Below are 143,537 nucleotides of genomic sequence, written 5' to 3'. Positions count from 1 at the left end.
GAAAGTTTCTAAGGTACGCGGAAACGTTGGTGAGCTTAAGGCAGTACAGACCGAGAGACAGTCTGTTAGAACAATCACCGCTGATATATCTTGCAGCACTTTACGCAATGCGAAGACTATTGCCAGTAGTTCAGGTTGATAAATAGGTGTAAAGTCGGGTAATCGAATTGAGAAAGCCCAACCTAGAGAGGATGATACGATTCCTACGCCAGCCTTCGCTTCATAAACCGAAGCGTCAGGCGCTATCACAATGGATGTTTCTAGATTGGCCAAATGATCCTCCAAAATGCCATTTACATACTGATATGGTAAATTTTTTGCATTTTTGGGATATATGTCGTCAAATTCTATCCTAATTGTATTTACAGTGTTGAGCACAAGTGTTTCCTAAAGGTTAACTCCTAAGGGCTCTAAAAGTTTCTGAGTAAATATTACTTGAGGACACCTTAATTTAGGCCATTGGTGGTTGAAAAGGAGGTCTGCTGGTTAATGAACACATACTGTGCCCTCCGCTGAGGTGATGCATAGATTTTAAGGAATGTACGTACTGTTAGAATATGAAATCTTTTGATAAGAGAAGGCAGGCAGGATTCTTCGTATAGAAAATTGTAGGCAACATATTTGGGTAGCTCTAGGCATAAGCGTAAAGATTCGCGTTCTAGCAGAATCAGTGGTCGAACTTTGCAGGCCGGAGCACCAGAAAATAAAACACAGCCGAATTCTAATATCGGTCGAATGTACACGCAATATATCATAACGAGCACGTCTCTACGCAAACCGGCACGAGAATTACTGAGCCTGCGCAGCATCCCTACGGCACGTGCTCCTTTAGCAGCCATGTTTTCTATGTGGCGACTCCAGTTAAGTGTTTCGGTGTAGGTTACCCCCAAGTACCTAACTGACTCGACCTGTCAGGCAACGTTTTGGCTGCAAGACACTGCATTTTACTTGCCGAGCCTCTGCCCCACAACACAGGTCAGACTGATGATGATGAGTATGTACATATAGGATGACGCGTATGAATAATGCTGACAATATATATATATATATATATATATATATATATATCACGCGTACACGTTTCATTGCTGGTCCTCCATATTATCATGCACGTGCAGTCATAACTTTCCACGACTTCTTTTTTTTTAACCACTGTTCTGCTTCCTTGCAGTTAGTTGGCGTCTGTGTGGTCTTGGCTTTGTTCCTGCGTCGGTTTTCTTATGGCCTGTTTTTTGACAGGTATATAGTGGACAAGAATATTCAGCACTGAACTATCTGGTGCCACAATTGTATGTTGCAGTATTATCACAGTATAAGCTAGAAACCTTAGAGTGACATCCGTGGGAAATAGCCCAATTGTAATTGTAGAAAAGGCTAGTATTTTTAGTGCTATGAATGTGCTTAGTGTTTTTAGTGCTATGAATGTCCATCACGCAACATATCGCAGGGCACGATTGGTGTTCTATGTCAAAGGCCCCACGTGTTCAACATGACCATAAGAGACAACATAATATTTGGTCGCAGTGTTGATGAGTCGTACTACTGGAAAGTGTTGGAAGCTTGTGAAATGATTCGTGACATCGAGGGATTTGCGGCTGGCGACCTAACTGAAGCAGGGGAGAAGGTAAGCCACCACAGTGTCAATACGGTGTATTAATAACGTAATGAATAGCCTGCGTTACTTGCAATAGCTACTGGGCGTGTTACTAAAATGAAAACTTAATAAAATAAGCCTTTGAAATTAGTTTAAAAACACCCGGCATACTCAACTTGGTCTCGAAATGTTTGACATTTCGCTTTTTTTCGCGTACGTACTACCTATCAAAACATACCGAATGCCACTCACATGACTTCGCAACTTTGGTGTAATACTGCTTAAGCTCCTTGTCAGCCTAATCTTAGTAGTGGCCGGAATTATTGGTAAGTGACTAGCACATTCAATAAATATAGTAAATTGGAACCCTTCTCACAAAGTGCACGTTGAGGTAAGGTGAAAGTAATAAGCAATATTTTTAGCAACTACTTGTAGGTATTAAGGCATGAGAGTTTTCATGAATGCTACAGGTGCCCCATAATAATTATCTTAACTTTAGTTAGTGCGCAGAATAGGTACACACCTATAGATTAAAACAACGGCCATTAGAGACAAATGTTGAGCCTCATTGACACTGCAATTGTAGGGGTCAGTCACCACGTGTTGAACCCTACAATTGAACCCACCACGTGTTGAACCCTACCCAGTGTTTCCCGAAAAGGTCGTAAGCCAGTAGGACACGTACAATAATCAAGTCAACTTCAGAGAGCGCCCTACAAAATAATGACTATTTTTTTGCTCAGAAGTTCTTTTAGAGGTAAGCTTTTATTTGTGAGTTCAATTAGGGTCACGCTCCACGTTAAAGCATCAATTTATTTTATTGCGATAGCAATTATATGGACACTCTCGGCTGGATTTCACCGCCACCGTCGGCGTCGATGTCATGCATCATATATGTATACGTATCTATATATATGAAAACGCAAGAAAAAAATGCCAGAAAAAAAGGAACTCCGTCGCGGAACCGAACGTAGGACCTCCACATCGCGAATGCGAGACGTTAACCACTGAGCCACTGAAAAGTACCCCTTAATTGATTAAATGGCGAGTTATTCATATCTACCGCTTACCGCGGTTGGAGAGCATTTTTTAAGGGGGAGGAAGCGAACTTTCATGCTTTCAGCTTTATCAGCTAGAGGGCGCAATGATCGCGTGGCAGCTCTCATGTCTCAGGCGTACTTTGGCCCACGTAGAAAATAAAAGGTTGTACACTCGATTGCACGCCCTTATCTTGCAGTGGGGATGATGGTATGTCTTGGCTTGCCTTTGGGTTTCGTCGGAACGATTCTGTTGTAGTTACCGGACGCACAAAGGTCACTGCAATAGTTACACAGCCTCAGTTTGCGAAAAGAGCGCGCCTTTTAAACACAGCGAAGTAACAACTGAGACGCTTATTGGCGTTCATCTGTACCTCTGAGTACGTTTCGTGCGTATGTTTAAAGACGATGGTCTTTCTTGGGGACCTTCAACGCAAGAACTTTGGTCTGCCTGTCTGTCTGTCTGTCTGTTTTTACATTTGTCTGTTTATCCGCCGTTACCGCGAACCGGGTATGTTAACAGCACCAGCCGATATCTCGAACGGCCGACCCCATCCGCAGCGGCCACCAATGTTGCTCAGAAATCAGCGTTCGTACATGTGTGATTGTGAATTAAAAGCAATTATTGCGCATATCTGAGGCGTCATAACAACACGTATATATTCTGCATGTTCGTATTTTACTAGAAAAGGCATACATAGGTAATTCTAAGGACCGTAACGCTTATCACGCTGTGCTGACCATGCAACGCTTGCACGGAAAGCCGAGTGTTTCCAACGCTTTGCTAAGAAGACCCGGTGGTGGCCCCTACTCGTCGCCTTGCATTCCACACCTCAACAAAGCGCGTGTCTCTGAGATGGGCGCGCTCGCCCGTCTCAGAAACACGCGCTTTCTTTTCAAAAAAACTGCCAGATGGCGTTCACGTCTCACGAGTGACGTGACTTGATGCGCTCGTTCGCCTCCGCTGCACGCTCGAGGCACTCTAACGCAGCGCTTTCGAAATACCATTCGCCGATTTTCTTGCGCAGAACATCAAATAAATGTTTTGTTCACTCTCTCCACACGCAAGACTATCGTCTTTCGACGACGTTTGCAGATTACATGCAGATACGGGGCCATTTTTGCATGAGAAACGCGGAGCACAATTCGATCTGCTTGCCAATCGGCACGTGACCTTCCAGTTTGTTGCTATCGCGTTATTTTGTTCACCTTTGCGAAAAAGCTGTGACTTTTTTTTTAAACTGTAAAAAATAAACTAAGTGTTCGAATGTGCAGAAAAAGAGTACGGCTAAAAAGTTTGCATAGGCAAACAAAGTTGCTTCGTTTTTGATGCAATCATTAAGTTATCCGCGACGCTTGGATTGTCAGACCACAAAATAGATAATTATTGTTGAGATGTTAAAATTCAAAAACTATAATATGATTACGAGTGCTACCATAGAATAGAGGCCTTCCGAGATTTCGAGCACTAAGGGTTATTTATGTGCGCCTCTATTTAGGTATATGCACACATGAAATACACCTGCTGTACCTACATGAAATACACAACATGGGCGTGAAGAATTGCGACTACGGCAAAATGTGAATGGCATCTTAGAACAATTATTCTCGGTGTTTCACAGCCCAAAGACTCCGATATGTTTTAGAGACACCGCCGTGAAAGGCTCCCGAAACTTAGACAACTTGGTGCCTAAATACACGTGGCTCAAGCCACAATTTGATCACGTGTGCTTCGGGCCAGCACTCGTTACAGAGAAGGCTCAAGTAATTAGAGACCAAATGTGGTAGACTGAACTTTAGAGCCCCGAAAATGAGTCTCCACTTTGGTGTTTGGAGAGTGGTATTCATGTGCTCGAAGTCTGCGAAGAATTTTGCCAGGGCACTTCTACTCCGAAAATATTAAAGTGCTTTAGCGCAGGGTGCCCCCAGCATTCCGTGTACACAAATTTTTGTGTTGGTTTGTATTCTCTGTAAGTGCAGCAGGAAGTACAAAAAACACAAGATCTTGCATATGCTGTAGGTTGGAGGCCACTGAAAATAAAACTCTTTAGGTTATTGCTATCATTTTTCTGGTCGCAATTGGCATTAACAAAACGAGCCCCGCCGTGGTGGTCTAGTAGTTAAGGTACTCGGCTGCTGACCCGCAAACACGGGCTCGAATCCCGGCTGCGGCGGCTGCATTTCCGATGGAGGTGGAAATGTTGTAGGCCCATGTGCCCAGATTTGGGCGCACGTTAAAAGAACCCCAGGTGGTCGAAATTTCCGGAGCCCTCCACTACGGCGTCTCTCATAATCATATGGTGGTTTTGAGACGTTAAACCCCACATATAAATCAAAGCATTAACGAAACGAGCCAGCCTGGGGAATATTCTGCACCAGACGGACCTTCAAGTGATTGCGACTTGTTCTATGATGTCACTTTTATCGTGACGCCGATAACAAAGCTTGTTTTATCGTAGGGTGAAATGCTGAGTGGAGGCCAAAAGCAACGAGTAGCACTAGCCCGAGCTGTGTACTCAAGGAGCGACATTTATCTCCTGGATGATCCCACCAGCTCTCAAGACCCACACGTCGGTCGTAATATCCTTGAGCATGTCATTGGGCCACATGGTCTATTGGGGAGAAAAGTGACAGCGCCTTAAATGCGAAGCCTTTCTTAGACAAGTTCGGCGAGTTTGACCGTATCTATCTATCTATATGTCTATCTGTCTATCTATCTATCTGTCTGTCTGTCTGTCTGTCTGTCTGTCTCTATCTATCTATCTATCTATCTATCTATCTATCTATCTATCTATGTGGCCGCTCACGCCTTTTAGCTCTCCTGGCCGTTTCGTTAATGTTATCTGTACCAAAATTAGTATTTCATAACATGAGGGTGTGACGAGCATAACTGACAAGTTATAACAAGAAAACCTTGAATGTGCAATATGAAATTCATGATATACGTTTTATGGTCTTACTGCCCTAGCGTAGGTTGTCTTCACATGACATTTTGCAAAAGTGGTGTTATGACATGACTGCATGGCAAACATAAGTGACAGAACCTAACGTGGAAATCATCAAATGCAGGTCGTGTAAGTTATGACTACACGCCACGCTCATGGTGCGCTGGCGATCGTTTCGCTAGCTTTACATATGCAAACTTGGTATTATTGTATGTGAATGAATGACGAATGCTATGCGTGCTAAGCAGTCACGGAGAGTCACGGAGAGGCTTGAGCAAAAGTCACGGAGAGGCTTGAGCGCCTGACGAATGTGGCAGCCAGGGTTCATTCAAACCTAGTGCGCTCTAATAATAACTAATGAACTGTAAGTGATTACGATGAGCTATTGGCTATGTGTTTACAGTATGGTCGTGTCATATATGACCGCTGAGAATGGTCCCGTTGGGCCGCTGATTCATCTAAATGGAAATAAAATGGCATTGAGAAGTCAGCACCATTCCCTCGAACTCACTATAAAAAAATGTAAAATCTTTAATTCGCACAAATACCTTTCAAATAATGTAGCAGGCAACTCAAACGTGCTGTGTAAATTGAATTTTCTATTAAGTGAAAGAGTACGCTTGCATCAACATTGCGAACATTGTCTTTAGTGCGCAAGCACTGTTGACGCATAACATTAAACTCAAGCGCCATGAGTTATGCCCCTATCTTTTTTTCTATAACCACTGAACAACTTAAGGCAAAACACACAATCTTTTTTGTATTTCGAATGTTATCATATTTTTTCCACGAGTATATTACTTCATCTTATCCTCAGTTTTTACTTCGATCTATCCTCGTGCCACTCACAACGTGTAACAAACTGAAAAAAGTCCTCCAATTATTTCATATTCAGTTGGCCAGATTCCTTGAACATTAGTGTGAGCATAGGAGCGCACAGCTAATTGAACATTATTTGCTTTGTATTCGAATAGTAGTACAGTGTGCATGTTTGGTCATCACCTTTTCACTCGTATTGAATATTCCTGTTTGTGGTCTTTTACTGTAGACGCGTCTATTCGTAAGCAACAACACGTGGCTGCCATTCTGCCCTGATCAGTGGGTGCTTATGCATAACAGGACCGCAGTGCTTTTTAAAGACCTTGGTGAGCTAAAGCAGCACCCAGGGACACCGACTGAGCTGTTCAAAGCACCAAGCAGTAAACCTGTCCCTCAAGTCGTCGCCGAAGAAAAGTAAGCATAAAAGTTCGAAGTTTCCCGCGGTATTCGTAATGTTCATAGACTGTCGCACTATTTAGCGGAATTCAGGAGCGTCCTCTCAAGAATGATCAGTAAACAGACGCTCCCAATGATCCCTTGTTCGGCACTGCTAGCTGCAGTGCCAACGTGTTAGCAAGAAACGAACACAAGCCACTGTGTATGTTTTAGATGCGGAGCATCTAATACTCGAGGCTTGTAGTGCGGCGCCGTCCGCAAGCTTCCTCCTCCTTCTTCCACCTTCTGTGCATCCCTTCCTCCTCTACACACCGCGCGCGCTTCACTCCTCCACCATCTGTGCACCCTTCCTCCTCTACACACCCAAGGAGGATTTAAAAAATTGCTGGAGTGGAAATGATTGCGCAGATGTGAAGCCGTTCCTCTGGCAAGATGGCGGCTGTGGCGGCCATCTTACTAGGGGCATGATAAAGTGTCGCCGTTCAGCGATCGAAAACGAAGCGTTTCCCTCGCACGCCCAACGAGTTTAATGCAACCAACATTTTTTGGGCCTCATAGTGCTCCAAGTGCGTCTTAAAGTCACTAGTTTTCCGTAGTGAGCCTCTAAATGGAGGCAAAGTTCTTTGAAGATTCAGTCATCCATATTTGTTTCTGAGTATTATTTCGTCAGGAACAACCATCCTTTAATATAGAAATACCGTAGTATTTACATAACGTATCAAAGCCACTTGATCTTTAAGCGGGCACTATCAGAAAATAGCATGTTTCCGCCATCTTGGCAGTGGCAGGTGGCTTCACTTCTGCTGGCAAGGCATCGCAGGAGCTTCCACTCCAGCAACTTTTCTTTAATTCTCCTTGTACACACCGCGTGCGCTTCTCCTCTTCACCAACATTCGCTAGCTGTATAATGTAGCGCGCATGCGCCGTCACGCTTCGAGAACATCGGCAGCTGACGTGCGCGCATGCGCCGTCGCGCTTCGAGAACATCGGCAGCTGATGCGCGCGCATGCGCCGTTGCGCTTCTCCCCCTTCTCGAACATTCGACAGCTGACAGTGCATGCGCCGTCGCGCTGTATATATACTCAAGGTCGGCGCTCGCTCGCTCAGTTGCCGCTCGTCGGTTGGTTTGTACGGCGCGTAGACGTCCAAGGTCGCGGTGAAATGAATTCCAACGAATCCACAAACACAATGACCGACGTCCCTTCGACCAGCGCTGCCCTTTCGCATACGTGTGTACGTGTTCACTCATTTAACACCCCCTCCTACAACCACGTTAACCAATTTAGCCATCGACCCAAGTAAGTCGCAATTTAACACCCCATTTCACAACCACGTTAACCGATTTAGCCATCGACCTAAGTAAGTCGCACTTTAACACCCCGTTAACCAATTATATGCTCCGCATCCTCCTCAGTGTTCCCCCGAGGGAAGCTGCGGGCAATTTTTTTTTTGAATTAGTGAATACACCGGACCGTCCGCTACGCAATAAATCTGATTCGTTCTTGCGAGACGGGAAGCTTTCGAAAAAGTACGTGGCAACTCTCGCTTTCGATTATAGCCCGCAGAGTACACATATCAGCTTCGCGAGATTTTCGCAGTCAGCTTGAATAACTAAATGTTATCGTCTGACCATTCTAGTTAAAACTCGCCTTATTTTACGTGCGTATACGATTCTTGGTGCTGTTGTAGTGCATGAGTCTCGTAACATTCATTGTACGCGGAAAGTAGCACAGGCTCGCGATTTGCGTTTGTAAACCTTGGCCTACGCTGTTGCGCTTGTTTTTTACGTTCATTGATGGATAGCAGCACACTGCAAGCCCCCATTGAGAGAATAGGAAAACAACGTATCCCACATGAATGGAGGCAGGACTTCGTCATCAAACCACTGCCACGCAACATGCACCCTCAGTTCTACGAACATCGACGTCGGGCTCGGGCAAAATTTCACGACAACTACTTATATATTGAGGGCGCCTTCTTTGTCGGTGCAGCTGGACAAGTGAACGGCAAGTATACAGCAAGCGTCTATCATCGTGGAAACCAAGGTGATTGTATATCAGACCAGGACAAAGACAACACAGTATGGAAGAAGTAGGAATTGCCCTCACCCTACGAAACACAAGGTCCACCCTCGTTCTAACAGATTCAAAAACAGCCTACCAAATGTTTTGTAAAGGCTACATTGGCCCGATTGTGCATCGACTTCTTACACAACTCTCGTCTTCACGTTCAGAGGCCAGATAGAAACAGCTGATATGAATACCCGGCCACTGCGGAGTTAGAGGCAATGAGCTCGCCCATGCCTCAGCCCAAGATTTACTTTTCCGGACCTCCGACTCCAGAATATCGCACCCACCCTCGGCTATGCGTATGAACCCGCTCCTAACATACACAGATATTCTAAAATATCAAAGACTCCAAAGGCGGAAACATCCGGCCCCGGGGCCAAAGCTCAGTAAAGATTCTCAGGTAGCGTGGCGTTGCCTGCAGACCTTGTCATCATCATCATCAGCCTGACTACGTCCACTGCAGGACAAAGGCCTCTCCCATGTTCCGCCAGTTACTCGGTCCTGTGCGTGCTGCTGCCAATTTATAGCCGCAAACTTTTTAATCTCATCTGCCCACCTAACCTTCTGTCTCCCCCTAACCCGCTTGCCTTCTCTGGGAATCCAGTCAGTTACCCTTAATGACCAGCGGTTATCCTGTCTACGTGCTACATGCCCTGCCCATGTTTAATTTCTCTTCCAGATTTCAGCTATGATATCCTTAACCCTCTTTTTCCCCTAATCCACTCTGCTCTCTTGTTGTCTCTTAATGTTACACCTACCATTTTTCTTTCCATTGCTCGCTGCGTCGTCTTCAACTTAAGCTGAACCCTCTTTGTAAGTCTCCAGGTTTCTGCTCCATAGCTAAGTACCGGCAAGATACAGCTGTTATATATCTTCTTCATGAGGGATAGTTGCAATCTACCTGTCATAATTTGAAAGTGCTTGCCAAATGTGCTCCACCACATTCTTATTCTTCTAGTTACTTCAATCCTTGTCATACCCCAATCCATACATACTATCCATGATTGAGTCAGACACATACGCACCACAATGCAGGTTCTGCGTCCCTAAAACAGCCACCCTGTACCACATGGTATGCGAATGCCCACACAATTATCCTCTACTACTCAGAGTACCACACAACACTGCAGGGTGAGAGGCAGCTCCGTCCAGCTCGGATTCGAAGACCAAAGAGGCCCTCGTGAGACGAGCGAAGACAGCGGCCCGTGCCAATGGGATCCCGGACAAAAGATCCCACTCACTGACATTCCTTCCTTAGTCGTAAATAAATGTTTTATGCTCTCTCTTTCTTGCTGGGTATAGCAGCGAAATGATCGCACCCTCAGATAAACGTGTTGAGTGACTCGGTGTGGGTTTTGTGCGTGGCGAATGACGCGCTGTTGGTGCTATCGAAATCGTTTGGCGAAAAGAATTTCTCAGATTTTTTTCAGCAGTGACGTTTAAATAAACCGTCTTGATGTCGAGAAAATTTCACTGGGCGTAGGTGGTTGTCGACGCGGTGAGAGTTACAGCGGTGATGAACGATCAGCTGCTAGATCACTAACAGAGAGTTGCACTTCACGTCCCGTCTCTCGTTGTTGTTTTTTCCACGCTCATGTCACCTTTATTATATTAATTGTATATTACCCTTGAGCAAACTGAAAATAAAAGCATAATTTTTTGTGCATTGAATGTATTCCTATTATAGTGGATATTACAAAGCGCCGCAAGCCGCCCACACACTCGAGCTTGACCAGCGAAGTGAAATAGTTAGAGCAATGAAATGATCAGTTGTGACTACAGTTCACGCTAACGTCTCCTTCACTTCAACGGTGCTGTCCGAACAACGTTCTTTTTCCACAAATGGTCGCAATGTACGTTGCGAAAAGCGTACGCGTGTTGATATCCTTGTTTAGATCGCGCTGATGAAAACTGCAACATCCGAGTGCTGGGAGTTGTGCACTGTTAGCCTGATCATGGCTGTGACAAAAGCTCTACTTAATGGGAAATTGAATACTTGTGTTCCGTTGAAGAAGCAGCTGCATGATTCTTACATCGTAAGTAATGATGGCGGCGTAATATATGGCGAACATTCAGGAGTTCCTATCAGTTGGGAAAGTACTTTGGTTCGATATACATTCATTTGATGATAAAAAGTTCATCCTGTGGAAGCGGCACAGGGAGTATGCTCATGCGTCCTATAATATGTGACATCACGGGTTGCTCATTCTTGCGCAGCCATCTTTGATTGCACGGCGTGCTACCGATAGGCCATGAGCATTGCGAACACGCATACTTATTACTTCTTTCTGAAGACCGCTACGGCACCTGCAAATTTTTTGTGCGATATTGGTCTAAAGCAAATCAGTTTGATTCTACAATTACGTATATACAGCTATAGATGCAACACTGAGTTATGATTTTACATAAGTTCCTACGAACGCCTTCGTGTAATAAACGAGAAGATGCTCCGTGAAATTACCTAAGCATTTGACTATTCATTATGCCATTCTTGATGAAAAGTTGTTCAGCAGGTGCTGTTGCAGAAAGGAACGTTTCGACGAGATGTCTCGTCTTTTGGGCAGTGTGAATCCCTGCATTCTCCGAAACTCACGTCTTCATTTTATATATGTTGAAAACTTGATCGACACCTACACAATGTTTAATTTTTGTGGGTTTGTTAATTTTCTTGTGGCATTTTACTTCAAAAAATGACTAGGACCTCTCAAAAAACAAATTTATGACAAAAACAGATACTCTACAACACCATTCAAACAAATTCTGCCAAAGGTAACTATTCAGATTATAAGTGAGGTAATGTTCACACCCGGAAAAGCTAAGCAAGCAAATAATTCCTGCCCACATGCCTATATTACGGTTATGATAAAATGTAAATGTAAGGCAAGGAAGATTGACACGTCACGTGCACGTAATATTGCGTTGTTGCTACATTAAAGACGTCAAGGCATGAAAACAAGACAAAAAGATCGCGTCAGAACAATGATGATTTAATTTGTGGGGTTTAACGTCCCAAAACTACCATATGATTATCAGAAACGTCATAGTGGAGGGCTCTGGAAATTTCGACCACCTGGGGTTCTCTAACGTGCACCCAAACCTTAGCACACGGGCCTACAACATTTCCGTCTCCATCTTGAATGCAACCACCGAAGCCGGAAATCGAACCCGCGACCTGTGGGTCAGCAGCCGAGTACCTTAGCCACTAGACGACATCAGAACAACACAAGTTCCGGTGCCCGTGTTAACCTTATGTCTTTTTCTGTACGTGTTTTGGAGTGCTTTTCACTCTTCTGAGGTGTACTTGCCAACTAGCTATGCATTTTGACGTTTTAGTCATGCTTAGCACACCCAGAAAACCCTCAGAACGTCGCCGGTAGTGCTGGTCACTTATACATTTCCAAATTGCCTTGCTGGTCATGTGCGTAGACTTTCTCGGTTGCGCAGATGTGGCAAAAGTTGCAACTTAGGGATGCTAAAGTTATTATCAGATCAGGCTTAAAATGAATACTGAAATGCATATTCTGCCTTCACACCATTGACAGGATCTCCGTCGTTTCAATGAAGGTGCCTAGAATATCGGCAATTATAAAAGGCACTAGCTCCTCCTCTTTGAATTCATTTGTTTTCTCTTACGTGAAATCGAGAAAAACACGAAAATGTGCAAAAACAAACCCATGAACATTCTTATGATGTGGGTGGCTATCATCTAGTTCCTGAAAGCAGTTAATTTGCTTTTTTTCATTTGAAGTATACCGTCTTAACACCTGGCTAACGTCTGACATCTGCTTCGACTAGTATTTTCGCTTCTGCTAAGAATGGCTTCTCACACTAGAATTGCGCTGTACACAACATGACGAAAATTAAAAAGATGATGTTTCACGACATTAACTGTCGGGAAGGGCACTCAGGGATAACAGTATTTATTTTCTTCTTTATTACCTGGGGCTTTGTTTTTGTAATGCTCACTGATAGTTTTAAAAATATATGCCATAATGACAGCTCATACGTATCTTGCTTTTGCTTTGCATTCCAAACACTGACCATTCTAAGTCATACACCATTACGAAAACAAGGACTCCTTAATAGGTGCACGTACGTCAAATTTAAACTAACATTACATCAATGTATTTCACTATTACTGAAAGGTCTCATGCAGCGCTATAATGGTGCGTAAAATGAAAATGTTGGAATGAAAATATTTCACACAGGAATGAACCTGTGAAAGTTTTAACAAAATTCTTCAAGAGCAATATGTATGAAGTACTACGTTCTGCTACGTTTTTCGTATTACAGTACTGACATTTTCGAATGGGGCTCACTACAGCATACAAGAGGTATGTCAAGCAAATTGTATAATGTCAGAGTTCATCGCCAATTTCGGAAGAAAATTTTGCGCTTGAGTAGGAATAACAACCGTTTGATGGAAGGTATAATGAAACGTTCGTCACTTTATAAAAACCTTATTGGTGTTTCGGATTGCTCAAAGAGTTGTAGCAATACATAAGCAACTATCTGTTCATATATTTTAATTACCGTGGATCAAAAAGTGATTTTTCATTTGCTGTAGCGTTGCAAGCCAGTTCAACAACAGTAATGTTCCCAACATTCTCGCTGCAGGCTGGGTTCCAATACAAATTTGTATAATCATAGGAATATTTTGGTATAACAAAAGCCTACTCAGTTTATGCGCTACATTTTAACGTGGTGGTTACTATTCTATGGTGATGTGAGTCATGATCGAGTAGTCTTGTGCAATGGCAGTTGTTTCAGCTGTCGATGCGCAGCGGGGTAAACCAGGGCATATCCTAAGCGCATGGGCTTGAATATTTTTTGAATTGTGCGCAGGTTCGTTTTGCACGGGTAGATATTGCCACGTTCCATTTCCCGAATTTTTGTTATCGTCCCAAAACACCACACGACTCTCAGCGCAAACCGCGCCTGCAGTTTTCGAGAAGGTTCCAGACTGTAGTAGATCATTTCGATAAGATCACACCCACTGTGCGAACGGGACAGATTGTTCTGGAACCTACGCCACCGCCAGCGATAACGCTAGAACATTCAACGGCAAGGGTATAAATGCCGACGCACTTCGCCGCTTGTCAGTTGTTGATCGACAGCCGACGCTCCGTTCGCCACTAATCAGTCAATATGTATGGATCTGTGTATGTGCCGCTAGTTTCCTCTATGGATAATGGAGTTTGTATGCCCCATAGTGCACAAGAGGGGTGTCTAAACGAGCACTGTATGAATAAATGATGTAAAGAGTTTTTTGAGTTTGAAGTTAATAAACTTCTCTTTGTATCAGTCAGAGACTGCTATCTGTGCAAGACTGCTGCTGTAATTAGACTTTCCGTTTACCGGGCACAGGTTCGCCCAAATAAACAGTTAAATCCCAACACGAAGTTTCCTGTCTTCCGCCACGTCACGACACCGTGACATCTGGTGGAGGTGCTGCTTCGTTCATGTACCGGACGCCCCCGTCAAGCCGTGAACCCAGCCCACGTCGCGAAGAAGACACCGACGCCAACCAAGAACAGCGAAAAAGCCGCCGACAGCAAGGTCTCCCACCGGAGTACGGCCTTCTACAAGACAAGGGGCGGAAGACCAAGGCTATGACCTCGACTGCAGCGCCAATGACAACCGGAGCGTCCCAGCCCGCGATCGTCATTCATCAACCCAGGGAACCACCAACTTTCCATGGGTCATCGTTTGAAGACCCGGAAACCTGGCTAGAAACATACGACCATGTGGCCACCCTCAACCACTGGGACAACGAAGAAAAGCTCCGTCGTGTGTACTTCTACCTGGAAGACACCGCGAGGACCTGGCTAGAGAATTGGGAGTCCACGCTCCGAACGTGGGATGTCTTCTGCGGCGCATTTCTGCAAACGTTCGCTAGCGTCGCTCGCAAAGAGAGGGCCGCTGCTCTACTGGAGACCCGGATTCAGCTACCAAATGAAAAGGTTGGAATTTTCACAGAGGAGATGACCCGCCTATTCCGTCACGCTGACCCAGACATGCCTGAGGAGAAGAAAGTTCGTTTCCTCATGCGAGGGGTCAAACAGGAGCTCTTCGCGGGACTAAAGAGGAATCCACCGAACACCGTCAAAGAATTTGTATCCGAGGCGACCACCATCGGAAAAAGCCTGGACATGCGCACCAGACAGTATAATCGTCGCCTGACTCCAGACTGCGCTGCTGCTCAAGCCAGTGACTCCGAAGACCTGCGTGAAACGATCCGAGCGATCGTGCGGGAAGAGCTGCACAAACTGTTGCCTTCGGCGCAGCCTCAAGTGGATTCAATCGCCGAAACTGCGCGAGAATTCTGGCAATCGCTACGAATTCCCCAAACACCGCTGCCCGAGCCAGAAACTATGAGCTACGCCGCTGCAGTGCGCCACAACGCTCCTCCCCGTCCACGCCAAAACGCCGCCCCGTCGCACTTCCGTCGCCAGACGCCACCGCCGCCACCACACCCACCGACGTCCTATCGTTCTCCAGCGGGCCAGCGCAGTGCGCCGAGGAAAACGGACGTTTGGCGTGCACCTGACAACCGCCCGCTCTGCTACCACTGCGGCGAGGCCGGGCACACATACCGCCGTTGCCAGTACCGAGAGATGTGACTGCGTGGCTTCGCCGTCAATGCACCGCGTCCGCAGCCAGGCGATCGGCCACGTGACATCGCCGACTACCTGGCAGGAACTCAATGGACACCACGAAGTCCTTCCCGTTCACCGTCGCCCAGCCGCCGCATGTCACTGCACCCCCGGCAGTACTCTGGCCCAACGCGGGGCCGGTCTCCTAGCCCGTATGCGGGAAACTAAGGGCAGCAACCGATGGAGGTGCGGTTGCTGTGCGACGTACTAACGAAGATCCTCCGACGACGACGCCGCCGCGACGGAGCTTTCCGAACACAACGCCAACCAGGCAAAGCCCTGAAGGCAAAAGCTCACTTACCGAAGGTGGCCGGATGACGCAACCTGGAAGCAGTGGAACAAGCAGACGCAGCCTTGACCCGACGCAACGCCCTAACTGTAATGCGAGACGGCGAACTAGCGACCTCGACGTTCTTGTCGACGGCCACAGGGTGACCGCTCTCGTCGATACTGGAGCCGACTATTCTGTCATCAGTGGGTCGTTTGCCGTGAAGTTAAAGAAAGTTAGGACAGCTTGGAGAGGCTCTGAAATCCGCACAGCCGGAGGTCATCTCAAAACGCCTGCAGGAATCTGCACAACGAGAGTCACCATTAACGGCCGTATTTATCCTACGGACTTCGTAGTCCTACAGCGTTGCTCGAGAGACGTCATCCTTGGCATGGACTTCTTATGCCTCCATGGTGCTGTGATCAATCTAAAAACAAAGCCGATAACGTTATCCACAGAAGAAGCACTACCACCGCGCACGCCGTCAGGACACCATGCCTTGAATGTGCTGGAAGAACAAGTCACCATTCCGCCTCGCTCAAACGTCATTATTTCAGTCGGCGCTCTTAAATCATCTGAGTTGGAAGGCGTCGTTGAAGGCAGTCAGCATCTGTCATCATCATCATCATCATCATCATCATCAGCCTGACTACGTCCACTGCAGGACAAAGGCCTCTCCCATGTTCCGCCAGTTAGCCCGGTCCTGTGCTTGCTGCTGCCAATTTATACCCGCAAACTTCTTAATCTCATCTGCCCACCTAACCTTCTGTCTCCCCCTAACAAGGTTCCCTTCTCTGGATATCAAGTTAGTTACCCTTAATGACCAGCGGTTATCCTGTCTATGCGCTACATGCCCAGACCATGTCGATTTCCTCTTCTTTATTTCAACTATGATATCCTTAATCCCCGTTTGTCCCCTAATCCACTCTGCTCTCTTCTTGTCGCTTAAGGTTGCACCCACCAATTTTCTTTCCATTGCTCGCTACGTCGTCCTCAATTTAAGTTGAACCCTCTTTGTAAGTCTCCAGGTTTCTGCTCCGTAGCTAAGTACCGGCAAGATACAGCTGTTATATACCTTCCTCTTGAGGGATAGTGGCAATCTACCTGTCATAATTTGAGAGTGCTTGCCGAATGTGCTCCACCCCATTCTTATTCTTCTAGTTACTTCAATCTCGTGGTTCGGCTCTGCGGTTATTACCTGTCCTAAGTAGACATAGTCTTTTACAACTTCAAGTGCACTATTACCTATCTTCAAACGCTGCTCCTTTCCGAGGTTGTTGTACATTACTTTCGTTTTCTGCAGATTAATTTTAAGACCCACCTTTCTGCTCTCCTTGTCTAACTCCGTAATCATGAGTTGCAATTCGTCCCCTGAGTTACTCAGCAATGCAATGTCATCGGCGAAGCGCAAGTTTCTAAGGTATTCTCTATTACCTCTTATCCCTAACTGTTCCATTTCTAGGCTTCTGAAAACCTCCTGTAAGCAAGCGATAAATAGCACTGGGGAGATTGTGTCCCCCTGCCTTACACCCTTCTTGATTGGTATTCTGTTTCTTTCTATATGAAGCACTATGGTAGAAGTTGACCCCCTGTAGATTTCTTCCAGAATGTTTATATATACTTCATCTACGCCCTGATTCCGCAGTGTCTGCATGACGGCTGATATTTCTACTTAATCAAACGCCTTCTCGTAATCAATGAAGGCTATGTAATGTGGTTGGTTATACTCTGAGCATTTTTCTATTACCTGATTGATAGTATGAATGTGGTCAATTGTTGAATAGCCTGTTCGAAATCCTGCTTGTTCCTTTGGTTGATTGAATTCTAATGTTTTCTCTACTCTGTTAGCAATTACCTTTGTAAATAGCTTGTATACTACAGAGAGCAAGCTGATCGGCCTATAATTCTTCAAGTCCTTATCATCTCCTTTCTTATGTATTAAGATGATGTTAGCGTTCTTCCAAGACTCTGGTACTCTTCCCTTCAGGAGACACCTCGTAAACAGGGTGGCTAGTTTTTCTAATTCTAACACAATCTGCCCTCCATCTTTCAGCAGATCTGATGTTACCTGGTCCTCACCAGCAGCTTTGCCTCTTTGTATGCTCTCCAAAGCTTTTCTGACTTCTTCTATCATAACTGGTGGGGTGTCATCCGGGTTACTGCTAGTTCCTATAGTATTAAGGTCGTGGTTGTCTCGGCTACTGTACAGATCTCTGTAAAACTCCTCCGCTATTTTAACTATCCTATCCATATTGGTAGTTATTTTGCCTTCATTGTCCCTTAGTGCATACATCCGACTTTTGCCAATCCCAAGTTTCCTCTTCACTGCTTTGATGCTTCCTCCGTTTTTCATAGCGTGTTCAATTCTCTCCATGTTATACCGTCTTACATCGCATACCTTACGTCTATTAATCAACTTCGAAAGCTCTGCCAGTTCTATTTTGCCTGTTGTACTTGACACTTTCATAATTTGACGCTTCTTAATTAGGTTCGTCGTTTCCTGGGAAAGCTTGCCAGTGTCCTGTCTAACTACCCTGCCTCCAACTTCCACTGCACACTCCGTAATGATACTAGTCAGGTTATCATTCATTGTATCTACGATAAGGTTGGTTTCCTCGCTAAGAGCAGAGTACCTGTTCTGCAGCGACACTCTGAATTCCTGAACTCTCCCTCTCAGTGCTAGCTCATTGATTGGCTTCTTGCGTATCAGTTTCTGTCGTTCCTTTCTCAAGTCTACGCGAATTCGAGACCGTACCATTCTATGGTCACTGCATCGTACCTTGCCAACCACTTCCACAACCTGCACGATTCCTGGGTGTGCACTCATTATAAAGTCTATTTCGTTCTTATTTTCGCCATTAGGGCTCCTCCTTGTCCACTTGCGGTTTTCTCGTTTTCGGTAGAAGGTATTCAAAATCCGTAAATTATTGCGTTCTGCGAATTCCACTAGTAGCTCTCCTCTGGCGTTTCTTGTACCGATGCCATAATCTCCTACTGCCTGGTCTCCAGCCTACTTCTTCCCTACTTTTGCATTAAAGTCGCCCATCAATACTGCGTTTTTGCCTAACTCATTGCCGATTCCACGTCTTTATAGAAGTTTTCAACTGAAGCTTCATTATGGCTGGATGTAGGCGCGTAAGCCTGTACTACCTTCATTTTGTATCTTTTATTCAGTTTAATTACAATGCCTACCACCCTTTCATTAATGCTATAGTAATCCTCTATGTTGCCAGCTATGTTTCTTTGAATTAGGAACCCTACTCCCAGTTCTCTTCTGTCTGCCAAGCCCCGATAGCAAAGGACGTGCCCATTCTGTAGCACCGTATAGGCCTCATCTGCCCTCCTAACCTCACTGAGCCCTATTATACCCCATTTAACACCCTCTAGCTCCTCGAATAGTACAGCTAGACTTCCCTCACTAGATAATTTTCTAGCGTTGAACGTTGCCAAGTTCAGGTTCCAATGGTGGCCTGTCCGGATCCACAGATTCTTAGCACCCTCTGCTGCGTTGCAGATCTGACCGCCGCCGTGGTCAGTTGCTTCACAGCTGCTGGGGACTGAGGGCCGTGAGTTATTTGACGTATGCATGTGGGAGGTAGTGGCCGGATACTGCACCAGGGTGGCCAATCCTTCTCTGGTGAGGGAGTGCATTCCCGGCGGTGGTCACCCGCCGGGAACGCAGCATCTGTTGGTCACCCTAAATATTTGCGTCGCAAGAGGAATTGCAGAGCTGCGGGGAGGCAAAGCAACGGTTATGCTCCGAGTTTCAGCAATGAGTACAAACATGTGAACAAAGGAACAACGGTCGCATACATCGAAGAAATTGTCGAAGCCACCAGTGCTTTCGCCCTCGCCGATTCTGCGGAACCTGCTCAGAGGAACCAAGCCCCTCCCATAGCTTTCGGCGTCAATCCCAGACTTCCGAGCGATAAGCAAGAACAGCTCAAGGCCCTGCTCCTGTAATATGACGATCGCTTTTCGTCGTCATCGAAAATTCGGCAGACCCCAATCACGAAACATCGCATCATAACCGAAGAAAATGCCAGACCACTCCGTTAGAGTCCGTACAGGGTTTCGACGCGAGAACGTGAGGCCATGAAGAGACAAGTTGATGAAATGCTGCGGGATGACATTATCCAGCCGTCCAAGACTCTATGGGCATCCCCCGTGGTGTTAGTGAAGAAAAAGGATGGGACCCTACGTTTCTGAGTCGATTATCGCCGCCTGAACAAAATCACAAGGAAGGACGTGTATCCTCTCCCACGAATAGACGACGCACTTGATCGGCTCCATAACGCCAAGTACTTTTCGTCAATGGACATCAAGACTGGCTATTGGCAAATCGAAGTCGACGAAAGAAACCGAGAGAAGACGGCGTTTATAACACCAGACGGCCTCTTCGAGTTTAAGGTGATGCCCTTCGGCCTTTGCTCAGCGCCTGCAACTTTTCAACGCGTTATGGATACAGTTTTGGCAGGATTGAAGTGGAAGACTTGCCTTGTGTACTTGGACGACGTCGTCGTGTTTTTCTCGAGTTTCGACGAGCATCTTCGGCGCCTTGAAGCTGTACTTCAAGCCATCAAGACGTCCGGACTCACACTGAAGCCAGAAAAGTGCAGATTTGCGTATGAGGAGCTCTTGTGTCTGGGGCACGTTATCAGCAAGTCTGGAGTTCGTCATGATCCACGGAAAACAGCCGCCATCGCCGACTTCCCGCCGCCCACTGACAAGAAGGCCGTGCGCCGATTTCTGGGCCTGTGCGCCTATTATAGGCGGTTCCTGAAAAACTTCGCCCGCATCGCCGATCCTCTCACTAACCTTACCAAGGCCGACGTGGAGTTCAAGTGGGAAACGCCACAGGAACACGCTTTCCAGGAGCCTAAACATCGCCTCCAGACACCTCCGTTACTTGCCGATTTCGACGAAGTCGCCGAGACAGAAATACATACTGACGCGAGCAGCGTAGGTCTTGGCGCCGTTTTTGTGCGAGGGCTGACGGACTTGAAAGGGTTATTAGTTACGCCAGCCGATCGCTATCCAAAGCAGAAGCAAATTATTCCACAACAGAAAAGGAGTGCCTCGCCATCATCTGGGCTACGTCGAAATTTCGCCCCTACCTCTACGGCAGGCCCTTCAAAGTTGTGAGCGACCACAACGCCTCGTGTTGGCTAGCCACCTTGAAGGACCCTTCAGGTCACCTCGCACGATGGAGCCTGAGACTTCAAGAATATGACATTACTGTCATTTACAAGTCCGGCAAAAAACACTCCGACGCTGACTGTCTCTCTCGTGCGCCAGTCGACCAACCGCTACCCGACGACCAGGATGACGAATACTTCTTGGGAACGATAACTACCGACGACTTCGCTGAACGACAGCGGGCCGACCCGGAACTTAAGGCCCTAATAGAATACCTCGAAGGCAGGACCGCCGAAGTCGCGAAGGTATTCAAGCGCGCACTTGCGTCGTTCTTCCTACGAAACGGTCTTCTACAAAAGAAAAACTTTTCACCGCTTCGAGCTAAGTACCTCTTTGTGGTTCCTTCAGCTCTGCGACCAGAACTCCTGCAGGCCCTGCACGACGATCCGACGGCAGGGCACCTCGGTGTTTCTCGCACGCTCGCGAGGATACAAGAAAGGTACTACTGGCCACGTCTTACAACCGACGTCACTCGTTATTTGAGGACATGCCGGGACCGTCAGTGACGCAAGACACCGCCGACAAGGCGCGCGGGACTTCTGCAGCCAATTGATCTACCTTGCCGACCTTTCCAGCAGATTGGTATAAACCTACTGGGGCCATTCCCGACGTCGGCTTTCGGAAACAAGTGCATCGTGGTGGCTACCGACTACCTCACCCGCTACGCCGAGACAAAAGCCCTGCCAAAAGGCAGTGCATCCGAGGTAGCTAAGTTCTTCGTCAAAAATATTGTCCTACGTCACGGCGCCCCGGAGGTCCTTATCACCGACAGAGGAACGGCATTCACTGCCGACCTAACTCAAGCGATCTTGGCATACAGCCAAACAAACCACCGCTGGACGACAGCGTACCACCCACAGACCAACGGCCTCACCGAGCGGCTTAACAAGACGATCGCCGACATGCTGTCAATGTACGTAGATGTCGAACACAAGACGTGGGACACCATTCTTCCGTATGTGACCTTCACATACAACATGGCGGTGCAGGAGACGACGCAGATATCTTCATACAAATTGGTCTACGGAAGGAGCCCGGCAACGACGCTCGATGCCATGATACCCAACGTCACCGACGAAGAAAACCTCGATGTGAGCGAGTACCTTCAACGCGCCGAAGAAGCCCGACAACTTGCGCGTATCCGTATCAAGAATCAACACACGACCGTGAGCCACCGTTACAACCTTCGACGACGCTTCGTGGAATACCAGCCCGGTGAACGTGTTTGGGTGTGCACGCCGATACGCCGACGTGGACTAAGTGAAAAGCTTCTGCGACGGTACTTCGGACTGTACAAGGTAGTTCGACGTCTCGGCCCACTTGACTACCAGGTTGTCCCCGACGGCATCACGAACTCTCAACGACGCCGATCGCGACCTGAAGTCGTCCATGTCGCGCGCCTCAAGCCGTTTCATGCGCGTTAACAAACTGAAACAGTGTTTTTTGTATTATTGTTGTATTGTAATTTATTCATTGTACTTTTTTGCATTAATATTGTACCGTAATCTTTAGTTAAAGCATCGGGACGATGCCTTTTTTCAAAGGGGGGCAATGCCACGTTCCATTTCCCAAGTTTTTGTTATCGTCCCAAAACACCACACGATTCTCAGCGCAAACCACGCCTGCAGTTTTCGAGAAGGTTCCGGACTGTAGTAGATCATTTCGATAAGATCACGCCCACTGTGCGAACGCGACAGATTGTTCTGGAACCTACGCCACCACCAGCGATAACGCTAGAACATTCAACGGCAAGGGTATAAATGCTGACGCACTTCGCCGCTTGCCAGTTGTTGATCGAAGGCCGACGCTCCGTTCGCCGCTATCAGTCCGAGAATGCTATCTGTGCAAGACTGCTGCTGTAATTAGACTTCCGTTTACCGGGCAAAGGTTCGCCCAAATAAACAGTTAAATCCCAACACGAAGTTTCCTGTCTTCAGCCACGTCACGACCCCGTGACAATATAACAGCTAGGCTATGCCGCAGGAATCCAATAAATAATACCTTGTACAGCTGTAACATAGACTCGACCGACATTCCTCAACTTTTCCCGGAAGAAACCTGGATAAATGACATATGGCGGTCAGCCGCTTTTTCGCGTAGTTTACGTGGGGTGTCCAAGACAGGTTTCGGTCGATTATGACTCCCAAGAGCCTGTGACTCCGGCTGCATGACACCAACTGCCCGTTAATTGATATGTTATAGGCGGACATTGGTTTTCTGGTGAAAGCCACGACTGCACACTTTCCACTTGCGATTTCGAGCCCTTGTTTGCGTAGGTGGTGCGATGTCGCTGATGCTGCCTTCTGAAGTCGAGCACGAAGTTGAAGTCGAGTCACACCTAATGTCCACACACAGATGTCATCAGCATAAATGAAAGATCGTACACTGCTTGGTTGCTTGCCAACTAGTCCAATGAGTGTTAGATTGAACAGCGTCAGGCTTAGCACTCCGCCTTGCGGGACTCCTCAGCTGCAGTAATACTCGGGTGTCGGGCCATTTTCTGTCTGCACGTGAAATGGTCTATTCTGTAGGTAGCTTTGAACCCCCGCATATGGGAAGACCCACGCTGAGGGAGGCGCTGCAGAGCCTGGCGCTGTCAGTCAATGCGGGGTGAAAACTGGTTACCCGAGTGTTGACCCTTCCGCTGTCCCTTTCAACCCGCCTTGAAAACGCGTTGCTTTGCTCGCATGCTGCACGCGTTCTGCACGTGTTTTTGAGAGTTTCGCGCCGCGCACGGTTATGATGTATACGCTTCTGTCCATGTTTAATAGGATCACCACAATGGAGGATTTTTTTTTCGTGGCAGCAATTTGGTAAAAAGGCAGCGTCTGCTTAGCCATGTAGTCAATGCGAAACAAGTTGTAGCAGACGACGCTGTTTACGACGTGGAGTTAGAGGTGAATACAACTTTCTGTACGTTCATAATTATATACCTGTTTTATTTGGTTTGCTGTGTGTACTATGCACTATGTTTGTTACTGGTGCATGGGTCAGGCCGCTTCTCGTGCTTTAGGTTAAGCGGTTCTTGCGCTGTGACTGCTATTAGTTGGGACACCTTAATTTACTAGCACCCACCCAAGTTATCGTTGGGTATATGCACAGCACTTCAAAAATAAATCGTCTATTTGGGGCTTCTTTCTGGCCCACAATGAAAATTTACATCTATCTCGTGTGTCCTACCTTGCACTATCACCGTTCTCATAGCGGGTACTTCGAGTTCACGAACAGCATGCATACCATCATGATGAGCGCCCAGCTTTCAGAGAAACTTTTTTGTGTGTGTCTAATCTGCAGGGGAAGAGCACATTGCTATAAAGGCATTTTATCTTGGACACAAAATGCACATTGTTGTTCGGGCTGCCCCTGCACACTCAGTACCAACTATAGTCACTGCGTCTGGCAATTGACGTGCAACAACGGCTAATGTATTTTTTCACTTTTTTCGTACTTGTCATGTCCACTCAAACGGGAGCTTCGCATCTCCAGTGGCAAATTTAATTGCCGCGCAGGCGTCTCTAGCGATTCTAAATCACTTGAAAGCGTGTCATAGACATCGAGGGAAACAGAGTTCTCTTCATTTTGCATCGCTGGGTCGTCTTGAGCAATACCTTGCGGCACAGCCTGCTCCACGGAATTTTGTGCTGATCTCGGTGCCCTCACAGAATGACGCTTTCACCTAAACAAAATGAGGTTGTGGCAGAGATTAGATCATGCCGTTCACAAGAACGTTCATACGTTGGAGTTTTTTTATTCACATATTTTACGGTGATCAACAGTGAGCATATCTGTAGTGCACCAGATAATAATAATTTTTTTACCATCTTCAAGAATAAGATGTACAAGAAGTCTGAAAATGAGTATAGGTTCAAGGGCTTTCTGTGATCCTGTTAGTAACGCCTTACAATTACAATATAAAACAAGTACTGCATATGAAATCAAACACTATGAAAACATGTACGATGGCAAAATTCCTTATTAAAAAACTAGCACTTGTGTCTATCTGTGTGCACAGAAATATTTCATACGCTTGTTACCAACCGCGTTCTAATCTTATCCCTCAAATGTGGCGGTGTGAAAGTGCCATGTTTGATCAAAACCCTTCCATTTCAGCTTTACTTGATAATTGCACATACGCGGAACGAATTCTCGCTGAGCTTGAAATCAGGAATCAAGAGTCCTCTGAAAATGCTTTAAAATGCATAGATAGTTAAGCACTTCACTGCCTAACATACATCTCCACCGTTTATGCGTGAGGTGCTCGTTTCTTGTAAGTCGCTGGAAACACTGTCGGCACAAACGACGGGTGTAGACTTGATTGAGTCATTTTAGCAGTTTCCCACAAAATGCCTGCTACAAATCATTGTCCAAGCTTTTGGCAACCACACACTTCCGTCAGCGCCGCGTAGATACAAAAATATATAACAACACATCACCAATACCACATGTGTACACAACTTCAATTACTACGTCCCCAACAATATCGAATAATAGTAGCAGCATAAAATATTTCTTCGCAATTTTTAACAGTGCTCTAAAGAGGGAGGTTGAAAATCTATGCCTTTAAGATGGGGATGTGCATCTCCCAGTAACTCGATAGATTAGAGGAACGGTGACGCAGGAATTAACCCCCGTTATTTTGAATGCATGCATTGTGCGCCTGCTAATTTTTCTGAAAAAATTGTTTTCTTACTTTTTTCGGCGCACTGATGTAATACATTCCTGTCGTCTGCTTGTTTCGTACCATCGGTTTCGGAATCGGTAGAATTTCACTGGTGGTGTCGACCCCCTTCGTGTTTCCATGGCTATTGTGACAGTTGACGATGCAGCAATAGTTCCCCCCTTTCTGTTGACTTCGTGACATGAGTGACATCGTGCAACGAGGGACGTTTCACGTACAGTGCGTGCTTCGCAAATGCGTGGAAGCCAAAGGGAGCGGAAGGGTCGCTACACGCTACTATTGTGCGCTTTTTCTGGCAAGGGAAAGGCAAGCGCTGGCGTCGCCGGGCAAACCTGAGCGGGTCTCCCCTATATCCTGCCACCGAGCCCCACTCCTTCTAGTGCGCTGAGAATAGCTTCGTGGGTGGCATTGTCGTATGCCCCTTTAACGTCAAGAAACAGAGCAGCAGATAAAAAATCATTGAAACGATGCGTACGTACCTCAGGCAACATGCTAGGAATCCTTCCAACCCCTTGGAAACCCTCGCTACTGAGAGGCCCCACACAAAGTTTAGTGCAATTGTCTGTGCACATCGTGCGTCATTTACGTCAGGTTTTACGCCTGCTGAGAAACTGGTGTATCCTTCGTGTTGCCTGACACTTCTGCAAGTGCGTGTTTCAATTCCAAGAATGCAGAAAAAATCACATTTGCCTTTATCAGCCGTAAAAACAATTGAGCTTGAACCTTCTGCACGAAAGGCACAATAACGACGTGCACATATACACCGATGACTCAACCACAGCATCTGGTTCTGGCGGTGCGGTGGTGATTCCATCTAGAGGAATCACTCTGCGAATCAAGCTGTCACACGCCACTACGTCTATGGCGGCAGAAGTTAAGGCTTTGCGTGGCGCCTTAGAGTACATCAAATCTTAAAGACCGAGTAAATGGGCTGTGTTTTCCGACTTGAAGCCGGCCCTACAGAGCATTCAGTCTGTCCTTCGACGATGTTGCCATGAACAGTTAACTTAAGAAGTTGTCAAGCTTCTTCATCCCGTCACAAAAACAGGCCACGAGGTCAAGTTTCAGTGGCTTCCTGACCATTGTGGGACCAGTGGCAATGATTCTGCGGACAACGCAGCTCGCACATCGCACCAAGAGGAGGACATCCTTCCGAATACTTTGTCAAGGACTGATGCTGCAAAGCAACTTCGTCACCTGGCACGTAGTCTGTGTCTGCAGGAGTGGAACACCCCAAGCATTAGACATACAAGACGCTACCAAATAAACCCACGACTTGAACTTCGAACTCCATCCGAACTTCGTTGACGTGATGCTTCGCTTCTTTGTCGCATTTGGTTGGGGGTTGCCTTCACAAAAGCATATAGATCCCTAATCGGATTGACCGACAATGCGGAATGTGACGTCTGCTGCCTCAAAGAAGACATGGACCATCAGATAAGCCATTGCCCTTGATTTGCCTCCGAAAGACAGTTTTCGGGCGAATTGCGACAATTGGACGATCGGCCACTGTCTATGCAGATGCTTATGGAACACCATCCTCGCCTTTCGTCAGCTCAGAAAGTAGTCAAAGCTGTCTTGTGCTCTTTGAGGACTACAGGCCTACGTGACAGAATAGAAAGTTGGGCGAGTTGGTGTATATTCATAATAAAAGAAAAGCGGCGCACAAAAAGACGGAGACAAAGAAGAGAACCACACACAGCGCTGCATTTAATTGAAGCCAGGGTGGCCGGATGAGAAGTACTCAAATTAGAACAAGTAAAAGAGCCCTGTGTACAAGAAATATATTGTAACAGAATAGAAAGTTGGGCGAGTTGTTGTATATTCATAATAAAAGAAAAGCGGCGCACAAAAAGACGGAGCCAAAGAAGAGAACCACACACAGCCCTACGTGACAACCTTTAGCTTTTGTTTAGTGCCACCGCTGCATACACGCCAGCCGATTGACTAACAATCCTCTTTTTTTCTCTTTCTCTTTCTCTTCTCTTTCCCCTTTTTTTCATCTCTATGCCCCCTTCTCATTCCCCCTGCGTAGGGTAGCAAACCGGGCATGTGCTTGGTTAACCTTCCTGCCTTCTCTCTTGTCGTTCATCCCCCCCTACTATTCTATGTATATCAAATATCTTGCTGCGCAACATTGCAGCTAGTCAGTCATCCAGTAGAAACCTGCGTTTGTGTATTGTTTTGACACCAGGAAGATTGAACGATATACTGTAATTGTGTTTTAGGGGCGAAGCTCTTTAGCGTGTGGGTCTGTCTATCCTCTGTTGGTGTAGGTAGCCACCGGTGGCAAATACCCACTCTAGAGCGCGTATGTGCACAGAGAAAGCGAGATGGGAGATGGCGGTACTTGGAGTGCTCACTAGATGAAAACACGGATGGACGCATGAACGGATGGACCGACCGACTAGCTGACAGACGGACGGATGGATGGATGGACGCGCGGAGTGGGTACATGCCACAAGGAATGCGAGATGGTGGTACTTTTATTTTCACTATATGGACAAACGGACGGACGGACAGACATACAGAAGGTGGATGGACAGATGGACGGACGCGCAGACGTATGGTCGCACAAACGGACGGACAGACGCATGGACGCATGAATGAACTCAAGGGCGGACGCATGGACAAATGGTCGGACGGATGCATGGACGCACGGATGGTCGCGCGGACGGACGAAAGCAAAAGCGAACAGACAGACGGAAGCATGGATGGGCTGATGGACGCTTCGTGCCACTCATCGTCATTCAATTCATGAATATGCTGTAGTTTTTTGCCTATTGGTGATGCTTTAAATTCTCAAGTAATGCAGCCTTTTTTGCTTGTCTTCACGCTTATGCGGGAACACGACTTCCGTGTTTACTGCGCGGACGCAGTAAACTTAAATTTTTTTTTCATACTACTTGAAGCATGCAACGCAAACGCTTCGAGGGTATCAATAAAGCTTTAATTAAAGTATATACTCATCTAAGACCCGACCCCGTTTTCAGCTGCATTTGTAAAGACGCAGGAATTAATTGCAATGCAGGCTATTAAACTTAACACGTACCTTCGAAGGTTTTTAATAGCCCAGAAAATGATGTCATTAGATTGATTGATTGATTTGTGGGGTTTAACGTCCCAAAACCACCATTTGATTATGAGAGACGCTGTAGTGGAGGGCTCCAGAAATTTTGAACACCTGGGGTTCTTTAACGTGCACCCAAATCTGAGTACACGGGCCTACAACATTTCCGCCTCAATGATGTCATTAGGTGATATACAAATAAATGTAGGGAATACATCTACATCGAAGTGTAGTCACTTTTAAAATATTGACTGCGAACATAAGAATGTCATGCCGTTCTCGAAACAGACATGAGCCTTCCCATTATAGTGAAACCACGAGGAATTCTCAATCCTTCCAAGAAGCAAGAGGCCACTAAAAATTTGAATACCAATAAATACATCAGCTGAACCAAATATTTCAATCTATGGTGTGAAAGTATGACGTGCTGTATTCACATAATGCCAATGCCCCGCCGCGGTGGTCTGATGGCTAAGGCACGCGGCTGCTGACCCGCAGGTCGCGGGATTGAACCCCGGCTGAGACGGCTGCATTTCTGACGGAGGCGGAAATGTTGTAGGCCCATGTGCTCAGATTTTGGTGCATGTTAAAGAACCCCAGGTGGTCGAGATTACCGGAGTCCTCCACTAATGCGTCTTTCATATTGATATGGTAGTAATGATATCTCATAATTCATAGGTAGATATGGTGATATGGTAGATATGGGTAAACCCCACATATCAATTAATCGATCACTTAATGCCAAACACCAAAGTGCAGCGTGAAAGATTACCATTTTGTACTCACCAACAGGTTGCATTGAAGGAATGCTTTTCATCTTATGTCCAAGATCACTACCTGAATGTCTGTCCTGAGCTAGCGGGAGCATTCATGCTACGTTTTTTTTTTCTACAGAAAAAAAGGATAACAAGACGGACAATACATTGGAGTCGAGTGCGGTTGTTAAAGAAGAGGGGCAATCAGCCAACAAAGTAATGTCTTCGTTTTTTTAAGACTGCTTAATTAAAAGCGAGGAAGATTCTTTAATAAGTCATTAGGTAATGTCTTCGTTCCTTTAAGACTACTTGGTTAAAAGCGAGAAAAATCCTTTAATAAGTAATTGATAGATCCACTGCATGTGCTTTGAAACTAGCCATAAATGACGAAAGTAAAGAGTTGGAAAGTACGTCCAGAAGTCACACATGCTTGGCGCCAGCCAACCGCGCTTCTTACTCTCACCCGCAGAATAACACAGCCACAAAAAAAAAGGTTTCGTAATTGCAAGAATAAAAGTCTCAATAATTTGCTGCTTTTAGGCTTCATAAATAAATAAAGCATGGTAACAAGAGATCTACAAGTCGTAAGCAAGAGCAGCTGCATAATCATTGGACGTGTCACTTTTACCTATTAAACGAAAACATCTGTCGAAATTACATCTGCAGGAGTAAAATCACTGAAACATGTTCTCCTAAACTTACTTTATTACGTCTATCACCTGATACGTGTAGAAGCTGCAGGCATTTATTGTTTGAGAGTCAATTTCTTGAGGTACGGCAGTTTTTTCTCTATAATATAGTTTACGTTATGCAAATTTCCTACAATATTCACATTTAGTTTACGTTATGCAATTTCCTACATTCTTTACAAATTTCCTAAATTTGTTTGCATGTCATGTACTTCATCACAGTGTGCTTTTTTCTTCTTTTTTAACTATGCAGGGTCTTCTCACTATTGCAATGGCGTACATAAAGTATTCGGGCCTCTGCATGGTCCTAGCATTCTCCTGCTTCGCACTTAGCGCCGCAATGACAGCCGGGCAACTTCTTTGCGTCAAAGCTTGGGCAGCACTCAAAATACGTAAAAGTGACTCGAGATATTCCAGCCAAGACATAATAATGTGGCTTGCGTTGACCTGCACTGGAGATGGTAAGTGCAGGCAAGATTCATATCTCGCAACTCGTGTGTTCTGTGATTGAGCGGACGCCACGTTCCGCGCAATACGCTGAACGAAGTAGACGACAGACCGCTCTCCAAAGAGAAGATCCTCACATCCTGGCTTTACGCTTTGCAAGCCAACAAAGTGACGTGGGCATTGATACTGTTCCGTTCTGTCCCAACTGTTTTCTGTGGAGAAGCTGAAGTCCATATTGCCTCGGCCACGCCTTATCAGTAGGTTCGAAGCAAAACATATTGATATTGCTTTAATATTGACTGCGGGTAATTTGATTGCTTGTAAACGTTTGATGGCGCACATGTGCCCGGGCAACTTTCTCGCTATTCGCTGCTTCATTCCTTCCTATAGGTGTAGGGTAGCAAACCAAATGTGCTTCTAGTTAACCTCCTTGCCTGTCCGTCTTACTCCTACTTCATATCAAAAGGTCTACTAATGTCAATTCAGCATGAATGTCCTCAGTGCACCACTGACGAGGCGCGTGGTATACGATCAACTTACCCATGCGTTTTGCCAATTCAGATGCAATGACTCAGGCAAAAGTTTACGGCATTACATGTTACATTTCGTATACACGGTTCGATTTCGCGAAACGTACTATTAAAATTACGGATACTATCCAATGAATTATTAAATGTAAGTGGTTTTTCATAAATTTATTTTAAGCACACATTTTAAGATCAACATTTTAATTATTGCGCTTCAAGTTGTTGCTTTATTTCCTGCGATTCAATGCGTCATAACGTCTCTTTATGCTACGCAGTACTCTTCCGACTGGTCGCAGGAATTTCGCTCGCTCGTGGCACGCGACAGCTCTCCCTCAGCCTTCACGACAAGATGATACGGCACGTCGCCAACAGCCCGCTCTCGTTTTTCGACGCCACCCCGCGAGGTAGAATAATGAACCGTTTTTCGGTGGACCTGGAAATGAACGACAGCCGGGCATTCGTCGCAATGAAACAGCTTTACCAGACGCTACTTGCAGTGGTAGCGCGGCTTGCCGTCATCGGCACGCAGGCTCTCACAGTTTGCATTCTGGCCTGCGGTGTTGAGATTGTACTCATCTTCATTATGGTAAGTTCACGTTACTTAATTCGCACCTTATAGCGACATATACAAGCTGAGTATCGAACCCTTCGTAATTTGTCTTCCCATATTTCTGTAGTAAATCTTTCTTGTGCTTCAGTAGTTGATGAAATCGCGCTCCGGCTGAGTCAGGAGGAAATTCCTGATGAAGTTGCTAAGCGATTCGATAGCGAACAAGCTCTACGAACCGAGTAAATATAATATGGCGCATAAATAATAATGCTGATATAATATTTTTAAACAAAGGCAGAAAACAGTAGAAAGCAAGTATAAAATGAAGTATTGTATGAAAATTATATCAGCATTTTGAGGCATCAGAAGAAAAGCAAAATGCCACAGTGCCCTTTCAAATAAGGCTGCCTTTTTTGTGGGCCATATGTATGAGCTTTCGAAAGAACACAGCCACAAACGACTATGTTTCATTCTATTTTAATTCTTTGAAGGATCCCGTGGGGTTATTAGATAAATTGTGGGGTTGTAGTTATCGTGACGCAATATAACAATTCAACTGAATGGGCACGTTAGGCAAGTATATTTCATGACTGGTGTCGGAGGCAGTACACCGACAAGAGCCTTACAATGAGTAGCTGCTCCAACAAAAAGGGGAGCGGAAAATATACTTCATCATGCCAAGTTCAGCGAGTGTCTTGTACACAGCCTGTGCAATCAGATATGTTAGATGAACTTATACGGTAAGTAATGAGATTATGTGCAAAGCCTTAAACATTGTTCAAGGGAATCTGTCACTATGTACACATGAAAACGCCAAGGCAACGAGTTACACTTGGCTTCGAGGGATAAACTTGTGACGTGTGAATCGTAAGCATCAATATGTTTAGTGGTAATCTTAATACCCTCGGAAATATTTTTAAGCCCCGTTTCCCGCCGTTTATAGATAGGGGATAAGAATTTTTTATAGATGACAGTAGGGAAGCACTTTTACACATCACGCAGTGTCACAAGCTTCTCGTATCTGTCAACTCAATGTTTCGGTTGCTGATAGGTTGATGTTAACATCTAATGTATGTGTTCTGAGGCATAATATTTGGTATAATAATATTACCACCCGTTGGAGTTGTTGCATGTTGTGACGGCTTGGTAAATAAATTGTAAAGAAAATAAAGTCTATACTGACTAGCTTAGCATTTGCTGCTGTTAGTGCCTAGGTTAGCACTTGCTGCTGTTTGCCAACATTATACTATTGAAAAACTCACTTTAGGATGTTCTGGAAGCCTTGTGTGGCCAGATATATGACTAATCGTTAGGCAAGCTGCGCAGCCATCAGCAACAATGTGTACATTTGAAGCTACCTTGCAAACACAGGTTTGTTTCAATGCGTACCCTTATATTATTAGCGTAAACAAGCTGTAGCCATTGTACAAGGAGTCATTTTCAGCAATGTTACCACAATATAAAGGTATTTCCATTTGCACGAATCAGCGCTACATCATCAGGGCGACAACAATCAGCAGGCAGTACGAGAGCACAAGGTTATCGATGGTGCTGCAGCAGCTAACGGAGACACTCGACTCTGTTGGAATGATTCGATGCTATCGAGTCATGGAAAAGTTTTGTGCCCGGTACAGGAGACTCATGAACGACTACTTCGAAGCCTTCAACACCTTCACTCTTTCCTACTCCTTCACCCGACTCATTGTGACCGTCTTCGGTGTACTTGTAATTCTTCTCACTATAGTCATTGTGGTGGTGCCAAGCCAAGGCAACGAGGAAGCTGCAGCTTCGGTTGGTCTGTCTTTTCTTTCGGCCTTGACGGTACGTTCTGCAAATACTTCTTCTGAGAGAGACAGAAGCCTTGTCTGTCAGTATTAAGGATAATTTCGTAGACAGCTCTATGCTGAGCTAAGTGGTGTTTTAGTATTTGAATAGCAGATACTGAGCGCTCAAATGAGTACTCTAAAATTGAATTTTTTAACTCTAAAATTATGCGAAAGTTGGCTGTAGCTTCGTAAGGCCTAATTGCTCGCTGAGCTATTTGAACAATGCTTACAATTTGCAAAATCAGCCGTTCGTGTTGACGTTTGTGCGAAATTTCGCTGCCGCTACAAAACTGCGATAGTCACTACTACACCTTGGTAATGTAAAAATGCAAGCCATGGACCCCGTGGATATATGAAACAACAAAGGTTGAAAATGTTTTCCTATGCAAATGTCGTAGACGCTTGAACGTCACGCAGACTTTCATACAAACGTCTTTCGAAACAACAGAAATAAGATGAACAGTTTCATAGTTCTCTATTCCATGCACGCTGCCGTTTAAATTGCGTAAAATTATAATACGCTCATAACAATTAAGTGAACATGAGGCTTTTGCTATTCAAGGTTTATATTTGTCCTTTTGATACAGCGTCTACATTCGTTTAGAGTATTTGCATTATACTGACCCTCAAACTCATACAGTCCCGCTGTCACCAGGGGTTTGGATTGACTCCATGGCTCCCGAAGACAAGCAGCTGAATTGTTTCTGAATGCACAACACGCAACACTGATTACATTGCCAAAACAATATTACGCTGCATCATTCGCACATGCTGCGTACAAAGGGTAAAACAACATTGTAATGGGCCACAAAGTATTGCACTCGGCTTGTTGTTGCGTCATTAGTAATTCAATGTTCATAATTCCTAAACAAATGTAAAACGTAGGTTCAGTTAGATAGCGTAAGCACTCCTAACATTTTATCGGTGGTATGTATTCTAACAACAAGCGAAAGTCCACTTTGCCTAGCTCTAGAGAATATGTACAACCTTTCTCACGCTATTAAAGAATCTTCAAAGTCCCAAAATATTTTCAACAAAACACAACACATGGGTTTCATTAGCTCAAAAGACGTCGTATCAAAAATATAGATGAGTGTTTTACATGTATTTCCTGCGGCATCGTCAATAAAGACATATACAGCGCCATGCCTGACAATCTTGCATCATGCATATCCGAAATTAAGAGGTGCGCATGTTGCTTACTCCGCAAGCTATTGACAGTGCGGGGTAGGCCGTCTGGAGAAAAGTACAAGCCGCTGTCCGCATGGTGAAGCCCACAGTCGACCTCTTCTTTAAGTCAAGTCAATATCCTTGACGATGTGGCGCACACCCACGCTGAGAAATTGGCCAAGGACCAGATAGTTTTTATGAATTACTTTCTTATTAACAGGTTAAGATTATTCTATCTACGAAAAAGAAAACGAAAGAATCAACAGGTGTAACTCGATAGTATAATAGTAAATAATCTGTACTGTAACGCAATGAAGTGGTGCATTTCATTTGAAGTCAATTTGAAAAAATAATATTTACCGAAGAATGATTTCAACACTTCAACGTCTTTGAACCTTTGACGAACTTCCGCAATGCGTCAACAATGTTCCCGTCGCTTTGGCCAAGAGACAAGGCCTAAAAGAAAGCATATTTTGCGCATTTAAATCTATTGCTCAAAGGTGGCAAATGTCACCAAAAGTGTTTTGGCTTAAGGCAGAGAATCCATTACAAGAAATGAGGTAGTGTTCTTCACTCGAACACGGAAATCGCCATGATGATGATACTGCCGCTTCTTGTCGGCAACACAACTTCCTTGTGATATGTGTCGTGCGCGAAGCTTCAAAGTGCGCGCCATTCAAAGTGCGCGCCATACAAAGTGCGCGCTTGAAGCAGACAACGACGAAGGTAGCACGAGCGCTGAGTAGCGTGGCGGCGAAGGTACGAGAAGGAACGAGGAAGACGGGGCTCTCGACTCGGCCGTTGGGTTCCGGACCCGAGCCTAGTAACAGTCGAGCCCGGCCTACCTGCCACGTTCTACCTGCCACGGCCGTGCGTCGCTGACGTGCTGCGGCTTCAAAGCATCCTGTGCTTGAGGACACGCGGAGCTGTCGGGCTACGGGCACGAGTTCCAGCAGAGGTGTCCGGCCGGGACGCGGCCGGTGGTAGTGCCTGGTCTACCGTGCCAACTGGTCCACCTCGTCTACCGTGCGAGCAACGCGGAGCTGTCGGGCTACGGGCACGAGCTCCAGCGGATGTGTCCAGCCGCGACGCGGCTGCGGTGGCGGAGCCTACCCATCAACTAGTCGCCTGGTTGACCGTGCGGACAACGCGAGCCAGCTCAAGACGTAGCAACGAACCTCGGTGAGACCGACCTCATGTCTTGTGTCCATGCTAAAAGGAGGGACGGTTAGCTTAGGACTTTGATAGTTCACAGAGACAGTGAAGGATTCTTTAAATAGCCTGTCCATGTTATGTGAGTTCGTTTCTTGTGTGTATAAAGTGTGGCGTACAAACGGCCTCGTCTTTTCGTGGGAGTCTGGGGCGACGGCTCGGACACCCATTAACTAAGAACCTGCAATGTAACACTGGCGTCCGCTGCGACAGGACGAGGCCATTTGTATCGCTTGAGTGAGGCTGACGATTAGTGAGGAAAAGATGAGCTCGACAGATTTAATGGCGTTGGCCATGCGCATGGGTTTGGAAGGTGCCGAATTGAGAACTTGGATTGATGAGCGAGAAGCTCGAGCTCGTGAGGAAAGGGCGGCAGAAAGAGAGGCGAAGAAGGAACAAATGCAGTTGCAATTACAAGTCGAGGAGCAGGCCCAAAGGACGATCCAATTGCGCCTTCAACTGACTCAGACTGAAACCGCCAGAGAGCCTGTCGGGGCAGACATAGGTCGATCATCAAGGGTGTCTTCCAACGTCAATCCTCATAATTTTATACCAGGATTTGATGAAAACCGGGATGACCTAGATGCGTACTTAAAAAGGTTTGAGAATGTGGCGACAGGGCAAGAGTGGCCTAGAGACAAGTGGGCCACGGCTCTGAGTTTGTGCCTAAGCGGAGAAGCGCTAAAAGTGTTTGGTCGCCTATCCCCTGAAGATGCACTTGATTACGAGAAAGTGAAACTGGCTCTATTTCAGCGATTTCGCTTCACAGCGGAAGGGTACCGTGAGAAGTTCCGGCACAGTAAGCCTCAAGAGGGAGAAACCGGCCGGCAGTACGCTGCACGATTAATGAGTTTTTTCGACCGATGGGTGGAAATGTCGAGAGTAGACAAAGAATACGCGTCAGTTCGTGACCTGATTGTAGCTGAACAGTTCATCAGTAAGTGTCATGATCGAGTGGCGCTCTTTTTGCGTGAAAAGAATTGCCGTAAACTTGAAGAAATGGCTGAAGCGGCAGATCAGTTTTTAGAGGCACAGCGACAGTCTAACCTGCTTGTTTTCCGAGAAAAGGCTGAAAACGGCATGGCTGTGAAAAGTGGGAGCACGACCTCAAAAACTTCAGTGCAATGTTTTGTTTGCAACAAAATCGGCCATAAAGCCTCAGATTGTCGCGCTCGGACGAAGCAACCTTACTGTGGGCATTGTCGTAGGGCAGGACACGATACCCAAGTTTGCACCAAGAAACCCGCCACGTATAAAAAGGCTTCATGTATATTGTCCGAAGAGAACTCTAAAGACAATGATAACGCATCCGGCGGCGGGCCCGAGAATAATGTGTCGGGGGCAGTAAACACGCAACAAATGGCAACGAAATATCAGATGCCAGTTCTCCAGGGTCTCCTATTTGGTAAGCCTGTCTCGGTTCTTCGGGATACAGGAAGTAACACGACGGTTGTGCGACGTTCCCTCGTGCCCGACGAAGTGCTGACAGGAGCTATGACGACAGTATTTTTAGCCGATGGGAGCAGAATAAAGGTTCCCGAAGCAAAAGTGGAGATATTTTCGCCCTATTTTTCTGGCACGGTGATCGTTAAATGCATGACTTCCCCATTGTATGACGTCATCGTGGGAAACGTGCCAGGATCCCGTGATCCCAATGATCCAGATAGCAGGTGGAGCGAGGGACTGTCGGAAAGGAAGACGAAGTCTAAAAGCGTCAAGGAGAGATTAGGGGTGATGAAAGCAGATCGCTACGAGAAACCAATGATCAGCGTAGTCAAGAATTCAAGTACTTCGTTGGATTCGGTGAAAGCAACCGCTTTGAATATCAACCAACGAATCCTCAAGATTGAGCAGGCGGAGGACAAGAGCCTAGATCTCTGTAGGAACAAAGTTGGGCAGGTGTTTTTTGGGAGAGGATCGACAGAATATTCGTTTGTTATGCAAAAGGGAGTTTTATATCGCCATTATCGGTTATCCTCCGGCAAGATAGTACAGCAGGTAGTTGTTCCTCGCAAACTGCGGAGCCAAGTACTGCAGCTAGCTCATGAAAGTCTGATGGCGGGCCATCAAGGCATCAAGAGGACAATTGACCGAGTACTAGGATCATTCTATTGGCCAGGAGTTCAGGAAGAAGTAAAGAGATACGTGCGATCCTGTGACACTTGCCAAAGAGCATATCCAAAAGGTAAAGTAGGCAAGGCGCCTCTGGGCGTAATGCCGTTGATCGACACCCCTTTTGAGCGAGTGGCAATCGATATTATCGGTCCTTTAAAACCTGTGTCGAGAAACGGAAACCGCTACATATTGACCATGGTGGACTTCGCCACGCGCTACCCGGACGCGGTGGCCCTGCCAGCAATCGATTCGGCGACAGTAACAGAGGGCCTGGTGGAGATGTTCTCACGCGTAGGATTCCCGCGTGAAATTCTATGTGATCAAGCATCTTGTTTTACTTCCGAACTGATGAAAGAAGTCAACGAGTTACTGGCCATTAAGCACCTCAGTTCTACACCTTATCATCCTATGTGTAACGGGTTGGTGGAACGATTTAACGGTACGTTAAAACAGATGTTGCGGAAGCTCTGCCAGGAGGAACCAAAATCCTGGGATCGGTTGCTTGCCCCACTCCTTTTTGCCTATCGTGAAGTGCCTCAGACCAGCACGGGATTTTCTCCCTTCGAACTTATTTACGGGCGTGACGTCAGAGGACCACTTAGTTTGTTAAAAGAATTATGGATTGGAGAACACATCGGCGACGAGGCGAAGACAACTTACGGATATGTATTGGATCTGCGAGATCGTCTTGAAAAAACACTGCAGTTGGCTCATGAGAACTTGACACGAGCAAGAAAATCACAGAAGCAATACTATGATCGGCGAAGCACGAAACGTCAGCTTGAAGTAGGCGACCGGGCCCTTATTCTACTCCCTACTACGGAAAATAAATTACTCATGCAATGGAAAGGACCTTTTAAGGTCACAGGGAAAAAGGGCAGTCATGACTACTGGTTGGACTTGGGACGTGACACCAAGTTGTTCCACATCAACATGTTAAAGCGTTACGAGGATCGCGAACCGGAGAGGTTTACACAAACAGCGTCATTCGTAGTGATGGAAGAAGAGGAGGCAGATTCACCTATACCAGTTTACACCATTGACCAAAGGACTGGGGTGGAGACAATTAATATAGGTGAAGGGCTGGCTGAAGAGGAAGCTGCTGAGCTCCATCGGATTCTGACCAAATACCAAGATGTGTTTTCCGAAATGCCAGGAAAGACCAATTTGCTGGAATGCCCGCTTCGACTGACAACACCGGATCCGATTTGCACTCCGCAGTACCCACTACCACTGGCGATGAAAGAAGTGGTTGAAAAGGAAGTTCGAGATATGTTCAAGCTCGGGGTGATTGAGCGATCCAATTCGCCATACAATTCCCCCTTGGTGCTAATTAAGAAGCCAGATCAAACTTATCGGACATGCATAGACTTTCGTCGCATCAACGAGGTGTTGATATCAGATGCTGAACCCATACCACGGACGGATATGATGTTCGCAGAGGTTGGGACCAAGAGGTTTTTCTCGAAATTCGATCTTACCAAAGGATACTGGCAAGTTCCACTGGAACCGGAGTCGAGATCGGTAACCGCATTTTCAACTCAGACCGGACATTACCACTTTATCTACATGCCATTTGGAATCAAAACTGCGTCTGCAGTGTTCACGCGTTTGATGAGAACACTTCTCCAAGGCCTCCCGAACGTAGCGCATTATATAGACGATGTTCTCATCGCTACTATGACATGGAAAGAGCATTTAGACACATTGCAGCAATTCCTGCACAGAGTGAGAGAAGCAGGATTGACTATCAAACCCCAGAAGTGCGAAATCGCTATGACTTCCGTCGTATTTTTAGGCCATCGTTTAGGAGGAGGGACCATCCGAGCAGTGGATAGTACTGTCGAGAAGATTGCCAATGCACAAAAACCTCAAACAAAGAAGCAGCTTCGATCGTTTCTTGGATTGGCTGGATATTACCGCGATATGATTCCCCATTATGCGGAGAAAGCTCAGCCTCTCACCGAACTAACTAGGAAAAAGGAGAGAAATAAGATTTGTTGGAATCCTGAAAGAGAGGCGGCATTCGAAACACTTAAGCAAGCCCTTGCTTCTGGACCAATTGTAAAGGCTCCTGATCCGGAGCGAAGGTTTGTACTTCGGTCGGACGCGTCTGACACCTGCATCGGAGCGATATTAATGCAGGAACATGACGGATTGTTACACCCTGTATCTTATGCAAGCCGCCAGTTGCTGCCCCGGGAAAAGAATTACTCTACCGTAGAGAGGGAGTGTTTGGCATTGGTATGGGCGGTACAGAGGTTTCACATTTTTTTGTATGGGAACCAGTTTGTGGTACAAACAGATCACCAACCTCTACAGTACTTAGCCCGAGCCAAACACTTGAACAGTAGGGTCCTGAGGTGGAGCCTGGCATTGCAAGAATACTCATTTAGCATTCAGCATATAAAAGGGTCGGAGAATACCGGTGCGGACTTCATGAGTAGATTGTGAGCCAAGAGTTCGGACTTCATGCACTGTGATATTGGGTGTTGGACACTCGAAGTATGTCAGTGTATTTAACGGTGTTCTTGTGTATTTAGTAAATATTGGACCTCGACATGTGAACTATACAGAGGACATATACAGTGAAGGGGCTTACAGACCGCGCACGTGTCAGCAGTTTTTTTTTTTTTAAAAAAGAAAAAAAAACTTATTTAAGGGGGGGCTTTTGTGATATGTGTCGTGCGCGAAGCTTCAAAGTGCGCGCCATTCAAAGTGCGCGCCATACAAAGTGCGCGCTTGAAGCAGACAACGACGAAGGTAGCACGAGCGCTGAGTAGCGTGGCGGCGAAGGTACGAGAAGGAACGAGGAAGACGGGGCTCTCGACTCGGCCGTTGGGTTCCGGACCCGAGCCTAGTAACAGTCGAGCCCGGCCTACCTGCCACGTTCTACCTGCCACGGCCGTGCGTCGCTGACGTGCTGCGGCTTCAAAGCATCCTGTGCTTGAGGACACGCGGAGCTGTCGGGCTACGGGCACGAGTTCCAGCAGAGGTGTCCGGCCGGGACGCGGCCGGTGGTAGTGCCTGGTCTACCGTGCCAACTGGTCCACCTCGTCTACCGTGCGAGCAACGCGGAGCTGTCGGGCTACGGGCACGAGCTCCAGCGGATGTGTCCAGCCGCGACGCGGCTGCGGTGGCGGAGCCTACCCATCAACTAGTCGCCTGGTTGACCGTGCGGACAACGCGAGCCAGCTCAAGACGTAGCAACGAACCTCGGTGAGACCGACCTCATGTCTTGTGTCCATGCTAAAAGGAGGGACGGTTAGCTTAGGACTTTGATAGTTCACAGAGACAGTGAAGGATTCTTTAAATAGCCTGTCCATGTTATGTGTGTTCGTTTCTTGTGTGTATAAAGTGTGGCGTACAAACGGCCTCGTCTTTTCGTGGGAGTCTGGGGCGACGGCTCGGACACCCATTAACTAAGAACCTGCAATGTAACACTCCTACAGGCCGAAGGCACTTAAGACTTTCAGGAAAATAGGAAGTAGGGTATGTCACAAAAGACGTCGCTCTAAGCCAAGATGCGATATAATGTACCACAGTGGCCATTTATATATTTCCCGCACTCACACAATACAACATATGTCGGATAGGTTTTTTGTTTTTTTTTCTTCCGTGGTGAGACAACGCATTTCGACAATAAATAAGTAGGCGATAGTGTTACGTCCAAGTGAATTTTTTATATCTAAAACATATACTTCACTAACAACATAGATTGAGAATAAATATGTAACGTTAACTTGGGAACTGTAATATGAATAGAAACGCAGCCCCGGGAAACTAAAACCTAATGGAAGGAATACAAGTGCCCTTCTTGTAATTTCGCTTATTTACACAATAGTTCTACTTTTAATGATTTTAACGAGGCAATGTTTCATCAGAAATGTTTCCCAATTATTGTGTGTAGCTTTATCATCACACAACACATACCTCTTTGCAACTGCTCGATGGCTTTTTGGGAAGACGTCGAGCAATTACATTGCGTGGTGAAAAAACACTTGAAACAGAGGCTATACAAGTTTGAGCAGTGCATTAGTGCTCAGAGTTGCCAGTGCCGCCTATAACGAAGGAGTTAGGGCTTTTGTTTTCTAGAAGTCACTTATAAAACTTTCCAGTCGCTTGCCGCGTTTTTTAACATGGGCGTTTTTCTATGGTGGGGTCCACCAAGACTTGGGTGACGTATTTCCGTCACGAATCTGACGTCTAAAATACACATGATCAAAAGTCAAAGAAAAAAGGGCCGTCAACAAAAGTCAAACATGTAACGTCTTGGTCCGCGACCACAGATGCCTGCGCCATGGTTACATACTCAGTAAGCTTTACAAATAAGGCTTTCATATCTACCATTACGTTGTCTCAGTACTCTTGGTAAAGTGCAGTAATGCGTGAAGACCGTGACGTTCTCGAAGAGTTCCTTCAGAGCGTCGCTTCTACGCGTCCGTCTCATTCAGGACGGATGGAATGAGGAAAGTGTAATTTTGTCGAAGCATTACCACATCGCCAGATGGAGAGAATACCTCCAGCGTAAACCTTGCTTATAACGTGCATCTCTACCGAAAAATTGGCAGATTCCATGCACAATGGGAATAGATGATATGCAAAGCACTATTGATGAAAGTTGATAGGTCACTCTAAATTCAGCACAACGTTACGACGTGCATGTGAAATACTGGCTGCATGGCGTAACACAATCAAAAAAGAAAACATTATTCTCTAACGCTGAGCTCTCATGTGCGAAATGCCGTTATGAACGCTACGCAATGCATTCGCGTTTCCTCAAGAATCCCTTCGGCCTTCGGGGAGGGGGAGACATTTTTTAAGCTTATGTGCATTTTTATACCAAATGTACTTATTGCAGGGATCCTAGCGCTCATCAATGAGCCTAAATCAATTACATATACCATGATTGTCAATTACTTGACCAGTTACTCTTGCCTAGGGTTCGCGTGCCAAGGGTCAACGAAGCGCCTCTCCATGCCCCATCAAATCAACCTATGGGGCCGATTTACTGATCCCCCTTTTCACTTGACGGGTAAGGGAGCACCCTGACCACCCTGTACGCACGCCTACGTATGCCTGTTGCGTCCCAACATACAATGAGGGAATCTTCTAGTAACGTTAATAATGATTGGTTGTCTTCCACCAAATTGAGGCTATACTGGAGACAGTTCTTAAAACACCTATGTGCTTTCAGGCATAGTTGCGTATACTTTCGCTGCAAAAAACAATTAGGTGATTCTTTAAACTCTCTCTCACACGTAGTTGAGTAACATTTTTACAAGTTAAAAGTATTTTCAAAAGTGAGAAATTGCCATCTGCATTTTTCGACTTCTTTTGTGATGAGCATTCCCTTGTTTGCTCGGTCGCATTTGGTAACTCTGTTAGTGTCTCTGGCGAACATCGCTGTATTATATTATGTATAGCGCGTGTGTAATCACGGTGTTCTTTTTTTAACTTGCAATTTTTGTTTGTTAAAGGTACCATTCGCAATGACTGGTGTATCCTTGGTCATATTTTGGGGCGTCTTATCATTTGTGGCACTAGAACGAGCACTGGAATACACGGAACTACCAGTCGAAGAGGTATGACGAGTCAACCACGATGAATCTCATAAATTCCAAATTAATAGCCGTCTCAGCATTACTGCGTTTATGAACTTTGCCGAGGGACAGCTGATTACAGCTCTTCATAGTAAAGTACGCAATACACGTGGACTATTTGTCATATACACGCTTCTTCAATTGAATAGGTTACCGTGAATGCATAGCAGTTTACAATTGCTAGCAAGGAAGTTCTGTAACCTTTTAAGGGCGAAGATTCTTAACGAGTGGGTCGGTCTTCACCTGTTTGTGTGCATGTAAGTGGTAACCATCTCACAACATATACACGGAGTGGATGATGATGAGTGGGGTGAAGCTATGGAGGGTTTTATCGACAAACCGTGATTCATCCCCTGGTTGCGTCCGTCCATTGTCTGTAGGTTCGACGTGCAAACTCATGAACGGACGCACGGATGGAAGCAAGAACAAACAGATAGACGGAAGCGCGGACTGACTGACCGATGCCTTGACCCACTCATCATCATTCCCTCCGTGAATATGCTGTGATTTTTATATGCTTTAGCAGAATAGACTGCAAATAAGTTATTTGAAAAGCAAAAAGACAGCTTTTTTCACGATCGTGAAGACGTTACTCATCGGTCTCTAATGTCGACTGCAGCGCTTTTTTATCTTTCGAAACTCCTGAGTTTTTTTTCATAAAAAAATTATCAGGAAATGTATTTATTTCGGGATAAATTTTTGTTATTGGCTGTAACAGGACGAAGTTCGGCTATTACCCAAACACATGCGATCCACGTGGTTAGGTTTATATCGCATGAAGTGCTCTACGCGTGCATAATAAACGACGGATCTAAAGTGGACGTAAGGTTTTCCTAAGCTGATCGGCCATAGATGATTGAGCAGAATAAACAAATACACAATAGCGTTTGTGCTAAGCATTTGTAAAAATGCCACAACTGGGTGCAATCTACACTGACCATGCAAGAATGAACTTGAAACTTCGAGCTGAATTTATGAGAAAAATCTTAAATCTTTTTCTACAAGCAATTGCTGTGAACGCTGTCTCTGATCACTGCGAGGTGAGTGCCAGAAGCTGTGCGCCTCAGAAATATAAACTTGTTGAAAGTAACAACATGTACGTTTTCTCTTGTGTGTTCGAGAATTGCTTATGTCGGGTTTTAGACGGTAAAGAAAGTATGTCACAGCTTTTTTTGGTGCTCACAAGTGTTTACGAGCCCCTTCGTTTTCATGTCGATAAATACCAAGGTGCAACACAGGTTTCGCTGCCACGCCCTCTCTCAGTTTTTTTCGCTCTCTTTCTGCATACCTTTGGACTTCCCTGTGTTTATCCTCATTGTGGATACGCATAGTATTTTAATGATTAAGATACTTGAGTTTCCTCTATTTTATTTCTTCTTCAAACTAGGTAATGGCAGCGCTCATGAACAAGTTTAGCACCTCATGCGTTTGTCCCTGCGTTGCTCTTTTTCCAAGAAGTAATTAATACATTAAGTGTTAAATGAAGTGCGTAAAATATCTGTTCTGCTGCAGTTTATTTTATATAGCATGCAGCACACGAATTCGTCCAGCACAGCAATTGCTTTTGTAGCTATTTCAATGCAAAACATTTGGCAACTTGGTCTTAATGTTGCAGCCAGCCACCGCCGAAATGTAAAAGAAAAGAGAAGGAGGGACGCTTATGGAGCAACGTGGCACAGACAAGGGGCACATGTAGAATGTGAAATTAAAACACGTTTCGTGGAATAACATACGCATGCGCAAACACGTACCGTGAAGCACGTGCTCAAAACACCTTTATGAGAAACAAAAATAACGGCAAAAAAGGCTACGCATCCCTTAGGTAATTGCCTCTGAATGAAGTTACGTTAGTTTTCCTCATTCAAAAACAAATTGTAAGAATATGTGATTGCTTCGTAACAGGTTTTTTAAAACTTGGTTTGGTGTTCTGTTTTGTTTTTACCTATACAAGTTTTTAAAGAGAACCGAAGCGAGTGGAAAGTATAATGGCTAACGCTGGAAGCAAAAAGTCTTATGAGAAGATTCGCCATGCGCTTTAGCTGCGAATGCGTTCTCTTCACTCTAAATTGCAAAAGTTTTGTTTTGTGGAAAACAGAACGGCAGTCGTCTGCCCCTTCCAAACAGGCTTTAGCCCTCGAAAGTTGCAGCTTCTATCTATGCTTTCGAAACAGGAGACAATTTTTCTATAAAAGATGTGCATTCTCAAGCATAACGCTGGCGAAATTACATAATTTGTTTTTTAAGCCTACTCACTGTCTTGCACCCTGTCCTGCCCAGGCAATGAAATCTTTAACTTGTTTGGTTACGCATTCCGATGAAATGTTTGACATTGAACACACATTTCTATTTTTCTCACCCAGGACGCATCATGTGGCCTAAGCACTTCTTGTGAACTTAAGATCCTGAATCCTCGCCTTTTTCTTGAACCATACGACGGCCTCTGGCCCAGCCGGGGTGTCGTGAAATTTCAGCATTTGAGTGCATCCTATCGACCTGGCATTCAAGAAGACGCTCTCAAAGACATCTGCTTCGAGGCGTACGCAGGAGAAAAGGTCAGGATTTTGGACTCTATAGTTTAAGCAGATAGGAAGAAAGAATGTAAGAAAAAATGCGAAGTCTACTACACTACGACCAGTTTGCTATGCTAAGTGTGGAGAAATAAAAATAACAGACAACAAGAGAGAGAAAAAGAAAAAGAGACGCACATTCCACATCGTTTTACAGGCAGTCGCTCATTGACCTTGTCATCAAGAATTGTAGAAGGGCCCGGGTAGCTTTCTAGGCTGATGTACTTGAGTACCACGCGCCTAAGATCTTCTCCTGAGAAGGAATTTAATCATCCGGTAGTAGGATACAAAGTACTCTAAATTATTAACCTTTTTTAAATACACTGAAGAGCCCAGTGATTTTTTTTTAAGTTGGGGCAGTTTCTTAGACGCAGTCAAGAGTTTTAATAATAGGATAAGTCAGCCGTACCAATGCAGTAACTGAATGAGTTAGTAAAAGCTACGCTGACCCACAGCCGACAGAGCATCGTAGCAATACAGCGAACTGCTGTTTCAACGATGTACCTGCATGTACTTTTCTAAGCACCGTGCAAAACTGTACACGCTGATTCTTATCAAAAATGATTATGACAACACGAACTTTCTCTGTAGCAATATACTCATATTCAACAAGGAATAATGTCATGATAGAATGGTTGGTACTTTGAGTTTTACCGTTCAAGGCACACTGTTTCACAAACGAGTTTTAAGGCCCCCATATTGGTGTGTTATCCTTGCCATTTTTTATTATGAGCAACAAAAAGAGCACTGCCACAGTGGACGTATACGAATGACAATGGTTCAGTTGGTGAACTCGGCGTTTTTAATCTGACCAGATCATGTCTCGAGGAACAAAGGCAAAGAATTGATTGATATGTGGGGTTTAACGTCCCAAAACCATCATATGATTATGACAGACGCCGTAGTGGAGGGCTCCAGAAATTTCGACAACCTGAGGTTCTTTAACGTGCACCCAAATCTGAGCACACGGGCCTACAACATTTCCGCCTCCATCGGAAATGCATCCGCCGCAGCTGGGATTCGAACCCACGACATGTGGGTAAGCAGCCGAGTACCTTAGCCACTAGACCGCCGCGGCGGGGCCAAAGGCAAAGAAAACATTCGTTCCGCAGCCTAAGATGGCGGCGCCCATGTGTCTTACGTAAAATAGTCTACAGCCTCATAGCTTAAGCAAACGTTAGGCAGAAGTGACCAATATCCTTTCAAAAAGAAAGATCACTGACGTAAAGCATGTATGTGTTTTTTTTTGCTCGGGTTGGTTTGTTTGGTTCGTTTTTTTTTGAAACTTCCGCATAATGGTGACGTTTTTCAACAACAAAAAGAAGAAACGCATCCTTCAAAACATGAGGCGATCCTGAATTCTACGTATTAAATAGTATCAATCTGCGATAAAGAACAAACTTACGTGAACTGAACATCAAAGTAACAATGACTACGTGCTGTCACTGTAACCAACAAACGGCATCAAGAGGGTCTTAGCAATGTATTGACGTCCTTTGTGTGGCTTGGGCACTGCATGGTAAAGAAGTATCAATTACCAAAATACTGTACAAATTATCTTTAGTAATGAAAATAGCCACTAGATTTCAGTTATGTTTACAATAAGCACTACGTCAATTCTGTCAATACCTCGAAATATCTTGGAATTACCTTTACTGAACATCTCAAGCCCAACCTTCACACTGAAACGATTTGCGCTAGGCCCTTTAGGTAATTTAGATACTTAAAACGAACTCACAAGTCCTCAACCAAAAACTGTAAAAAACCGCTTACATTGTCCTCGTAATGCCTTTAATAAAGTACGCCCAAGTGGTATGGTCCCCCTACACTGCACTTAACATAAATAAGCTTGAGGTGATACAAAGGAAAGCAATATGGTTCAACTTTCGCCGATGTAATCGCAAAGCTTCTCTTTAATCTCACGCATGCACTTTATTGTAAGAGCCACTGGATCGTCCACGCCGTGTCACTTTGCTGCATAAGTGTTACACTGCTATAGGTTTATTCAGGCTCCGATTTCTTTCAGTCATTTCACTAGATGTGCCACGCGCTGATTGCACCCACTAAGTATTGTTCCTTTTCAGCCATTTGTGGATTGTTTTAGGCGTTCTTTTTTTTTCAAGCATTCTTGGCATATGGAACAGCCTATATGGTTCCTTACGTAAAAAAAAAACATTCTGAAATTTTCGTGGCTGAATGGCCAAACAACCTTGTGTGATACTCGTAATCGTATGATCACTGCCTAATTTACTAACTCATGTGCGCACTTCTGCTACATCTCGTTTATCTAGGCAAGCAGTATTTTTAATGAATATCAATCAAACAATAACTAAATAAACGAATATTAAGCCGTTTGAAAACGAAATAGAAATGTTTAGATATTACAGTGTCTTTTTTGTAATCAACCAAATTACAGGAAAGTGCAAGCTGCCGAAATCCGCCATCACCAGAGACGTGTCTGAAGTTTTTATTGCGAGCCACGCCGACAAAATTTAGAATAATGCAGAAGGTGAAGGCATGTTCTGTTCATTACAGTTCGTATTAACATTTTTCAGAAAGAAGACATTCCTATTTCGAACCACTTAGGTTGTAGTGCACTGCCTACACGAGCGAAAACTACGATATGATTAGGGAGTACGGGATAGCGGCGCAGGTTTGATGAAATTTTGGCAACCTCGGTTTCCTTGATTGATTGATATGTGAAGTTAAACGTCGCAAAACCACCTTGTGATGATGAGAGACACCGTAGTGGATGGCTCCAGAAAATTCGACCACTTGGGGTTCTTTAACGTGCACCCAAATCTGAGCAACGGGCCTACAGCATTTTCTCCTCCTTCGAAAATGCAGCCGCCGCAGCCGGGATTCAAGCCCGCGACCTGCGGGTCAGCAGCCGAGTACCTAAGCCACTAGACCACTGCGGTGGGGCAACCTCGCTTTCCTTAACCTGTAGTGACATCCTGCTGTAGACGGGCCTTTAGTCTCCACTGGAATGCGAAAGCTTCGGCCAAGGTCGAACCTGTGACTTTTGGGTCAGCATCCCAGTGCCATAGCACTGTAGCACCGAGGCGCACAGAAAAGCCTACATTGCTCCCATATTGAGGAGTGCAGAAAACACTCATTCACGCGAATCCATGGGCATAAATTTTACAAAGCCATGCATTTCTACTTATTTCTATGGGAGAGACCACTTGTTCTTTCGGCTTTCTAGAGTGAAGTGAGAAAGCAATCAATATTGATTCAAGCAATCAATAGCTCAGTACTTACAAAAATCCGCGCACTCTGGCACAGTAGGTACTTTTTTGCACACTGTAGAATGCGTTCGCCTTTCCGCGCTCCACGAGTTGTCCCCTCGATTACCGCAATCGCCCGAAGACCACAGAAGTCAGTACTTATCCGATGTTCTTCACATCCTTCGTAAGTTCAGTAATACTGTCTCCCTCAAGTCATGTCACAAACCTGAGGAATCATGCACTGAGCAAGAGCGCGATTTTGGTCCTCAGAGTGCAGATGACAGGCGAAGGAACAAAATACTGCAGCGTTTCTTGTGGGCGTATGCAAACAGGCATGACATTACAAGCACGCCCTTCAACAATGGCCCAAGCATGTTTTTTTATTTATCTTAAGAAGCGTTATACGAATTTATTATTTAAAAGAAAATGAAATTGCTTTTTCTTTCCACGTCTCAAATTAAAACTACCTAGAAGTACTATTCTGTTTCATCAAAAAAAAGCTATAAATTTGACAACGGAAATTTTGACTACTTGTGGTTCTTTAATGTGCGCTAAAATCAGAGCACATGGGCCTACAGCGTTTTCGCCTTCATAGAAAATGAAGCGGCCGCAACCGGGATTTGATCCCGCGACCTACGGGTGAGCAGCCGAGTACCTTAGTCACTAGATAACGAGGGCGACGCGAGGGCAAAGGATATTGTTTGATTTTAAATTTGTTGTTATGGCACCTTTATTTTGCTGTGTGAAGTCTTGTGCCAGTGAACGGTGGACAATAGGTGGAAGTTCCACTAATTCCCGTCTGATCCAGCACTGAGACAAGCGGGGGTCGACTTCGTGCGCTGCACGGGGTAAGGCAGAGACTGTTTGCTAACCAAGCGGAGTTGAGTCTGTTCGCTGCATTTCACTCCGGACGCGTACACTCACTGCATGCAGTTGCTGACCGACCTCTGATTTTAAACGAAAAATCTTCGCCTCAAATGTGATGCCCTCCCAAAGTTGTGTCCCCCGGCCAAGACAGTCGCCATACGTGCTGTGCGCAGGACACGAAGCAGACTATCCCTCAAGCGATGCGCGGACATAGATATGTCGCGAAACTTACGCGTGAACATACCACCTGCTGGCGCTGCTCATACCAAGTCGTGACGTCAGAGTACAAGAAGAACCAAAACCAGCTTTTAAAAGCGCGTTGTAGATCATTTTTCAGGGCTCACGCATGCTCACCGGCACATTTGCTACGTTCTCGGTTGCTTGGCCCATAAGTTGACGCAGAAAAACGATAAGTGCAAAACTTGCATCAGTACCCCTCTATATAAGTAGATTCAGACGTAAGAGCTGGGTGCGTAAACATAGGCTCCACAATCTAATTCATCAATTCAAACTAAACGAGCAAGCTCGCTACACTGGCGGCCGAAAACAGCTAACTAGTACCACCAAGACATTTCCTGCCTCGATGTCCTCTTCTCCGGGATGATATGTGTAGTATACCCGCGGGTATTGATGACGCTTGCCTTTAACAACATGCTGAAGCATGAAAGCACGCAATGATAATTCTGTAGTGTCGTCTATGAGCAGAAAAATATATCAGTGCCATTTAACTAAATTACGGTGATTGTACTGTTGCTTGCTTGGCATTGCAACGGATGAAAGCCCCCCTCAATATGAGCTTTCAACTCGTACTGAAGAAATGTAGTTTTAGAATGTATTCACAATTCAACCATATTTCTTACAAGTATAAGTGTAGCAGTTCTAATAGTTAGCTATTAAGCAAGGCACCAAACTACAGACCTGCATTCCCATCACGTAGTTGGTATTCGGAAAAAAATGCGCATGTCTCTCAATTCCAGGTAGCTGTTGTGGGAAGAACAGGGGCTGGAAAGTCGACGCTTGTGCTAGCCCTCTTGCGAATAATTCAGCGGACGTCCGGATCTATTACTATTGACGGTATCGATATCGGCAATGTGCCGCTGAAGAAGCTGCGCTCGGCCGTAGCAGTTATACCACAGGTGAGCCGACAGAGTGACGCACATGCTTTTTTATTTGGGGGGGCGCGGACACTTTGCAACATATATGCTAGTGATGTGACTGATTTGACTTATATGGAAAAAAATCGTAACCACTCATTTGAAAAATCGACACTACACACATATTGTTCGATGTGGTCTTCTGACTTTGCTCTCTAACGCACTAAAACACTGGCTACTCTGACTACCCAAAAAGAGACTAATTTGAAAAAGGAAATCCAGAACACTGATCACAGCAATCAGCCATTATCATTGTCAATGCATATATTCGTTCGGTATAGAGAGTTTGATTAGGTTGACTCACACTTGACATGATCTTCGAGTCGGATAGCTTTAATGAACTCTTAAAATCACTTGAACAGCTACATTGACAACTTGCCCGCTGTGATGCGGCACTGTTATGCCGCCTTTTGTTGGGTGTTACATTCAACGATTCGCACTCGTTTCGGCTCGGTATGGTGGACATTTCCGCATGCGACTCATGTGGAGTTGAAAATACCATCGAGCGCGTCCTGTGTAGCTGCGCTCGCTTTGACGTCTAGCAATGATCGTTCCGGGTAGTTTTTAAACAACTCGACTCCCGGCCATTTTCCGTACAGAATAAACTAGGACCTTGGACGTCTGCTCTGAGAGTGCTTTCAAACTTTATTATCTTTCGCAACTGAAGTGCTGAAGTACCTGAACTCAACAACTCTGTAGACTGTATGCACTCCCTCAAGCATACTCGTGATCATGTGTATTTTTCTTCTCTCTCTTCTACAACTCTCCCCCTTTAACGCTTTCTCCCAGTGCTGGGTAGCAAAACAGAAGCAAGTCTGGTTAACATCATTGCCTTTTCTTGCATATCTCTCTTCCTTCATTGTGTCACTGCCCCGACTTTTAACAAGATCACCGGACTCTTTTAGTGGGCCTTGAGGAGAATGGATAATTGTCTCTTCTCTTGGGAAACAATCATGGGTTCAGGGCTTACACCACATAAGTGGACAAAGCCACACCAGCCCTTCAACAATAGTGGAAGGCAGTGTCACTGAGCTACTGCCTGTGAAAGCCTGCACTATGTGGGTGGTGTGCAATGTATACGCGACCATCTCCTTTTCTCTCTTTCTCCCTTTTACTCTCTTATTCTATGTAGTGTAGAAAACACGGCGTAATCTAGTTAACCTTTCTACCTTTCCTATGTTCTATCTCTTTTTTTAATATTGATAGTAAGAAAAAATCAACTGGTGGTGCGACTCACAGCAAAATGTAGGAACACAGGATGGGGCAAGTGAAAATGGCGTTTTGTGGGCGTTTGAAAACAGTCCCGATAAATAGCCTTCAGCCATAAGCGTTGAGTAGGTGACAAGAGCACAAAGGCTCACTGGAAATACCGTTTGAGCAAGAAGACAATTATAATTCTCAAGAGAGCAGATATAACCTCCTGAACAGCGTTTGACATCGCTTTCCTACAGTACAGTGCAATTTATTTTCACTGATAATCTAAGATGGGAGTCCCAGTACATGCCGCGAAAATGCACGATTTCCACGTTATTTTTTACGCAACCTTCAAGGAAACACTGCCAGCTGCACTTACAGTCGACGTTTTCTGATCTTTGTAGCCGCGCGTTGGTGCTAATAATTGTGTCGTTCCCTGATAGAAAGTGAGTTAGCACCAAGGCAATGAACGAGGGGTGCCAGAGAAATTATTGTAATCACGAAGTGGTTTGCAACTATAAGCCACGCAATCTTTATCACCAACAAAACAATATTACAGTGCTATCTATTCTTGTAAGATGGAGTACAATCTGTTCCGGTTGCGCAGCCATTGCTCCCCAAAGGTGCACACTGAAGAAATAAAATGGCGAGCTTGAGGAACAAACATGACCGGAAGACGACCGTTCCGCCACTGGGTTGCACAAGGGATACACCACACTGGTACACCGTGTCACTGGAAGGCCATTGACCCACGCCGTGCCACTTTTGGATACTCCCTGCTTTGCCAGTATCAATACCGACAGGACCAATGTCGATTGCGATGTATCGATGAGTTGCGACGTGTCAGTGAAGTCAAAATCGACAGAACTTCGGAGTCGGTTCTGATTTATCTGAAGATGCAACCCAGCAGTTAAAAGGTGATCCACTCGCTCGGCTTTGCGTTTGTCGTCTTCGTTTTTGCATTTGTGAGCTCTTGGGAAGATGGGTAGATTCATGCCTTCCGGTTAACATGGTCGGAGATCAAGACATCGACATAGCTCATCATCATACACTTCTCGCCACATGCCTCATTAACGTAGGACGTATTCATGCTGACATGCGTCATTGTCAAACTTTTCATTAAAAGTGACAGGGCAAACAATTTGGTTTTCTGTTCCGCAGGATCCATCGCTCTTCTGCGGCACCCTGCGTGAGAATCTGGATCCGCAAGGTAGCAAGTCTGACACGGAGCTCTGGTGTGCCTTGCGGAAGGTCGGGCTTGAAGAATTCACGAAAAGCAATCAGGGTGGTCTCTCCCTTTTAATAGCTGAGAAAGGTGAAAACCTAAGGTGAGTGAGACGGATTTCATACGATACTGGTAGTCGCGTATTCGCAGATTTCATACGATACTGGTAGTCACGTATTTACTTCATGTCTGCAACACCTTCAACGCTAAGTTAAGACGTTACTCGTGTTAACTCATGACTCTGATCATCACTGACGCATAGGTGACCACAATAAATCAAAGTCAGAGCTTGCATTTGCGTTTTTGCAGCAAAGCAGTATAGGGATAGGAAAAAAATCACAGCATATTCATGGAGTGAATGATGATGAGTAAGGCGAAACATTCATCAGCCCGTCCGTGCTTCCGTTCGTCCGTTCGTTCTTGATTCCGTCCGCCCGCATGATCATCCGTGCATCCATCCATGCGTCCGTCTGTATGTCCGTGCGTCTGTCCGTGAGTCCATCCATCTATGTATCTGTCTGTCTGTTCGTGAGTCGAACCATCCATACGTCCGCGCGTCTATCCATCCATCTCTCCATGTGCTAGTCTGTATGTCCATCCGTCCGTGCGTCCATATAGTGAACATTCCAAGTAGCGCCCTCTCCCATCTCGCATCCCCTGTGACTCATATTTGTTCTAGCGCGGGTATGTGCCACCAGTGGCTACGTACTAGATACACACATACATACATACATACATGCATACATACATACTACATACATACATACATACATACATACATACATACATACATACATACATACATACATACATACATACATACATACATACATACATACATACATACATACATACATACATACATACATACATACATACATACATACATACATACATACATACATACATACATACATACATGCATGCATGCATGCATGCATACATACATACATACATACATACATACATACATACATACATACATACATACATACATACATACATACATACATACATACATACATACATACATACATACATACATACATATAACGAATGAACAGACCCACGCCTTAAGGAGCTTCGCCCCTAAAAACAATTGCCCGCCTTATGTGTGCGTAGTCTCCAAGCACGTAAGCGGCTGAGGAGTATTGCAAGCCCGACTATAGTTTCTAGTCCACTATATGTGAAGGAGGGATACACGGGCGGCCAACACCAGTTAAAGTTTATGACAGGCTCAGCGACTAACTTAGGACTATTTATTGAATAGACCGTCTTAAGTCGACAATAAACAGAGGTATATATGCTCCATCTTCACAGGCCAACCGTCCGTACAGTATGCGGATGTGAAATTCGTGATATTCATTTTTCCCGTCAACAAAGTTATCCCTGTCTTGTGTGCACAAGGTCAAATTCGTGCTCGTGCTCATCATTACAACAGTTATTGAAGCAGGTCTTGGCATTCCCCGTTTTTTCAAGTAACTTTTGATCCACGTGGGCTAACAGTAATTTCTTGCTGGCAAGTGTCAGGGATATTAAAACGCGCTTATCACGAAATATTCATGCGCGAGTAATGGACTTAAAGACTCTCAAGCGCGCATTTACTTCATCACACAAAAATAAGAAAGTCCTTCGTGCATTCACTTCACATAACTCTAAGGCAAAAGCTATTTTTTATTCTTAGTCCTTTTGGAGATACAGCGTAGCTGCCATTGGAACACTTACTCCACCTTACGAGATTTTTTGCATTGCATCAAAGATTGGAGGCACTTGACAAGGTTTCGCATTGCCTCCGTCGTTCTAGCACCTTTTACCGTCACCTTATGACGTAATTTTGTGAAGTTTGTCGAGTTACATCACGGCGATATCATAAGAACGTAGTCATATTATGGCGGTGACGTTAGACTGACGTGATACCGCCAGATGTCGCGTAATAATTTTTTGCATCGCTCGTCCCAACAATACAATGCGTTGACGCTGAACGTTATATTTAGCTATTGATGCCACATTTAGGGCTCTCACCTTGACACTTTATATGGCGTTTGACATATCTCTCGACGCCCCTCACATTCGCTCAGGCGTTCCATGTTTGAAGCGATTAGATACCCATAAGCCAGGGACCACTGCGTTTTGACCATTAATTAGTACCTCAAATAAAATACAACACTCAGAGTCCACACAGCTTACTTTAAAAAAAGGGCACCAAACCAAGGCTCATTCTTTATTTTACGACCCATGTAGTTGTGCGATCGGCTCAACAGGGATGCGAACAGACGTAGACGTTATAACTCATCGTATGTGCCATCACAGAAGCTCGATTTTCTTGCCGCTTGTTTGAATGCCTGTTGTGATAATTTTTATAGTCATTCTGATGTTGTTATGCATCCTTTAATATTTATTTTTAAAATTTTACCTCCTTCAGTGCTGGGCAGAGGCAACTCGTGTCCTTCGCGCGTGCCCTGCTTCGAGGTACAAGGATTTTGGTGCTCGACGAAGCCACTTCACAGTTGGACCAAGACACAGACCACCGGGTGCAAACGACTCTTCGTGAATGCTTCTCGCACTGCACACTGATCACCGTAGCACACCGCATCGACACCATCCTTGATTATGACAGGTGATTAGGAGTGCACCATTTTCCGAACTCCATTCAGAACATATTCTAAATAACTCGAAAACGTAGCTCTAAATATCATTGTCCTGGTGACACCAGGGCAGTATTCTGGAGCATCTTCACTACAGTGTTGTTGTTTCAGTCCAGAGAAAAATTACCGCAGTAAAAAAGAGAAATATAAGCCAGCCATAGCTCTATACCTCATTGGTTCTTAAATCGCTTTGGTTTACATGAGTATCAAAGTATTTTTTTCTATAAATGTCTTCACATGATATACCGCTCCCACTTCACTATTCGTGGCTTCAACTGAGCTCTCGCCACCTAGTGGCCACGCCTCGAAAAGGTGCTAGCACGGTAAACATTGAAAAGAGATGTGTGGCCACGAAGCGCGCGTTGAGAATCGGCCGCATAGTTTCCTAATTTTTGACATGCCGCACGCGCGAGCCCGCAAAAAAGGAAAGCGATGTCTAAAGACCATTGCAGAGTGCCGCAATGCGTGGCATTGTGGTGTAAAGAATAAAACGTGTCATTCTATCATTTTTCGAGGGATGCAGATGACGCGTGACTGAGAACGGCACGCATAAAAAACCCGAAAAACTAACACATTGAAAATAAGGTGACGGACACTACGGTGGTTTTTCTAATGAATTTGTTCGTGACGACTTCATTCTCCTCGGTGAGTACGCCATCATAGAGCGTGAGCGTATGTGCATTCTTATCAGTATTCAGGCTTTTACAAGCGCGGAGTATACTTTCGTTTATATATGCAAGAGCTTTATAAAATTTGTTGCGTGACGTGTGCGAATGTATTTTTCATATGCTTTTTCTCTGCGCAAGTGGTCATGCTGCCCATGCCCAAACTAAGCCGATGTGATATCCTTCCCTCCACTCTTATTTTTTTTAATTCTCGTGTGTACACGCACACAAACGAATGCGTGAAGGTCGCGCGTGCGTACGTGTATGTTCGTGCGTATATGTAATATCACGTCGGTGCATTCGTATCGTGCGTAGTTTGCCTGCATATATCTGCTTAGAATATAAACAACTGCATGCATGAACAAGTGAGTGTTCGTAAGCACACGGCCTTATTCATTAGAAAAATTAAGACATGGACTGGCACACGAAAATGAAGAAGGACTCATATTACAGTCGAAACTATGATTTGCCTCATCTCGAGATACACTGGCCCGAACATAGCTCCATTTTACAACCAAGTGAACAGCGTGCGTATTCAGCTTTTGACGGCAGAACGAAACTGAACGTGCTACATGCAATCAGCAGCACAAATCGCAGCGTAGTTACTCAAAAACTGTCAAGGCAGTGTAACAACGCAGAGCAAACATTCAAGCACCTTTCGGAGAAGCCCGCAACACTGGAGCAGTTTCCTTCTTCGACCTCTGACTTGCTAAACGGATTCTTCAGCATGAGGTAAATATAAAGTGATTCGTCGAAGAGGCTCGAGGTTTGCGCGCACAACGCAAATGTTTCAGCTGCTTCACCAATCAAATTCTATATGCTGATGAAGCAACGCGAACCAACGCCACAATCACGAATCTCCAGCACAGCACCAAGCGAAAGTGCCGCGTTGACCCTGTTAAGCACAGTCATTTTCCATTTTTCAACCATCGTTGCCAGCACATGGATCATTTTAAGGAGTAGCGAATACAGGAACACTGAAAGTCGAACAGGGGCATTTCATAACGACTCCAAGCAATGGCAGCTGCATATGACTGTGATATCTGCAAAGTTATGTATGTTTGTTCTATAGTATAACCGAGATCACATGGTATGCAGCTTTCAGCGTGACACTATTGTGACCGAGCTGCGGCCTGCTCTCGTGTATAGAAGCGTCTTCACTCATATGGTGGTTTTGGGACGTTAAACACCACATATCAATCAAGAACCGTCTTCACGAAGAGCCTGTTCCAACCACCGAAAAGTTGTAGAATTAGCTGCGCTATCTAGTTAACAAAGGTGCCCAACAAATTTATGTAATCATTTCTATCTCTACAAAGAACGAAGTTAATAGCTAGATGAATAGCCCGAATATGCCACACGGTAGCACACGAGCGTTTACAAGAAATCTTTCGTAATACGGCGCACAGCTAAAAAAAGTGAAGCGAGGTGGGCTTGGTTGACACTAGTCGGCAAAAAAATCACAGAAATGGTGCGCGTGCGAACGCTGCACCGTGTACGCCCCGCATAATATACTAAGTATTTAATCGCATAGAACTTGGGCTGTTTTCATCGACTGGAGAAAACGCTTCTGAGAATTATTGCTAATAAAAATTGCTGGTGTTTATCACGCCACAACCACTACAAAATACAAAATAGCAAAAATGCCCCACCGCAATAGTCTGGTGGCTAAGGTGCTCAACTGCTGACCCGCAGGTCGTGGGATGAAGGTGGTGGTGGTAGTGGTGGTGGGGGTGTGGCAGCAGGCGGGGTTAGCCTGGCCTGCATGGCAGGCAATTGTTCCGCCTGAGCATCTCCTGGATTTGGAAAATGTCACCACGTGTCAGACAGCCCAGTGTCTCGCAGGAAGACCAACAAAGTTCGTTGCACGTTCCTCCTAGTTGCCGCGGGTCCTTCAGGAAAGACGATGTCATCAACTGTCCGATGCCTATGACAGCCTTTTCGCAAGGTGCGGATCATCGCTGCTCTTTGCGCATAAAACTGTGGGCAAAGCTAAATGAAATGTTCAATATCCCCGATGTCACCACATAAGGCATAGAATGGGGAAGCGTATCTCCCAGTCTTGAATGATCAGGCCGGGGTGTATGCGGAGCCGGTTCTAATGCGGTACAACAGCGTCGCTTCTTCACGAGAAAGTCCATGAATTACACATGCTTGGTGTGGAAACTTGTAGATCGCCTTGAAATGATTGCGTATCACATCTTTGTTGTTCTGGTAAGTCTTGCGAGTTCTTATTTTTGGAAACGATGTACGTGCTTCGCATGCAAGGGCATCAGCCTTTTCATTGCCCTCAATGCCAACGTGGGATGGGATCCACTGGAACTTTATATTAAAACTCTTGCCATTTAGGTGTTTCATTAGTGCCATAGATTGCCTGGTGAACTTTTCTTGAGGTAGGCCACGATACAGTCTTTGTAGCGCCGATTTGGAGTTCGTCAGCACTACAACATCTCGTGCAGAAAAGGATCGCAGTTTTCGCAAAGCCGCCGTAATTGCAGCGCTTTCTACCGTTGTGGACGAAACCACGCGATCCAGGCGGCCTGACCATGACACGCCCAGGCTGGGTATGCAGAAAGCCGCTGCGCAGCCAGCTATCCGTCTGTGTGCACACTGATCCGTCGGTGTACACTTGTAGGTGGCCGCGGTACATGGTGCTCAAGTGGTCCAGCGCAAAAAATTTTGCTTCCGCGGCTGGAATGGTGCGCTTCGCTAGCAGATTGGGTATGCTGAAGTGGCACGCAACATTCACAAAAGACCATGGCGGGCCCATAGGGCACCGTTTAGGCAGTTTCAAGCCTAAATATTGAAATGTGTTTAGTGCCGCGTTGAAATGTGAGCCAGTTCTTGCTCTTAGCCGCCGGAGAAGCGCCGTGTCTGCGAAGGACTCGCCCAGTCTTGACAGCTGCGTCAATAAGGCCTGAGACGCCAAAAGGCGGAGCGGGGGAGACTCGGCTTCATTGGTGACCTTCGTGTTTGAAGCCGCCTGAGGGACTCCCATCGCCAAGCGAAGACCCTTTCTGTGCACTGCCTCTAGGCGTTCGAACTGGCTTGGTGATGGTGATATCAGGGGCAGCTGATAAAGAATGTGGCTTGTTATAAGCGCATCATTCAATTTAAGCATGGACATACGATTGTTGCCCCAACGAACCCCTGCCATTGACGAAGAGCGTTGATTTTTTGCGCTGATGCAGTGACTAAACAATCAACCACACGTCGCCATAATAGCTTGTTGTCGATGGTAATGCCCAGGAAACGGACACTTGTTGCACAACAAAGTGAGTGGCCTCGAATATTCAGCGACAGACGTGTTGACTTCCGTCGCGCTCCCGGGAAGAGCATGAAGGCCGACTTTTCCGCTGATAAAGATAAGCCAAGTGTCAACAAGTGACGCTCAATGATTGAAATTGCGCTCTGTGCTATCCGGACCAAACGTTTGTGCTGGTACCCTGAGATCCAAATGCAGATGTCATCGGCGTAGATGGATATTCTAACTGCTTTCAGAGCTGAGTGCAGAGTGTCGGGAAGCCTGGCCATGGCAGCGTTAAATATCAAGGGAGATAGAACACTTTCTTGTGGAACGCCGAGGGAAACGCGTCTCTCTTCGCTCGTTACATTTCCAAGCTTAACACGGACACAGCGGTCTCTGAGAAATTCATGTACGAACCGAAGAGCATTTCCCGACACACCCATGACTTGGAGCCCGTTCACGATGCCTGCCTGAAGCACACAATCATATGCCTTGGCAACGTCCATGAAGACGGCGAGTGTCGAGAGTCCGCTGACGCGGTGGTGTTCGATGTGGCTTAATAGGTCCAAAACACTGTCCTGGGCACTCAGTCGTGGGCGAAATCTGGTCATACACGGTGGCCATCGTCTTCCTTATTCAAGGTACCAAGTTAATCTTGTACATATTAATCTTTCCATCAACTTAGATACGCATGATGTAAGAGATACCGGTCGATATGACGCGAGGCTCGCAGGATCCTTTCCGGACTTTAGGACTGGCACCACCCATGCTGTCTTCCAAACAAATGGGATCTCTCCCGTGCTCCAGACAAGATTAAATTTGTGCAAAAGGGCCCTTTTTCGCTCATATGGTAGATTTGTCAGCATTTGATTGCTGATCAAATCGGGACCCACGGCACAGCATCTTCTTAATTTGCTATGTGCCATATCCAGCTCTCGGAAGGTGAATGGCGTATCCATCGTGTGAAAAAACTGGGGTGACAGAGGAATCGCCGCTCCTGCTGATCTACCAGATATGTACACGTCTGCGAAATCCTCCGCAAGGATTTGCAAATCTATCCCTTGTTTCAAAGCGAGTGCTTCGAATGGCCTGTGTGTTCGGATCTTCCCAGAAAGACTATTTATTACTGCCCATATCTTTGTGAAGGGCGTAAACGTTGATAAACTCTCACAGAAAGCGGCCCATTGATTTCGTCTTAATTTTTTTGTATGGTGACGAATCGCAGCGTTTATCCTGTTATATTCGGTTTTCGCAGACGAATTTTCTTTTGTTCTCATTATTTTTCGCTCCGCTCGTCTACGTGCTGCGCAGAGGTTCTTCAATTTCAAGTCAGGAGCAGGAAAGTGGTCGGGCAGTTTCAGCAATGAAGTTGCTGATCGCTTGCTTTGCAACATATCTGCAAACAGCTCACCAGTGGATTTGTCCAACACTTCTCTATAGGTGTCTCAGCGTGTTACATTGCAGAATTGTCGACCAGCAGTTCGAAATCCCAGGATATTGGGGAAGATGGGAAAATGGTCGCTGCCCATCTTGTCTGGAGCCGTGGTTGATGATACCAGAAGGTCGGTGGAGTGAAGTACAAGGTCTATTGCATTCCATGAGTCTGGTGACTTGAAAAATGTAGGTTTACCATCGTTCGCCACACATAAGTCTGCAGCATCTGCAGCTGCTAGAAGTTCTTTGCCTCGAAAATCTACACTCTTATCTCCCCAGAGTGGATGGTGCGCGTTAAAATCCCCACAGATTGTTCGAGGAGCGGGACATCGAGTGCAGAGGTCCTTTAGGAAAGTCTCCATAGAGACCTTTTTTCGTGGGCTTATGTACACCGATACCACACTCAGTTTTCGGTTTCCCAGGCACACTTGCCCAGCAGCGACTTCCAGTGAGTTGGAACAGAGGTCTTGCACTGGTAAGGCTACGTGAGGTATTTCCCGCCTTATGTATGTCATTGCGGTTTCATTTGCAAACGACGTTTTCTCGGGTTGCCGTGTCGGGTGTACCCTGGGAGCATCCTTGCATTCGATAGACCGGCTTCGGAGAGGGCTAGAATCGGTATTGGAATGTTGCGCAGGAAAAGGTTGAGTTCGCACAGGCGTTTTAGAAGACCGGCACAGTTCCATTGCATTATTAAGGGCACTTTTGAAGGACGAAATAGACCAGGTGGGCGAGACAGTGCCATTATTCTACTGTTTGTTTGTGGAAGCAGAGCAAAGTAACAGTGACTCTAGAGCCAGCACTGCTTCCAACATATCCTTCGTTGAACTCGCAGGCATCTTAGCGACATGTGAACGTAGTGCTGTGAACAGAGCGCGAATAACGTGCTCGAGGTTTTCTTGCTGTTGGCTTCCAGATGGTACTTGAGATTTGCTCAAGCGTAGGCGCGCTTGGCGGACTCTTTCGTGATACATTTCTCACCAGCGTTGAGCACTTGCGTTGACTCAGTACCAGCTCTTGTCGGATTTAGGCGCGGAAAATTTCCTGCGCACTCGTTATCTGAACCGCCATGTTGTGGCGCGCCGGACGTCTTCTTTGTGAGCGATGGTTCGTTCACAGTCTTCGGGCCGAGGACAAAGGTCTTATTTCTTCGCTGCGCAGCTGTTCGTGCTGGACATCGGCCGTAGCTAGCTGGGCGGTCGCCGCCGCAGTTTGCACACACAAGTTTTTCTTTACTTGTACACGTCTTAAAGTCATGAGGCCCCCCCACAGCGCTTACACCTTTGTTCCCCACGACAGTACTTAGCAACATGTCCAAAACGCTGACATTTAAAACAGCGTGGTGGCGTCTCCACGTAGTCTACCAGCTCGTGTCTGGTGAAGCCAAGGTTGATCTTCTCTGGACGTTCCGAATTGGGAGCGAATGTGAGAACTACAAAGTCAGTGCGCCTTGATTCCGATTCGGTGGATGAGGTTTGGACTCGTCGTATGATTCTTCTTGCGTGGTATGTTCCCTGAGGTCTCAGGTAGGTTAACAGCTCTTCGTCCGAGTACCATTTTGGGACCCCTTTTATAATGCAGGTATTTTTCATGTAGCTGTGTGGTACACGGGCAGATATGGCAAGGCCGCAGATAGTGTTGGTCTCTAGAAGCATATTAGCTTGATGTTCTGTCTCTATATCCAAGAGCAGGGCTCCCTGTGCTGTGAAACGGCTCTTAACTGGGGCTCCACCGAGAATCGTTTCAATTTCCGAGTATAGGTGAATAGGATTCACTTGCCTCAAGTTAGCTCCTTCAGATGTTGGAGCAATTAACACAGGAATGCCCACCGTCCTATCTTTGCGATGTCGCTCAAGGCGGAAACCACCCTCGTCCATGTCTCGATCTGTGAGGTTCGCCCCGTTGTGGTCCCCGACGACAGCTGATTCGTCCTCTGATTCAACGATGTGTTGTCGCTTGCAGTCAGGTATGCTTGCGCAAACCAGCTGGTGCTTCTAACCTGGTGTCACACCTTGGGAGGTCATGGCGGCGCTCTCCCTGATGCTTGTCTCGTTTCTTCTAGCACCTTTCGACGCGGCGGGCTGCGCAGCACCCGTCGGGCACCGATACGGCAGGTACCGCAGGTCGCGGGATGAAATCCCGGTGGCGGCTGCATTTTCGATGGAGGCGAAAGTGCTGTAGGCCCGCGTGCTCAGATTTGGGTGCACGTTAAAGAACCCCAGGTGGTCAACATTTCTTGAACCCCCCACTACAGCGTCTCTCATAATCATATATGGTGGTTTTGGGACAATAAACCTCACATATAAATCAAATCAAAATAAGCAAAAACGCCGACCAAGGTAAAATACACAAAATATAAAAACACGTTCCGGCTCCCAACGTGGGAGCCTTGTTCACAGTTGCAGTTAACCACTACATGATTATGATACACGCTGGGATGGCGGAGTGGAGACTGATGAATAAATAGATTGTACTTGCTCTGGTTATAGTTGATGGTCACAAATATAATTGATTTGATTGCTTATTGAATTTCTTCTTGAAAACGTAGACGGCATGTCCAGGAATGAAGCCCGTACTCTCGACCTTCAGCACCACACCTTGCAGTGGGTGGGTGCCTCCCTTCGAAAGAAGTGCTGAAAAATGAACATCTGGGACCAGCTTTCTTGCGCTTAACGTATTGGTAGCAGAAAAATAACAATTCCACAATCTATTCGCAGAGTCGTCGTTATGGAAGATGGCCGAGTTCTGGAGTACGGGCCCGTTTATGACCTCATGGCTGATCAACGCTCCACGTTTCGCAGCATGGCTCTCAGCGCTGGAATACAGCTAGAATGAGTTGGTTATATCTCCCTACAGGACACACATACTGCCAAGTGCTTGGGATTATTGTATTATATCACTTTATTAAAGCTCATCATCTACACAACAGAAGTCGTGGATATTTTCACGTTTTCTTTTAAAGGCCTCTGATCCGCCCAGCTACTACTGTGGCTGAAATGTAAACGTTCCTCACACTTTTTTGCCTTCATTATCGGCTATTTTTTTTCGACGTTGAGTCGAAAAAAGCCCCTCAATTTTTATAGGGTATACAACAAACAGCATTCAGAGCCTTCACAGCGAATTTTCGTTCCGGCATGCTTGATGCCTTCAAGCAGTGCGCGAGGCCTCATTGGTCCGGTGTCTGCTCATAAAAAGATCACGTGACGTGGTGCCAGCTGTCATAAATAGTGTTCCACATTCACAATCCCGGTCTAGATATGGGCTGACTGACATTTCCAGGCTTTTGTATGCACATTATATCCCCCCTCCCCAAAGCGCACAATAAAAAGACTGCCCCGGTATCTCAATTGGTATTAGTGCATCGGGCTCGTAATCCAAATGTTGCACATCTGGTGCCAGCCGGTGGCAAGCTGTCTTCCCTTCTAAACCACGATTACTACAACAAACTTAAATCAGGCCAATCAAAGTTCCCTATAATTTTCTTGGCTTCATTATATGGTTTTGTTTAAAATAAATTCTTAAGCGCTCTAAACATTTCATGCTCTCACATATTAAGAAACAATCATTTAGAACGCTAAGTCCAACCATATTTCCTTATAAAAACATGAAGTCGACGAAAGGCAGTGTTTGTTCTGTGACGTAAACAACAGTGAGCCACTCGATGAAGAAAACCAACAATAACAGTGACTACGTGGATCTTTTTGTAGGGCATTTTCTACATTTTGTCGCAAGCCAGATAATAAGGGGACACAGTAAAATGTTCAATGATGTTTTCTCTACTTGTAAAATGAGATAGAGCCATGCTTGGCGCATGTATGGCTGACATATACTAATTTTTTTAGACAAGAAACGTTGCTGAAATATGGCACAAAGAAGGGACACAGACAACGGCTCCGTGGTCTCTGTCCTTTTTTTTTTGCACTGCTCTTTGGCGTTTTTCTAACACGAGCCTTTTTTGCGAAACTTGAATTCAGTAATTTTGTTCTGTCTCTCCCCTTGTCCGTCTGACAAATAATTCAGCCGCCCGGTCAAAATTTAGGCACCTGCTCAACTCCCAACCATCTTGAAATGGTGGCTGCGTTCATCCTCGTGTACATTGTTAATTTAAAAGTAATTATTACGCATATCTAAGCCGCAACATCAATACCTAAGTACTGATGTTAGTGAGTAGACTTGGTGCCTCCGCCTTTCGGTGGGGCTTTGTTTCTGTGTTTTTTTTTTCAGAATACTCAAACCCTAATGGTTCAGGGCGAGCAACGCCCATGAACAGTTTGCCGCCAACCAACATAGCAACGCCATGCCAGCGGGGGATCATTGGGCGTCCGGCAGTTTTCCCACCACGGGGTGCGTTCCTATACTAGAAAATACATACGTAGTTCTGAAGACGCTACACTACTTCCTAGACTTCGCTGAAAATGCAACATATTACACGAACGAAGCCTGGTGAAAGACTATCTTCTTTCGACCTAAAATTTTTGTCGACTACAGAAATCATGAATTAAGCAGTCAAAATGCATACACGACCACTAACTCTCTCTTTATTTAATAATTTGTCTGTGCCACATTGTGCTATGCTCCACATTAACTTTCCTTCCTACATGCCGGGTTTCTATTCCTTGTCTACGTGTTTACCAACGCAACACTGCAGTTAATGCCGACAGTGACGTCAGCTATGGATTCGCATCCCATCAACAGTAGAGTCAGTCCCCTAATAACGCATCAGATCGCGATATCAGAAATGCTTGATCGCACACAAGCCCACGATGAAGAAAGGCGCATGCAAATGTGCGTGTGACCAGTGCACATTCTGCAGCCAGATATCAGTACACTAGCCTGCGCCAAAATATTTGCCTACAACCCCATGGCCACTGCCGCAACCATCGAAAGCTGCAACGCGTGACGGAACTCAGGATTGGCAACCAATAAAAAAACACGTTTTCGTCACCACTAGAAAAAGATCAGCAAATCAACCTATTAAGTCCCCAAACCGATATATATATATATATATATATATATATATATATATATATATATATATATATATATATATATATATATATATATATATATATGTGTGTGTGTGTGTGTGTGTGTGTGTGTGTGTGTGTGTGTGTGTGTGTGTGTGTGTGTGTGTGTGACGTATGAAGGTAGCGATGTGTTGTGTTCTGGGGTTTCGGTTTCGAATTACATGTGAGGATGCCAGGGGGCGCCGCTCTGGCATCCGGGATTTCAAGGCGACTGTAAAATAAAACCAGAGTGTGTGTTAGGTAGCCGTGGAGTGCGGTTGTTGTGCTTTCTTCGGCGCTTGGCGCCAACCCGCGTGTTCGGGCTGGTCGGGATCCCCGCCGGCCCCGTACGTCTCCGTCGGCTGTCTTCTTCTTCTGCTTCGTCGGGACCAGCCAGCCCCCCAACACAGCAATGGCGACGAGGACTTGTAAGAATCTATTTCGTTCTCCGTGTTCGTGCTAACCCTAGACGCTCTTTGTTCTTAGCAAGGTGGCTACTGCGAGCTGCGTCGCTTCATTTCTTCATTCAGCTACTCTGCCTTTGTCTTCAAACAGTGTACTGGCGTCATTTTCTTCTCGTCTGCACCTCTCCATTCTTCTTGCTTGAAATGGCGTCTCCCATTCCACCTCCCCTATTTCTTCATTCGCCCGGAGACCCGCCGTGGGCGGACTGGAAATTGGTATTTCAGGCTTACACAGACGCGGTCGGGGAGGACGCCAGCAAGCCCGAGCGTCGCAAGGCCCTGCTGCTCAACGCGTTGGGCCCTGCCGGGTTAAAGCTTTTCTATACTTTGGAAGCCACCAACGCGTCGCCGACGCCAGCGTCGGGCGATGCCTTCAAGACTGCAGTTGCTCTTTTCGATGAGCATTTTAAAGATGTCTCGTGCGATTATCTCGCACGCGTAAAATTCCAAGAAAGGCGACAATTGCCTGGTGAGCCAGTCGCCGAGTTCATTACTTCTCTTCGAACGCTCGCCGCGCCGTGCGGCTTCGGCGCGCTCGAGGACGATATGATCCGCCATCAGCTTTTCATCGGGGTAGCCTCGCAAAGCGTCCGCTGCCGCATACTTCAAAAGGGCTCCTCGATTTCATTATCCGAAGCCCTCTCGATTGCGCGAGAGGACGAGCTTATTCGCTCCCAGTTGGAGCAATTCGCTCCGCATTCAGTGCAGCAACTTTCTGCAGCCGGGGGCCAAGGCGGCGGCTCTTCGTTTCACGAGATGCGTCAACATGGCGGCCCTTCGTCTCGGCGCGGCGGCCAACATGGACGCCCGCCTGCACAGTCCTTCTGTGGCGGCCAACATGGCGACCTCTCTGCGTCGCGGGGGCGAGGAAGCCGACAATATGGCGACCCCATTCCGCCAAATTCGGGTTTTCAGGAACAGCACCGAGCTCCTAATTCGCGTTCACAATTTTCTTCTCCAAGCGCAACCACGCATTGCTTTCGTTGTGGATCGGCTCGGCATTTAGCCAATTTTGCGCAGTGTCCCGCGAGAAACCGCACTTGTCTTGCGTGCGGAAAAATTGGACATTTTCAGTCCGTATGCAATTCCCGTCCAGCAAATCTTCCGGAACCAGTTTCTTCATCCGCTCCTTCGAGCACTGCACAAACCAATACGGTCACTGTTTTAAATGTGGATGGCCTCCACACTACGCCCGAGCCCAGCATCATAGTTTCAGTGGGCCATGTGCCCTTGTCATTTCTCGTGGACACTGGTGCCTCAGTCTCTTTAATCAGTGCCGCTGACTTTCATAGTCATTTTTCCAACATTCGGCTTTTGCCTTCACACGTCGTTCTACAGACATATTCCAAGGGAACGATTGAAAATTTAGGTCATTTTACAGCTCAGGTCTCCTATCGCAGTCGCACTGCTTCCATTACTTTTTATGTAACTGCCAATGGCAGCTCGCTTTTGGGACGTGATGCCATCAGGGCTTTGTCCATCAACATCGTCGGTGCGTCTATGACGTGTGCTCAAGTCGACGTCCAAGATGATCTTCCAGCCAACGCGCCTTCTGAATTCCACCACCTGTTCACCCGTGAACTGGGTTGTGTGTGCGGTTTTGTGCATAAAGTGATGCGTCGACCAGGTGTGTGCCCTGTGCGTGCCAAGTTGCGCCGCATTCCTCTTCTCCGTGAGCAAGTCTCTGCGGAACTGTCTCGCCTTCAAGCCAGCGGAATCATCGAGCCTGTCTCTGCTTCCGACTGGGTTTCTCCACTGGTCGTCGTCAAGAAAAAAAGATGGATCCCTTCGACTATGCGTCGACTTACGAGAACCGAACAAGGCAATCGTCGTAGACGGGTTTCCACTTCCTCACATTGAAGAACTGCTTCATCAGCTCTCCGGAGCAGTATGTTTCTCCAAGCTGGACCTCGCGTCCGTTTATCACCAAGTTGAACTTTCTGAGTGCAGTAGAGACTTGACCACATTTGTATCGCATGAAGGCTTCTTTCGGTTTCGCCGCGTGTGTTTTGGGCTTGCATCTGCCCCTGCAGTGTTTCAGAAAATGATGTCAATTATTCTTAAGGGTTGTAATGGCGCCCTTTGTTACTTGGATGATATTTTGGTGTGGGGACGTACTCGCGAAGAGCACGATGCTAACTTGCATACTGTTCTCAACCGCATCAGTGAATGTGGTATGAAACTTAATAACAAGTGCATTTTTTCTGTGAATGAGTTACAATTTCTAGGACATAATGTCAGTTCCCGCAGTTTGACACCTGTTGAATCTAAAGTTCAGGCCATTGTCAATGCCCCACGGCCTACTGATGTCAAAACCTTGCAATCTTTTTTAGGTCTTGTTGGTCATTATGCCAAATTTGTTCCCCACTATACTGATGTTGTTGAGCCACTGCGTACTCTACTTCGTCAAGCACAGCCTTTTAACTGGTCAGCTGAAGCTGAGCAGAGCTTCATTCGAGTAAACTCAATACTGGCCTCAAAGCCAGCTGTTAGTATTTTCAATGAGAAGCTTCCCATCGTCATCACGACGGATGCGTCCGATGTTGGACTAGGAGCAGTGTTTCAACAACTCAAAGATGATCAGCTGATCACTATTGCTTTTGCATCTCGTACATTGACCCCTGCTGAACGCAGATATTCAGTAGGAGAGCGTGAAGCTCTCGCTTGTCTTTTTGCCTGTGAGAAATGGCATGTTTACTTGTGGGGCCGGCACTTCACATTACGTACAGATCACCAAGCACTAGTTGCTCTTCTTTCTGCAGGATCCGAGGGCCGCCGCCCCAATCGCATTTTCCGTTGGTGTGCCAAACTCATGTATTATAATTTCAGTATTCAATATTGTAAGGGTTCTAATAACGTGGCTGCTGATGCACTGTCGCGCCTTCCTCTTCAGATACCGGTTACTGAAGAGCGGGATGAGGAAGTTGTTTCATTAGTTACTTCCTGCATTACTAAAGCTGAGCTTCAGGCAGCTACAGCTGCAGATTCCACTTTGTCTCAAGTTCTCAAATATTTACGTGAAGGATGGCCTTCCAAAGGTGCCCTTAATTCTGAATTCTTGCCTTACTTCGCAGTCCGACAGGAACTGTCTTGTGTCGAGGACTTGCTTTTCCGCGATGAACGCGTGATTCCCCCTGCTTCTTTCCGTAACAAGCTAATACAGCTCGCCCATGAGGCCCATCCTGGCATTGTCCGCACCAAACAGAATCTCAGAGACAGGTACTGGTGGCCAGCCTTAGACAAGCACGTCGAGCATGCAGTTTACAACTGCCATATATGTCAGGCAGCTGACAAGTCTGCCAAACCTGCATTTTCTCCGTTGCAGCCAGTCCAGTGGCCTGATCGGCCTTGGCAGAAACTCGGCATGGACATTATCGGTCCTTTGCATAATGTTCCGCAAAATGCCCGGTTCATTGTTTCTCTCATTGACTATCATTCCAAATGGCCAGAGCTTTGTTTCACACATACGGTTACTTCTGAGGTCATCATTGAGTTTCTGTCTTCAATCTTCAGCCGGGAAGGTTTTCCTGATGCCATAGTTACGGACAATGGTCCACAGTTTCAATCCCAACATTTTGAGGCTTTTCTTTCACAACGAGGAATTCAGCACTTGAGGTCATCAGTTTTCTATCCCCAATCAAATGGGCAAATCGAGCGCTTTAATCGCGTTCTGAAGGAACATATCCAGATCGCCCAATTAGAGCACCGTCCCCTCAAGCAAGTCTTGACGGAATGTTTAGCTTCGTACAGCTTCACACCACAAGGCACCACTGGAGTGTCTCCTGCTCAACTTATCCACGGTAGGCAACCGCGAGTTGCTCTCGACATAGTCTCTTTGCCTCGTAACATACCAGTGTCTTCTCCTGATCAAATTCGTACCAGGGTTTTTTCTCGTCAACAAGCAATGAAAAAGTATGTCGACACCCGTCGAGGTGCAAAGCAGTCCAAAGTTCGCACTCGCGATCTAGTCAAGGTTCATGTGCCAGGCAAGCGCCCCAAGTATCGGGGTCCTTACAAAGTCTTGGGCCAGGTTAGCCCCACTTCTTTTCGCTTAAGTGATGGTAACATCTGGAATGCTTCGCGCCTTGTTATTTTTCATACGGATTCGCCTTCAACACCTAAAAGTCTTCCTCATCACGTTCCGTCCACGCCTTTCAACTACGCATCAGATTATTACCTGTGGCCTCCATGTACAGGCATTTCTTCAAGGGGGGAGGAGTTACCAGTCAGTGTCGCTGGTTCAAGTACACTAAGTCATACGGTTCACTTCGAACCTTCAAATTCGGCTGAGACCGTTGAACCGGACTCCGGTCCGCAAAATTCTTCCGAAGCTCATGCTGCGAGCTCTGATGAGACCGCGAATTTTAACGCTCGTTCAGAGCCTTCACAATCTTCTTCTGCTCTTGCACCTGATTCTACACCCAAAAGGGCCCGCCCTAAGCGAAAGTGGCAGAAGCCGCGTCGGTTCGAAGACTACGTGACGTAGAACTACAAATCTATATTGTACTGAGTTGTATAGAATTTTTAGTGAATTTTCAGTACTTCCAATGTACATATTTTCAGTGCATTTTCAGGACTCTTAGTGTGTGCGTTCAGTGTGCCGTGTTCTGAATTTTCATATGTTCTAATGTACATACCTTGTAAAATATGTTGGTATCGAGCATGTATAAATATAAACAGTGTATAGGTGTGCTTTTTTCGAGGAGGGGATGGTTGTTGTGTTCGGGGGTTTCGGTTTCGAATTACATGTGAGGATGCCAGAGGGCGCCGCTCTGGCACCCGGGATTTCAAGGCGACTGTAAAATAAAACCAGAGTGTGTGTTAAGTAGCAGTGGAGTGCGGTTGTTGTGCTTTCTTCGGCGCTTGGCACCAACCCGCGTGTTCGGGCTGGTCGGGGTCCCCGCCGGCCGCGTACGTCTCCCTCGGCTGTCTTCTTCTTCTGCTTCGTCGGGACCAGCCAGCCCCCCAACACAGCACGATGGTTGGTAGAAGTCGAGAAGGAAGAATTGAGAGTAGAATAAACATGGAGTCCACGTTCGGAGGTCGGAACGCTCGAACACGCAAGTAGCTGGTCGTGCTTGCTCTTGGGTTTTGGCCTAAGTTTGTGTAGTGGCTGTGGTTTCTTTGTCTTTATTAGGTGTTCCTATAATGCTTTTACAGCTACGTAAGCGCTTTTAGCGCCAAAAAGTTCACTTAGATGCAGTTTTCTTCACCTGGACCAGGGGCTTGCCTCTGGTCTGCTTCACTTCCGCCACAGGAAATACCAGTGGATCAGTTTCTACGCAACGGCATTCCCGCAGTTCCTGTGGCCCTCGTCCCTAGCAATGACGGCTTCATTAGGATGAAGAATCCGAAAGTGATTCAGGCGGAGCTTAGAGCTGCGACGTCTCACTTCCACAGCATCACAGAGGTCCGCCAGTTTGGCAGAGGTGGTATTCTATGCTTTTCATCTGATCAGCTCTGTGTCCAAGACCTATTGAAGTGCTCGAGTTTCGCGACCAATCCGGTAAGCGCCTTTATTCCCCCGCATCTGGCATGTGTGAAAGGTATTGTTCGCGGTGTCGATGTTAACTTGACTCCGTCTGAGGTATTAGGGATGTTTGCCGTGACTGGTGCTATTTCCGTTTATAGGTGTGCACGACTAGTAGATAAGCAGAAGACGCCGACTGAGTCGGTAATTGTAACCTTTGCTGGAGCGAATCTCCCAAGCGAAATCAAGGCATGGCCACTAATATACAGAGTGGAACCGCTATCACCGCGACCACTCCAGTGTACGAAGTGCTGGCGATACGGTCACACTATTAAAGGATGCAGGTCAGAACTCAGATGCCGAGTGTGTGGTGACAACCACGAAACAAATTACTGCAAAGCTAAAGAAGAGAAATGTTGTCTCTGCAACGAACAACACTGTGCAGATAATCCTGATTGTTCAGCAAAGGCTCGAGAAATGCAAATTCTTGAAATTATAGGGCGTAGGCGCTGTTCTCGACGAGAAGCCTTAGCGGAAATACAGACTAGAACTCAGGGGTATGCCAGTGTTGCAGCACGACATCTCTCGGAAATAAATGGGTCGATTTCCCTGAACATAGCGGAGGCCATTGAAAAGGCTCTAGAAAAAGCCATGGAACGACTGACTTCTAACCTTTGCGATTCTCTATCTCAAATTTTGGCTAACCAGATGACTCGCATATTTGGTACAACGGGAGAGCCAGGCCTAGTATCCCAACATCTTGAGAGTTCACGACCAATAGCTGACGGTGAATCTGAAACTGCGCCATCGTATTATCCGCCAGCAGGAGCCTCTGCAATAGGCGTCCACAGCCAAAATGAGGAATCTGAAACCGCACCCTCGTATTTTCCGTCTACAGCACCCTCTGCAGTAGATATACAGAGTGTAAGTGAGGACAAAGCTACATATACAATAGATTCCGATGACATGGATTTGGACCCTAGGTCCCTGAAGAGATCTAGATCCCCTGTGTCAAAGAAAACTAACTCACCGAAACAAACTAAGAACAAAAAGTATCTGAAAGAAAAGGAGAGCCTTTCGAAGAGGGATTTCTTGAAGGAAGGCATTCTAGAGAAAGCTATAGCGGAAGCAGCTCTTTCGAAACCATAGGGTCGCTTAAGATTCTCCATTGGAATTGCCGATCAATCCATTCTGCATCTACGGATTTGGTATACTTGACTTCTAAATTCGCTCCTGATATTATAGCATTACAAGAGACATGGCTATCTGTACATAATTTGTTTCATTTAAATAACTTCCAATCCTTTCGATTAGACCGTCCATCGAGAGGTGGGGGTCTAGCTTTCTTTATTAATAATAGAATTAGTATGAAAGTCAAATGCTCATACAAACATATTTCGCCAGAATGCGAAATTTTGGCAGTAGACATTACACTGCCCAACTGCACTCCTTTCACTTTAGTTAATATGTATTTTCCGGATGGAGTTCAAGACACACGAAGTTTGGATCTAGCTACAAAATCATGGTGCAAAGACAAAGTTTTAGTTGGAGACTTTAATTCTCACCACACGAGTTGGGGTTTTAGAACTGATCTTAGTGGGAACCGCTTGTGGGAGTGGACAATGGCTAATGACCTGACGTGCCTCAACGTGAGAACCCCCACATTTATTCGTACTCACTACAGGTCGGCCTTAGATTTAAGTTTTGTCAGTTCAGCCATTACTACTTCTTCTTGGAAAGCGCTGGACTGTGGCACCAACAGTGACCACTTACCGATTAGTTTTGAAATTTCTTGTCCGATAATTCCATCTTGTTCAAATGTAAGAGTATTTGTAAATTACACTAAATTTAGGAATGACCTGAAGTCAGCACTGGAAGAGAGCGATGATAAAAAAGCACAGAAAATAAACGCAGTCATGAAAAGATCCTACAAAAGAGCCGAATTTACTGTTGAATCCACAAAAAGAGTATATAGCCGTTGGTGGAATTATGAATGTACAAGAGAGCACCGACGACGTAAGGCAGCTTGGAAGCAGCTCTTACATAATCAATCCCCACAAAACTGGGCCGATTATAAATTCATTGCTGCGGGCTTTAAAAGAACGGTAGCTCAAGCTAAACAAGATTATGACAAAAGACATTATGAATACCTGTCGAAGCCTAAACATATGAAAGCACTGTTCCGATATATGAGAGCTCGGAAAATCTTGCCATCACCAGATAATGTAGCTTGTGATAATCTGTCGGCACAAGAAATGACCACTACCTTAGAGGCAATAGGTAAAGGTCTGGAAAGCAGATTCACTTCAGTAGTGCCAAACAACTGGCACAAGTCTACGACAAGGTCTGACTTTGAAGAAGTGACACAGACTGAAGTATCCAACGTGATTAAACATTTACCCTGTGCATCTCCTGGCCCAGATGGGATCACAGTAGCCATGATTAAAATTCTGTTCAATTTATCGCCTCGAGACGTCGCCAATGTTATTAACTACTCCTTAAGAAACTCATGGGTGCCGCAGAATTGGAGAATAGCAAAGGTGATTCCAATACTAAAAAATCCGGGTGGAGGATTAACAGTCGATAATATCAGACCAATCTCTCTAACATCTAACATGGTCAAACTAGTAGAGAGGGTCCTTCATAGCCGAGTAAGTATCTGGATGACAGACAATTTAGTAATAAAACCGAACCAAATCGGCTTTCGTAGTGATTTCTCAATTTGGTGTGCCCATGCTGATTTAGAGAGCCGAATACAGCTCGCGCGTAAAAGAAGGCAATACGCTGCTTTAGTAACGCTTGACATAGCCAAGGCGTATGACAGTGTGGAGCACTTCATATTGTTAAATACGCTAGAGAGATTGAACTTCCCACAATATTTTATTGAGTGGGTGGCAGAATTCTTAAAATCAAGAGAATTCTACTGCGTCAAGGAAGGATGTTCATCATCTAGATTTAAACAAACGCGCGGAGTTCCCCAAGGAGCAGTCTTATCTCCAATATTATTTAATGCTTTATTGAGCACAATTCCAACAGATCAAGAAGTTACTGTCTACATTTATGCTGATGACATCGCACTCTTTGCTGCTGACTATAATATTTACTCACTACAACTTAAATTACAAAGATATATTAACATGTTAGAAATTTGGTTGCAGTCGATTTCGTTATCGTTAAATGTCAACAAAAGCGCGCTCATGGCATTTCCGCTTGCAGAACCAATTTCAATTTCAATTCTATATAAACAGGAACCCATCCAGCAAGTAGACTCTATAAAATATTTGGGAATCATTTATAATGACAAACTTAACTGGAGTCCACACATAGAGTATATAACTACCAAAGCACAGCGGGCTTCAGGCTTACTACACAAGCTAAGTAACCGGAAATGTGGATTACGGAGGCACACCTTGATAACGTTGTACAAGATGTACATGCGCCCCATCATGGAATTTGGCTGCATATTATTCTCGGGTGGCCCTGCTTATAAAACGAAACCTCTAGTCGTCTTGGAGCGAGAAGCACTGCGAATGTGTCTGGGACTCCCTAGACTTGTGGCTATCAACGTACTGTACCAGGAAGCGCGCCTGCCTACACTACTTTGTCGATTTCGAATTTTGACCGTACAAGCATTTTTAAAATTTTATAGCTTACCGGCAAGAAGATCTCAATATGCTTTTATCGCAAACCCAGACGCCTTCTTTCTTGCTCATTGGCCACGGTTTCACACACCTCAGATAATGTTTGTACAAAAAAATCTACAAAGTATAAATGTGAACATTAGAAATGTAATTGAGACTAATGACTCGAATTGTCATGTTATTATTGAGTATGATGATATATTCCCCCAAAACGCCAAATTACAATCCCTCAAATTTTTAAATAACATATTATTAGATTACTTGGAGCATGCAAAAACTAAAAATATAATAGCCACAGATGCTTCCGTAAATAATCAAAAGGCAGGTGTAGGCATTGCGTCTGATTTGCTTGACTGGTCCTTTTCAGTGAGACTGCCTGATTTTACTCCAGTTTTTGAAGCGGAGCTCTTCGCGATTATTTTAGCTCTTCGAAAACTTCCATCAAATCAAAACAACGCAGTAATAATGACGGATTCTCTTTGAGTTTGTGCAGCTCTGACGGCTTCAGAGAACTCTCGAATCCTAAGCACATTCAAAACATTAGTACCCCCGCAGTTGAGACTCCTGAGATTACTATGGGTTCCGGGACACTGTGGATTAAGATTAAATGAATTGGCCGATTCCTTAGCACGAGCCGCACTTGATGGGCCAGTTTTGTCCATACTGCCAGATGTTGAATATATCACGGCAATAAGATATCGAAAATCAGCAATCTCCACTGATACGATAGAAAAAGTAATTACACGGACAGACTATAACCACCTCATGTTTCCATGGCAACACCACTGGAGTCAGTCCAGAAAGCTCGAAGTCTTAATTACTAAATTTCGATGTCGTGTCCCCCCTCTAAACCTGTATCTACACAGAGCTGGTCAGACAACATCACCCCTCTGCGCATTCTGCGGAGAAATGGAATCTCTAGATCATTATTTTTTGTATTGTCGCCGCTACGAGATACTTAGAAAAAGGTTACTAGTTATGCAATTTCGGAAAATAGGCCTTAGATTAACGGTGGAAACGGCGCTAAGCTTTGGCGCCTCAGCTTTGGGACATTGCCACAGGGATGTTTTCAATGCCGTTTGCAATTATATTCAGGCAACCAAGCGTATACCATTGTGATCTTCAATCAAAAAAAATTATTTATTACTCCCCAGGGCAGAGTGAAGTGAACGCAGCTGAGTGCTAATCATAACACCTCAAATCTCAAAATTGCTCAAATTGATTCTTTTTTTTTCGTTTGCTTTTTTATGTTGTTTTTATTTTTACATTAATCTCATTATAATACCAATTCATTAAACATTGTTAAAATGATTACAGAAAAACTGCACTACACTTTCTTGGCCAATCCCCCTGAGTGGGTATGAGCCAGCCTCCCAGGGAAACAAAACAAAACAAAACATAAACATGGAGTATGAGCCAAGCCACGTCACCCAGTCATCGTAGCGTCACACAAGTCGACAGGATGAAGACCTGGCCACCGCTCATCAACCTCACATCATTCAAGAAGCCACCGACAGTACGCCTCAACTGAATATCGACCACAGAAGAGGTGATGTCTGGCGCATGCAGTTACCGGCATCATGGCAGTACCATCGACAGACCTTGCCATCCCCAAGTACACCGGAGCAGCGGACGATGGACCTGTACAGGACTGGTTCGACCTGTTCGAGCTCCACGCTACCGCTGCATCGTGGTCGGAACGGGAGATGGTTACGAACTTCAGCGACTACGTCACCGGTGAGGCATTCAAATTTTACCTAATTCACATATTCGTGAACGACGAGTCATGGCAAAAAATCAGAGGAAATTATTACCCGTTTTAACGACTATGAAGAGGACTCGCTTATAACCAACCATCCACAGGCAATCACATTCGGTTATCAATTTCACAAGCAGTCTTCAAGCTTACGAACGCTCAGCATGAATCGACCACTACAACACAAAGTGGAACACGAGTACACAGACAGGCGACCAAGCGTATTTCGGGAAAACCACAACCATCGCGCGGGCCTCCGTTTTACACGCAAGGCGGCACTTCAAAATCATCGCTGCAGCATACGACACGAGACGTCGCTCACCCTACTGATGCCTTTCATGCTTCGTCTCGCATACATGGTTCACCACCTGGTTTTCTACCACGCAGCTCTTCATAGACTCCTAACGGTTACTATTCGTGTCATAAGGACGCCTTTTTCATGGTAGACCAGCAGACACATGGGGAAAATGCCGAACAACGCCATGACGACTCGAAGAGTGAAAATCAGTCTTCACACATTGGATCAGCTTACTTTTTATCGAGCACAATCGGGCTACCTCCTGGTTTTCTGTCACTTGGCTCTTTCGTCGCTCACAACGCCCACCTCACATCTAGCACGCTCACAGCGGTCGGGATAGAGCTGCGGAGCTTGGAGAATACTCAGCCAAGCCCTGAACCTACCATCCAGATTCAGGCGCAAGAACCACTCGCAGCGAACAGCGAAGAAGCCCCTGATGATGTATCTGTCAACTCTGAAGCACTACCTTCATTACCCGAAATGCAGCACAACAGCCTAGAGACTACTACCTGCCCACTCGACACCACATTCAATTGCCCAGGAAGTCAGTGTCATGGCGAAAAAGGGCTGCCACCTCAGGTCTTTTCGCAGCAACATCATCAATGCCAGCAAATTCAAGAACAACAGAGATTCCAAGGGCTATACGAACAAGGACGACGACGAATAGAATCATCTTCGGAAGAACACACGCGGTTTTTGGAAAACCGTTTACAAACGTGTCAACCAAACCAACGACATATTCAAGGTTTCTCGCTCGAAACAAAGAAAGCATCGAATCCAGGATATTTTCCCAAGAGACGTCGAGTAAGCTTTCTCCAGTCGAGATCAAGACTCAGGCAACACGACATACAACGTCGAAAAAGGCGCCAAACCATGCCCTGTATCCCGCAAGGACGCAGAAATCACCGCACCAGCCTCGGTCAACAAGCACGCAAACGGGTGGCGACGCATGGGTTCCAATCAAGAGAAATAGCACGACACCAGCGCAAATCATCCAGCCAATGCTTCAAGGCCATCACACCACGTTCATTCATCGCAAGAATGCCGGCTGTGTTTCCATCTGATTCCACGCTCACAGCATGCTTATGTTGTCCAGAGCGCAACAGCCAGCCTCGCCCTCCAGAGCTGTACTTGATAGCCGGATTGCTGTCCTCTCCTGTGAAGCTATAGTGTGTTACCGGAAACTTCCTCGGACTTGGAATGATCTTCTCTTTTTGACAGTGTTCACTTCTAAGCCGTGCATGTTCAGTTTTCATTCCTGTTCGTCTGACGCGACTTCTTTCGGGGGGAGAAAAATCATGTGCCGTATGAAGGTAGCGATGGTTGGTAGAAGCCGAGAAGCAAGAAGTGAGAGTAGAATAAACATGGAGTATGAGCCAAGCCACGTCACCCAGTCATCGTATCTTCATATATATATATATATATATATATATATATATATATATATATATATATATATATATATAAGGGAAAGAAGTGTATACCTAAGGGCTCGTTTTTCCGTGTTTTTAACACAATATTAATGAGATATAACAGGCAGTAATGCCAAGGAATGTACAGGGGAAGTTATTAAAACCAATGGAATGTAAATAGGAAGAAAGAAAAGTGGATGAAAAAATTACCAACTGTGAGCAGGAATCGAACCTACGACCTTCGAATTACGCGTTCGATGCTCTAACCACTGAGCTATCACAGCGGCCCTCCCTCCATCCACTTTTTTGGGTTTATCTGTGAATTTAGAAGTAGAAGTGACAGTCAGCGCCATCTATAAGCCAAACAACGAGTGTGAAACACTCTTATGCGCATGTTTGGCGCCACGTAGCACGTGAACTTATTATGAGCGGACAGCTGATTAATTGTCCCTCTTATACAACCTAAACACACCAAGTCTGCCAGTACGAGACCCTCGTTCAATGAAATAAGGGAAAGAAGTGTATACCTAAGGGCTCGTTTTTCCGTGTTTTTAACACAATATTAATGAGATATAACAGACAGTAATGCCAAGGAATGTACAGGGGAAGTTATTAAAACCAATGGAATGTAAATAGGAAGAAAGAAAAGTGGATGAAAAAATTACCAACTGTGAGCAGGAATCGAACCTACGACCTTCGAATTACGCGTTCGATGCTCTAACCACTGAGCTATCACAGCGGCCCTCCCTCCATCCACTTTTTTGGGTTTATCTGTGAATTTAGAAGTAGAAGTGACAGTCAGCGCCATCTATAAGCCAAACAACGAGTGTGAAACACTCTTATGCGCATGTTTGGCGCCACGTAGCACGTGAACTTATTATGAGCGGGCAGCTGATTAATTGTCCCTCTTATACAACCTAAACACACCAAGTCTGCCAGTACGAGACCCTCGTTCAATGAAATAAGGGAAAGAAGTGTATACCTAAGGGCTCGTTTTTCCGTGTTTTTAACACAATATTAATGAGATATAACAGACAGTAATGCCAAGGAATGTACAGGGGAAGTTATTAAAACCAATGGAATGTAAATAGGAAGAAAGAAAAGTGGATGAAAAAATTACCAACTGTGAGCAGGAATCGAACCTACGACCTTCGAATTACGCGTTCGATGCTCTAACCACTGAGCTATCACAGCGGCCCTCCCTCCATCCACTTTTTTGGGTTTATCTGTGAATTTAGAAGTAGAAGTGACAGTCAGCGCCATCTATAAGCCAAACAACGAGTGTGAAACACTCTTATGCGCATGTTTGGCGCCACGTAGCACGTGAACTTATTATGAGCGGGCAGCTGATTAATTGTCCCTCTTATACAACCTAAACACACCAAGTCTGCCAGTACGAGACCCTCGTTCAATGAAATAAGGGAAAGAAGTGTATACCTAAGGGCTCGTTTTTCCGTGTTTTTAACACAATATTAATGAGATATAACAGACAGTAATGCCAAGGAATGTACAGGGGAAGTTATTAAAACCAATGGAATGTAAATAGGAAGAAAGAAAAGTGGATGAAAAAATTACCAACTGTGAGCAGGAATCGAACCTACGACCTTCGAATTACGCGTTCGATGCTCTAACCACTGAGCTATCACAGCGGCCCTCCCTCCATCCACTTTTTTGGGTTTATCTGTGAATTTAGAAGTAGAAGTGACAGTCAGCGCCATCTATAAGCCAAACAACGAGTGTGAAACACTCTTATGCGCATGTTTGGCGCCACGTAGCACGTGAACTTATTATGAGCGGGCAGCTGATTAATTGTCCCTCTTATACAACCTAAACACACCAAGTCTGCCAGTATGAGACCCTCGTTCAATGAAATAAGGGAAAGAAGTGTATGCCTAAGGGCTCGTTTTTCCGTGTTTTTAACACAATATTAATGAGATATAACAGACAGTAATGCCAAGGAATGTACAGGGGAAGTTATTAAAACCAATGGAATGTAAATAGGAAGAAAGAAAAGTGGATGAAAAAATTACCAACTGTGAGCAGGAATCGAACCTACGACCTTCGAATTACGCGTTCGATGCTCTAACCACTGAGCTATCACAGCGGCCCTCCCTCCATCCACTTTTTTGGGTTTATCTGTGAATTTAGAAGTAGAAGTGACAGTCAGCGCCATCTGTAAGCCAAACAACGAGTGTGAAACACTCTTATGCGCATGTTTGGCGCCACGTAGCACGTGAACTTATTATGAGCGGGCAGCTGATTAATTGTCCCTCTTATACAACCTAAACACACCAAGTCTGCCAGTACGAGACCCTCGTTCAATGAAATAAGGGAAAGAAGTGTATACCTAAGGGCTCGTTTTTCCGTGTTTTTAACACAATATTAATGAGATATAACAGACAGTAATGCCAAGGAATGTACAGGGGAAGTTATTAAAACCAATGGAATGTAAATAGGAAGAAAGAAAAGTGGATGAAAAAATTACCAACTGTGAGCAGGAATCGAACCTACGACCTTCGAATTACGCGTTCGATGCTCTAACCACTGAGCTATCACAGCGGCCCTCCCTCCATCCACTTTTTTGGGTTTATCTGTGAATTTAGAAGTAGAAGTGACAGTCAGCGCCATCTATAAGCCAAACAACGAGTGTGAAACACTCTTATGCGCATGTTTGGCGCCACGTAGCACGTGAACTTATTATGAGCGGGCAGCTGATTAATTGTCCCTCTTATACAACCTAAACACACCAAGTCTGCCAGTACGAGACCCTCGTTCAATGAAATAAGGGAAAGAAGTGTATACCTAAGGGCTCGTTTTTCCGTGTTTTTAACACAATATTAATGAGATATAACAGACAGTAATGCCAAGGAATGTACAGGGGAAGTTATTAAAACCAATGGAATGTAAATAGGAAGAAAGAAAAGTGGATGAAAAAATTACCAACTGTGAGCAGGAATCGAACCTACGACCTTCGAATTACGCGTTCGATGCTCTAACCACTGAGCTATCACAGCGGCCCTCCCTCCATCCACTTTTTTGGGTTTATCTGTGAATTTAGAAGTAGAAGTGACAGTCAGCGCCATCTATAAGCCAAACAACGAGTGTGAAACACTCTTATGCGCATGTTTGGCGCCACGTAGCACGTGAACTTATTATGAGCGGGCAGCTGATTAATTGTCCCTCTTATACAACCTAAACACACCAAGTCTGCCAGTACGAGACCCTCGTTCAATGAAATAAGGGAAAGAAGTGTATACCTAAGGGCTCGTTTTTCCGTGTTTTTAACACAATATTAATGAGATATAACAGACAGTAATGCCAAGGAATGTACAGGGGAAGTTATTAAAACCAATGGAATGTAAATAGGAAGAAAGAAAAGTGGATGAAAAAATTACCAACTGTGAGCAGGAATCGAACCTACGACCTTCGAATTACGCGTTCGATGCTCTAACCACTGAGCTATCACAGCGGCCCTCCCTCCATCCACTTTTTTGGGTTTATCTGTGAATTTAGAAGTAGAAGTGACAGTCAGCGCCATCTATAAGCCAAACAACGAGTGTGAAACACTCTTATGCGCATGTTTGGCGCCACGTAGCACGTGAACTTATTATGAGCGGGCAGCTGATTAATTGTCCCTCTTATACAACCTAAACACACCAAGTCTGCCAGTACGAGACCCTCGTTCAATGAAATAAGGGAAAGAAGTGTATACCTAAGGGCTCGTTTTTCCGTGTTTTTAACACAATATAATGAGATATAACAGACAGTAATGCCAAGGAATGTACAGGGGAAGTTATTAAAACCAATGGAATGTAAATAGGAAGAAAGAAAAGTGGATGAAAAAATTACCAACTGTGAGCAGGAATCGAACCTACGACCTTCGAATTACGCGTTCGATGCTCTAACCACTGAGCTATCACAGCGGCCCTCCCTCCATCCACTTTTTTGGGTTTATCTGTGAATTTAGAAGTAGAAGTGACAGTCAGCGCCATCTATAAGCCAAACAACGAGTGTGAAACACTCTTATGCGCATGTTTGGCGCCACGTAGCACGTGAACTTATTATGAGCGGGCAGCTGATTAATTGTCCCTCTTATACAACCTAAACACACCAAGTCTGCCAGTACGAGACCCTCGTTCAATGAAATAAGGGAAAGAAGTGTATACCTAAGGGCTCGTTTTTCCGTGTTTTTAACACAATATTAATGAGATATAACAGACAGTAATGCCAAGGAATGTACAGGGGAAGTTATTAAAACCAATGGAATGTAAATAGGAAGAAAGAAAAGTGGATGAAAAAATTACCAACTGTGAGCAGGAATCGAACCTACGACCTTCGAATTACGCGTTCGATGCTCTAACCACTGAGCTATCACAGCGGCCCTCCCTCCATCCACTTTTTTGGGTTTATCTGTGAATTTAGAAGTAGAAGTGACAGTCAGCGCCATCTATAAGCCAAACAACGAGTGTGAAACACTCTTATGCGCATGTTTGGCGCCACGTAGCACGTGAACTTATTATGAGCGGGCAGCTGATTAATTGTCCCTCTTATACAACCTAAACACACCAAGTCTGCCAGTACGAGACCCTCGTTCAATGAAATAAGGGAAAGAAGTGTATACCTAAGGGCTCGTTTTTCCGTGTTTTTAACACAATATTAATGAGATATAACAGACAGTAATGCCAAGGAATGTACAGGGGAAGTTATTAAAACCAATGGAATGTAAATAGGAAGAAAGAAAAGTGGATGAAAAAATTACCAACTGTGAGCAGGAATCGAACCTACGACCTTCGAATTACGCGTTCGATGCTCTAACCACTGAGCTATCACAGCGGCCCTCCCTCCATCCACTTTTTTGGGTTTATCTGTGAATTTAGAAGTAGAAGTGACAGTCAGCGCCATCTATAAGCCAAACAACGAGTGTGAAACACTCTTATGCGCATGTTTGGCGCCACGTAGCACGTGAACTTATTATGAGCGGGCAGCTGATTAATTGTCCCTCTTATACAACCTAAACACACCAAGTCTGCCAGTACGAGACCCTCGTTCAATGAAATAAGGGAAAGAAGTGTATACCTAAGGGCTCGTTTTTCCGTGTTTTTAACACAATATTAATGAGATATAACAGACAGTAATGCCAAGGAATGTACAGGGGAAGTTATTAAAACCAATGGAATGTAAATAGGAAGAAAGAAAAGTGGATGAAAAAATTACCAACTGTGAGCAGGAATCGAACCTACGACCTTCGAATTACGCGTTCGATGCTCTAACCACTGAGCTATCACAGCGGCCCTCCCTCCATCCACTTTTTTGGGTTTATCTGTGAATTTAGAAGTAGAAGTGACAGTCAGCGCCATCTATAAGCCAAACAACGAGTGTGAAACACTCTTATGCGCATGTTTGGCGCCACGTAGCACGTGAACTTATTATGAGCGGGCAGCTGATTAATTGTCCCTCTTATACAACCTAAACACACCAAGTCTGCCAGTACGAGACCCTCGTTCAATGAAATAAGGGAAAGAAGTGTATACCTAAGGGCTCGTTTTTCCGTGTTTTTAACACAATATTAATGAGATATAACAGACAGTAATGCCAAGGAATGTACAGGGGAAGTTATTAAAACCAATGGAATGTAAATAGGAAGAAAGAAAAGTGGATGAAAAAATTACCAACTGTGAGCAGGAATCGAACCTACGACCTTCGAATTACGCGTTCGATGCTCTAACCACTGAGCTATCACAGCGGCCCTCCCTCCATCCACTTTTTTGGGTTTATCTGTGAATTTAGAAGTAGAAGTGACAGTCAGCGCCATCTATAAGCCAAACAACGAGTGTGAAACACTCTTATGCGCATGTTTGGCGCCACGTAGCACGTGAACTTATTATGAGCGGGCAGCTGATTAATTGTCCCTCTTATACAACCTAAACACACCAAGTCTGCCAGTACGAGACCCTCGTTCAATGAAATAAGGGAAAGAAGTGTATACCTAAGGGCTCGTTTTTCCGTGTTTTTAACACAATATTAATGAGATATAACAGACAGTAATGCCAAGGAATGTACAGGGGAAGTTATTAAAACCAATGGAATGTAAATAGGAAGAAAGAAAAGTGGATGAAAAAATTACCAACTGTGAGCAGGAATCGAACCTACGACCTTCGAATTACGCGTTCGATGCTCTAACCACTGAGCTATCACAGCGGCCCTCCCTCCATCCACTTTTTTGGGTTTATCTGTGAATTTAGAAGTAGAAGTGACAGTCAGCGCCATCTATAAGCCAAACAACGAGTGTGAAACACTCTTATGCGCATGTTTGGCGCCACGTAGCACGTGAACTTATTATGAGCGGGCAGCTGATTAATTGTCCCTCTTATACAACCTAAACACACCAAGTCTGCCAGTACGAGACCCTCGTTCAATGAAATAAGGGAAAGAAGTGTATACCTAAGGGCTCGTTTTTCCGTGTTTTTAACACAATATTAATGAGATATAACAGACAGTAATGCCAAGGAATGTACAGGGGAAGTTATTAAAACCAATGGAATGTAAATAGGAAGAAAGAAAAGTGGATGAAAAAATTACCAACTGTGAGCAGGAATCGAACCTACGACCTTCGAATTACGCGTTCGATGCTCTAACCACTGAGCTATCACAGCGGCCCTCCCTCCATCCACTTTTTTGGGTTTATCTGTGAATTTAGAAGTAGAAGTGACAGTCAGCGCCATCTATAAGCCAAACAACGAGTGTGAAACACTCTTATGCGCATGTTTGGCGCCACGTAGCACGTGAACTTATTATGAGCGGGCAGCTGATTAATTGTCCCTCTTATACAACCTAAACACACCAAGTCTGCCAGTACGAGACCCTCGTTCAATGAAATAAGGGAAAGAAGTGTATACCTAAGGGCTCGTTTTTCCGTGTTTTTAACACAATATTAATGAGATATAACAGACAGTAATGCCAAGGAATGTACAGGGGAAGTTATTAAAACCAATGGAATGTAAATAGGAAGAAAGAAAAGTGGATGAAAAAATTACCAACTGTGAGCAGGAATCGAACCTACGACCTTCGAATTACGCGTTCGATGCTCTAACCACTGAGCTATCACAGCGGCCCTCCCTCCATCCACTTTTTTGGGTTTATCTGTGAATTTAGAAGTAGAAGTGACAGTCAGCGCCATCTATAAGCCAAACAACGAGTGTGAAACACTCTTATGCGCATGTTTGGCGCCACGTAGCACGTGAACTTATTATGAGCGGGCAGCTGATTAATTGTCCCTCTTATACAACCTAAACACACCAAGTCTGCCAGTACGAGACCCTCGTTCAATGAAATAAGGGAAAGAAGTGTATACCTAAGGGCTCGTTTTTCCGTGTTTTTAACACAATATTAATGAGATATAACAGACAGTAATGCCAAGGAATGTACAGGGGAAGTTATTAAAACCAATGGAATGTAAATAGGAAGAAAGAAAAGTGGATGAAAAAATTACCAACTGTGAGCAGGAATCGAACCTACGACCTTCGAATTACGCGTTCGATGCTCTAACCACTGAGCTATCACAGCGGCCCTCCCTCCATCCACTTTTTTGGGTTTATCTGTGAATTTAGAAGTAGAAGTGACAGTCAGCGCCATCTATAAGCCAAACAACGAGTGTGAAACACTCTTATGCGCATGTTTGGCGCCACGTAGCACGTGAACTTATTATGAGCGGGCAGCTGATTAATTGTCCCTCTTATACAACCTAAACACACCAAGTCTGCCAGTACGAGACCCTCGTTCAATGAAATAAGGGAAAGAAGTGTATACCTAAGGGCTCGTTTTTCCGTGTTTTTAACACAATATTAATGAGATATAACAGACAGTAATGCCAAGGAATGTACAGGGGAAGTTATTAAAACCAATGGAATGTAAATAGGAAGAAAGAAAAGTGGATGAAAAAATTACCAACTGTGAGCAGGAATCGAACCTACGACCTTCGAATTACGCGTTCGATGCTCTAACCACTGAGCTATCACAGCGGCCCTCCCTCCATCCACTTTTTTGGGTTTATCTGTGAATTTAGAAGTAGAAGTGACAGTCAGCGCCATCTATAAGCCAAACAACGAGTGTGAAACACTCTTATGCGCATGTTTGGCGCCACGTAGCACGTGAACTTATTATGAGCGGGCAGCTGATTAATTGTCCCTCTTATACAACCTAAACACACCAAGTCTGCCAGTACGAGACCCTCGTTCAATGAAATAAGGGAAAGAAGTGTATACCTAAGGGCTCGTTTTTCCGTGTTTTTAACACAATATTAATGAGATATAACAGACAGTAATGCCAAGGAATGTACAGGGGAAGTTATTAAAACCAATGGAATGTAAATAGGAAGAAAGAAAAGTGGATGAAAAAATTACCAACTGTGAGCAGGAATCGAACCTACGACCTTCGAATTACGCGTTCGATGCTCTAACCACTGAGCTATCACAGCGGCCCTCCCTCCATCCACTTTTTTGGGTTTATCTGTGAATTTAGAAGTAGAAGTGACAGTCAGCGCCATCTATAAGCCAAACAACGAGTGTGAAACACTCTTATGCGCATGTTTGGCGCCACGTAGCACGTGAACTTATTATGAGCGGGCAGCTGATTAATTGTCCCTCTTATACAACCTAAACACACCAAGTCTGCCAGTACGAGACCCTCGTTCAATGAAATAAGGGAAAGAAGTGTATACCTAAGGGCTCGTTTTTCCGTGTTTTTAACACAATATTAATGAGATATAACAGACAGTAATGCCAAGGAATGTACAGGGGAATAATAATAATTAATAATAATTAATAATAATTAATAATAATAATAATTAATACAGGGGAATAATAATAATTAATAACTTCCCCTGTACATTCCTTGGCATTACTGTCTGTTATATCTCATTAATATTGTGTTAAAAACACGGAAAAACGAGCCCTTAGGTATACACTTCTTTCCCTTATTTCATTGAACGAGGGTCTCGTACTGGCAGACTTGGTGTGTTTAGGTTGTATAAGAGGGACAATTAATCAGCTGCCCGCTCATAATAAGTTCACGTGCTACGTGGCGCCAAACATGCGCATAAGAGTGTTTCACACTCGTTGTTTGGCTTATAGATGGCGCTGACTGTCACTTCTACTTCTAAATTCACAGATAAACCCAAAAAAGTGGATGGAGGGAGGGCCGCTGTGATAGCTCAGTGGTTAGAGCATCGAACGCGTAATTCGAAGGTCGTAGGTTCGATTCCTGCTCACAGTTGGTAATTTTTTCATCCACTTTTCTTTCTTCCTATTTACATTCCATTGGTTTTAATAACTTCCCCTGTACATTCCTTGGCATTACTGTCTGTTATATCTCATTAATATTGTGTTAAAAACACGGAAAAACGAGCCCTTAGGTATACACTTCTTTCCCTTATTTCATTGAACGAGGGTCTCGTACTGGCAGACTTGGTGTGTTTAGGTTGTATAAGAGGGACAATTAATCAGCTGCCCGCTCATAATAAGTTCACGTGCTACGTGGCGCCAAACATGCGCATAAGAGTGTTTCACACTCGTTGTTTGGCTTATAGATGGCGCTGACTGTCACTTCTACTTCTAAATTCACAGATAAACCCAAAAAAGTGGATGGAGGGAGGGCCGCTGTGATAGCTCAGTGGTTAGAGCATCGAACGCGTAATTCGAAGGTCGTAGGTTCGATTCCTGCTCACAGTTGGTAATTTTTTCATCCACTTTTCTTTCTTCCTATTTACATTCCATTGGTTTTAATAACTTCCCCTGTACATTCCTTGGCATTACTGTCTGTTATATCTCATTAATATTGTGTTAAAAACACGGAAAAACGAGCCCTTAGGTATACACTTCTTTCCCTTATTTCATTGAACGAGGGTCTCGTACTGGCAGACTTGGTGTGTTTAGGTTGTATAAGAGGGACAATTAATCAGCTGCCCGCTCATAATAAGTTCACGTGCTACGTGGCGCCAAACATGCGCATAAGAGTGTTTCACACTCGTTGTTTGGCTTATAGATGGCGCTGACTGTCACTTCTACTTCTAAATTCACAGATAAACCCAAAAAAGTGGATGGAGGGAGGGCCGCTGTGATAGCTCAGTGGTTAGAGCATCGAACGCGTAATTCGAAGGTCGTAGGTTCGATTCCTGCTCACAGTTGGTAATTTTTTCATCCACTTTTCTTTCTTCCTATTTACATTCCATTGGTTTTAATAACTTCCCCTGTACATTCCTTGGCATTACTGTCTGTTATATCTCATATATATATATATATATATATATATATGTGACGCTATGATGACTGGGCGACGTGGCCTGGCTCATACGCCATGTTTATTCTGTTCTGCACTTCTTCTTCCTCTGCCTCTACCAACCATCACTTCATACGTCACACGATTCCCCCTCCCCCTGAAAGAATGCATGCATTACGAACAAGAAAATGTAAAGAAGAAGAGGTTGAAAAGTCACAAATGTCAAAATTCAGAATTGGTTCTATGCTTCAGAAGAGTTCCGTACACTTTCAAAGACTTCAGGAGCGAGTGCAGCAGTCCGTTTAACACAAGACTTCGGGTGGGCGAGCTTGACTGTGGCGTTCTGGAAAAGAAAACCACGTCTTGCACAACTGCACTGACCAAGACACGGCCTCAGCAGCTGCGAAGAACGAACGGGGTTGAACGTCCTTGTAGCCTTTGAAAGCCAGACGTCGTATGCGCCGAATTTTCTGTCGTGGGTGCTGTATTTTGTGTCGTGGCTGAGATAGAAGCATTGCTTCCGGCTGGCGTTTGCGAGAGCCGAAGTTGATGATACAATGTCTGCGTTCCTGCATTTTGCAAATGGTAGCGTTCAGTCTGTTTCGGGGTTTTCTGTGGTGATAACTCCGTCGGTAGGATTGTACATGATGCCTTGATATCTGGTACAGAAGACTTCCTTGACGTTTTCTTCTACGAATATGGCTCAGATGTTGACTTGGTCTTTCCTTTAGTTGGTGCCGTTCCTGGCGACCATCCTTAAGCCACAAATCTGCTTGTGATCTTATTTTAGTTCGTCGTAGTGCTTGACGTAACTGCCGTACTTTGCGAAGTTCTTTGAGTTCTTGATGGCACTGCTGATGTTGCGGAATCTGTCGAGGTGGTACTCCTTTAGTAACACGAGCCTGCTTTTCTTTGATAGTTGGTGTGACCAATAAATAGTTGGTAGTCGTTGGCTTGTAGTGATTCTCAAAAGAAAATGAAGGTGGTGCACTAGGATCGACGGAAAGGTCTTTGGAGGCTTCTTCTGCACTGTTCACTACGAAGGGCTTTTGAGCTTGGCAGCGTACGATGTTCGATTTGTCTGAGCCTTCTTCTTTGTTTCGACTGTCTGGTGTGTATGGACCGCACGGTGATGAATGAACCCGTCCGGAAGAAGCATGGCTTGACAGGGTATTTTCGTGCAGCGTCAGGTCGTCTACCGTGGTCGCAGCGTCCTCATGAGGCAAATGGTTAGCGATAGTAGCGCTTGAAGAGCCGGGTGATGGAAAACCACGTGGTGGACTGCGTACGCGAGGAGAAGAATTAAAAGCATCAGGTCGGTGAGCAACGCCTCGCGTCATATGCTTGAGCGAGGACTTTCGAAATGCTGACTTTCGTGTAGAAGGGAGGCGCGCTTGATGGTTAGGTGTTTCCCAAAACAAGCATGGTCTTCTGAAAGCAAACTCATGTGCCACTTCGTCTTGAGGCAGTTGTCGATGCGCGCTGGGCTTTAGAATGGTTGAGGGCTGCTTAGGAAATTGACGATAGTGTGCGGTGGTCTCTAGATGGTTGGCAATGAGTAGGCCTTGGTCATAGTCGTTAAAACGGGTAATCATCTGCTCTCTGATTTTTTGCCATGACTCATCGTTCTCGAATATGTGAATTAGATAAAATTTAAATGCCTCACCAGTGACGTAGTCGCTGAAGTTCATAACCATCTCCCGTTCCGACCAGGATGCAGCGGCGGCGTGGAACTCGAATAGGTTTAACCAGTCCTGTACAGGTCCGTCGTCCGCTGATCCGGTGTACTTGGGGATGTCGAGCTCAGCCGATGGTTCTCTCATGGTGCTGGTCGTTGTCCTTCTAGGCGATGATTCGGTAGTCAATGTATGGCCAGGGTGTCTTCTGAAGAACTGCGTCGATGATGAGTGACTGATGAAGGGGCAGGCATCCCGCCGACTTGTGTGACGCTATGATGTATTGGCGACGTGGCCTGGCTCATACGCCATGTTTATTCTGTTCTGCACTTCTTCTTCCTCTGCCTCTACCAACCATCACTTCATACGCCACATATATATATATATATATATATATATATATATATATATATATATATATATATATATATATATATATATATATATATATATATATATATACAAATCCGAATAACTTCGAATCAAACGTCTTCTCAACTTTTTTCTCCTTGTACATTCAACAAAAAAGCACTAAATGTTTATGATGGCACGAAGGAAGGAAGGAAGGAAAATCACTTTATTCTGGTCCTGCGGAACGCGACTGAATCAAGCACACAGCTCAGTTCCACGTAGGGACCGGCAAGCCGAGCCTGTTGCCCAACTCACGCGCCCGCTAGACAGAAAAGCAGCCTGCAGGTGAATGCAGCCTCGCAATCGTTTCCCCCCACGTGTACAAAACAGTCTTCTTTTTAAATGCGAAGCATTTCTTAGTGAACTTCGGCGACTTTGAGCGTATCTATCTATCTATCTATCTATCTATCTATCTATCTATCTATCTATCTATCTATCTAACCGCCTACGACTTTTAGCTCTCTTGGCTGTTTCGATAATGCCATCAATAGCAAACTTGGTATTGCATAACATGACTGTATGAAGAACATATTTGACTAGTCATAACATGAAAATCATGACATGTATGTCATGAATGTCATGATTGACACTTCATGGTCTTCCTGCTTTTGCGGTGGTTTTATTCATATGGCACGTCGCAAAACTGATATGCTATGTCATGAATGCATGACATAGCATACCATAGCATAAGCAACAGACCCTAACATGAAAATCATGACATTCGTGTCCTGTAAGAAACAACATGACTACATGCTACGCTCATGATGCGCTTGCGGTCGTTTCGCTAGCTTCACGTATCCAAACTCGGTATTACGTGACGCGAATGGATGACATGGGTAAATGACACATCCAAACATGATAATCATGACATGCGTGTCGTGTAACAACATGACTGCATGCCACACTAATGGTGTGCTCGCGGCCGTTTCGCTAGCTTCTCAAATGTCAAATTTGGTATCACGTGACGTCAATGGATGACTAAGGTATGTGACTGGTGCAAACTTGATAATCATGAGATGCGTGTCATTTGAGAACTTGAGTATACATGCCACAGCCAAGGCGCCAATACATTTCGACGTGATCCGCTGCGCGTGCTCGCCGGCGTTCATTTCGTCGCGTCATGCCGGCGTTGCGACGCTGCAGGCGCCGGTTTTGCCATTAATCGCAGGCGTGCGCCGCGCTGCGTTGCTTTGACGCATGCGTGTTTCAGCGCGTCCGGTGTCCCTCCATCAAAAAAAGAGGGAAACGCAGTATTGTCTGGGTAACTCATTGGTTCGAATTTCGCGCCGGTTGCCGTTGGGCCACGCCGACGAATGCTGGTCGCGCCTGGCACCAGACTATAGAGTGCTCGCGTTTTGCTAACGTAGCGTCGCTGTGCCTAGCGTGCGCGCGCGTCAACGCTACATTGGAGTATATTGGGCCCTTCATAATGCGCTTGCGACCGTTTCGCTAGCTCCACATATACCAAATTAGGTGTTACGTGACGTAAAAAGATGACTAAATATATGACTTGTGCAAAAACGATAATCCTGACACGTGTGTCATGTATGAACATGACAACATACCACGCTAATAGCGTGCTCGCGGCGACTTTGCTAGTTCCACATATACTACATTTGGTGTCACGTGACGTGAATAGAAGACGAAGGTAAACCACACATCCAAACATAAAAATCATGACAGGGAAGTCATGTACGGCATCCTTTACTTCCACCTTGTAACGTTGTGCTGATTTTAAGGTGATATATCAACCTTTATTATTGGTGCTTCGCATATCATCGATTCCCCATGTACGTGGGATCTGCCAATTTTATCTTGTACCTTGGTGAGTAGGGCAGTGCGAATCGCTAACTTCAGAACATGTTCGAATGCGAGTCGAATAGCGATCACACCGGTTGGAACACAAAACAAACAATATACAAATAGTTTTCGAATAGTGTAGTGACTGATCACAAGGCAGCTTTGGAACGGTATTGCGAACATTTTCGCAACAGTCCAGGAACAACAAAACAATTTATTTGAAAGGAATGCTCACGTGATTTAACAAACATACAATTACTCCTGTCTGAAAAGAACAAAACACCACTGTCAGTTTTGTAGACTGAGCCAATCTGGTATACCGGAGCAACTAACGCCTTAAAAATAACTTGTAAGCGTAAGTCGAAATTTAGGGGTGACATTTCTACTCACTGCAGAAGTTTGTGAACATCTTCTAAGTAAAAATAGTACACAGGTATTAAACAAGGGTCAAGCTCACTTTTATTATCATGATGAATCTACTCGATTGATGACTCTATCACTTCTGTGTGGCTGAAAATTATTAGAAAAAAACGTCTTAATCCTGTGACCCATGGCTTTTCACACTCCCGCAAGACGTTAGGCTGCATGCAAGTTGCTAATTTCATAAGAAAAACTAGGAAACATTAACCACCTCTTTTGAAGCGTTCCTCTGATTTTTTTCTTGCTTGTTTTCTCCTCGGCACTTGTGCCCCGCCGCGGTGGTCTAGTGGCTAAGGTACTCGGCTGCTGACCCGCAGGGCGCGGGTTTGAATCCCGGCTGCGGCGGCTGCATTTCCGATGGAGGCGGAAATATTGTAGGCCCGTGTGCTCAGATTTGGGTGCACGTTAAAGAACCCCAGGTGGTCTAAATTTCCGGCGCCCTCCACTACGGCGTCTCTCATAATCATATAGTGGTTTTGGGACGTTAAACCCCACATATTAATCAATCCTCGCCACTTGTTACTAAGAAGTACTCGGAAATAGCCGGCATTTCTATTGCGTAATAATTTATTTGGAACTCTACTGCACTTGTTGTTAGATATATTCCAATATTCATGCAGTCCTGGCGGTGAGTCTAGTGTCCCCCATCTATTCAACATAAGTATTTGGTCTCATTCTTTTCGGCGTGGCTGGCAAGGGCAAATGAAGGGTAAGAAGGAAGGAAGCAACAAAAGGAGAGGGCAGGTAAGTTAACCAGAAAGACATCGGGTTGGCTACCCTACACAGTGATATTAGCGAAGTGGACAGGAAAGATGAGAAAAAGTGACAAAAAGAAAAAGAAAAAAAGGAGATACTGACACCAATTTCACTGCAGCGTGTGTAAGAGTAAATAGCCACACTGCTCAATCAGATAATTGAGGGACGCTGCGTATGGCCGGCATGAAGCATAATTTCTCACCTGTCGGTAAACATCTTAAAACGCAAATTTCAAAGTAAACACAAGTCAGGTGCAAAGCATGCTTCACGAAAAAATATATGGAGGGCGTTTCTTTTACACAGCAATAATCGACATACTTCGAGTACTGTTATGCCTGCGAGTCCACAGCGAACGGCTGTGCCTCTGAAAAAGGCAATCTGTGTCAAGGCCGGCCCGCAGTCCGCCTGACGCGAACGACTCAACGGCGTAAACACGCGTGGCGCCTTTCTGGCGCGCACGTGCGGTGAGTCAGAGCCAGCGAGCCCGTCGAGTAAACAACGGGCGTCTTCATGTCTGGGGGTCTGACGCGGCCCAGTGGCGACACCATTGGAGGAGTCTGCCCTGACGACCAGCGGCGCTTCTGATTGGACACTTTGGTTGACCCGGTGCATATAAAAGAAGCCCTGCGGCGCGTCGTGATCGGCGGTCCTAGGTAAAGGCGATCCTATGTGAAAGCTGACATGTGTGTCAGAACGGACCCGTTTGAGAGCAGACCTTTGTGTTAGAGAGGAGAGCTCGGATCTTCGAGTCTCTGTCGGCCCCAGTGCCGAATTTGTAACGCCTCTGTATATATGCTGTACATAAACCTTGTTTAACTCACCGTCGTCTCGTCCGCTCGTCTTATCAGCTCTGCGCAGAAGCATTCGCGAGCTGAGAAACATGCGCTACCGAACGGCTGGTGACCTTCCCGGCGGAGTTCGAAACAGTGGTTGCAGCGATGAGATTTGTGGCGCCCTTCATAACGTCGTCGGAGGCGCGCTTCGCAACAGTGGTTGGCAGCTGCGGGATCGGCCGGCGTCAGCGACATCGATGCGGTGAGTGCCTGATGTTTTCCCCTCAGTTCACCAGACTACTCTAGCTCAGGTTGTAGTAGTTTAGAGAAGGGCTGTGTGAAGCATTGAAGTGAGCTTTGATTGTTTCAAGCCAAGTCGAAGCGCTTTTAAACCAAAGTTAATGCGGAGGGTGTAAACACGGGAGTGTTAAAATTTGCTTGCGCGTCTTGCTAGTAGGCTTATAGTGGGTACGGCAAGTAGATTCTTAACAGGGACAATCAGCAAGAGACTAGTGTGAACGATGGAGAACCTTAAAGTGAAGGAACTCATCGAAATTTGTGAGGAACTCGGCATTACTTTGGGCCGTGCGAAACGAAAGCAAGCGATCCTTGAGATCATGAAGGATGAGGGAGTGTCGGCGGAGGAAGTCGATGAGGCCTGGGTGGATATCAAAGCACGCCGCGAGGAGGCTGAAGGGCGAGAAGTTCGCGAACGTGAGGAGGCTGAAAGGCGCGAAGCTCGCGAAGAAGCTGAAAGGCGCGAACGTCGCGAGGAGGCCGAGAGACAGGAGCGCCTCGAGTTGAAACGAATAGAATTGGCAATCCTACAGTGTTCGCAGGCGCCTAGTGTAGCTTCTCCGACGATTCAGGTCAGCGGTTTTAGAATGCGGGACCAACTGCCACCGTTCGTAGTAGGCGAGGACATGGCGAAGTATCTCGTCAAGTTTGAACACGTCTGTGAGCGAAACGCTTTGGAGCGGTCTCTTTGGGCGCGGAACCTGTTAGCTCTTCTTCCCGGCGAAGTGTCCGACGCGATAACTTGCTTGTCGAGAGAAGCGTTTGAGAGCTATGACGAGGTTAAGGAAGTGCTCTTGAGACGTTATAAGTTGTCACCCGAGGCTTTCAGGCAAAGGTTCCGGTATGCTGAAAAGGGGAATGAGTCACACGTTGACTTCGCGTTTCGTCTTAAAGCCGATTTTAGTGAATGGCTCAAGGGCGAAGGTGTTTATGACGACCGCGATAGAGTGGTGGAATGCGTTGCATTGGAGCAATTCTACCGCTGCATTGAGGAGGATGTCAAACTTTGGCTGCAGGACAAACTTGGAGAAGTACAGCTAAACAAGGCAGCAGAGTTAGCTGAGGAGTATTATACTCGCCGAAAGTTGCACAGCAGGGCAGTGCGCGTTGAAAAGGATGAGAGGAAAGAGGACTTTTCAAAGAAACCTGATCAACGGAAACCCGCTCCGTACCGTAATTTCAAGAAGGACCCGTCTCTTACGAAGGACGGTGTAGGGGAAGGGCAAACAGAAGTGGAGAAATCGAGTGAGGTTTCTACCACACAGGCATTTGAATCGGAAAACAAACGGAAGCCGCTAATCTGCTACAACTGCAAAAAGGAAGGGCACATCGCGAGAAACTGTCAAAAAAAGTTTGCCTTCGCAACAATCCGAGAATCGGAAAAAAACATGCGGTTGTTGGAGCCGTATCTCCAAGAAATTAGGGTGAATGAGAAAACGTACCGTGCACTTCGAGACTCAGCGGCAACCATGGACGTTGTCCATCCTTCATTGGTGTCTCCGGATGACTTTACAGGAGAATGCGCGTGGATCAGGCAAGTCGCCGAGGAGCAGAGTGTTCGCTTACCAATCGCCACGGTTGTCATTGAAGGCCCGTTCGGTGAGCTTCGCACCGAAGTGGCTGTGTCTGCCGCGCTAAATGATCGTTTTCGTTACCTTTTCTCCAACAACTCGGAGCAGCTTCTCAAAGAGCAGGGCAAATCGTTCTTCCCCAACTTGGCGTGCATGGCCCTCACGCGATCGCAAGTGCGGAAGCTTGACCTTGTTCAATGCGGTGAACTCTCAAGTGACCTTGTCGGCGGGTCGACGGAACCCCAGAAGGGAAATTTTCCGCATGAGTCATGTGAGCAGTCACGCGAGCGGCCCGTCGCGGAAGCGGCCGACGTGGTATGCGTTGGGGGAGACGACATGGCGCCATTGAATCAGAGCGAGAGGGCTGCAACGCTCTCGCCTGTAGCGGAAAGTTGGAGCGAGCTGCCGAGAGTTGATCGAGAGACGCTGATTCGAGAGCAGCGTGAGGACCTCTCGATTGAAGCGCTAGTGGAAAGCCACAAAAACGCGGCACAAGTGCTGTCGCAGGAGCACTACGAGAAATCGGTGAAGCGCGCTTTTGAGGTTGATAATCAGGTAATGCTGCTGCAGCCGTCCAAAAGGAACAAGCTTGAGGTTGATTGGGAAGGGCCCGCCAAAGTATTATCGAAGCCTTGCGATACAAATTATGAAATGAAATTAGGAAGGCGGCCGGACATAATTTACAACTTGATGAAACCCTACGTTCAACATCAAGCGGTCGTAAATCAGTCGTTAAATGCTTCAGAGGAAGAGGAAGCAGAAACTTTTAGTTCTTGTGAGGTAATCGAAAGGAAATCGGAGGTAATCTTAGAGCCGTTGAACCTAGAGCCTAGGTTAAGTGAAGTCCGGAAGCAGGACCTGAGAAGGATTGTTTCCGAGTTTGGAGACGTGTTTTCGGACCGTCCCGGAAACACGAGGGTGATCGAACACGATATCGAGCTAAGCGGTGAGGAGGCAATCCGTAGCAAGCCGTATCGTTGTTCCCCTGTGCAACGTCGAAAGTGTGAGCCGCTCTTGGTGCCGCATAGGTATCGTCGCCTAAAAGTGGCCGGTTACTGAGATGGAGCGTGTTGCTCCACAGCGCAACTTTGACGTTCGCTATCAAAAAAAATGAAAGCTAAACGCTAATGCAGGTGCATTGAGCAGTGCGTTCTAGCTAGTACCTTCTCAACCTTTCGGTTTCTCGCTGGTGATTCGGGGCAAAATTTTGACCTCATCACGACCTGGGCTGAGCGCTCTCGTTCAATGTGATCTCAAGGGGCCAACTTTATGTGGTATTCTAATTCGTTATGTTGTTGTACGTGGTAAAAAATTTGAGTTGTCATTTTAAGGGTCTTTTGTCCCACATGTGCCTCTTGATGTAGAGGGAGGGAACGAAATTCCGATAGACACGTAGATAGGTATATGTTGAACTATACTTTGTCTGGTGTACTGTCGGGTGACCGAGGGCACTTGCTTGTGTCGTGTGTTGTCTGTTGTCGAACCGTTCTTAGCAAGTTGCAGAATCATCGACAAGTGCTGAAACCGAAGATGGCCAGAAGAGACGAGTGAAGCTGGTCGACATGTTGTGGTGAAAAGCCAGTGGAGCTGGGATCCGTCTTCAAGAATGGGATGTGTCCCGGAACAGTCTGGAGCTGCATTCTGCCCATGGCCCTGGAGGCGAACCTAGAGGGACCTGGCGAACGAGCGCGCCTGTCATCCGAGCCCCTCGGAAGCAGCTCGTCTTTTCGGCGCATTGTCTGGCGGCGGGGGTGCTGTTATGCCTGCGAGTCCACAGCGAACGGCCGTGCCTCTGAAAAAGGCAATCTATGTCAAGGCCGGCCCGCAGTCCGCCTGACGCGAACGACTCAACGGCGTAAACACGCGTGGCGCCTTTCTGGCGCGCACGTGCGGTGAGTCAGCGCCAGCGAGCCCGTCGAGTAAACAACGGGCGTCTTCATGTCTGGGGGTCTGACGCGGCCCAGCGGCAACCCCATTGGAGGAGTCTGCCCTGACGACCAGTGGCGCTTCTGATTGGACCCTTTGGTTGACCCGGTGCATATAAAAGAAGCCCTGCGGCGCGTCGCGATCGGCGGTCCTAGGTAAAGGCGGTCCTAGGTAAAGGCGGTCCTAGGTGAAAGCTGACATGTGTGTCAGAACGGACCCGTTTGAGAGCAGACCTTTGTGTTAGAGAGGAGAGCTCGGCTCTTCGAGTCTCTGTCGGCCCCAGTGCCGACTTTGTAACGCCTCTGTATATATGCTGTACATAAACCTTGTTTAACTCACCGTCGTCTCGTCCGCTCGTCTTATCAGCTCTGCGCAGAAGCAGTCGCGAGCTGACAAACATACGCTACCAAACGGCTGGTGACCTTCCCGGTGGAGTTCGAAACAGTGGTTGCAGCGGTGAGATTTCGAGGCGCCCTTCGTAACGTCGTCGGAGGTGCGCGTCGCAACAGTACTTTCCTCGCGCTATCAGCACGGCTCCGGTGGTGTCCCGGTTGTGAACGGCACACGCGTTATCAGTGAGACGTAACATTCCCAACAGGAAATCGGCTAGCGTCGGTTTTTCAAGAAAGTAAATGCGAGCAAGTCTGATGACGCTAATCCCCTGGCGGTCCATTGCCAGGCAGCGCCCGACAGCAAACACGGCCGTAGCGTTCCACTGTCGGACCCCACCCGACTATGGTGTTCGTTGTTTTAATTAGGTAGTATTTATGGGCTAAGCTCCTTAAAGCGGCACCAGTTCGTCCCTCGTTGTCGTAGTCAGTCGTAGTGTGTAACCAGTGTTACATTTTGACCTGCAAGGTGGTGCCGGTGGGATATTTCCCCTGTGCTTTGTTAAACAATAAAAAGTTCGCGGCGTGCGCGTTTACTAAAAGCCGAATGCTCCTGTCTCTTATTCCTTGTTAGCAGCCATTGACATGTACATTGAGCACTATCTGACAAGAAAGGGTTGCTACGTTATGCTCGCTGGGTGTAACCTCCTTAGTTTTAGAAAGGTTTAGCGAGCGTTGAGCCGCAGTGCCAAGAATACAATGAACAAGTCTATACCATGAACTTGAGCTGGTTAAAGGTGGGAAGTAGATACGAAGCGCAAGCCGTAAAAAAATGGCAGCATATCCACGGAGTGAATGATGGAGAGTGGGGCGAAGCATTTGTCCGTCCATGCGTCCGTCTGTGTGACCGTCCATGCGTCTGTTTGTGCGCCCGTCCCTGCGTTCTTTCATGCATCCGCCCCTGCGTCCGTTCATGCGTCCATCCGTGCATCTGTTTGTGTGTCCGTTCGTTCATCTATTCAACACTCCAAGTCCCACCATCTCGCATTTTTTTATCATATATTCCCCATATAGAAGCACCGCCATCCAGCGGACATTCCAAGGACTAAACGAGAGGTGGCACACGCACACTTTCTTACGGCCTGCCCTTTGGGTCCACTTCTCACCTTTAACCACCTCGAGTTCATGGTATATTCCAGTTCACTGTATTCATGGCACTGCGACCAAACGCTCGCTAAACCTTTCGAAAACCAAGGAGGTTACGCCCAGCGAGTACAACGTAGCAACCTTTCCCTGTCAGATAGGGCTCAATTCACATGCCAATGGCTGCTAATGAGAAATGAGAGACAGGAGAATTCGGCTTTTACTTTCTTACGGCTTGCGCTTCGTATCTACTTCTCATTTTTATCCACCTTGAGTTCATTCATGGTATATACAAGTTCATTGTATTCATGGCACTGCGGCTCAACGCTCGCTAAACCTTTCTAAAGCTAAGGAGGTTACACCCAGCGAGTATAATGTAGCATCCCTTTCTTGTCCGATAGTGCTCAATGTACATGCCAATGGCTGCTAAAGGGGACAGCAGCGTGCGCGTTGACTAAAAGCCGAATGCTCATGTCTCTCATTCCCCATTAGCAGCCATTGGCATGTACATTGAGCACTATTTTTTTATTGTTAAACAACGCACAGAAGAAATCTCTCACTGGCACCACATTGGAGGTCAAGTGTTATACCTATTTCGGGTATGTGCCACTGGTGGTTACATACGAGGGACGCCCAAGCCACGCCATAAGGAGCTTCGCTCCTAAAAAGTAAAAGCCGAATTCTCCTATCTCTCATTTTCTGTTAGCAGCCAATGGCATGCACATTGAGCACTATCTGACAGGAAAGGGTTGCTACGTTATATTCGCTGGGCGTAACCTCCTTGGTTTTAGAAAGGTTTAGCGAGCGTTGAGTCGCAGTGCCATGAATACAGTGAACTAGTAGATACCATGACCTCGAGGTGATAAAGGCGGGAAGTAGACCCGAAGCGCAAGCCGTAATAAGGTGTGCGTGTGCCACCTCTCATTTAGTCTTTGGCATGTCCGCTGGACGGTGGCGCTTCTATAAGGGGAATCTAAGATGGAAAGATGCGAGATGGTGGTACTTGGAGTGTTGAATAGATGGACGAACGGACACACAGACAGATGCATGGATGGACGCATGAACGGACGTAGGGGCGGATGCATGGACGAACGCAGGGACGGACGCACGAACAGACGCACGCACGGACGGGCGGATGGACGCATGGATGGTCGCACAGGCGGACGCATGGACGGACGGAAACAAGAATGAATGGACGGATGAATGCTTCACCCCAATCTCCATCATTCACTCCGTGGATATGCTGCCATTTTTTTCACTTCAAGGCAGGCGCATTATTTATTTATATGAATCGCCATCTCTTGTAGCAAAAATTGGCAGATCCGACGTACAGTGGAAATCGATGATAATCGAAGCACGAGTGAGGAAGGTGGATATGCCACTTTTAAATCACCGCAACCTTAAGAGGTAGAGAAAACTGATACCGTACACGACTTCCGTGTCATGATTACTATGTTTGGATGTGTCATTTACATTCTTCATCTATTCAAGTCACGTGATGCCAAATTTAGTATATGTGGAGCTAGCGAAACGGCTGCGAGCATGCTGTGAGCATGGTATGTTGTCCTGTTCTTACATGACACGCGTCTCAAGATTATCATGTCTGCACCTGTCATATACCTTCGTCATTCATTAACGTCACGTAAAACCACATTTGGTATACGTGGAGCTAGCAAAATGGCCTCGAGTACATCATGAAGGGCCCAGTATACTCCAACGTAACGTTGACGCGCGCGCACGCTGGGCACAGCGACGCTACGTTAGCAAAACGCGAGCACTCTATAGTCTGACAAAGCGCAACAGGTGCGACCAGCTTCGGTTGTCGCAGCCCAACGGCAACCAGCGCGAAATGTGACATGCTGCATTTGGCGCCAATGCGTTAGCCAGACAGCACTGCGTCTGCTTATTTTCGAGATGGAGGGACGCCGGAGGATCTGAAACGCGCAAGCGTCAAAGCAACACTTCACGCGCCTGCGAGCAAGTAGCAGGACCGGTGCATTGCGTGGCAACGCCGGCGTGACGCGACGAAACGAACGCCGGTGCGCATGTGCACCGGGTCACGTCGAAGTGTATTGACACCTTGACTGTGGCATGTAGCGATGTTCTCACATAAGGCACGTCTCATGATTATTGTGCTTCCACCACTCACATACCTTCGTCAATTATTGACGTCACGTAATACCAAATTTGGCATATGCGAAGCCAGCGAAACGGCCGCGAGCGCATCATGAGTGTGGCATGTAGTCATGTAGACACGCATATCGTGATATTATGTTTGGATGTGTCATTTACCTATGTCGTCCGTTCGTGTCGCGTAATACCGAGTTCGGTACATGTGAAGCTAGCAAAACGGCCACGAGCGCATGATGAGCGTAGCATGTAGTCATGTTGTCACATGACATGCATCTTATGCTTATTATGTTTGCACCTGTATCTTCCCTTCGTCATCCACTCACGTCCCGTAACACCAAATTCGGTATAAGCGAAGCTAGCAAAACGGCCGCGGGCGCATCATGAGCGTGGCATGTAGTCATGTTGTTAAATGACACACATCTCATGATTATCATGTTTGCACCAGTCCCATACCTTCGTCATACCTTCACGTACTGCAATACCAAATTTGGCATATGTGACGCTAGCGGAACAGCCGCGAGCGCACCATGAGCTTGGCATGTGGTCATGTAGTTACATGACATGCATGTCATGATTTTCATGTTACGGTCTGTCGCTTGTGTTCGCCATGCAATCATGTCATACCATACCAGTTTTGCAACATGCCATGTGAATGAAACCACCGCAAGAGTAGCAAGACTATGAAATGTAAATCATGACATTCATGACATACATGTCTTGAGATTAATGTTATGACTATTCACATAAGCTCGGCATATAGTCATGTTGTGCCATACCAAGTTTGGTATTGATACCATTATCCAAATGGCTAGAAGAGCTAAAAGGCATATAGATAGATAGATAGATAGATAGATAGATAGATAGATAGATAGATAGATAGATAGATAGATAGATAGATAGATAGATAGATAGATAGATAGATAGATAGATAGATAGATAGATAGATAGATAGATAGATAGATAGATAGATAGATACGCTCAAAGTCGCCGAAGTTCGCTAAGAAATTTTTCGCATTTAAAAGTAAGCTCTCTTTGTTGGTGTTTACATTTTTTTTTTACACTAGGGTGCAGCGCCATGTTCAGCATGTAGCCTAGAGCGTAACCATATGCGCGCGGTTTGCTGAGAATTATGGCCACGTTTCCACCACGTGCGTTTTACGGTGGTGCTTTTAGGGAATGCGGGGATGGCTTTAGCGAGGAAGAGAAGCATGTGTCTCCATCTGACAGTGATGGCAGTTATTCGACACACATGTACGACGGAGGTGACTACGAAGGCGGTGGAGACACCTGCAGTAACAACTCTGGCCTGCACCCAGAAGAACACTTTGAGCAGTAATATATGCTGCCCAAATATCGGTAAAAAAGTGTTCTGTGGAATGCAGGAGCAAAAATAAACTTCGTGTGAGTATTTCTTCCACAGTTTGTTTTTTCTTCATGGTGCCAGAAACTGGCAAAATAGTTTCGGGCCGGTGGAGCCGGAAAGTGGTAAACATTTTATACCGCAAGTGGTTATTGTTGTGTAGCAGAATTCCTTTTTCAATACTCGATTTTATTTCAGGGTTCTCCATTGCATTTTTTCTCTTTGTGGCTTTGCATTCGCCAACTACTCGCGCGATGTCAACGCGGCAGCGCATGTTGGTCGGTGCGTGTCCGCTGATGATAGCGGCTGTTTTGCGAAAGTTGGTCGAAGTAGTGACTTCGGTTGAAACTCGACATCTTGCAAAGAATCAGTGTTGCCCAGTAACATGAACAATGGTCTCACAGTGAACTAGGAAGCAATAAGGTACCAAATTTGAAAACAGGCATTTACAGGGAATTTGACCGTCAGACATAAATGCCAAAATAGGCATTCACAGGCACTATAAGGACTCTTTTACAGCGGTTACTGATCAGTCATTCCTGTTCATTGAAGTGAGGCGATAGGAAGGCCAGCAGCAAAATAGGAATTAGCCAGAAATCATATTATTGTTAGCTTGAATACGAAACATCTCACAACATGCAGTGCAATGCTGTCTCACATATCATGTCTATCTGCATATCTCTACACAGTGTTGCATTCGGTGGGCCACCCTTCTGCCGCGGCCACCGCAACGAAAAAGAAACGTTGCCAGCTCACTTAGTGGAGATGAATAGCAGCACGAAGATGTCTTGCTGTTTTCATGTGCTGGGCGGTGCGTGTTTCTAGTGACTCGATGGAGCACTGCTATCGTTAAGGCCGGCGCAGAAATGTGACACGTGGCGTCTTCGAGCACCAGGAAAAACCACAATGCCGAGTTTTCGCCGATGATTGACATCGGACCACCGCACTGTGCGTCTCTGACTGATGAGCCACCGATACTCACATCAGCACCACATGTCCAGGTATGGCCCCTCGGAGGCACCTAGCCGCGACTGCCGTTCGACAAAGCATGGGCAGTCGGCCCGAGCAGCGAGATGACACACACTTTTTACTCCACTCGCTGGAAGCAAGATTCGCCGGAGAAGGCAGCATCGCCGGGACCATACACGTGTTCGGTTCGTGTATGTGTGTATGTTGGGGCAGTTGATTGATTTGTGGGGTTTAACGTCCCAAAACCACCATTTGATTATGAAAGACGCCGTAGTGGAGGGCTCCGGAAATTTTGACCAGCTGGGGTTCTTTAACGTGCACCCAAATCTGAGTACATGGGCCTGCAACATTTCCGCCTCCATCGGAAATGCAGCTGCCGCAGCCGGGAATCGAACCCGCGACCTGCGGGTCAGCATCCGAGTACCTTAGCCACTAGACATCCGCGGCGGGGCATATGTTGGGGCAGTGTCGGAATAATGATCCTGGTGTGCGTTGCGAAACCTTTTATTGGACAGTGCAGTGTGTACCTATTCCCTGATCTATGGATCCGGGGAAACGAGACTGTTTGAAAAACAGCCCTCGTGGGCCGCTGTGTACTTGTTCAAGAGTTTGTGCTATGAAAAACCTTCCAATGTACAGCTTCTCATTGTAGAGCTTCGGCCCAGATAGCTCGTGCCATGTAAATAATGTAAATAAATCCTCTCTACTAAGGTCGATCTCCTCCTGCCTCGGCATCTTCATCTCCGGTGCCCGCAAACCCCAGTCGCAACAATATATTGCCGCGACAGGTTAGCCACGTCCAAGTAGCCGCCGCAATCATCATGGCAAGAGCACCAGCAAGACCCGGCTGGCATGCGTCACGCGTTCGGGCGCTCCAACAACGAGGAAGAGGAAGTTAGTTGAATCTGTGCCTCTCGTCTACTCGGACTTGACGACCATAGTCATTAGACTTGTGGGCACAAGTTCGCCCTAATAAAGTTGCTTGTTTTTTAGCCTGTCTGCCTCAGCATCGCTACAATATTGAGTCAGGGCTAAAATATTCCAGCATAGTTGAAGTTCTTTATATATCCGCGTTGACTGATAGACTTGAGAGATTACTAGTAAAGCGTAAGGTTCTTTCTTACACAGTGTTTGACGTAAGATTTTGTCTATGAAAGTCTTTTTTTGCGAAGCTTCCCACGTAAGCTGAATACAACTGCTCCACTTAGGCCAATGACTTTTTTTCTTTCAATGAACACATTAAATACTTGTAAAAGCTACTAGTGAACAGTGCAACAAAATAAAATGTTACGAAAAATCAAACGAGGTGAATCTAACACCCACAAAGAAACACCAATCCTCGCAAGTTTATTTCCAATGAACCATCAAAAATATAAATGAACACCAACATCAATGCGACAAAGCACCAATGGGAAACGCATATATTAGGAAACTCTACTTCGAAACGTGTACGCTACTACACATATGTTGGGCACATAACTTATCTGAGCATGTGTGTGTGTGTGTGTGTGTGTGTGTGTGTGTGTGTGTGTGTGTGTGTGTGTGTCTGTGTGTGTGTGTGTGTTTGTGCGTGCGTGTGCATGTGTGTGTGTGTGTGTGTGTGTGTGTGTGAGAGAGAGAGAGAGCATCTGTTTGTGTGTATGTGTATGAATTTTTGTTTTGTATGAAGTCTGCTCCGCAGAGATTTCTCACTCATATATCCCCGCAGGGGCGCCTGCGCAAGTAGGCGTTTGGTGTGTAGCGACACCACGGACCCGAGCTAACGGGGGAGTTTTCTACTCCCTCCCACGCCTAGCCGTGCGTGGCTTTGCCGTGTCCGGGGAAAAGGGGATCCTGGGGGTTGAGCCGACGCTGGGTGATTTGACCTTTAAGGCCCCCCGGCAGAGGCAACACACCCCTTTGGCCCCAGCTTCACGTAGACGGCACCTCTGGGCTCACCCACCCAGGGGAAATCGGCAGTCGCCTTTTCCTATCTCTCTCTCCCTATATCTTCGTCATTTGTTCTCACTTTACATCTTTCCTGTCTTCTCCTCACTTCATTTTACTTCCAATTTTTCCTGGCGGCAAGGGTTAACCTAGTGTAAATATCCAACCTTGGATAGATATATTAGGTTATAACGGCCATGTACGGCTGGCGCTTGCGCCTCCTTCGCGTCTCGCAGCGTCCCCTTGTTGGGCTCGGTGGTGGGTGGCTGGCATGGCCGCCGAAAAAGCTATCAAATTTATGGGAACCCCTAGCCCTGGTATGTGGGGTTTAACGTCTCAAAACCGAACCCCTAGCCCTGTCACAACTAATCGCCCCTCCAAGAGGTGGCGCACCGATGCAATTCTTGAATTTCTCCCGAACAAAAAAGATAACTTCCCAAAATACCACATTATCCACTGTGAAGGCACAGAAAAGAAAGCTAGAAACATTTCACCTTTCTTTGTATCGAAATGCCTTATGGAAACGCTGGGCGCAGGCTACAAGGCCACAAAGATCGTCAGTGGTGACCTGTTACTTGAAGTAAAAGACAACGCACAGTACCAAAGACTACATAAACTCACAGCATTTGGGGATCAGCCTGTCACAATTACACCGCATCGAACCTTGAACACAGTGAAGGGTGTTGTATCAGATAGAGACCTGATGGACCTCTCTGATGATGAACTTCTAACAGGCTGGAAAGAGGAAAACGTCATTCAGGTGCAGCGTATCAAAATAAGAAGAGAAAATAAGGAAATCCCAACGAAGCACATCATACTAACGTTCGCATCTAGCACCCTCCCAACCGAAATAGCAACAGGATATCTTAAATTGCCAGTTAGACCATACATACCCAACCCGAGGCGCTGCTTTAAGTGTCAGAGGTTCGGGCACGGCTCCCAGAGCTGCCGAGGACAGATTACTTGCGCGAAATGCGGCACCAAAGGTCATACCGCTGACGATGCCTGTCAGCTACAAGTGCACTGCGCAAACTGTGAGGGTGACCATCCTGCATATTCCAGGTCATGCGTGGCCTGGAAAATGGAAAAAGAAATTATCAGTACAAAGTTTAAATTGAACATAAGCTTCCGTGAAGCGCGGGAGCGCGTTTCCCCACATTTTGCTGGGAACACATCGTATGCCGAAGTGGTGCGAGGGGGGTCAGCACCACTTCGGTTTTCGGCAATGCCTTGGACCACGCCCGGCGTGCCGAGGCAAACGCCACAAGCCCCCATGGGGGGAGCAGCCTCGGCTGCCCCACCCTCCTTGAATACAGCCCCACCGAAGGCTCCTGTGAACCTTGGCAGCAGCCAGGGCACCACACAAACTAAAGAGGTCCCCTCGACCTCCAGCCCGGTGGGGTTTAAGGCTCCGTCTGTCACGACGAAGCCTACAACGAAAACATTATCTGTCGCCTCTCCTGAGGCGATGGACACTTCAACTGCACTGGCGCAGACTGCGCCAAAGGAGCGGCGGGGTTCCCTCGACCGCTCTAAAAAAGACAAAACGGTAATTACAGGGCCTTCTAAAGGCTCTGTAAGATAAGTCACTTCTCTCTTTAGACACCAGCCACACTCATTTCGTACACACAGCACTTCTTTACTCCCATAATGGAGACACAAATTATACAATGGAACGTCAGAGGACTACTTCGAAACCTCGACGATGTCCAAGAACTTCTACACAAACATTCTCCAAAAGTGCTGTGTGTACAGGAAACACACTTAAAATCCAAGAATACAAGTTTCTTGCGTCAATATGTTGTCTTCCGAAAGGACAGAGATGATGCTGTGGCGTCATCTGGTGGTGTAGCCATTATAGTTAATCGAGGAGTAGCATGCAGTCATCTACCGCTACTAACACCCCTAGAGGCAGTGGCTGTTCGAGCAGTTCTATTGAATAAGCTCGTCACCATCTGCTCTATATACATACCGCCGCAACACCGCCTGAAAAAATATGATTTCCAGTCTTTAATAGATGAGTTACCAGAACCTTATTTGGTTCTAGGGGACCTGAATGCGCACAGCGATTTATGGGGTGACTGTCGACGTGATGCACGAGGTCGTCTCATTGAACAGTTCCTCTTTTCATCAGGTGCTTGTCTGTTGAATATAAAAGAGGCAACATATTGTCATCGTCTTTCTTGGGCGACGTCCTCACACGTGAGGACGTCCCCTTCTTTTGGGGTGAACAGGAGCAAATGGCATTCAATGAACTGCGACAACGCTTGCAAACACCTCCAGTCCTTGCGCACTTCGACCAGGACGCCCCTACAGTACTTCACACTGACGCCAGCAATGTAGGTCTAGGTGCCGTTCTGGTGCAGTGGCAAGACGGCTGTGAAAGAGTAATAGCCTACGCCAGCAGAACTCTCTCTCGCACGGAGGAGAACTACTCGACCACCGAGAAGGAGTGTCTCGCCGTGGTGTGGGCAGTCATCAAATTTCGTCCGTATTTGTACGGCCGCTCCTTCAAGGTTGTTAGCGACCATCACTCTTTGTGCTGGCTCACCAACCTTAAAGATCCATCTGGTCGTTTGGCGCGCTGGAGCCTAAGACTTCAAGAGTTTGACATGACCATCGTCTACAAATCTGGGAAGAGGCACACCGACGCCGACTGTCTCTCACGGTCGCCAGTGGAAACTGTCGCTCCTGATGACGAAAACATCGACGCGGCATTCTTGGGAGTTGTCAACACGGCCACTATTGCACGAGAGCAGCGCAGTGACCCTGAGCTGTTACCACTCATTGAATATTTAGAAGGACGACGTAAAGACGTGCCGCGGTTATTTGCTAGAGGACTGCCATCTTTTTGCTTGCGAAACGATGTTCTCTATAAGAAAAACTTCTCACCAACCGGTAACCCACACTTGCTCGTCGTGCCTGCCTCTCTTCGAAAAGAAATTATGGAAGCGTGCCACGATGAAGCAACTTCTGGTCATCTAGGCTACACCCGAACATTGTGCCGACTACGATGCAAGTACTACTGGCCAAAGTTATCTCCTGCTGTTAACCATCACGTGCGAACGTGCACCGACTGCCAAAGACGCAAAGCGCCTCCCAGCAAGCCAGCCGGTCTTTTACATCCAGTCGAAGCACCAGAAAAGCCGTTCACCCAGATTGGAATGGATTTCCTGGGTCCCTTTCCAACTTCCACAACAGGGAACAGATGGATTATTGTGGTCACTGATTACCTGTCCCGTTATGCGGAGACTAAAGCTATGCAGCGTGGCACAGCAGCAGAAGCCGCTCAGTTTTTCATCGAAAACATCGTCCTTCGGCATGGCGCTCTGACAACAGTGATCACAGACAGGGGACCTGCCTTCACCGCAGAGCTTTTGGAGTCGGTTCTCAGACTCAGCGGTACAGCTCACCGGAGAACAACTGCATACCATCCGCAGACAAATGGACTGACGGAGCGCCTCAATAGGACCCTCACAGACATGATCAGTATGTACGTTGACACGGAACATAAAAACTGGGATCAGATTTTGCTGTACGTGACCTTCGCTTATAACACCGCTCGACAAGAAACCACTGGAATGACACCGTTCAGTCTGATTTATGGTCGCGAAGTCACGACAACATTGGACGCCAAGTTGCCGCATGAGTGTGACGACATCCATGTAGACGCCGAAGAATTCACTCAGCGTGCCGAAGAAGCCAGACAGCTCGCGCGCCTGCGCATCTGTCATCAGCAGCATCAAGATGCACAACGCTACGACACCCGACACAAGTATGTTAGCTACTCACCAGGCGACAAAGTGTGGGTCTGGATTCCGATACGTCGACGTGGACTGTCTGAGAAACTGCTTAGGCGGTACTTTGGTCCATACAGCGTCACGCGACGCCTAAACGACGTGAACTACGAAGTCATTCCCGACACTAATTGTAGTTCTAAGCGCCAAAAGCATTTGCCCGAAGTCGTGCACGTCGTGCGTATAAAACCGTATTTATCTAGTTAATTAGCTCCCGGTTACCGTTTTCGTACGACCACTTCATACGCCTGGTAGAGCACCTAAGTTGCGCATCGGGACGATGCTTCTTTCGGAGGGAGGCAAATGTCACGTGCTCGCCCAAGAAAGACGATGACAGTTGTGCATGTGCCACGAAGGACTACGAATTGGACGAAGAAGAAGAACTCGCTTGCGCGTTCTAATTAAGAAGATCGACCTGCTTCTGGCGTCTCAGTCTCTACGGCAAGACCTCTGTTTTGACGTCGTGACAATATTATAACCTTGCAAACAATACTTACTCCTCCATAGATCTCAGTATCGCATCTCCTTCACTTGTACCATTACTTCACTGGAAAGTCATAAATAATCCATATGGAAGTGACCATTTTCCTTTAGTTTTGAGTACACCAATAACATATGAATATCCTCCACATGTTCCCAAATGGCTGGTGAACAAAGCCGACTGGGAACAATTTCAAAAGATTACACACCTAAGTTGGACCGACATATGCGGATTAGGCATAGATGAAGCTGTGCAGTACTTCACGGCTTTTCTTACTGACGCAGCAGCCAAGTGCATTCCACAAACATCTGTACTGCCCGGCAAACGACACGTCCCGTGGTGGAACACTGAGTGTCAGAATGCGCGAAAGGAACAAAACAGGGCATGGAGGTTGCTGCGCAACTCGCCGACAGCGGAAAACCTTGAGAGCTTTAAGAAAATAAAATCTCGTGGCAGGAGAACGCGTCGGCAGGCCAGAAGAGAAAGCTGGCAGAAGTTTTTATCAGGGGTCAATTCATACACACAGGAGGCCAAAGTCTGGAACATGGTCGGTAGGATAGCAGGGATACAAGTACACACACTTCCACTCGTAAACACTCAAGGTGATACCTTGGAAGATCAAGCAAACTTCCTCGGGGCACATTTTGAACGGGTATCCAGCTCGTCCCACTATACTGACACTTTCCAAAAATACAGAAGAAGAATAGAAAAGCAGAAACTCGAACACAAATCCACTAGATACGAGGCATATAACCAAGCTTACAGTCTAGCGGAGCTCCGAACATCCCTAAACTCCTGCAGTACTTCTGCCCCAGGTTCTGACCGTGTAGTGTATGAAATGGTAAAAAACCTCCCAGCCGAAACACGAAAAACCCTACTTTGTTTGTACAATGCTATCTGGTTTTCTGGCGCTATCCCTACCTCCTGGAAAGAGGCTATTATTATTCCCATTTTGAAAGAGGGCAAGGACCCTTCTTTAGCTTCAAGTTATAGGCCTATTGCACTTACAAGCTGTTTGTGCAAAGTATTCGAAAAAATGATAAACTTTCGACTTGTACATATCCTTGAAACAAACAATTTTCTCGACCCATTTCAGGGCGGGTTCCGAGAAAGTAGATCCACCACAGACCACCTAGTTCGTATCAAGGCACGGATCAGAGACGCCTTCGTCCATAAACAATATTTTCTCTCTGTGTTCCTCGATATCGAAAAGGCGTATGATACAACATGGCGTTTCGGAATTCTAAGAAACCTGTCCCACCTTGGTGTGGGAGGAAGAATGTTTCATATAATCGAAAGTTACCTGTCAAACCAGACATTCCGTCTCCGTCTGGGCAGTGTGCTCTCCAAAACATTTGTCCAGGAAACAGGCGTGCCACAAGGTGGCGTGCTTAGTTGCACACTTTTTATTATCAAAATGAATTCTTTGCACTTGTCCATTCCCCGCAATATGTTCTTACATATGTCGACGACGTTCAGCTTGGCTTCAAGTCATGCAACTTGGCCATGTGTGAGCGGCAGGTTCAGCTGGGTTTAAATAAGGTCTCCAAATGGGCAGATGAAAACGGATTTAGACTTAACCCACAAAAAAGCACGTGTGTCTTGATCTCTCGAAAGAGAGGCATGCACTCGGAACCTGACATTCGACTGAACGGACAACGTCTGTCCGTCAAAGCCGAGCATAAATTCTTAGGCTTAATCTTGGACAACAAGTTGACCTTCGTACCGTACATCAAGTATTTAAAAACAAAATGTTTAAAAGCCATGAATGTTCTATAAGTGTTGTCACGTACTATGTGGGGTAGTGATAGGCAATGCCTCATGAACCTCTATAGAAGTCTCATTCGCACCCGCTTAGATTATGGGGCCGTTGTCTATCAGTCTGCTACTCAAAGTGCCTTGAAGATACTGGACCCCGTACACCATTTGGACATCCGCCTTTCTACGGATGCTTTTCGCACCAGCCCCGTAGAAAGCCTTTACGTTGAGTCAAATGAGTGGTCGCTTCATCTGCAAAGAACTTACATGTCCTGTGTTTATTTCCTTAAGGTGAAAGAAGACAAGAAGTACCCCTCATACTCTACTATCAATGATCTGTCGAGCTATATTCTGTTTCAAAACAGGCCTTCGATGAGGCAGCCCTTTTCAGTTCGCCTGAAGGGTCTAGCTGAAGAAACTGGAGTGTTACTTGAACACAGTCTAATGGCTCCTGTAGCATACCCGCCACCGTGGCAATGGCAGACTATAGACTGCGATGTGTCTTTCCTAGAAGTAACAAAACATGCACCTATTGCCCATATTCGAACATACTTCCTGGAACTTCAACACAAATACACACGTCCTGAGTTCTTTACAGATGCCTCCAAGACTAACTCCTCTGTGTCCTACGTTGCTGTCGGCCCATGGATGCTGGCCCTCTACATCCACGCACAAGTATCTTCACAGCGGAAGCTTACGCGATACTTGTGGCAGCTAAACACATCAAACAATTACAAATACAAAAAGCAGTAATTTATACAGACTCCTTCAGTGTGGTAACGGCTCTGCACAGTCTTAAAAAACAAAAAACCCTGTCCTCGTTTCACTTTACTCCATTTTATGCACACTCTACACACTCAACCAACATGTTGTAGTGTGCTGAGTGCCAGGGCACCGTGAGATCCAAGGCAACGAGAGGGCGGATCAGCTCGCTGCATCCGTCCATGAGAGCACCACCATTACATCCATATCAATCCCGGCCCTTGATCTTAAGCCGTCTCTCAAACGAAACCTCAGGGACTACTGGCAGAGCAAATGGGATACACACACACAAAACAAACTACACGTTATCCAGCCACACCTTGGCCATTGGCCACCAGTATCAAAATCACGTCATACAGAGGTAATACTAACGAGACTCAGGATAGGACACACATACACGACACACTCATACCTTTTGTCCGGTGGCGACCCACCATTGCGTGACAGATGTGGTCAAGCACTAACAGTTCTTCACATTTTAATTCAGTGCAAACAATTTGACACTATAAGAAAACAACACTTTCCATTATCCTGCCGACAACATATACCTTTACACCCTGCAATGTTCGTCGGTAGGGAACCGCTTTTTAGTTATAAATCATTGCTAGCGTTTTTAAAAGAAACTCATTGTTTTCATATCATATACCCGGGCATTCCGTAGCACGACCTCTCCTGAGAGGTTTTTGCTGCGGTGGCTACACAAGAAAGCACGTGCCTTACGGCCCTTGGACGCAAGGGTATGAACGAGTGAGGCACTTGTGCTAATGCCATACATATCCGACATCGTCTTTTATTATCACCAACTTTGTTCATCTATTCGCACCACACACACCTTTCACGGCATGGTCATGCTTTTATCACTTGTATGTTTTTACCCGCATTACCGCGAGGAATTTTATGGCCCTTATACAGCCGCTAATCACAATCATTGTCCAAATTTCTGTCTCATGAACTGGCGCTCTTTGGCCATCAAATGGCCCTTGCGCCAAAAAACACCATATATCATCATCTCACTCATATATTCTGTTTTATATTGAGTTCAATCGGATGTTATGTTGTATTGTTCACATTTTCGACTGACTGCATAAAAGCTGCCTTTGACCTATTCTCTAAAAAGCATCGCTGACAGTATCAATAAACAAAAGAAGCAAATTTCAAAGCAAAAAAGACAGGTTATTTTCAAAGAGAGCAACAAATATTCGGGACCGACCTTTTCCCCTTTCGCAAGAACAGACGTCTACTTCGATCAGAAATATCTGCAACTTTTATTCGTCAAAAGTATTTTTGAGCAACTTCAACACTGTGCATAAGTGCCGTTTTCACGGATATTGTTTTTCAAATGTCATCTACTTGATCTTGGCAGAGTTTTTTTGAGTACTCTTCCTCAGTGACGTCGCATATATCCTCGAGATGGTCCAAGCAGTGCTGGGGGACGTCATCTTCTACTTCCTTAGAAACCCAGAGCTGACATTCTGTTAAAAAAATGCAACACAAACAAGTTAAAACAGTAAATGAATTGGTCAGCCACAAAAACCCATTAAACCAAATTGATATTCATTTATTTATTTATTTGACATACAACTTTTCTGCCGAAGGATGTCAAAGAGAGCATTATTAAAAAACAAAACTTCCTTCAGCAACAATTTTACATTCTTTGATGTTCTTTTAATATTAAATGTATATAACGGGAGTTCAGTACCAATGCGTGACACCGGCTACTTCTGTTCTTTTGCATAGAAGTCAACATCGCATATTTGGCAGCAAGCACAAGGCTACACATAGGTACATAGCAAAACACTTAGTTGTTGCATGTACTTTGTTCAGCAATAAGTGCCGTCATGTCATGTTTTCTTACTAGAGATATGGTTTTGGCGTTTGTTTATTTACGTCTTATTGTCACACGAGAACAAGAGCATTTAGTTATTGTCTAATCCGGGCAATGTACCACTGACTCATCAGTAACGAAGTTTGAACGTTGCCTAGACCCAGATTCATATAGCACATTAGGTCGCAAAACCTGTATTTTTTACTCGTTTTCCTAAAAAAATACACTAATGCGCATTATTTCAGGGCATACCGTGATTTTATTTGTTATTCTTTCAGTAAGCTTCGATCACCACTTTAGCGTCAGTATGTGCCAATATTTATTTTATATATTTATTGGCAAAGCAATCGGGCTTCAGTGCCGAAGAAAGCAGAATCGAGATCAGCCAACCAGAGCTCGATGGGCACTATTCATCGATGACCTCTTTTGTGCCACGTTGAAGCAGCAGCTGTTAGCCTATCGCTGCATCCCTACCAACAGTTATCTTTTACGCGCATGAGCCTATATAAAGTGTGATTGAATCTCCTACCCTGGCCAAAATTGGCGGTAGCACTCATGATAGCGCGGAGTGTTCTGGTGAATCACTGTCGCTAATTTCTTTAGCACTTATGCGAGCATGGTCCACAGCATGCACCAAGCCATGACACTGAGGTCATATGGGTACCCCTCAGCATTTTCAATGAGGTTGTCTGTCTGAAGCAGCAATTTTTTCTATCCATGCTATTGCACCAACATTGAGACGCATCCTGAAAAGCACTTTGCATATTCTCGTAATTAGAACATCTTTCTAGATGTTGCTCAGCTCAATACCTCTCCCTATCACGGGGTAACAGACGAGAGCATCAGATGAAGTGTCACGCATTTAGTATAAAACACCCATGCGAAGGAAAAAAAATCTGTTAGAAAACATTGTATGAATGAGAACGTGCGATGCAATATCTCTTACGATCTCCGTCGTAGGGAATCTCCACAATGACGCAGTCTTTATAGTCGGTGTACACAAAGTGGGCAACCTTGGTATTTTCGATGTCTGCAAAGCACGCATAGAAACATGAGTAATCTTGTTACGTCAAACGACCAGAGTGTCATATTGTAGAAGTTATTTTAAATGCGAAGCATTTCTTAGCAAACTTCGGTGACTCTGATCATATCCATCTATCTATCTATCTATCTATCTATCTATCTATCTATCTGTCTGTCTGTCTGTATGTCTGTCTATCTATCTATCTATCTATCTATCTATCTATATATCTATCTAGCCGCTTAAGTTTGGGCGCTCTCGAGGTTGGACCCTTAACGTGGCGTGAACCAAAATTAGCAGGGGAGTGTGAGATTGTTTGACAAAAGTGAAGCACTGATCAAGACATGAGTAATGTCGCAATCCCATCGCGTACGTCGTCATACACTTCCCGCCAGACAGTGGCATATACCCACGGTCGGGTATAAGAAGCTGATATGTGGGTATTTGCCACAGGTGATTGACACTTAGTATCTACCCAGGAATGACAACACACATGGGCAATTTTAACGCGCCAGCGTTAAGCAATACCCGACATCGGTAGCGTCGACCCGACGAATGCACAGAATAAATGTCAGGGTCCCAGCTGAAGTCGCACTCAAGCATTTCGCGTGGCATTGAAGCATTGTACCACAGAGCTACGCCAAGTATCGGAACCGCTTTTCAAATAGACGATAATCTTTGTGAAACATCAATAGTAGTTGCAGTGCTGCCTACCAAACCTAATAAACATTACATATTGTACCCGCTGCCACGCATCGACGACTCGTTAGACAGATTACGCCGCGCCCACTATTTTTCCTCTTTGGATTTAAAAAGCGGGTACTGGCAGATCGAGGTTGACGAGCGAGATCGCGAGAAAACGGCCTTTGTTACCCCTGATGGCCTGTATGAATTTCGAGTCCTTCCTTTTGGTTTGTGCTCAGCGCCCGCAACCTTCCAGCGAATGATGGATACTGTGCTTACTGGTCTGAAGTGGCAAACTTGTCTCGTATACCTTGATGATGTTGTCGTTTTTTCTGAAACCTTCCAGCAACATCTTCATCGCCTCAGGAGTGTGCTACAGGCTATTCAATCAGCAGATCTTACACTCAAACCGCAGAAGTGTCACTTTGGTTATGAAGAGCTCAAATTCCTTGGCCATGTAGTCAACGCGAAAGGAGTTCGACCCGACCCCGACAAACTTGCCGCTGTAGCCGCGTTTCCGCATCCTACAGACAAAAAGGCTGTTCGACGCTTTCTGGGCTTGTGCGCCTACTATCGACAATTTATTAGAGGGTTTTCGAAGATAGCGGAACCCTTGACTCGCCTTACACGCGACGACACACCGTTTGTATGGGCTACCGAACAACAGGCTGCTTTTGCCGAGCTACGACAGCGGATGCAGTCAGCCCCTGTTCTTGCGCATTTTGACGATGATGCTGACACAGAGGTGCACACTGACGCCAGTAACATCGGCCTCGGCGCAGTGCTCGTCCAGCATCAACACGGCAAAGAACGAGTCATTGCCTATGCCAGCCGCTCACTGTCCCGTACCGAGGTGAATTACACGACCACAGAAAAAGAGTGTCTCGCAGTAGTGTGGGCGATCACGAAGTTTCGCCCGTACCTCTATGGTCGTCCATTTAAAGTGGTGACGGACCACCATGCCCTCTGCTGGTTGGTAAACATTCGTGATCCCTCTGGACGACTGGGCCGATGGAGCTTGCGTCTACAGGAATTTGACGTTACCATCGTATATAAGTCTGGACGGAAGCATGAAGACGCTGATACGCTGTCGCGTGCACCCATACCTTTAGTCAATCAAGAAGTGCGCGTGAACCCCCGCTCTAGAAGACAAGCCCAACCGGCGCGCTTGGTTAGAGCCCTGTTGCTCGGACATCAATAGACCTTGTCGACATCCCCTGGAGCGTTTTTTTATACAGGACATTACCTCGGAGGCAGAAAGACGTCATGACAATATGTACCCTTTTGATAGAGCCGTCACGTCAGGTTAACGTCAATTGTGGTTAGTTGTCATGAGCTGTAGTTGATTTATGTGGCAGCATGCAGGGCCAGCATGCCCGCAAGCATCAGCGCTTCATATCAGCTTCTGGTGTTGCTAATACGCGTGTTACAGTTGGCATCGTTGCGCAAGTTCAAACAACTGGTTATACGAACATCTGTAACTCTTCAGCTAATCTCTGTTCTTGCAACATTTGTACATATATTTGGCGTCATTTCATGACGTGTCGCTCAATAAAAAAATTGCAACACGGTTACCTTCTTTACGCACGCTTCGCATTAGGTTGATCACCACGTATGATGGATCTGCCGAATTTTTTTACGCATGCTTAAACTTTGGGATACGCAAAATCTTATTTGGAAGGCTTTCTAAGGCATCTGTTCCGGCCGTTTTTAAACGCTTTTGCGCTACTCCGCCTGAATGTCATATTCATTTTGAAATGTTTTACAACACTGGATAAGCTCGAATATTACTCAGACGTGTAGCCACATAGCAGTGCTTTTTTATTGCATCGCGAAATCCAGAGCCAAACACTGCATGATTCGATGTAATGTAATTGTTTTGCTGACGTATCTTCGTCAACAATAACTCACAATGTCTCAAAAGTTTCCATATCTGCAATAGTTCAATAGAAGAGCAGTGCTTAAGACAATATTAGCGACAGGTACGTGTCTCAACTCACCATCGTCTAAGGTGAAGACAGCCCTGTCCGGCGCATCTCCAGCAGATAAATGCAGAGCAACATTTTTTCTGGAACAAAAGTGAAGTTGCATATATCGTCGCTTGTACTTGTCGTTGTGTATGTTTTTTGATGTGATAGTCATTTACTTGGCATAAAACGTCAGGTGCCGGGGGTGTATAGATTCAAGCTGCCGCTATGCGGTTAGTGATGCAAACACATCATTACTTTTGTACGAAGTGTTTTTTTCCCTTTTAGACGCCCTCTAGAACTACAAATAATTTTGTCCTTTCCTTTTCATTCACTATTCTATTCCATTAGCCAGCCGTAGATGTTATTAATAGTACGTATATCTGTCTCCCGAATGAGGATCACTGTCGACTACTATATCTGCATACTTGAGTTTTAAATACTACTCCAAAATACCAATGCGGTATGATACAGCGTTCAGGGAGCACCAGTCGATCCTATTCTAGTCTAAAACTTTTGCGTTTATTTTTCACGCACTCGAACCGCCCTCGAGGTAACACTCAACGTAACAATCACAGAGAAGTAGCCGATTACTGCGCGAGAAAGGAGCGCGCAACCCGTCAGTTTGCACGAAATGTCATAGGGGGAATGCTACAACTCATATCAGCAGCATTTTGACGGTATTAAAATTTTAAAGCCAACAATATCAGAAGTGAGCAAGACAGAAATAAATTACGGCAGAATAAGCGCTTGAGATGGAGAATAAACGAGAGCTCAAAGCTGGCCTAAGCTTGCAAATTCAGAAGTTCAAGGCTGCACTCTGTTTTTTTTTCATAAACACCTAAGGAGTTTCAAGCAGTTAAGAGAAGGCCAGGCGAGCTACGAGTAATGTGAAGTTGAGAGCTGATAGGTGGTCAGGTGGTATTCAACAGTGCTAAAAGAGGGAATGAGAACCCCCTACTTAAAGATATAGCATTAGCCTAGGATGCGATAAAAAAAATGTGATTCCATTGTCAATTCCGGATCATCTTCAATCGTATATTTACTTAAAACGCGTGATTAGGCAGTTGTTGAAAAAATAACAAAAGAAAAATATCGGGGGTACGGCCTACATACTGCCAGTTATGCATTCCCTCACCGAAGCACGATTGGCCACCCTTCAATACTTGACTTCAATATGAACGCATAAATTAACACTCGGCCCTCAGTCCCCAGCGGCTGTGAAGCAACTGTCCAAGGTTGTGGTCAGATCTGCGACGCAGTGGGGTTTGCTAAGAATCTATGGGTCCGAACAGGTCACAAATAGAATTTGAATCGGCCTACGTTTAATGCTAGAACTAGATAAGGTTTACGCGAAGCATATACTGCACTGAAGAATGGACACATCCTATGTTGCCGTTGATTAGTTGAAAAAAGAAAACTAGGCGTGCGGTTTCTTATACACAAGAATATCGTAGGCAACATAGAGGACTACAATAGCATCAGTGAGGGGGTGGCAAGTATCAATTAGGTAAACAAAAGGTAGAAAATGAAGGTGCTACAAGCCTACGCGCCCACATCAAGCCATCAGGATCATTTGGTTTAACGTTTTTATGAAGACGTAGAGTCCGCAGTTGATAAAGTAATGCACAGTATGCTATTCTGATGGGGAACGTTGATGCCTAAGTAGGCAAGAAACCTGCCGGGGACTGTGCAGTGGGGGAATATGGCCTCGGATCAAGAAATTCCGGGTGGGAGCTATCAGCAGAGCTCGCAGAACGTAATCATTTACGGATCTTGAATACAATCAACAGGAAACAAGCTAGCCTTAGGCGGACGTGGCAGAGTCCTGATGGCGAACTTAAAAATGCAATACACTTTATTCTGTGTGCACACCCAGGCATTGTACAGGATGTAGAAATAGTCAGCGAGATCTGATGCAGTGACCATAGAATGGTGAAATCCAGAATTCACATAGATTTAGAAGAACAAATGCCTAAATTGATACGCAAGAAGTCAATTATTGAGCTAGTGAAGAGAGTGAAAGTACAGGAACTAAATGTATGGCTGCAGAGTATATTCGCAGCTTTATACGTTGTTAGCATGAACACATTGAACGATTATCTTAGTAGTGTCATGAAAGAGTGGGATATAGAATTTGGAGCGTAGTCACTAAACAGGACACTGGCAAACTGTCTCAGAGGAAAAAATGCGTTAAGAGGCGACACACCATGCAAGCCTGAATTGTAACCGACAAAATGAAGCTAGTGGAGCTTTCAAATTTTATCAATACGTGTAAAGTAGCCGACCTCACGAGGTATAACTTGGACAGAACCAAGCAGGCCGTAAAGAGTGACAGAAGCCTAAAAGCTGTAAATGCAAATTCGTGCATAGGCGAAAATGGGATGTATGCGTTAAGAAAAAAAGGAAGGCAATGTCATAACCAATAGGGATAGGATAGTCGAGGTGGTGGAGGAGTTCTACAGAGAGCGGTACAGAAGGGGAAAGAAACAGGATGATATTGTATGAAGCAGTATTAGCACACACAAACTTCAAATCCTACCCGTCACAAAGAGGGAAGTAATGAAAGCTCTAGAAGGAATGCAAAGAGGCAAACCCGCTGGTGAAGATAGGGGAAATACGGACCTGCCTAAAAATGGCGGAAATATTGTATTAGTAAACAAGCCACTTTATATACAAAGTGTCTCTTGACCAGAAATGTACAAGAAGCATGAAAGAACGCCAGTATCATCTTAAATAAAAGAAAAAAAAACGTCGAATGCTGAAAATTATAAGCTGATCAACCTACTCTCCGTTCTCTACAAACTATTAACAAAAATATAGTGAGATGCCAGTTTAATCAACCAAATGACCAAGCAGGATTTCACATAGTCTACTGTACAATAGAGCATAATCACACTATCAATCAGGCGTTAGTGGTATGCATGCAATACAACCAACCCATATACATAACCTTCATACATTACTTGAACGCATTTGACTCCGTCGAAACCACGGTGTCTCTGACATTGTGGTCGCAACATCAGCAATAATGCGAGCACTACGAAATCAGCGCGTCGACGAACCCTATGTAAACATAATTAAAGAAATGTACAGCAGAGCCACAGCCACCATAGTTCTCCATCAACGAAGTGACAGAATCCCAATAAAGAATGGCGTAAGGCAGGAAGACACAATCTCTCTAATTCTATCCACCGACTGTTTACAGTATGTTTTCAGGGCCCTAGATTGTGAATGGTTCGGAATAAGAGTTAGTGGGGAGCCTCTTAGTAACCTGCAATTCGCTGATAAAGTTTCCTCGCTAAGTAACTCAGGGCACGAATTACAGCTCATGATTACAGAACTTGACACGAAAAGCAAAAGGCTAGCATAAAACTTAAGTATTGTACAACAGTCTCGACAGAAAACAGTGCTTAGAGATAGCTGAAAATACACTGGAGGTTGTAACGAAATATGTCTACTTGGGACAGGTAGTAACCATGGAACCGAATCATGAGAGTGAAATAATTAGAAGAATAAGAATAGGGCAGATCACGCTCCACAAGAATATTCAAATCATGAACGGTAGTGAGTGAGAATTAATTAGAAGGCAGAGAGGTAGGCCTGAGCTAGTTCGCTCTAGCCAGCTACTCTACACAGTGGATAAGGGAGGGGGGATGGAAAGAGGAATGAAGGGTGAAGATGGGGGCAAGAAGAGGTGGTGCATATGTACAGTAGCCACTTAGCGTAGTACCCTACAGCCTAGTATCTAGTCCAGTGCTTTTTATAAAGTCTAAAACAGCCATTGTAGCAGTTTTTGACACTGTTTGGTCGTTCATTGCTGACGATATGTGGTTTTAACTTAATGGCGTTCGTCCGATGCTTGCAACGTTGCAGTTAGCACTTTTCTTTGCGCCACGTATAATGCACATTCACAAAATATGTGAGCTAAAGTTTCGTGCACTTGGCAGCGCTCACAGTTCGGGCTGTCCGCATGACCGATTAGGTTGGTGTAGCGGTGAGTGAAGGCGACGCCCAGGCGAATCCGGTGCAGTATATCAGCATGTCTTCGGCTGATTTTATCTGGAAGACGAAAAGTCATACTGGGGTCAGTTTCCCACAGACGCTTGTTCCGTGTATCTGGTAGCGACCAGCAAGTGGCAGCGCATTCACGCATGAGCGATCTCAACAATGTGTTGACGTCACTACACGAATACGGTACTTTGACGTACATAGGAGCGTTGTATATTACTGCTCTTGCTTCGCTATCGGCTGTTTCGTTGCCAACCAGGCCGCAGTGTCCAGGAATTCATTGGAGTGTGATCAAGTGACCGCTCCTGCGTGTTAGGTCAAATGCTTGGACAATTCCTAACGCTAACTCGTAAAATTGGCCTCTTCTTGAGCAAGAGTGGTTAGCTTAAAGAGCTGATTTTGCATCAGACGGAATCATCCATTTACGCGGTGCTTGGTCTTTCACAAGTTTTATGGCTTCCTGTATAGCAAGAAGTTCTGCAGCTGTCGAAGATGACCTGCGATCTAATTTGTACTGTCGGGAACTACCGAGTTGAATGATCAAGAACACTGCAGCTGAAACGGATGAAGTTACGGATCCATCGGTGTAAATGTGCACAGAGTCGCTGTATCGGTCATCCAATTGTGCCAAGGTGAGTTGCTTGAGGGCAATGTAAGAAACACGCGACCTATACGAACTTCCACGTATGTGAAGGTACACCAGCGGTTTAGTCAATGGATTACGGCAGGTGCAAAGCCTGAAGGGATCATGTGACTGTTCGTATCGGGGCATCGCGAATAGGTACAGCCTGGTTGGTCCACTTGTAGCGAATACAACGGGTGTTGGGCATGTCGGGCTAGCAGACGAAGGCGCACTTGAAGAGGTTCACAGGACGTGTAAACCTGAATAGGGTAGGTGCAGGACTCCTCTTTAGTACCAGAGGTTGACGTGCACCGTGGCAGGCCAAGGCATATTCTTATTACGAAGGCATATTCTCATTATTAAGTACGAAGGCACCTTCCCGCATGCCGGAAAGTACAGGTGAGTCGTACCGTGTATAGCTCACAAGCAATGCCTTGTATAACTGCAGAAGACTTTTCTCTGAAGGGCCCCATCTCAGTCCTGCTATAACACGAAGAACATACAAAAAACTGATTAGTTTGTTCCGCATCACAGTCACATGCTTTGACCCGGACAGGTTGCAATCAATGACAACCCCTAGATAGCGGTAGTGCTTGGCCGCGGAAATCACTGCTCCGTGAGCGAAGATTGGGCACCGCGACATTGATTTCTTCGTAAATGCCAATGCAGCACATTTTACTATTGAAAGTTCCAGGCCCTGACGACTCGAGTACTGTTATTGATGTATGTTATTGATGTGCCTTGTTGTAGCCTTGCTCGCAGTTGTGGTCGCGTTGCTCCAGATGCCAATATGCATATGCCGTCCGCATACACACTGATTCTGAAAACGTCGGGAAGCTCAGCTTCAAGGCCAATGAGTGATATGTTAAAAACATGGGGCTCAGGACGGCGCTTTGCGGAACTCCACGGCTTACGAGGTGCCTGGCCGTGTCACCATCAGATGTCGACATAAAAATGGTGCGTCCTGTGAGATAGCTCACTATCCAGGCGTGTAGTCGGCCACCTACGCCGATGTATTCAAGTGCGTCAAGAATGGCCTCATGCTGAACGCTATTGTAGGCGCCCTTTATATCTAAGAAAATGGCCCCTACCAATTTCCGACGTTGTCTTTCCTTTTCAATAAACGAAACTAGGTCTACAACACCGTCTATAGATGATCGACCTCTACGGAAGCTATTTACAAAATCTGGTAAGCCGACATTATTCTCCAGCAGCCATTTCAATCTTGCCAGCACCTTGCGTTCCAACAACTTACCGATGCAACTGTCTAGGGCGATGGGTCTATAAGAAGACAACTCGTGTGAACATTTGCCTGGTTTCAGTAAGGCCACTATGCGGCTGCACTTCCAACTCTCTGAGACTGTCGCTGTTTCCCACGTAAAGTTATAGAACGACAGGAGAGCCTGCCTTGCTTCCTGGCTGAGGTGATATAAAGCCGAATAAGTAATTCCGTCAGGCCCTGTTTCGGACGACTGTCGGGACGCAGAAATCGCAGCGTCGAGTTCGTGCATTGTGAATGGTAAGTCGAGGCGATCGTCGCTGGATGGTGGTGATGCTAAACACGAAGGTGATATCGGTGAAGAGGACGTACCTGCGAGTAGGTGGCAGTAATTTTCTGCAACCTCTACTTCAGGTCGACCTTGCTTTAAAGCCAAAGTTCGGAAAGGGAACAACTGTTGCGTGGGCGTCTGAAGGCTTCGAACAGTTTGTCATATTCGAGACAGGAGTTTTTTGTGATCAAGAGAGCCACAAAATACCCTCCACCGTTGCCTGTCGAGCTTATCGAGGTGTCGCAATACATGTTGTTGTGCCTGGCGTGCTGTAGATAGGTCAGATGATGATTTCATCCTCCTGTATTTCCTCTCGGCCCGGCGACAGATTGCACGAAGGCATTCATATTGTGCGTCCAGTTGTGATCTTGGTAGCGATACGGTCACAAGTTTCTTATGCGTTGTTAAGGCTGATGCAATGAGGCTTTCTATTTCAGATATAGATTGAATGTTCCCGCACTGAGCATTTACAGAAGCTTGGAATCCTGGCCAGTCTACGCTTTTCAAAGACAGTGGAGTCGAACGACGGAATCCTTTGAGCTGTATACATGTAGGGAGATGGTCACTTCCATGTGTCACTTCCATTGCTCCGGCCGGGAGCGAAGGCTACTCAGTACCTGAAGCATCGGTGTGCAACGTGGGCGTTGGTCCACTTTCTGCATCCCTTGCACGTGGTGCGTACAACATGGGTGTAGCGGCCTGATAATGCGCACGCGTATGTTCATCTGTTGCTGATGGTGATGCATCACTCGTATGTGCACTATGCTTTCGCTGGTGCCTACGTTTTGAACGACGTCTGTGTCGGTGTCGGCGGATGGACGGGACAGCCTCTCTGGGTGCCGAGTTGTCTCTGACGATCTTCCGCAGGACGCAAATTTCTTCTTTGATCTTCGGGCACTCCTTCGACGTTGCTCCTTGTGCACCAGAGCAGTTTGGACATTTCAATGAAACATCAGTATCGCTATTTTTTACCTTATGAGATCCGCCGCACAGCTGGCGAATTGTCTCACTTTTGCACACTGCGCTGACGTGTCCCAACTTGCAGCACTTGTGACACTGAAAAGGCCGTGGCACGTAAGGGCGCACGGTATGTCTCATGTATTCAACCTTCACGCTAGGAGGCAGAGTCTCAGAATCAAATACTAGTGTGATGCCGCGAGACTGCTCGAAGCGGCGTATGGGGATGATTCTGACTGTCGACCTGTGTCATGAACGGTAACCTAGCACTAACGCTTAAATGGAAGGTATATAACAGCTGCATCTTGCCGGTACTTAACTTACGGTGCAGAAACCTGGAGGTTTACAAAGCGCATTCCGCCTAAATTGAGGGTGGCAAAGCGATTGATGGAAAAAGAGTGATAGGTGTAACCTTAGGAGACAAGAACAGAGCAGATTGTGTCTGGGAACAAAGCGGTGTTAAGGATATCATAATAGAAGTCAAAAAAAAAGAAACGGGCCTGCGCCGGGCACGTAGCGCGTAGGCAGGATAACCACTGGTGATTAAGGGTAATTGACTGTATTCCCAGAGAAGGCAAACGCACGAAGTGGAGGCAGAAAGTTATATGGCCTGATGAGATTAAAACATTTGTAGGTATAACGTGGTAGCAGTAAGTACACGACCACCTTAATTGTGGACCATCGGAATGGCCTTTGCCCTGCAGTGGGCGTGATCAGGCTGATGATGATCGTGGTGACTGCTTTTCAAGCTCATTGGTGAAGAGAACGACTGCAGCAGAACCAGTGACAAATTCATATATTTCAGCTTGTGGTCCCAACGTTCAGAAATAGTATAGGAGGGTTCACGAAGGCTGAAAACTTGTGAATCTAGCATTTGTAAGCTCACAGGTTTCACATTAGGCTTTCTTCATCTAGCAGTGCATGGAACGTAGAAGGGCACAAAGGCAAATAAATATACACGGCTTTGTGTTACATCAGCTCCTGTTCCGATGATAGATACTTCACCCTATGTGTGGCATGTGCAACCATACCTTTATTGCTGCCTATCGGTTTGGAGAAGCACTACGCAATCCAATTTGCAATCACTATTTCTTTTACAGAAAAAAGCCAAAAAATCCATCAAGACAGTACAAACGAACGCCACAAGATTACAACACTCTTGAGCAACAGCAACCAAAATATAGAAGAAATGTTAAAAAATCACAAACAGAAAAAATTAGTCAAGCCTGAAATATTTCAACTACTTCGTTCATAATTTTTGTAATTCATTAGGTGCATACTGCCTGCTACTCACATTCAATGTTATTGGTGTCACTAATGATACGTTTGGCTATATATATTAACTTGAAGAATTTTATTTTATATTGTTACATGTGTTCTAAGTTGTACGTGAAATACTACTTCTCTTATGCAAGTTTTTCAGTTGCTTCCGGTTTTTGTTGTCACTGCTTGTGTGCAAACTGTTGTTATTTATGATGGAAGAACTTCATCAGGCGTGAATGTCTTAGTCTTGTCTTTCTGAAGTGTATTTTTTTCCACATGAATAAAACTATTTTAATATATCGGGTAAACACTTTTATCTTAAACTGGCGAACTATTTACCTAGTACGGCCATTTCCACCCTTGAACATCCAAACGTACGTGGCTGTTTTTGCTTGCATATCCAACTCAGTTCGCTTGTTGGTCAGGCATTGAAATTCAGGGTCTTCGCCTGAACTATACACAAGTGCAACGTAAGAAAACTTGTCGAATAGCTGTAAAATAAACAATGAAAAAGCAGCGTGAATGCGATTAATCTGCGTTCAACGAATAACAAGGAAAAAGTCCTTTGACAAATATGCCTCTTGGAGTAGAACAGGTGCATATTTTGTATAATTATATGTTTAACGCTACTCTAGATATACTAGATTTATGGCGAGGGGGAAAACCAGAATAAAAAGATTATTTAAACTACCAAATTTGCGCCTGCACTGTCACTTACGACTTCAGTAATTTTGATTTCAACAATGTATGCCTAATCATTGGCCATCTTGTTCAAAAAATGTAGGAATGCCTTGTTTTTTCTGGCTGTTCATGAAGTATTCATGATGATTTATGAATTTCTTGTCTTTTTTTACTGTTTTTATTCATTTTTCAAATGTCAAAATCAGTAAAAATACACTTGAAAATGTGACACCCTAACTTGTATAGGCGTATATAGTTACGTTAAGTACAGTAAAAGAAATAAAAAGAACTTTGTTCAGCATCTTTGTAGCTGCAATAAATGGGCGCATTTTGCCGCTATGCGAAGCACATGCTGATAAAAATAACAAAAGTAATCGCAGAAACGCTGCACATACGGCGATTTCTAGTAGAATAGATAATTTTGAACAGACTTTGGTCTAACCAAAAATGCACCACACACAAATGTATGGTCTAGCTGTAACATTATTAGTGCGTGATATCTACATTTCGTGATGTTTCGTATACTTATAGGAGAAGAATGGAGTGAATAAAAAGTGGTACGGCATTTTAATATTTGAGAAGTGTTTACTCCTTTATTATTTGCGAAATGTTCGCTTTTACTTATTTAAGAAGTGTTTAGTAAAAAGCGACGTAGAGGTGGGCGTCTATGGTGGGCGTCAACGTAGAGGTGGGCGCAGAGGTGAGCGTCAACGTAGAGTGAGGTAGGCGTCTAAGTGGTGGGAATGAATAAACCGTTCACCTATTTAACTGTGTTGTTCTTTCAGTGTGTGTTAACTTATTACCAGTTAATACACCTGCCTTCTATGCTCATTTGTTTTCTTTATCTGCGTGTTCATTGTTGTTTTAAGTATTGCATTTTTTGTGTCGCATTCAAGTCTACTAAATCTATCGTTTTGTTGTGCCACACACGTGTATGATCTCTTCACTGCTCTGCTTGCATACGGAACGAACTAACCAGCTGTCATTCCCACATTCGCCTTCGCGCCGGCGACGGTAGCGTGGCAGCTTGTAACGAACCTCAATAAAATTTTTATATCCAGTCATCTATTTAGCTAACAGTGCCTATGCCTTCACGAGAGACTCATCAAAATTACTGGCTTTTTGGCATTATTTGTGTCCATGGCACCGTCTCCGGATGCCAGTTTTATCAGTCTTGAGAATCTTCTTTGTCTAAAGACAGAATTGTGCTACCGTATCCACCGTCTGCTATATATGCTGGTGTATTTAGTGCAAGGAGGTTGATGACTGAAAGCTCCTAAGCGCCGGTGGACTGAAAATGAAAGGTTCTAAAATATGATTGTGTTGTGTGCACTTCACCCCTGTATTTCCCAATGCATAAAATAAAGATAAAAAGCAATGCTGAAGCGTTTCATTATGGTAGCATTAAACAAGTCGCTTCGCAGAAGTTCCGGCATGTGTGTAGTTGGTTGTGAGAGAGATGTAACCGTTGCCAGTGAGCGCAATTTTGAAACATTTAAATGAACTTTTTTAGGTTCTTTTAGTGCAGTAATCAAACTGAGGCATGCATTACATTCAGAAGAGTCACGAAAGAGCCACGCAATTGCTTGGAATTGCTTTGGAAAAATTCCTATGGGAATGCCTCATTAGGCAAGGAGTCTCGTTAACGCATGCAATGTTGCTAGGCAGAAACGTGAAATTGCGTCAGTTGTCAACCCACATGAATTGTACATTAGGAGAGGAAATTGAAGGCCCTTCATTACAAACCACTACGACATATTTATTGGTCATCATCAGCAATTGCATCAACATAGTGCAGTGCTAAATTGGTTAGCAGGTTATCATGGGGACTTGTAGTGCGTCATTCGACGATTTAGAAAAGAAAAAAAAGTCTATGGTATACGTGGCCCTTCCCAGCTGTAGTTTCGGTAGATTTTCAAAGATAGCTATAAAGAGTCAACGTTATTCGCACAGACGTTCTTTTTCTTGAGCCGTGGTTGGGGTTTCAAATGGAAACTGAGGCCAGGCTACCAATTCAGAATAGCATGCCAAGGGGGCCCGACTGGGCCATCAAGTTCTAGTTGTCAAGGAAAGGCGTCCCTCCACTTTTGCTTTGTCCGAAGAGCCTAAAAAAATCCACTTCTTAGGCGATTTGTAATAGCACACTGCTATAGACACGCTTCAGAGCAAACCTACAATAGGAGTTTTCGAACAGAGGTCCGAAAAGAGTGGGAGCCCAAAGCAACTCTTGTGCGCTACCACAGAATCAAGCCAGAGATAAAAGAGTTCTCGAATCAGGACTCGCACGCATCGTTTGTGTGTTGTGCTTGCTACCCCATGGCTGTCAGGAAGGTCAACTATGGTGTATAAGAAAAATTGAAAACTTTCAGAAAAAATTGTTTCATATTCGAGTGTCAAACAATAACATGACTAGTAATTAGTTGCAGGCTCGTCAGCACGCGAATTGTGTTACAGTCTCTGTGTTCATCATAACAAGCAACATGCTTGGCACTAACACTTGCTCAAAAGAAGCTCTAGGTTTTATATTGAAGGCAAAAGGTTTAGTGGAGTGCCAAACAAAGACTACAGATATAAGACTATGACATAGCCACACAAATGAAGTTTTACAAGGCAGCCCAAATTACAGTTTTGCTACAAAGTGCTATAGGAGGTGTCTTTTCAGCAACTTTGGCTCTTTCTGATTAAGCTGACACCCTCAATTATCTCAAATAAAAATATGGTGTACACTCAACCAAACGAGAAACCGCCAAAAGTTTTATATTTGTTTTTCTAACGATGTAAAAATCTCAGATAAAAAACTAAAATATATTAGCGGGAATAAAATAAGCTCTTATAGAAACCGTAAGTAATTTGTGTACCTTGGGTGACTCGCTTTTGACTACTTTACAGCAATTACCCCGGCACTTTACCTTGACGTTATGCTGAAATAGTCTAAGACGGCTGTGCCATATAAACACAGTTACGCTGTCAGTATAAATATCTACACCCATACACTAGAAAAAAAGCTTTGTAGGGGCTGGCGGGCATATCTCTACATTCACCGAGACGAACATGATGCTGCTGTAAGAAGGAAAAAAAATTACATTTTCTTAAATGTAACTCACCTCGAACGTATCGGTGACGTTCCGTTCAAGCTTGTGCGGTGCCTTCGACGAGGCAGGCGTAACGACGAATGCAACACAAGCAATAGCTACCGCAAGCGAAAAGTGTAGAGAGTGCATAGTGAGTCGATGTCGGCACTTTTTCGCGAGATGAAGTGCCCATCAAAGGGCCTGATGCTATATATACATATTCTTAAAATTTACCAATTCCATGAAATGTAATGAGTACGGAAATTTGAAGATACGGGCATCACTTTTCCGTTTGATGGCAGACATGTTTCTTCTCTTACAAATGGAGCGAGAATCCTATCTCTAACTTTGGCAATATTATTTCAACATACTTGCATATTAAGTTTTCTTTAATTAGTACATTTTTATTGGAAGCTACACACGTCGCACGTTGACCTGCGTTCTTTTTATTGTAGCTGTAGTAGCTAACTGCTCACAAGGTCTAAACTCGTCAGGCATAAAAGATTGAAACGCAATGATGTGCGTGAAGCAAAGAAGGAGAGCTTAATTATACTGTTATTGACGATGGCATATGGTAACGGCAACCTCATGTTTTGTTACTTCTGTTTAGCATGCTTGACATCAAGGTGGCTGGCCGCGAAAATTTAATAGGTTTTTTACGGCTGTTTTTTTGTTTTACTGCCCGAAGCAATTCCTCTCAGAAACCTGTATATGTTGTATTCACACTGCTAACAGCTTTTTTCCATAGTAAAAAATGTCTTAATGAAATTACCTTGCCTAAAATTACCTTGAATATATAACCAGCCAACACTACAAGCAAATTAGGTGATGTAGGAAGGCCTCATTAGATGTAGAAAGCAGCAGCGAAACAAAGCGTCGTACTAAACAAAAACCACGCGCACTGAAGTTACGGTACAAGTTTCACAGTAATATCCACTTCAATATAAAACTCAATCTACAATCACCGCTGGACGCACCAGAACTCTTTATAGTGAAACAACAAGAACAATGCATGTGCATGAGAGAAAAGCAGCTGAAAGACTGTGAGTTATTTCCGCCTCTTCGCATGACAGGATGAACGTGTACGCAATGGAGAACTGTCACCCACATCTGACGAGCCTTCAAAAAGTAGCACTCAAGTCACCGACAGCACTGCGACTCCTCATTTCCTATTGAAATTCAGATAGTATTTTAAAACTCTACCCATCGCAAGTAACACTGACCTCGTATCTTTAGTAGCAATAGACATGACAGTAGCAACACATTTTCCCTGCATGCCTCTCGTCTTGCTAAAAAAATATTACAAATCAGTGATACAATTCATTTCTCATCTTCGCAAACACCTTTTTTCGTTCCATCGAGCAAGTGGCTCAAGTGGCATGTAAAAGCTAAATTACCATGCTAAAGCCTATTTCTCTACATTATTAAGAAGATTGGCCATTTTCGCAATCGTAATATAGAGCTCTCTGTATATAAATGACAGCAGTAAGTTCGGCAGTAATTTTGACGGATTCACTATAAGTATGTGCCTCCTTTACTGCAAGTTCTTTATAGACTTAGTTCCCCCGCATCACAATTTGATCAAATTGGCCTGGGTTCCAGGGAATAAGTGCTAATTTGTAAATGAAATTACAGACGCTCTCGCAAAGTCATCTTTATATGGGCCTGTTATCAAGGTATTACTGCCATCCAAATTCTTGATAGGCGCTAGATTAGGAAGTAAACTGCTGTTAGAGAAATTTTCTGCACCTTCACTAACGGCCACATCAGAAATCAAGCACTTTGTGTATCATTGGAATAGTAAAATATCTGAAACTAGAGGAATAGAAGTTGCAATTACTAGACTTTGTTCTCAAATTCAGCAACGAAATTTACATTTACACAGAGCTGGTCTGGCAGCCTTCCCTCTTTGTTTTTTTTTGCGGAGTAAATGAGTTAACCGAACATTACGTCACTTCCAGCAACAGATACTCTGCCTTACCCTAAAGCACTTTAGGTGAAGGGCGTTTACCACCTCCTGTGAACAGACTTCAAAGCTCACATTGTGCTTTCTTTCGGGGCCTTGTCTCTTGTCCACAGCAATAGGAAGATTACTGACGCATTTCAGGAGTTTAACAAAACTTCAAAGAGGTTTAAGTGTTGAAATCATTGTTCGGTAGATTTCACTACTTTTCCAAAATAATATTCATTCAAATACACCGCTTCACTGCATTACACATCAGTTTATTTACTATTGCACTACCAAATTCATCCTGTTTCATCTTTATTTTTTTTCTTGTAGATAGCACAACTGTAACCTTTTATTAAAGAAGTATTTCATGAAAACTATCTTGTTCATTGCCAATCCCCCAGCATGGGTATGCGCCACATCTTCAAGAAACTTGACTCCACCTGACAAGATGACATGGGCTCAGGTGACGGGTCTCTTTTGCTTGGAATATTTATTAGTGCCCCTCTCGCAAATTGGAAGTGTGCTCACCAAATTTCGATGCTCGGTTCTGCCTCTTAAGTTTTATTTACACAGGTCTAGTCAGTTACCAAATCCTCTTTGCTTTTACTGTCATGAGCCAGAAAACAACAATCATTTTTTACTTATTCTGACGCTTCACAAGCCACAGGAAGAAACATTTAGAAACTATACCCAACACTCTCATTTGTGAAAGCAATAGTCTCAATTCTGAAAACATCATTTCCTTTGGCTCTTCTTCCCTGGGCCACAGCAACAGGGGCGTCTGCATAGGGGTTTCTGAATTTCTGAGAGACACAAGATTCGCTTGTTTCATTTTCTTTTTTTTGATATCGAAATTATAGTTCTTGGGAACCACCATTCATTTATTCTTTAATTTTTACTTCTTTAACTATGTTACTCCCAGGTCATCTTATGAATGTTCACTCTCACGTTCCCTGGATGACTGAATAAGTACTTTTTCTTCAACAAATTTGAAATTTATTTTTTCCTATTACAAAAACCTCCTGTTTCATGACCAATCCCCCATTGAGGGGACGAGCCAAGGCATATGGGAACAAACAAGCAAGCCCTGGTTGTTCAATTGTAAGCGCGTGAGCTGGGCACGAGCGTCGCCGGCTTGTGTTGCGGGCGCCACGGCTATTACACAATCACCGTCATCCCACTGCAGACTCCGCCTGTCCAAGGAACCAGATCGTATGACAATCACAAGAGCCTGCGGCGGCCAAGAACCGTCATCGGCTTGTGTACCGAAAGCATCATCCTACAGCATCGCAGCATATGCTTCGTCCGAAGCAGTTTCTGTTCCAAGGTGATGCTGGTAAACTGATGTATACTATGACCGTTCAATGAAATCTGAACAGCGGCAAGCCTTCGCGATAGTGTTGTCAGCACCGTCCTATTATCACCATCGATAATTGTTCGCAGCCTGTTCAGGTGCTCTGCGCATACATGCGTGCCTGTGCGTGGCGATAACTGCGCAGTGGACACTTTACCATCGCGAGGACTTGTCGCTGTTCGGGTTTCAATGACGCTGATAGCACACGACGCACAGGGGATCAAACGATGTGCCTCCCAGCGTCACCGACAGTGCCTGCTACAAAGTGCCACGCCGCGTCAGTGACGTGGAACACGAAGTAGTTTCGGACTCAACACCGCAGGCATAGACCAGGAGACGAGCCAACCCGGATGTAGTTCATGTTGTGCGCATTAAACGTTAATTTTGCATTCTTAACGTTTTTTTTTATTGTTCACCACTCTTCGTTCTCTCATTTATTTTAGTTAAATTGTTTGTTCGTTTATTGGTTTCGTTTTTGGATTCTTTTTTTTTGCTGTTGCGCGCTTCTTTCTCTGCTTTCCCATTATCGGGGTTTTCTATCTCACTTTTGTTCACGCGCCTATGTTTAGCATCGGGTGGCGCTATGTCTTGTTCTTTTTCTATCTTTTGCCAATTTCGTCTTTTTGTGTTTTTTTTTTGAAGGGGCGGTAATGTTACCTCTATGTGGTGGGTCGAGGGCAAGAGCGGCTCTCGATCTGAAAAAAAAAGAAGATTGCCTATCACAACAACCGAGCCTTCGCCGGGGTTGCGGTATCATCCGCGCAGCAGACTCTTAACTCTGCCATAATCCTCACCCGAAATTCCGAAGTAGCAGAGCCAGTAGCTGTAGCTATAGCTATGCTCGACAGCAAACGGGAATTCATCTACAGCGACTCCAGGCCGGCCATCAAATCCTTCGAACGCGGAGTCATCTCCGACCAGGTGTTACGTATCCTGCGCAAAGCGGACCCGAGTGCCCTGAAGCACCACACTGTCATCTAGTTCCCCGCCCATCTCGGCCAGGTGCCGGGTGCCCTATTCAACCTCAACGAGATTGCCCATGATGCAGCGCGCGCACTTACCGACCGTACCGCCACAGGGCAACCCCATCTTGCTGAGTTAGATACCAATCGGGATGCACCCATTACGTACAATGAGATAACAAAGCACTTTTACCTGGAACGCTGCATTTTTCCACCCCCACAGTCGAAACTTAACAGACCGCAGGCATTAACCCGACGCCTATTACAGACACACACGTACCGAAACCCTGCCATGCTTCACGCTTATTATCCTAATACATACCCCAGCGACACATGCCCATCATGTGGACACACAGCAACACTCGCACACATGCTCTGGGAGTGTCGAAAAACTCCTCTCGACTCTACCTCAAGCAAGTGGGAGAGGTCTCTCAGGAGCTCACTTCTCGCCGACCACCAATGGGCCGCCCAGCAGGCCCACGAAGCGGCCGCCAGGTACTCCCTGTCGGTCCCTACGTGGGAGACGCCCGCTACGCGCTAAGTGCGTCTTGCAGGACTGAAATAACGTTTTTTCATTCCATAGCGCTTAAAACACGAGATGGACACACCATACCCACTGTAGACAAGATAAGGGTGCAGGGGTTAATAATAGAAGCGAAAGGCACCAACGGGGAAACGCTACGCAATGTCGAAGTTCGGTTTCTCAAACGATACGCCTAATCAAAAGAATTACGAATAAGCATAGCGGCATGAAAGAGGGAAATGTCATAAGGCTCATCCACACGTTTGTCATCAGCCACATTACGTATGTTTCCGCATACCATAGATACACTTGAGGAACTCATAGAGGCGCAACGTATTGCACAGTACGAGCGCCTCTCTAAAACCACGACTGGTAGATGCTTCCTGGAAAAATTAGGCATCACTTACCAGACACAATTTGGCACCAAATGCGACATTCTTCTTGACGTACGGGCTAAGCTCACGGTGCCTCTGTTACCTAAAAACACGCATCCCGTGCACAACGCAGATAGAAGGCTGAGCAGAGCCAAGACAATGACAAAAAGCTACGGAAACAACAAAGAGGCGGTCTCCGTAGATGCCGCTTGTTACAAGCACAAAAGCTGCTTCGTCGTGGCTGTAGTTAACCACAAGTAGGAACAATGCAGCACTAGTCTGACAATACACACAAGACACGTTGAAACGGCGGAAGAGATAGCTATAGCTTTGGTCATATCACAAACTGACGCGTGTTATATAATTAGCGATTCACAAGCAGCTGTACGCAACTTTGCAAACGGCAGAATCTCCCCTGAAGCACTGCGTATTCTTAGAACTGGCAAAACCAATCAAGACGACAGATGCGTTTGCATTCTGTGGTTCCCAGCTCACATACCCCACACCGCGGAAGATTTCAACCCTAACGAGGTGGCATACAACGTAGCTCAAGGACTCACTTTTAGGGTGCGACTGATGTTATCCCTCGTTAGAATTTCCAAATGTGTCGGAGGTGGAGGACCGAAAGACAACGTTCAATGAAATTACGAAACATTATAAATAACAGAGGCGTGTTTACCCCCTCCTCATCATAAACTCAACAGGGCACAGTCTGTCCAATGGCGACAGTTACAAACCAGATCCTATAGGAATCCAGTGCTACTACATGCTATGTATCCAGAGATCTACGTAACCGCTCAATGCAAAGATTGTCAGGCACGAGCTTCCTTAGAACATATACTATGGTAATGCCGGAGATTAAAACACAGTAATGAGAACGCGGCCTCCACCGACAGCCTCCGCGCGTGTTGGCTGGCCGTGCTGCTCAGTTCAGCCCTGGATGATCAGCTATGGGCAATGCAGCGGGCCGAGGAAGCCGCTAGGAGGCAAGACCTTCTAGCCGACACCTAGGCGGGAGCCCAGACCACTAACACGCCGGATACAAAATAAAGTTTATTCCTCCTTCATTGCGCGCTTCTTTTTCGCTCGAGAGCCAGCCGCCAGCCGTGACGGACGTGCGTTTCAAAAGATTGCTACATCTTAGTAATTAAAAAACGCCTACATTTCTTATGCCACATAACAATATGTAAAATAAGTACAAGTGTCGCATGCACAGACATATTTTAAACAGTTGCCTATATTTTATATCGCCAGTCGTTTGCTGTTACCTATTGTTACAAACAACAACGTATGTATTAGCAACACCAGGATTAGACTGTGTCACGCTATACAGACTACTCCTAGTGTTGCACTGCGGCGCTAGACGCTACACAGTGGTACATTATACAATATCAGTGGATGGCACTCAACTACAATTGAATGGCCACGCTGCAGAGGTCTAGTGGCTAAAGTACTCGGCTGCTGGCCAGCAGCTCGCTGGATCGAATCGCTGTTGCAGCGGCTGCATTTCCAATGGAGGCTAAAGCACTCTAGGCCCGTGTGCTCAGATTTGGGCACGCGTTAAAGAACCCCGGGTGGTGCAAATTTCCGGAGTCTTCCACTGCAGCGTCTGTCATACTCATAAGATGGTTTTGGGATGTTAAACCCCACATATAAATCAAGCAATCAACGCGATGGCTGCACCACAGAAGTAAAAATGTTACGTTTATAGAATTGAATAACCAACATTGCTATCGCAAGTGCTGTTTTACAAAAATACGCCTGGTAATTTTATTGGGATAGCAATTATATGGACAATCTCGGTTGGATTTCGCCGCTGGCGTCGACGTGGGCGTCGGCGTGGACGTCAATGTCACGCACCGTATATGTATACGTACCTATATATATGAAAACAAAGGAAGAATTCCAGAAAAAAAGACCATAGCACGCGGAATTGAACGTGGGACCTCCGCATCACAAATACGAGGCGTTAACCTCTGAGCCATCGAAAGGCTCCTCCTTCAGCGTTCAAACGGCAAGCTATTCTGATCTACCACTTACTGCTGTTTTCGGGCAACTCAGGGGGAGGGGAGGGGAGCTATCGTGTTTTCAGAATTATCGGCGAAATGGCGCAGTGAGCATGCGGTGGCTCTCATATCTCACGCGTACTTTGGTCCGCGTAGAGAATAGGAGGGTGTACGCTCGATCGCGTGCCCTTATCTTGCAGTGGGGAGAATCTTCCATCTGTGCCAGCCTTTGAGTTTTGTCGGAACGATTCCGTTGTCGTTACCGGGCGCACAAAGGTCACTGCAATGGTTGCACAGCCTCCATTTGCGAAAAGGGCACGCTTTTCAGACACAGCAAAATAACAACTCAGACGTTTATTTAGGTTATTCTGTACCTGTGAGCACGTTTCATGCGTCCTTTGTATGTCAGAAACGTGGGGCACGTTTCGATCTGCTTCATATTCGGCGCGTCACCTTCCAATTTGTTGCTATCACGTTCATTGCTTCGCCTTTGTGGCAAAGCTGTAACTTTTTTTCTTAACGCTCTCGCATAGAATATAAACGTCTGTGGTCATCGTACATGGGTAGATATAAACAGTCAATCACCTCTGGCGCGTAGCCACGTACCACGGCCTGTGGTGTATGAGTATGTGTCACACGTCTTTGGGGCAAAGGGTTTGACGACGTGCGCGATGGGATTGTCACATTATTCATGGAATGACCAACGAGTCACTGACCAACGGGTGTTCCTGATTCACTGCACAGAAAAGTGGCTTTGCATGTTTCGACCTTGCTTTCATAAATAATAAGGCAGCAGTTGAAACCTTTGTAGCCCTTGCTACATTGTACGGATTTTTTGGGGGTCAGTCCCCAAGTATTTACTCGTTTGTGTGTGTTTTTGTTTGTTAGTGTTTTTTCTCTTCCCACCCCGTGGGGGAAGTGCGCATACACTGAACACGCAAATTTTTGTAGTAGAGCTTAAGCTTTCTTTTTTTCGTAGGGCAGGATTCTTCATACGTCGTTTTTATAATCATCGAGTGGAAAAATGCATTATAACTATTGGCGTCAAAAAGATGTGGTTAAAAAAACTGTAAAACTTTCTGTAGGAGGAGTCGGTTTGAAAATGGACGCATGTGCAGACGCGAATGAAGAGGAAGCTGACGCCAAGTGTCAGCAATGCGAGGTCGAGGAAAAAAATAGAGAAAATGATGATTGCCCAGAGTGAACTGCTGATGATAATCACCGAGCTAGAGACTGCGTTGGCGACAGAACAAAAAAAAAACGAGGGCTACGGAAGAAAGGCTCAGGTCCGCCGAGGAGGCACTAGCAGAGGTGAACAACAAAGGAGTGCCGACGGAGAGAACGGTTGGTCACCGGCAACCATAACGGTCGAAAAAAGACACCAAGCAAGCTCGAAAAAAATCAGGTTCAGCCAGTTCAATAGTCGGAAGACCCCGCATTCAGTCAAGTAAGGGTGGGGTTTGGAGAGAACAAAGCAGCCGGTGTCACTGGTGCAAGTAATCCCCAGGTGCAGGACGCTACAGCTGGAAAGTCGCACCACATGATAATCGCCGGGAACACGCATTTATATCGAGGTGCAGAAGCAATCAAACAGAGGGTTAGAGATGACAAGAGGGTTACAGTAGGGACGTTCCCAGGACGCAAGCTGGAAGCAGTCATGAGGCAAGCGAGCGCAAAACTCAAAACTACAGCTGATGTACGAAACCTTGTAACAAATTCAGCCGGTTTAACCGATGTCTTAAATGAAGATACGGCAGGACTAGCGACCACACTGGCGAAAGGGGTCGATGACATGCGCGGCCGTTCTCCTCAGGTACATGTAGTGATATGCACGATACTGGAGGTACCGGTGCGTGACGGCAACATGCAAAAAGCGGTGGCCAACGCAAACCGAAAGATATGGCGGATGAGTCGAGAGAAAGGCTTTGAGGTGGTGGAAATAAACAGAGAGGTGCATAGGTGGGGTGGTTTCCAACGAGACAGAATTCGCTTCGATAAGAGGCTAGGTCATGAGGTGGGCTGGTGACTTGCAGGACGCGCCGTGGCTTTTTTGGAGGGCACGCGGGCCCTTCAGGGTCCAGGGAAGCTAGTAACGAGGAAAACAACCAGGGCACTCTTTGATAGGTAGTATAGACAGATACGATTCCAAAGTAGCACCAATATCTCAGACACGTAGAGTCCGGGGCAGAAATCGACGTAGCCACGATGGCGGAGCCTATTCAGCCGCAGGGTATAATAACATGCAGGTTGGCAGAAATAGGCTGAAATGGGAAGAGTTAGAAGAAAAGCTAAGAAAGGAGAAGCCGATGGTACATGCTTTTGTAGCAACACATCTTAGGTACACAGGCCCCTGATGGTGGCATTTCTACATATCAAGGGAGCTTACCAGAGTGTAATTCAAGAAGAATTGTAGAGAATACTGGACACACTAGGTGTGGAAGATGCAATAACCAATCTTCTAAAGGATATCTATAAAAGTAACAAGGTAGTTATCAAATGAGAAGAACGTGTATCTGAACCTTTAGAGATACAACGCCAGCTTCGACAGGGATGTTCCTTGTCATCTTTGTTAATTATGCTGTATCTCCAGGGACTAGAAGCTAAATTATACGGGAGTCAACTTGGCAAGGAAAACTCATCGAACAGTCATTACCAGCATTTATGTATGCAGATGGTATAGTAATAATAGCCGACAACAAGGAATATCTGCAGGGTTTTATAGACATCTGGGTTACAGAGAGGTGGGTTAAATTTGAAGTTCAGCAGGAAAAAATTGGCAATCATCATTCTCAATAATAACAAAGGCAGGGAGCATAAGATACAGGAAGTCACGCAAGAAATAGTGGATAAATACAAATATTTGATTGTATGGACAAATAACGGAGCTGATTATCTAAGGTGTAAAGAGGTTTATTGGTCGAACCAAACGGGCAGGTGGGAGATTGGAGATAGCGACAGGACGAGGAAGATGGAGGAGCTCGAGCGCCGATCCCGTGGTGCCTTACTCTGCGATGATGCTTGCTGTTCCCTTTTGTTGTCATCATTCCTTCATTATAATTGCCCCCGTCGAGAAAGATGAAGCCATCCTGGCGATCTAACAAGTAGGAACGAGCGGGTCGAAGTACGGCTTCAAGCGGTCCATGTGAACAATGTCGTGTCCACGCCGACGATGGTCACCGGGTGGCGTAAGCGGTTCAATGGCGTAATTGACGGGCGATGTGCGCTCTACCACGCGGTATGGGCCATGGTAATTTGAAAGTAGCTTGGTAGACAAACCAGGTGCACAGGGTGGTACATACAGCCATACAAGGGTTCCAGGGGCGAACTTGGCGGCAGGAGGGTGGTCGTCATCGCGGGCCTTTTTCTGGCGTTGCTGGTCAGCCGTAGTATACTGCTTCGCTAGTTGGCGGCATTCTTCTGCGTGACGGGCGGCTTCAGACACGGTCGTGCACTCAGATACATCTGGTGCGTATGGCAGCAAAGTGTCAATTGTGTGCGATGGTTGACGTCCGTATAGAAGGTAGAATGAAGAAAAGCCGATGGTGACTTGGGTAGCGGTGTTGTACGCGTAGGTCGCAAACGGAAGAACCAGGTCCCAGTTAGTTTGGTCAGATGCCACATGCGTCGCGAGCATGTCACCCAGGGTCCGATTAAACCGCTCAGGCAGGCCATTCGTCTGAGTGTGGGAAGCAGTACTCATCCGGTGTACAATATGGCACGGACGGAGAAGTGCTTGGATTACGTCGGATAGAAATACACGGCCCCGGTCACTGAGGAGCTCGCGAGGAGGGCCGTGACGCAACACAAACCGATGGAGGATGAAAGATGCGACGTCCTGAGCGGTCGCCGTAGGAAGAGCAGCGGTTTCGGCGTACCGTGTCAGGTGATCTACAGCAACGATAGCCCACCGATTACTTGCTGTGGTCAATGGCAGTGGTCCATAAAGGTCGATTCCGACGCGATCGAATGGGCGGTCAGGGCACGCAAGCGGCTGTAGTGGAGCTGCTCCTGCATTCGGTGGCTGTTTTCGTCGCTGACACTCGTGGCAGCCGCGAATAAACTGTCGAACAAAAGTAAACATCCCACGCCAGTAGTACCGCTTCCTTAAACGCTCGTAGGTCTTGAAGACACCGGCGTGAGCGCATTGCGGGTCGGAGTGAAATGATGCACAGAATGTAGAGCTTAGCTTTCGGGGAATAACAAGCAGCCACTTCCTGCCATCTGGTGAGTAATTGCGCCGGTACAAGAGGCCACC

At 45.7% G+C, this 143,537-nt stretch overlaps 3 protein-coding genes and 22 non-coding genes across 25 annotated transcripts; 5 read left to right on the top strand and 20 right to left on the bottom strand.

Moving 5' to 3' along the window:
* The first annotated feature begins 1,453 nt into the window (after nt 1-1,453).
* On the top strand, nt 1,454-5,273 carry LOC142784759 (multidrug resistance-associated protein 1-like). Its single transcript, XM_075883257.1, has 2 exons — nt 1,454-1,624; nt 5,091-5,273. The coding sequence occupies exons 1-2, from the start codon at nt 1,490-1,492 to the stop codon at nt 5,271-5,273; spliced, it is 318 nt and encodes a 105-aa protein (XP_075739372.1). The 5' UTR covers nt 1,454-1,489.
* Nucleotides 5,274-43,402: 38,129 nt separating this feature from the next.
* On the top strand, nt 43,403-64,688 carry LOC142784758 (multidrug resistance protein mrp-7-like). The gene is made up of 6 exons (XM_075883256.1): nt 43,403-43,607; nt 45,986-46,177; nt 51,267-51,425; nt 53,799-53,965; nt 56,285-56,479; nt 64,571-64,688. The coding sequence occupies exons 1-6, from the start codon at nt 43,515-43,517 to the stop codon at nt 64,686-64,688; spliced, it is 924 nt and encodes a 307-aa protein (XP_075739371.1). The 5' UTR covers nt 43,403-43,514.
* A 15,423-nt stretch (nt 64,689-80,111) lies between these two features.
* Nucleotides 80,112-80,184, bottom strand: TRNAT-CGU (transfer RNA threonine (anticodon CGU)). Its single transcript has one exon. It is a non-coding gene; the product is annotated as a tRNA-Thr (tRNA).
* Nucleotides 80,185-80,566: 382 nt separating this feature from the next.
* On the bottom strand, nt 80,567-80,639 carry TRNAT-CGU (transfer RNA threonine (anticodon CGU)). Its single transcript has one exon. It is a non-coding gene; the product is annotated as a tRNA-Thr (tRNA).
* A 382-nt stretch (nt 80,640-81,021) lies between these two features.
* TRNAT-CGU (transfer RNA threonine (anticodon CGU)) lies at nt 81,022-81,094 on the bottom strand. Its single transcript has one exon. It is a non-coding gene; the product is annotated as a tRNA-Thr (tRNA).
* A 382-nt stretch (nt 81,095-81,476) lies between these two features.
* On the bottom strand, nt 81,477-81,549 carry TRNAT-CGU (transfer RNA threonine (anticodon CGU)). The gene has a single exon. It is a non-coding gene; the product is annotated as a tRNA-Thr (tRNA).
* A 382-nt stretch (nt 81,550-81,931) lies between these two features.
* On the bottom strand, nt 81,932-82,004 carry TRNAT-CGU (transfer RNA threonine (anticodon CGU)). Its single transcript has one exon. It is a non-coding gene; the product is annotated as a tRNA-Thr (tRNA).
* A 382-nt stretch (nt 82,005-82,386) lies between these two features.
* On the bottom strand, nt 82,387-82,459 carry TRNAT-CGU (transfer RNA threonine (anticodon CGU)). The gene has a single exon. It is a non-coding gene; the product is annotated as a tRNA-Thr (tRNA).
* A 382-nt stretch (nt 82,460-82,841) lies between these two features.
* On the bottom strand, nt 82,842-82,914 carry TRNAT-CGU (transfer RNA threonine (anticodon CGU)). The gene has a single exon. It is a non-coding gene; the product is annotated as a tRNA-Thr (tRNA).
* Nucleotides 82,915-83,296: 382 nt separating this feature from the next.
* TRNAT-CGU (transfer RNA threonine (anticodon CGU)) lies at nt 83,297-83,369 on the bottom strand. The gene has a single exon. It is a non-coding gene; the product is annotated as a tRNA-Thr (tRNA).
* Nucleotides 83,370-83,750: 381 nt separating this feature from the next.
* On the bottom strand, nt 83,751-83,823 carry TRNAT-CGU (transfer RNA threonine (anticodon CGU)). Its single transcript has one exon. It is a non-coding gene; the product is annotated as a tRNA-Thr (tRNA).
* A 382-nt stretch (nt 83,824-84,205) lies between these two features.
* On the bottom strand, nt 84,206-84,278 carry TRNAT-CGU (transfer RNA threonine (anticodon CGU)). The gene has a single exon. It is a non-coding gene; the product is annotated as a tRNA-Thr (tRNA).
* A 382-nt stretch (nt 84,279-84,660) lies between these two features.
* Nucleotides 84,661-84,733, bottom strand: TRNAT-CGU (transfer RNA threonine (anticodon CGU)). Its single transcript has one exon. It is a non-coding gene; the product is annotated as a tRNA-Thr (tRNA).
* A 382-nt stretch (nt 84,734-85,115) lies between these two features.
* On the bottom strand, nt 85,116-85,188 carry TRNAT-CGU (transfer RNA threonine (anticodon CGU)). The gene has a single exon. It is a non-coding gene; the product is annotated as a tRNA-Thr (tRNA).
* Nucleotides 85,189-85,570: 382 nt separating this feature from the next.
* Nucleotides 85,571-85,643, bottom strand: TRNAT-CGU (transfer RNA threonine (anticodon CGU)). Its single transcript has one exon. It is a non-coding gene; the product is annotated as a tRNA-Thr (tRNA).
* Nucleotides 85,644-86,025: 382 nt separating this feature from the next.
* Nucleotides 86,026-86,098, bottom strand: TRNAT-CGU (transfer RNA threonine (anticodon CGU)). Its single transcript has one exon. It is a non-coding gene; the product is annotated as a tRNA-Thr (tRNA).
* Nucleotides 86,099-86,480: 382 nt separating this feature from the next.
* TRNAT-CGU (transfer RNA threonine (anticodon CGU)) lies at nt 86,481-86,553 on the bottom strand. The gene has a single exon. It is a non-coding gene; the product is annotated as a tRNA-Thr (tRNA).
* A 382-nt stretch (nt 86,554-86,935) lies between these two features.
* TRNAT-CGU (transfer RNA threonine (anticodon CGU)) lies at nt 86,936-87,008 on the bottom strand. The gene has a single exon. It is a non-coding gene; the product is annotated as a tRNA-Thr (tRNA).
* A 382-nt stretch (nt 87,009-87,390) lies between these two features.
* TRNAT-CGU (transfer RNA threonine (anticodon CGU)) lies at nt 87,391-87,463 on the bottom strand. The gene has a single exon. It is a non-coding gene; the product is annotated as a tRNA-Thr (tRNA).
* A 382-nt stretch (nt 87,464-87,845) lies between these two features.
* TRNAT-CGU (transfer RNA threonine (anticodon CGU)) lies at nt 87,846-87,918 on the bottom strand. The gene has a single exon. It is a non-coding gene; the product is annotated as a tRNA-Thr (tRNA).
* Nucleotides 87,919-88,300: 382 nt separating this feature from the next.
* Nucleotides 88,301-88,373, bottom strand: TRNAT-CGU (transfer RNA threonine (anticodon CGU)). Its single transcript has one exon. It is a non-coding gene; the product is annotated as a tRNA-Thr (tRNA).
* A 724-nt stretch (nt 88,374-89,097) lies between these two features.
* TRNAT-CGU (transfer RNA threonine (anticodon CGU)) lies at nt 89,098-89,170 on the top strand. Its single transcript has one exon. It is a non-coding gene; the product is annotated as a tRNA-Thr (tRNA).
* Nucleotides 89,171-89,552: 382 nt separating this feature from the next.
* TRNAT-CGU (transfer RNA threonine (anticodon CGU)) lies at nt 89,553-89,625 on the top strand. The gene has a single exon. It is a non-coding gene; the product is annotated as a tRNA-Thr (tRNA).
* A 382-nt stretch (nt 89,626-90,007) lies between these two features.
* TRNAT-CGU (transfer RNA threonine (anticodon CGU)) lies at nt 90,008-90,080 on the top strand. The gene has a single exon. It is a non-coding gene; the product is annotated as a tRNA-Thr (tRNA).
* Nucleotides 90,081-115,795: 25,715 nt separating this feature from the next.
* Nucleotides 115,796-128,847, bottom strand: LOC142784757 (uncharacterized). Its single transcript, XM_075883255.1, has 4 exons — nt 128,700-128,847; nt 119,991-120,058; nt 117,232-117,315; nt 115,796-115,932 (listed from the first exon to the last, which is right to left on the bottom strand). Exons 1-4 carry the CDS (start codon nt 128,756-128,758, stop codon nt 115,796-115,798), a joined length of 348 nt encoding a protein of 115 aa, XP_075739370.1. The 5' UTR covers nt 128,759-128,847.
* Between the last annotated feature and the right edge of the window lie 14,690 nt (nt 128,848-143,537).

Source organism: Rhipicephalus microplus, unplaced genomic scaffold, assembly GCF_043290135.1.
Source record: "Rhipicephalus microplus isolate Deutch F79 unplaced genomic scaffold, USDA_Rmic scaffold_15, whole genome shotgun sequence".
NCBI classification, from domain to species: Eukaryota; Metazoa; Arthropoda; class Arachnida; order Ixodida; family Ixodidae; genus Rhipicephalus; species Rhipicephalus microplus.
The sequence above is the reverse complement of the archived record's forward strand: the minus strand, read 5'-3'. Positions and strand labels throughout refer to the sequence as shown.

What these genes read in the sequence shown, in the direction of transcription:
- LOC142784759 (XM_075883257.1), top strand. Translation starts at nt 1,490, where the DNA reads ATGACCATAAGAGACAACATAATATTTGGTCGCAGTGTTGATGAGTCG. An exon ending in TAACTGAAGCAGGGGAGAAG is followed by an intron (nt 1,625 to 5,090) that starts GTAAGCCACCAC and finishes GTTTTATCGTAG; the next exon opens with GGTGAAATGCTGAGTGGAGG.
- LOC142784758 (XM_075883256.1), top strand. Translation starts at nt 43,515, where the DNA reads ATGACTGGTGTATCCTTGGTCATATTTTGGGGCGTCTTATCATTTGTG. An exon ending in CCGTAGCAGTTATACCACAG is followed by an intron (nt 51,426 to 53,798) that starts GTGAGCCGACAG and finishes TCTGTTCCGCAG; the next exon opens with GATCCATCGCTCTTCTGCGG. An exon ending in ACCATCCTTGATTATGACAG is followed by an intron (nt 56,480 to 64,570) that starts GTGATTAGGAGT and finishes ATCTATTCGCAG; the next exon opens with AGTCGTCGTTATGGAAGATG.
- LOC142784757 (XM_075883255.1), bottom strand. Translation starts at nt 128,758, where the DNA reads ATGCAAGCAAAAACAGCCACGTACGTTTGGATGTTCAAGGGTGGAAAT. An exon ending in GGTGGAAATGGCCGTACTAG is followed by an intron (nt 120,059 to 128,699) that starts GTAAATAGTTCG and finishes CTTTTGTTCCAG; the next exon opens with AAAAAATGTTGCTCTGCATT. An exon ending in GATTCCCTACGACGGAGATC is followed by an intron (nt 115,933 to 117,231) that starts GTAAGAGATATT and finishes TTTTTTTAACAG; the next exon opens with AATGTCAGCTCTGGGTTTCT.